This window comes from Capsicum annuum, chromosome 3 (assembly GCF_002878395.1).
Source record: "Capsicum annuum cultivar UCD-10X-F1 chromosome 3, UCD10Xv1.1, whole genome shotgun sequence".
In the NCBI taxonomy this organism is placed as follows: Eukaryota; Viridiplantae; Streptophyta; class Magnoliopsida; order Solanales; family Solanaceae; genus Capsicum; species Capsicum annuum.
Genome location: NC_061113.1, coordinates 253740325 through 253866599, shown reverse-complemented (window position 1 = coordinate 253866599; position 126275 = coordinate 253740325). Strand labels below are relative to the sequence as shown.

General features: G+C 34.9%; 13 protein-coding genes across 23 annotated transcripts; 5 read left to right on the top strand and 8 right to left on the bottom strand.

Annotated features, from left to right (window-relative positions):
* The first annotated feature begins 8489 nt into the window (after nucleotides 1-8489).
* On the top strand, nucleotides 8490-15882 carry LOC107862297 (heparanase-like protein 1). 6 transcript variants are annotated; one of them, XM_047409844.1, is made up of 10 exons: nucleotides 8490-8507; nucleotides 11676-11933; nucleotides 12062-12098; nucleotides 12312-12495; nucleotides 12980-13128; nucleotides 13246-13479; nucleotides 14098-14287; nucleotides 14381-14506; nucleotides 14649-14748; nucleotides 15319-15882. In XM_047409844.1, the coding sequence occupies exons 2-10, from the start codon at nucleotides 11679-11681 to the stop codon at nucleotides 15712-15714; spliced, it is 1671 nt and encodes a 556-aa protein (XP_047265800.1). In that variant the 5' UTR covers nucleotides 8490-8507; nucleotides 11676-11678; the 3' UTR covers nucleotides 15715-15882. The 6 variants fall into 6 exon arrangements, with proteins under 6 accessions (XP_047265800.1, XP_047265799.1, XP_016563308.2 ...); XM_047409843.1 differs by lacking the exon at nucleotides 8490-8507 and adding an exon at nucleotides 10284-10307; XM_016707822.2 differs by lacking the exon at nucleotides 8490-8507 and adding an exon at nucleotides 10494-10515.
* A 1992-nt stretch (nucleotides 15883-17874) lies between these two features.
* Nucleotides 17875-18461, top strand: LOC107865911 (LYR motif-containing protein 4). The gene has a single exon (XM_016712102.2). It carries the CDS (start codon nucleotides 17985-17987, stop codon nucleotides 18249-18251), a length of 267 nt encoding a protein of 88 aa, XP_016567588.1. The 5' UTR covers nucleotides 17875-17984; the 3' UTR covers nucleotides 18252-18461.
* Nucleotides 18462-21234: 2773 nt separating this feature from the next.
* On the bottom strand, nucleotides 21235-25656 carry LOC107862296 (SNAP25 homologous protein SNAP33). Its single transcript, XM_016707820.2, has 6 exons — nucleotides 25495-25656; nucleotides 23829-24392; nucleotides 23278-23371; nucleotides 22994-23121; nucleotides 21664-21761; nucleotides 21235-21521 (listed from the first exon to the last, which is right to left on the bottom strand). The coding sequence occupies exons 2-6, from the start codon at nucleotides 24351-24353 to the stop codon at nucleotides 21422-21424; spliced, it is 945 nt and encodes a 314-aa protein (XP_016563306.1). The 5' UTR covers nucleotides 24354-24392; nucleotides 25495-25656; the 3' UTR covers nucleotides 21235-21421.
* A 789-nt stretch (nucleotides 25657-26445) lies between these two features.
* Nucleotides 26446-27811, top strand: LOC107865910. Of its 2 annotated transcripts, none has more exons than XR_001672734.2 (2): nucleotides 26446-27093; nucleotides 27453-27811. XR_001672734.2 is itself a non-coding variant. In XM_047409842.1 (2 exons), the coding sequence occupies exons 1-2, from the start codon at nucleotides 26601-26603 to the stop codon at nucleotides 27514-27516; spliced, it is 333 nt and encodes a 110-aa protein (XP_047265798.1). In that variant the 5' UTR covers nucleotides 26510-26600; the 3' UTR covers nucleotides 27517-27811. The 2 variants fall into 2 exon arrangements, 1 of the variants encoding a protein (XP_047265798.1); XM_047409842.1 differs by having other exon boundaries at nucleotides 26510-26869.
* A 2559-nt stretch (nucleotides 27812-30370) lies between these two features.
* On the bottom strand, nucleotides 30371-31897 carry LOC107862295. Its single transcript, XM_016707819.2, has one exon. The coding sequence runs from the start codon at nucleotides 31603-31605 to the stop codon at nucleotides 30847-30849; it is 759 nt and encodes a 252-aa protein (XP_016563305.2). The 5' UTR covers nucleotides 31606-31897; the 3' UTR covers nucleotides 30371-30846.
* Nucleotides 31898-34552: 2655 nt separating this feature from the next.
* On the bottom strand, nucleotides 34553-37147 carry LOC107862294 (zinc finger protein ZAT4). The gene has a single exon (XM_016707818.2). It carries the CDS (start codon nucleotides 36470-36472, stop codon nucleotides 35012-35014), a length of 1461 nt encoding a protein of 486 aa, XP_016563304.1. The 5' UTR covers nucleotides 36473-37147; the 3' UTR covers nucleotides 34553-35011.
* A 7501-nt stretch (nucleotides 37148-44648) lies between these two features.
* Nucleotides 44649-48533, bottom strand: LOC107862293. 2 transcript variants are annotated; one of them, XM_016707816.2, is made up of 3 exons: nucleotides 47830-48533; nucleotides 46769-46900; nucleotides 44649-46512 (listed from the first exon to the last, which is right to left on the bottom strand). In XM_016707816.2, the coding sequence occupies exons 2-3, from the start codon at nucleotides 46893-46895 to the stop codon at nucleotides 45098-45100; spliced, it is 1542 nt and encodes a 513-aa protein (XP_016563302.1). In that variant the 5' UTR covers nucleotides 46896-46900; nucleotides 47830-48533; the 3' UTR covers nucleotides 44649-45097. The 2 variants fall into 2 exon arrangements, with proteins under 2 accessions (XP_016563302.1, XP_016563303.1); XM_016707817.2 differs by having other exon boundaries at nucleotides 46769-46910; nucleotides 47830-48531.
* A 1932-nt stretch (nucleotides 48534-50465) lies between these two features.
* On the bottom strand, nucleotides 50466-56395 carry LOC107862292 (plant intracellular Ras-group-related LRR protein 7). The gene is made up of 10 exons (XM_016707815.2): nucleotides 56013-56395; nucleotides 55023-55092; nucleotides 54830-54876; nucleotides 53499-53607; nucleotides 53315-53400; nucleotides 52575-52665; nucleotides 52225-52310; nucleotides 51606-51692; nucleotides 51394-51525; nucleotides 50466-50743 (listed from the first exon to the last, which is right to left on the bottom strand). Exons 1-9 carry the CDS (start codon nucleotides 56103-56105, stop codon nucleotides 51415-51417), a joined length of 780 nt encoding a protein of 259 aa, XP_016563301.1. The 5' UTR covers nucleotides 56106-56395; the 3' UTR covers nucleotides 50466-50743; nucleotides 51394-51414.
* Nucleotides 56396-79005: 22610 nt separating this feature from the next.
* Nucleotides 79006-98462, top strand: LOC107862291 (pre-mRNA-splicing factor ATP-dependent RNA helicase DEAH1). Of its 2 annotated transcripts, XM_016707813.2 has the most exons (27): nucleotides 79006-79504; nucleotides 80903-81001; nucleotides 81083-81216; nucleotides 81327-81524; nucleotides 81646-81723; nucleotides 81826-81912; nucleotides 82951-82984; nucleotides 83190-83244; nucleotides 85091-85150; nucleotides 85287-85358; nucleotides 85962-86025; nucleotides 86997-87076; nucleotides 87206-87273; nucleotides 87356-87413; nucleotides 87620-87677; nucleotides 87777-87845; nucleotides 88862-88930; nucleotides 89051-89140; nucleotides 92239-92325; nucleotides 92510-92625; nucleotides 92713-92779; nucleotides 93363-94409; nucleotides 94888-94950; nucleotides 95536-95760; nucleotides 97210-97272; nucleotides 97377-97449; nucleotides 98125-98462. In XM_016707813.2, exons 2-27 carry the CDS (start codon nucleotides 80908-80910, stop codon nucleotides 98166-98168), a joined length of 3153 nt encoding a protein of 1050 aa, XP_016563299.1. In that variant the 5' UTR covers nucleotides 79006-79504; nucleotides 80903-80907; the 3' UTR covers nucleotides 98169-98462. The 2 variants fall into 2 exon arrangements, with proteins under 2 accessions (XP_016563299.1, XP_016563300.1); XM_016707814.2 differs by lacking the exons at nucleotides 79006-79504; nucleotides 80903-81001; nucleotides 81083-81216 and having other exon boundaries at nucleotides 81437-81578.
* A 1664-nt stretch (nucleotides 98463-100126) lies between these two features.
* LOC107862290 (UDP-glucose 6-dehydrogenase 5) lies at nucleotides 100127-102788 on the bottom strand. Of its 3 annotated transcripts, none has more exons than XM_016707810.2 (2): nucleotides 102531-102788; nucleotides 100127-101816 (listed from the first exon to the last, which is right to left on the bottom strand). In XM_016707810.2, exon 2 carries the CDS (start codon nucleotides 101794-101796, stop codon nucleotides 100354-100356), a length of 1443 nt encoding a protein of 480 aa, XP_016563296.1. In that variant the 5' UTR covers nucleotides 101797-101816; nucleotides 102531-102788; the 3' UTR covers nucleotides 100127-100353. The 3 variants fall into 3 exon arrangements, with proteins under 3 accessions (XP_016563296.1, XP_016563297.1, XP_016563298.1); XM_016707811.2 differs by lacking the exon at nucleotides 102531-102788 and adding an exon at nucleotides 102465-102487; XM_016707812.2 differs by lacking the exon at nucleotides 102531-102788 and adding an exon at nucleotides 102329-102452.
* A 6266-nt stretch (nucleotides 102789-109054) lies between these two features.
* On the top strand, nucleotides 109055-110254 carry LOC107865909 (photosynthetic NDH subunit of subcomplex B 3, chloroplastic). The gene is made up of 6 exons (XM_016712101.2): nucleotides 109055-109338; nucleotides 109415-109525; nucleotides 109610-109666; nucleotides 109737-109799; nucleotides 109899-109961; nucleotides 110044-110254. The coding sequence occupies exons 1-6, from the start codon at nucleotides 109111-109113 to the stop codon at nucleotides 110149-110151; spliced, it is 630 nt and encodes a 209-aa protein (XP_016567587.1). The 5' UTR covers nucleotides 109055-109110; the 3' UTR covers nucleotides 110152-110254.
* Nucleotides 110255-110665: 411 nt separating this feature from the next.
* On the bottom strand, nucleotides 110666-120546 carry LOC107862289 (diacylglycerol kinase 1). Its single transcript, XM_016707808.2, has 8 exons — nucleotides 120365-120546; nucleotides 118243-119722; nucleotides 117223-117589; nucleotides 116992-117068; nucleotides 112130-112249; nucleotides 111630-111794; nucleotides 111142-111279; nucleotides 110666-111018 (listed from the first exon to the last, which is right to left on the bottom strand). Exons 2-8 carry the CDS (start codon nucleotides 119416-119418, stop codon nucleotides 110869-110871), a joined length of 2193 nt encoding a protein of 730 aa, XP_016563294.1. The 5' UTR covers nucleotides 119419-119722; nucleotides 120365-120546; the 3' UTR covers nucleotides 110666-110868.
* A 3127-nt stretch (nucleotides 120547-123673) lies between these two features.
* LOC107862288 (40S ribosomal protein S19-3) lies at nucleotides 123674-126098 on the bottom strand. Its single transcript, XM_016707807.2, has 4 exons — nucleotides 125882-126098; nucleotides 124407-124497; nucleotides 124113-124296; nucleotides 123674-123924 (listed from the first exon to the last, which is right to left on the bottom strand). The coding sequence occupies exons 1-4, from the start codon at nucleotides 125963-125965 to the stop codon at nucleotides 123852-123854; spliced, it is 432 nt and encodes a 143-aa protein (XP_016563293.1). The 5' UTR covers nucleotides 125966-126098; the 3' UTR covers nucleotides 123674-123851.
* Between the last annotated feature and the right edge of the window lie 177 nt (nucleotides 126099-126275).

Below are 126275 nucleotides of genomic sequence, written 5' to 3'. Positions count from 1 at the left end.
TAAATCACAATGATCAAAAATTTAAATTATTTTTAAAAATATAATTGGCTATCGTCGACACAAAACTCTGGACAAGGAGAGTAGCATATATTATTCAAAAATTACATAAAAAGTATTATAAATTACAATAGTTAACAACTTAAAATATCTAAAAATAATTTAATATGCTATATATTTCAAAAAAATAAATTACAAGAAAAATACTAGAAATCACAATAATTAACAATTTAAAAAATTTAAAAGATATAGAATATTTGATCGACTCTTAAAATTATATTAGTGTCACTAAAATTGGAATAGAAGAAAATTATTATAAATCACAATAATTAAACACTTAAATTATTTTTAAAATATAATTGACTATCAATGCCACAAAAATTTGGACCAGAAAAGTAATGTATATATTAATTTGAAAATTACATAAAAAATATTATAAATTACAATAGTTAACAACTTAAATTCTCTAAATACATATTAAAATAACATATGTTGAACTCATGCTAGATTCCGGATGAATCTTAGGAAACATATGCAATCCTTTTATTAAAAAAAATTATTTAAATATATCAAGATTGAAAAGATAAATAAATATCTTAATATTGGGCCCGTGCTGACACGGGCCATGATCCTCTAATTTTGATACAAATCACACATATTTAGTTTAAGAATACTAAATTTAACTAAATTTAAAAAGCATATTTGATACTAAGTTTCTTTCTTTTTTTAAAAAAAATATTTTAATTAAAATCAGATAAATAAAATAAAAAATATAGTTATTCAACTTTAGACCCAATCACACTGTAAAAGGACCAATTGCACTTGTTTCCTTGGGGTTGGTTTGATTGAAAATAAGTTATTTCAGAATTAATCATAATATAATAAATTATTTTACCATATATATGATATAATTTATCTTATTTCTATAATATAAATAGTGAGATAAATAATTATGAAACTAACTAATACTTTTAACTAAATGTAGGATAAAATAATTATGTATATTATTTCAAAATTATCATATTTATACCTTACGTCAAACGGATAAAATAATTATGTATATTATTTCAAAATTATCATATTTATACCTTACGTCAAACGACTCCTTAGTTACTTGGTGGGACCCAGTTGAATACGTTGGGTGTGCCAGAATAACAATGTGCATTTATGTAGTGTTGCCATTCGTTTCAATATATTTGTTTTTATTTTATTTTAAATTTATCTGAGAATTTTTATTTTTTTGATAATTTTTTTTAAATTTTAATTTTTCATATTATATATTTAAAAATATAAGATTAAAAAATATTTCAGTATTTTTTTAAAATTTTAATTTAAGATCACAAAATTCAAAATTCATCTTTACTTAATTAAATTACGTGGTAAATCATAACCAAACAAACAAATTAAAACTAAAGAAATACTTGATTTAGAATGCAATAGATAGTCATCAATAGAGGTAACGTGTTGTTTACGGGTTTAACTGAATTTAATAATTTTTATTAAATATATAAATTATTAATTTTAAAAATATTACAATCTCAAATTTATAAGCTTTAAATTTTAGCTATGTTTCTATAATAAGTACTATTTGTAGAAATACTTTAATTCAATTGCATTTTATCTTTAGGATATGTTCAGAAAGCCATCTGATAACCGAAATTAGTGTAATAACAATGACAGTAATTACCAATCTAGTAATTATCATCATGACAATTACACAATTCAATAATTACTACAACCTATTTGTTTGTCATAGTGTAATTACGGGTATGTTGTTTGTTTGCACAAGTACAATCGTGATTATATTAAATTTTAAAATAAAAATTAATTATTAAAAATTACTAATACTTGACAAATAAAAACTCTGTATAAAGGATTATCAAATTAGGTATTAAAATATATATTATATTTTGAAAATTTATTAATTGACAAACATATGTTCTTTACTAATGTTATAAAAAATAATTAATATATATTTCTTAAATTAGTATATTTTAGTTAAAATAATCATAAAACTTAAAAATACATGATTTTTTTAAAACATCATGAAATGCAAGTTTGACAAAAGATTACTATTACAAATATAATGTCATACAATTATTAAAATACTTGACAAAAAGATAATCTATTAATTCTATCTACTAAAACTCTGTGAAATATTAAGTCAATATTATTAAAACAAATAAACAGAAACAAAAAATATAACATAATTTCAAAATTCAACAAAAAAGTTTAACATAATACTTCTATGTCAAATTTCAACATATCATATAGAAAAGTAATTCAAAAAGAAAAAAAGAAAAACCCAAGTCTTAACTTTATTCGACAATGAATTCTACTTTAATTTGAAAAATAGAATATTAACACAATTATGCGAAATAAAAAATAAAAGTAAACAATCAATAATACGAACAATTGCATGGAATCACAAGAAGTAAAGTGTAACACCTCACATTTTTTTGAGCTAGAAATCGAACCGTCGTTACGTGTATAAACTCAAATCCCATGATTTATATTTGAATACATGTGTCATGATCATTAGCCTAGAGTGAAGAGTGCTTATGAGGTGAAAAATGTCCATAGGAATCTCTTAGAGTAAAGTTGAGCTAAGAGCCTTTGATTCGACCAAATTTTGATATTTGATTCTATAAGGGTCAACTTTGAACGTGTATAACTTTTTACATATGTGAAATTTTGCATATCAAGACCCACCAAATTATAGATAATTGAATTAACTTTTCAACGATACCAATTTTGCCTTAATTCGATACCCGAGCGAAAAGCTGTGACCATTTTTGTGAGAAATAGTAAGGGTTCGCGATAGGTCCGCGCCACAGAGCTATTCCCCCAAAATAGGGTCCGCACCACGAGGGCTATTCCCCTAAAAGAGGGTCCGTGCCACAAGGGTTATTCCCTCGAAATAGGGTCCGCACCACGAGGGTTATTCCCCCGAAAGAGGGTCCGTGCCACAAGGGTTATTCCCTTGAAATAGGGTCCGCACCACGAGGGCTATTCCGTCGAAATAGGGTCTGCGCCACTAGGGCTATTCCCCCGAAATAGGGTCCATGCCACGAGGGCTATTCCCCCACTCTAGGGTTCGCGATATGGAGGCGTTGTATTTCCAACTTCATGATTAAAGGGGTCAAGGGGTAATTTGGTCATTTCCCCTCAACCCCAGTCGCCCAAAACACGATTTATAGCACTCAAAAGGGCATTATTTATCTATTATCCTCAAAACTACTCACATAGAAACTCTCCCCCTTCCCAAGAACGAAGAATTCAAGCTTCTCCTCCAAAGGATTATTCAAGAATTCAAGTTTTCAAATTCAAGCCTTCTTCAGGAATTTAACCATTGAGGTATGTGAGGTATTCATCGATGAATTCCTTCCACCCACTGATCCCAAAAACGTTCTTTTTGGTTCAAATATGAATTTTACTCTAATTTATGACCATCTTTCATGTAAATTATGAAATTCATCCATGTTTTCCCCTTATTTTACATTTAAGTTATGCTAATAGTTTTATCCCATGTGAATCATGCTCCCATATGCTTGAAGTTCCAAAATCTCATGTCATGTTTAGTCAAAATCATGTCAAACTCTCAAATTATACTTTCAACTGTATAAACATGATATTTTTTCAAGGTTAACCCGTTTCCATGTTCACTCACATTCATGAAATTTATCAAACTATCAAAATATCTCATGTTTTGGGTCTTTGAATTATGACTTTATGTCACTATTTTTAAGTGTTGTTATCAAATTCTGTAATTATTTAGTGCTGGTGGATTATGAATACCCGATACCTACATGTTTACTTACGTTTCAAGACTCTTTAAATAATGAGTCAGTCAACTCATGATTTTATTGTTAAAATTCGTTTGTTATGATTATGTTGAGCACTATTAGTTTACATGTTTATGATTACTTCAGACTCTATATGCACTGTTTGTTTTTAAAACACCATGACCTGAGCTTATCTTATCAACTTCAGTGCATGCACCAGTTAGTATTTTAGTGTGTTTCAGTTGGGAGTAGGATTTAGCACTGAGTAGGAAATGTGGGTTCAATGCATCCTACTTCCCCAGAAACTATATGCCACCGTAGATTTAGAGGCCTCGCCAGAAAGTGTTTTTCCTTGCCCAATATGGACTCAATTTAGTAATCAGTTCAGGTTCTACTCCGATGGCAAAGATAGAACAGCGCTCCTCAACGTGGGTCAGACGTTGGACTCCATGATAGCTCACATGATTTATGTCGGTTATATGATAGCTCCCAAAGTTTCAGTCAGTATTCAGTCTATATCAGTTTAGGTTTGCTTGACCAAGTAATCAGATTCTCAGTTATTCAGTTATTTAGATATCAGTTATTCAGATAATTTTAGTACATGTTTTACTTGGTCTTGCATTCATATTACATGCTCATATTTTCATGCTCAGTATTCATACATGACCCTCAGTTCAATTTTACAGCATGCTCAACTTTATATGAGATTTACATAAGTATTCATGTTTCTACCGCTTCCTAGTTTACAGAATTATTTTTAGCTCATGAACTTATAAATTTCACTATGACTTACCGTTTTCATGTACAATCATGTTTTAATTGCACAATTTGGTAAATAGTTTATATCTTCAATGATAAAACATGTTTTAATATTTCTATGATTTAGTACATGTCTCCATATACTCAGTAAATTTCAATGTACTGACCATATATATGTGTTTTTGGTTACATTCCTTCATAATGTAGGTACCAGATGTAGTCCACACACCAGGGTCAAACAGTTCTCAGCATTCAGCCAGAAGGTGATGAGCTCCCTTATTTTGGAGACTCCAGTCCATTGCAGTTCTGTAACGCCCTAAATCTAGTACCTGGAATGTTACACGGTGCTCGTGACCCCGAAAGACCACAAGCTAACCCATGACTGATATCTGTAACTGAGCACTGAATAATATACTGCAATTATGCAGAATATATGTTGTAAGGCCATAAGGTTCAAAACTGAACTAATACTGAATATAAAATAATGTCTGTAATGGGGTATAACAATACCCAAAACTGAAATAACCTGTCTGAAACATGTTGTAGTCTGAAAGCCTCTAAACTGTCTGAAATCTGTGGAGTTGATGGGACATGTCCCCGACTAACTCCGAACTACTGAAATAATAAAGTAATAAAATATCTATGCTATCCCCGAATGATAAAGACTCACTGCTAGTCTGGCTGCTGAACGTCTGATCTATTAAGGATACTCGGGAGCTCGGGCTTCTAAACCTATGGTATAAAACACCATAGCGCAAATGCGTTAGTACGTTAAATGTACTGGTATGCAAGTGAGGTGGCTGAATGCAAAGGTTCATATGCATGAACAAGACTAACTGGCTGGATAACATGAACATGAGAATACATGCATGACTACGCGACTGTAACTGAGATCGTAATAACACTGCCTCATGAATTCTGATAACGTGGATTTTCTGATATCTGAGTACTAATATTGGGATGCTGAATGATTAAGTCTATTGAGTGCTGATGAACTGATATTGTATTACTTATAAAGGAATGACTGTTTTTGACAGTTCTGATTATGAAGAACTGGTTTGATTGACTGTATCTGACGGTCCTGAAATTTGAATATTAGTAACATGAATTTTGTATAATTAATATACTATTAAATGGGTGACTGTGTTTGACAGTCCTGAAATCTAATGGAACTAGCTGAGTTCCGTACTATATTGAGTTGACTGTATCTGACAGTCCTGAAATTCTGAAGAACTATCTGAGTTCTATTACTAAGACTGAGTCTGAAACTGTAACTGTGGGAAGTAGTCATCTAACCAACATGCCCCTAATACGCCATTATGACTGAGTTGGGGTCCAATCTATAATTCCAATTGAAAGGGTGTCAATATCGCGCGACTGGTAAGGACAAGTTGTGGATGACTCTCATTTGACAGTGTCCCCAAAAGAGAGCGGTGGGACCCTCACTGACAGTGTTTATCCACCTCATTAACCCTCATCTATCAGTGTTGATGTCTCAACCTCTGCTGACTACATAGTTCTGGAATACAAGGATTGTTTCTAAGGATCACACCCTCAACTGTCAGTGTTTGTCCTCATCCTTGGGCTCACTCGGTGCTAAATCCTACTCCCATCTGAATAGACACTGAACATAATTAACAGAATTGGACTGAGTTTATTGAGTTCCGTTGACTGGCGGAATACTACTGGGATTACTGAAGTACTGAGCTTTCTGAGATTACTGGGATTACTGAGTTTTTCTGAGTCACATGACTGACTGAATTCTACTGAACATGGCTTGACTGAGGATATCGTGAAAACATGACACTGGCTCTAGGCACACAACTAAATTGTCGGGTACAAGTACCCCCAGGACTCGATAGAAGGAAACTGACAAGACTTGACACTTCTTGAACACATGACCAATATCAACAATTCATAATACAATAAGTTAAGGATTTCATGAAGTACATGGTTATCATAACTTCTTGAACACATGACCAATATCAACAATTCATAATATAATAAGTTAGAGATTTCATGAAGTACATGGTTATCATAATCTTGTACATGAAAGGAATGCATATAATCAATGTCATAATTTCATATTCTAGCATCATGAGCATTTCAACAAACATCTACATTGCACATCAATAGCATAGGAGTAATTTGAACATAAGGGTAAAACATGAATCCATCACTTAAGTCACAATTGATCTATATTACATGATTTATAGTCTTCTAGGCATTTTATCAAACACCTTACATGCACCACTTAGGGCATAGGTATAATCATCAATTAACATCTTATAAACCACTCAATTCATATATTTAAACTCATACACTAACATAATTCCATAAAAACACATTGAGATTCCAACTTGGGAACCATACAACAACAATCACATAATCATAATCAACCCACAATATAATATTCATAATACGTGATTTAAAACTTGATTCTTGGACTTCATGGACAAAAGACATCCACGAATGAACACTATGCATACCTTGATTGTGAGTTTCTTGAAGTTCTTTGATTTCTTGAGCTAGGGTTTTTGCCTCTTGAGAGAGAATGATTTTGTTCTTGAGAGAAAGTGAGGAAAAGTGATATAATAGGATTTTTAGGGCATAATTTCGTGGTTAAAGACTGATCTGAGTCATGGAAAAAAAACCCAATTACCCTTAGAAAGTTTTTATTTTTAGTCACTGAAAACCCGATTTGGGCACCTGACGCGACGCGGCGCTATCGCGTTGTGCCACTGAAAATTGCCAACTGGGTTGACGACGTGACGCGGTGAAATCACGTTGCAATACTGGATGGGACCTGGAATCTTACCACGACGCGGTGGTATCGCACTGAGACATTGGAAATTGACAACTCTAGATTTGAGCCTTGACGCGACGCGTCATAATTGCGGAGGCCCACTGAATTTTGACGATTTCCATTTTAGCATGCTCCGCGACACGTTGATGGCTCAGGTGGCACACTGACTTACTAAAATGGCTCTAACTCTTTGCTCGGGTATCGGATTTGGACAAATTTGATAACAATGGAAAGCTTATTCAATTTTCCACACAACGAAAAGTCAAAATCTTGAAAATTCCACATGTATAAAAGTAGATTCATCTTTTGGGACGGATTTAAGCTAGGTAGAAGTACGGGGTATTACAATTTCATGTGTTGTATTTTGATTATCCGTGTGGATTGATTAGTGATAGTTGGAGGCATGTCTCAGCTATCTATAGTCAGTATAGTAGAGGTTGCATAGATAGTCAGTCAGAGTCATGATATTTAATTTCAGTTCTCTCTTCAGTTTTATTAGGTTATAAACTTTATTAGTATTATAACTATTCAGATTTTCTCATGATTATGTTACCATTCAGCAAATTTAGCTTGTTTGTTAGTATAAATCAATTGCTCAAGCAGTATGCCAGTACATGGATTAGCTTGGGATCACCTGTGGTTCTAAGCACCGTATTATGACCAGGGGTAGTCTCGAATCGTGACAAACTTGAAATCAGAGCCCAAAGTTCAATTGTCCTAAGGTTTCTATGAAGACTTGTTTAGTAGAGTCTTGCGGAACGGTATGAAGACGTATGTATTACATGAAAAATACTATAAATTATATATTTTTTTAATTTGATTAAAATATACATCATAAAATATTGATCAAAATTTGTAACGTTTGATTTTAAAAAAAGACAATTAAAAAAGAATTGAGGAAGTAACATTTAAGCAATATGCTCTAGTCAACAACCATATACTACTTTTATGGACCAGATTTAATCATTGTGAAAGTATTCTATTAATGCTTCAAAATCTTAATTACTCCCTTCCTACTACTTAGTAATTACACTCATTGAATTTGATGTATATAACACCTATAAAAAGTCTATTCACTTCCATCTGTTTTCTCAGATTGTGCTACCTACTCATTGATCAACAACTATATTCTAGGAGGTCTTTTGGTACGGTTCGATAAGGTACGTGTTGATCTAAGTCTCAAACTCAAATTAGTTAAATAATATTTTCCAGTTTCAATTTATATGAAAATTAAATGTTCATGCAAGAATGGTCTTCACAAAATGAATGAGCGTAATATAAAAATATGTAAGATAATATTTAACTGTTGCAGCCACATATAATTTAAAAGAGTTGAAATTTTTATATAACTTTTGTGAGATCGATAATTTTTTTTTATTCGCATTAATATATAAGTAATATATATATATATATATATATATATATATATATATATATATATATATATTAAAAAAAATGAAAAATCGAACTTCCTATTTTGTATCTTATGAGTTCCACCTTTCATCATATTTCAATACCAATCAATTATTTTGACTATGTGGTTTTGTTTTGCACCTGGTTTTACCAAATCCATTCGTTGTTCATCAATATCTTGACCCATACTTTATAAACTACAAAACAAATATTATCACAAACACCACACAAATAGAATATTACAGATTATAATGTTATTTGCAAGTTGACTTGTTATTATTAAGAATGATTACACATTTATTCGAAATTATACAATAAAGTCGTATACTTTTATTTTATTACTATTATAAAAGTCATTTTTATTATGATCATTCACACCACCAATTATTGTAGCTAGTTTCATAAAATTTTCGGGACTAAACTTCTAATTTGACATTTATGTCTGCCTGAACTTAAATAATCCCATCACTTAAATTAAAGCCCAACCAAAATTATTTTAATTTCCAAAGATTATTGCGACGACTATATTAATGTCAATTGGTTTAGATCAAGTCAATTCTTTTCGTGGTTTTGTGATTAATTTAAATTTATATAGGCTGTTGGGTTGATGAAAAATTACAAAACCAATCAAAATACTATATGACGTGAAATAGAAATAAGATAAAATGTATTTATGATACCAATAATTGAATGATCATTTGAACAATAAAATATTGAATGGGTTGCATATAAGGTTGTAAAAAGAATTTTTGTTTTTCTATAATTCAGTATACAACTTGCAAGTTTATCTAATTTTTTTTAATCTAACGACATTGACCCAACCAAATCTTAGTCTAACGTGAAAAGATTACATAAAAAGAAAATTATGTTAAGTTTTCTCCTCCTTTGGCACAACATTTAGCTAACATATAAGGTGTAAAGGCATAACTTTAAGCTGAAGACAACTTGGAATCCAACAAAAATTATTGGACTATGCTCTATCCAACTCATCACAATACTCCATTCTTTTCAAAATAAGTATCATGTTAGTTTATACGTTCATTAATTAAAAATAGTATCTTACTTATTATGTTTCACTTTACAATAGTTAATTTAATTATTCTTTGAAACTAAATAATTTAGAATAATTTAATATTTAAAAATTAAAAAAAAAATATTATGAGTTGCCATTTTTCTCATTTTAATATGATAAAAAATATTAAATGTAAAAGTATTTTTTAATACGATCGGAGAGAGAAATTTTTCTCTAAGAATTAAGCATTGTCAGGAAGAAATAGGTGGAAATAGTTATTTTATTTCTTTAATGTAAAAGTATAGGTGGAAATAGTTACTTATTTTATTTCTGTAATCTAAAAGTATAGGTGGAAATAGTTATTTTATATCTTGAATTTTTAAGCATAGTCTTTTTTTTTTTTTTTTTTTATTAACATGCGACAGAGGAGTACTATTAATTTTTTCCATTTCCACCAATTATTTGACTGCACTTTACATGAGCCATTATTTGTGTACATATCTACCAAAACTGAATGAATGAATGAATGATTACAGTGAGTTGATTTTGACACTTCAACCAATAAAGTTTCAATCTTTATCTGATTCTTGATAAATCTGAAGCCAGCCCATTTCATTTCACTCCATATTCTTGTCATTTTACACAGATTTTTGCTTGTGTTTTTTGTCTGAATTTGAAGCTCAGATTAGGGTCATTATGCTGTATTATTAGTGTTCAGCATTGTTACTCTTCTGGGTTGTAAGGTGAATTTCTTTTGGTTCTTTATGCTTTTTCTTTTAATGTGGAAGTACATGGTTTTAATGTGCATTTTAATGGTTCGGTTGGTTGGCTATTCGAACTTTTACTTTGTTGCTGAGGTCATATAAGACGAATCTTAATAGCTCGGTTAGTTGACTACCCGAACTTTCACCTCGTTGGTGAGGTCATATAAGATGAATCTTAATAGCTCAGTTGGTTTACTGTCCGAACTTTCACCTTGTTGGCGGAGGGCATGTAAGGCGAATCTTAATAGCTCGGTTGGTTGACTACCCGAGCTTTCACTTTGGTGAAGGTTGCATTTCCCACCTTGTAGTCCTCTCCCCATTTTCCCTTCCAGAAAAAGAAAAATTATAGTTTTAAGGGATTTTTCTTTTTTTGTAGTTTTGGGATATTGTTAGCTGTGTATTTTTGGTTAATTTATGTATTGTATTGTATTGATGTGAATGATATTATAGTGACTTACTTATGTTGGTGGAGTTATTGGAGTGGACGTGAAGAAAAAACTTGCCAAGACGTTTCTGAAAACTAGTACTCAGTAAAAAGTGGAAGACCTTTCCAAAATAGTAAAAAGTACAAGTCTTTAATTGCTTCTGGATTTTATATTATGCACTGTTCAAATGAATTTCTCAAATTTGGAATTTTCTTCTGTATCTTTATTGACTGTTGTCATTTATAGTTAAGTTTCTTGATCTGGTTACACTTACTTGACTGACTCAAGAGTGTTCAAGGTTCTTTTTTCCATCTGGAGAAAGAAAGGCAATTTGGTTTGCTTCCTCATTTCCCTTTCATATTTTATTAAAGTCTACATTTTGGTGCCAAAATAGAGGACTTGGTTTAAGCCTGGTTTACTAAATCTCCTGCTAAGCGGCAGCTTTGGAAGAGGGCTGGGGGGTGGGTGGGTGAGTTGTCCGGGGAAGGGCCGGACCACAAGAGTCTGCATGTTTGCAATAAGAGGCTGTTTTCACGGCTCGAGCCTGTGACCTCGTGATCACATATTTGATTCTTGTTGGCTGCTCAAGGATAGATTAACGTTTCGTATGATGTTGTCCAATGAATGTAGTACTATATTTGTTTTTCTTGTTAGAAAGAATAGGTTACTCTTTAGAAGTTTCTTAACATTTATCTGTTTGCTCCCTTTTGGCAGTATATGACCCGGTTCAAACAGCGAGAATTTGTGGAGGTTAATCATCTAATGGACTTCAGAACCTTGTTGTTAATCTTTTTGGTATTATGCCCTGCAAGTTCAGTGCAAACAGTTAAAAAGGTAGAACTTAAGATTGATGCATCTGCGAAAATTGCCTGGACAGATGCTAATTACATTTGTGCTACCATTGATTGGTGGCCTAAAGAGAAGTGTGACTACAATCAATGTCCTTGGGGTTCGGCATCTATTATAAATATGGTAACCCCTGCTAAGCTTGTTGTTGAAGGAATATGTTGTTTTTCTATATTTAAAAGTATAAGCATTGTATAGAGTTTCTGATTAAGGAATGAATATTCAGTGTTCATAAAGGTGTTTTGCTTTTTCAGGATTTATCTCATCCATTTCTGGGAAATGCTATACGAGGTTTGCACGTTCCATTATGCCGTAATTTTAACTTAATTTCCAAGTTGTTTATGTTATTACTTATTACCATAATTAGCAAACTGAGACCCAAAATGCTGACATTTCACCTTAAAATATGAAGTGCTCTACTTATAGTGATAAGCAAACTAGACTTCTTTCCCTTTGTCTCTTAAAATTTATACTCTTCTCTGATTTCATATATTGGTGATAAAGCTTTCAAGGGGTTGAGATTACGGCTCGGAGGTTCTTTACAAGACCAAGTAATATATGGTGTAGGCAACTTGAGATCTCCTTGCCATCCATTCACCAAGAAGAAAGATGGGATGTTTGGATTCTCTGAGGGATGCTTACGTATGCAGAGATGGGATGAGCTAAACAACCTTTTCAAGAAGACAGCGTAAGATTGGCGCAAATTCTGTACTTCTCCTAATGCATGTAACAACGTCCTGGCTAATAATCCCGTCTGCTCCTAAGCTGCATGTTCCGGCTGGATTGTTTGCTTATTCTTCTTTTATTTTTCTTTCCATTTGCTATTATCAATCTACAGGAGCTATTGAGGAAACACTAGCCTCCAAGTTTGGTTAATGTCCAAATTTTTTCACTTTCGTCTTTTCGAACGACTCTTTGAAGGTCTAAAATGATAGCAATCGTAGCATTCCACAGCTAACCAACCAGAAATCTGACACTAGTAAAGTCTACCCATTATCTGAAGTTCTTTGGAATTTGTGCCTGAAAAATTGGTGAACAAATAAGAGATGATTAAAATATAGGTAGCTTTTGATATGTATTTCTAGGACTGTCAAAAACTTCCCATGATTCTAAAGTCCCCCCCCCCCCCCCCCCCTTGAAATTCATTTCAAGTGCCACTGCATTTGCTGCAGAGCACTTGTGACTTTTGGCTTGAATGCGCTGTATGGAAGACGGCGGAGCTATAGGCATGTGTGGGAAGGAAACTGGGACTCCAGAAATGCCCTTGATTTCATAAAGTACACTGTTGCCAAGGGCTACCAGATACACTCATGGGAACTTGGTATTATCTTATTTACCTCTGGCATATTTCTTTCTTCTTGAAACTTTATGTAAATCTCGCTCCTTTACCGGAGCCAGAGAGGTTCCTTTCCTCAATCATGCTTTTCTGGTTTTGCAGGAAATGAACTGAGTGGCAACGGGGTTGGTGCAAGTGTTAATGCTGTACAGTATGGAAAAGATGTTATTCAGCTGCACAATCTCTTAAACCAAGTATATAAGAATTTCCGTGAACGTCCTCTACTATTAGCACCAGGAGGATTCTATGATCCTGGGTGGTTCAGCAAGCTCCTTAAGGTTTCAGGGCCTGGCACTGTCAATGGCGTAACACATCATATTTATAACCTTGGCCCGGGTGAGCTAGCTCGGATCTTTTACCCTTTAAGATTGGATCTACATTAAAAGCCTCCGTGACAACTCTAGTTTGGAAAACGTAATCTTCAATTTTAATAGAGAACAGACTACTTTAAACTCATAAAACAATTGATGAAATCTTAAATGTTTTTGTTTATGACACTTGGTCTCCATTTTGCTGTTATTGGAAGGATTTTGTTGGTTAGAGTTTTTTGAGATAATAGACTAATTCTTTTTGCTGGTCTATTGAGTTAATCATGTTGTCTAATAAAAGAAACTGAATGTATTCCCATGGAAAAAGAAGTTTGTACATGTTCGCAGCACATGAAAGAAATAACGATGAGAATATAGACTTTAAAAACCACCAACATTTTTAACAATCATCCTCAAACAGTTCTCAAATTTAGAGAATTCAAACTGATAACTCTAAAGGAACTTGATACTCAATACTACAAATTTAAATCATCCATTATGTTTCTTTGCCAAGTGGTTGTTACGCGGGAACTCTGGACAGTACATGTTTTATGGTGTACATGGCATGACATTACTGCTTGCATTATCTAGACTTCGGACCTGTTGAATTTATTAATGTTCATTAAACCAGAAAGTTCTGTTTCAGGTTCCGACGCCAAGCTTGCGGATAAAATTTTAAATCCTGATTATTTGGATAGAATATCGAACACATTCAGCAGTCTTACTCAAACTATTCTAAGAAATGGTCCTTGGGCTTCAGCTTGGGTTGGAGAATCTGGTGGAGCTTACAATAGTGGAGGTCCTAATGTGTCTAATGCCTTTGTAGATAGCTTTTGGTAAAATTTCCAGCAGTCAAGTGAAACAATACTATAATTCAGGCAAGGTAGTATAATTTTTCATTCATTCCTGGCCTTTCATATGAATTATAGGTACTTAGATCAGCTTGGGATGGCAGCCAAGCACCATACCAAAGTATACTGCAGGCAGACTCTTATAGGCGGAAATTATGGGCTCCTTGATACAGAAACGTTCATGCCAAATCCTGATTTTTATAGGTGAGGTGCTTGACTACTTTATTCAAGTTTGGCTCCACTCTATCGATAAAAGAAGCAGGCTGTGGCTTTCTTATATTTTGGTATCAGGTCCTTGAGAACCTCGTGAAAAATATTTGATCTTCCATTTTTCAATTCAATGCAGTGCACTTCTTTGGCATAGACTGATGGGAACAGGAGTTCTTGATGTTAAGAGCAGCGGATCACCACATTTGCGCTCTTATGCTCATTGTACAAAAGATAGAGTATGTGTGTATCCTGATTCCTTTACGTAACATGAGATGCATTACTACGTTGGAAAGTTGTCTTGATTACATATATTGTGGAGGCTCAGACGTTGGATATGCTCTAGTTAGACTAAGCGTTTCTCTGATATTGTTTTGGATTATTTAGAAGTTCTGATACATAAGGACCATATGCTATTTAGGTTTGTGAACCAACAGGAAAGTTATAACTAGAATTAACTAAGATATAGTAATATGTTTCACTCTCCTCCACTTGTGGGCGCTATGCCACAAGCCTTGCTTGATTTTTCCTCTCTCGAGGGAACACAGACTCGATATCAACTTATCTTGCACTGGGTGTATACACTGAACCAAATGACGCATTACATGTGTTTTTCATCCATTCATTTATCCCTTAACCATGATTAAATGATGTGTTTTTTCAACTTCAGCTTTTCGTCGTCGAGGTTAAACCCTGGCATTTGCCTTGGTTCCAAAACCAACCTCCATTTCCTCTTTCTGAACTCGTGTACTGTGCTACTACCGAAGACTAAAACTGATTATGAACTCACCGGTGTTGCCTTTGTGCAGGCAGGTGTGACTTTACTTCTGATCAATTTAAGTAGCCAGATTGAGTACGCAGTCGACATCCAACCCAGCGACGCAGATATCATCCTGCAATATGGTGAGCAAAAGAATCACAAAACGAAGTCATTGGTGCACGAGCTTAAAGAAAGTGTTTCGTGGATAGGAAGCAGATCATCAGATGTTAAATTATCGCGAGAAGAATACCATCTAACACCAGAAGGTGGCAACATTAAAAGCAGAAAAGTGCTCCTCAATGGGAGATTATTGCAACTCACAGGAAAAGGAAACATACCGACTTTGTCTCCAGTGCTTAAAAATCTGAAATCTCCAGTATCTGTTGAACCATTGTCCATCAAGTTCATTGTTTTCCCCAATTTTAGTTCTGCCAGTTGCAGATAAGTATTTATTGAGAGCTAATATTATATAGTAATTAGCAAAAAATTGATTCATGCATTTCCATTAAAAATATAATGTGCCTACAATACTACTACCAGCCCCTTGTATTATTGTAATGTCACGTGGAATAAATCATTATATAATCAAATACATCAGTTCAATGTTTCATCATCTCCGTCTACCTCTATTACATTTCTTTTTTTCAATAAAAGTTATTGTTATTATTATTAAAAAATATAACAATATTTCTTATTTAAGCATTCTGCCACCTACACTTCTCAAAACCTTTTGCCTTCATAATTTCTGAGCAAGAGTATGTCAAGAATATTAATATAAATATGAAAAATTAAAAGGAAATTTTACTATTTATTCTTATAGTGATTGATACTTCTCAATTTTTAATTGCATAAAACTCAAACAAATTAAAGTTTTGTGCTTTTAGTTTATGTTCTCCTAACAACGTAACAGGATTTTAACTTCAAATAACGAGTGGAAGTGCATATTAGCATAGCTTAAAAAACCAGACATAATTACATGATAGATATTGCTGATAGGAGGTGATAAATATGTATAAGATTAATCAAGATATATTCGATATATAGGAGTTATTTACAAAAAAAAAAAACAGTTATGAACGTAGGCAGCAGCTAAAAATAAAAAGTAACAAACTATATTAGTGGATGAAATAAATAGTTGTGGAAGGCAAATATGTTTAATCATATATTACAAAGCTCAAAAACAAATTATTTTTGTAATTTTGTTGTTATTTTCTCTGTTCATTTCTATCTGCCATTTTTGACTTATTGATAAGGATAAAATACTATTTCCTTCATTTCAAAAAGAATAACCTACTTTGCTTTTTAGTCTATTTTAAAACGAATAATCTCTTTTTATTTTTAGCAACTTTTTAATTTTAACTTTCCACGTGGCATGTTTAAAACCACAAGATTGAAGGACATTTTGGTACATTTAACATATCTTTAATTTAACACCACACGATTCAAAAGTCTAAATTCCATGTCAAATCAAATTAGGTCTTTTTTTTTTTAAACCGAGGGAGTTAAAAAATATAATTTTTTTCGATATAGTTAAAGTGATGAATCAACAGCAACAACAACAACAAACCCGGTATATGCCCACATAATGAGGTCTGGGGAGGGTAGAGTGTACACAGTCCATACCACTATTTCTAACAAGGTAGAGAGACTGTTTTCGATAGACTCCCGGTTCAAGATAAAAGGCAGTACAAAAGACAGTATACAAAAACATAAAAAACATAGAACATGATAAAATAACATAGATATGACATCCACAAAAAGTACATTGCCAAACAAAGAACACCACAATTCCCCAACCACACCCTTAGCCCTCTATCCTCATGTTTTTCCTCCATATCTTTCTATCCAGGGTCATGTTCTCAGTCAGCTGTAATTGCTTCATATCACGTCTAATCACTTCTCTCCAGTATTTCTTCGGTCTATCCCTACTCCGCTTGAAACCTTCCAAGGCCAACCTCTCACACATATGAACTGGGGCATCCGTGCCCCTCCTCATCACATGACCAAACCATCTCAACCTCACTTCTCGTATTTTATCCTTCATTGATACCACTCCCACCTTCTTCCGAATAATTTCATTTCTAACCTTATCTGCCCTTGTGAATCCACACATCCAACGCAATATTCTCATTTCCGCTACCTTCAATATTTGGACATGAGAATTCTTAACCGACCAACACTCTGCTCCATATAACATAGCAGGACAAACTGCAACTCTATAGAATTTGACTTTAAGCTTGGGGCACCTTCTTATCGCATAAAATTTCCGAAGCGAGCCTCCATTTCATTCAATATGCCTAAATATGGTGAGAGACGTCCTCATCTATCTCTCCATTCCCCTGAATCGTAGACCCGAGATACTTAAAACTATCCCTCTTGCAAATCGCCTGAGAATTCAACTTTACTACCACCTCCTCCTCATGTCTCGAGTCATTAAACCTGCACTCCAAATATTCCATCTTGATCCTACTCAATCGAAAACTTTTAAACTCCAGTTTCTCTTCAAATCTCCAGCTTATTTAAAGTGATGAATCAAAAACAAAATTCAATTAAAAAATTAATCACAAATAGTAATTTCGACGGAGGGAATATATATAAGGGACCAAACGTGGAATATCAAAAACCCGAGAGATTTCTAGATAAACCTCCACCCAAACACAATCGTACGGCCTGAATCGGAAAACCTCTCGGCTTATCTGTTCCGACTGAAAAAATATGGCGTCGCCGTCGCGCGTGGAGGTGCTTACACTATTCCGGTCGCTGCTACGGACGGCGCGTGATTTTCCCGATTACAACATTAGGGAATACACTAAGCGCCGAACAATCGATGGATTTCGGCAGAACAAAGACCTCTCTGATCCTTCTAAGGTCACAGCTGCTTTCTCCGATGGTAGGGCCCAGCTCGAGGTCGCCAAGAGACAGGCCGTAGTTTACTCTCTCTATGCACCAAAGGTCAAAAGCGTTATGGAATTGAAACAGTAATGTTATTCGATTTTCGGCCTTTTTTCTTAATAGAATAATTACGCGAACGTTGAATAGTTCAGCAATGATGGATGTGAAAGCCCTAGGGTTTTGTTTTTTTAATTGTATTATGAAATATTGACTGTGATGAGTATTACTGCCCCGTGTATTGTTGATGTTCGTTAACTGATAGTGCTCGGTTATGTATTTGAAAGAATCGATTTTCCATAACTGCTTTTGTTACCTTACCTTAGCACAATTTGGTAAACAATGTGTGATATATAGATTAGAGATTGTTGTTTTCATGTGCGCGGTGAATGGCTGGTTGGTGGAATGTACTACCTTGTGGCATTGTTGGCTGTCCTTGTGTTATAGCTCTTTGGATTTCAGCATGCATGTGTGTATGGATCCGGGTAAGTTCTTCAGATTTTTGGCTGAAAATCTGTGTGAGTACCTTGATTCAGATTTAACTGATGCTGCACCGTTTATTGTAGAATTATAGCAGTGTCTGTTACGTAAGTTTATTACTTTGATTATGAATTATACCAGAATAGGGAACTGAATGCTTTAAACTTTAGGGGCTCGATTGGTGCAAGGGATTACTAATTGGGAGATTAATTTTACGATGAGTTCCCATGTTTGGTTGGGATAAAATCATGGGATAACTTATCGCGGGATTGTAGTGTTATTTTTATCCCACTTTGAAGGTGGAATAACAATCCTGCGATAAAGAAGTTTAGTTTGCCTTGGTGACTGAAGGCAAACTACTATAACCTTAGCACCTTTAACATCTCACTGATGGTAGATGTAAAAAGTACTTGAATCTAGAAATTCTAGTTTGCACTAAGGTTCAGGTTTCCGAGTATATGGACCCTGGAAGAATTGAACCAAAGGTGAACTCAGTTTTGTCTTGTGGAGTTGTCTTTCTGCATAAGAGCTCAGTTAGATTAGAGAAGTTGGAAGAATAGCAATTGAAACTGGAAGGCTACTTTCAACAACTTTCTGTAAGATCAAAGCACATAGAGGGTGAACGTCTCTATCTTTCTCAATTCCATTATCATCCACTGTTAATATTATGCTGACCAGAAGTTAGGTGTCGAAGAGATAGAAGCGAAGTCGAAGTCATCAATTCAGCCATTTGAATGATCTCCCCTAAGAGTGACCCCTTTCCAAATAAACCAAACGCTGACCACATTCATAAAAAAGATATCTCCATCTCTCTAGTTTACACAACCCCTTTAGATCGTTCTATCCGTGCTTGAAAAACGACTCCATCGATCCGCTCCTTTTACTGGACATTCTTGGCCATCCTCCTAGGGTTAACACCCCGTAGATCATATCATGAACTCTTTTAGACCCTTAGTTTCACTTGGTTGGGGCAGAGTTTCAGCCTTTCTTCCATCGAATATAAAAAACCTTAGAGCTGCTTAACCTGTTGACATCCTGACGTAAAAAGTCATTATTTGTGTTACATCTTCGAATTCGAGAAAGGGCTTTCCTCTTATCTCTCAAATTATAGTTATTGACACAATCCAGAAAGTAAGAAAACTATTGCAGCCCCCCGGGAAAAAAAAACCACCCACCCGCTCGCCCTTTACAGCTTTACTAATATAATAGAAGCTAAGGCAAAAGCTAAAGTGAAACTACGAGCTTATAAGAGAATATGATACCATCCCCCACTTTTGGCGCACTTGTTTGATGAGCTAGGCCTAAGCGCCATATAAGTCAAAACCAACACTATATTATTCTTATATATTTCCTTTGAAATGAAAAGATGCAAAAGGTGTTGATACGTCCTATCCACATAGAAATCTTACCCTCTTCCACACATTACTGGTGGATGCTACAGCCGCTATCACTTTGGCTGCAGGATGGAATGAAGGTCGAGGAGGCAGGGAAGAAAAGGTTACTCGCTATGGCTTACCCTTATCTCAGGCCTTGGTATGGCCTATACATGGTGGATGAAGGTTTTGGTAAGGTTCAGAATGGATGGTGCCTATAATTAGCCATGCTTCCTTCTTCCTCTTGTTTGGACGAGTGTACTTCCTTTTTCCTTGCTCTTTCAGCCTCCTGTTTCCGTTTGCTGAAGGGAACCACAGAAGTGAAGTCTTTAACTCTGAAAACCTTTGCCTTTGCTTAGTTCATCTTTCTCTTGTGTTCTAGTGGACTGGATGATGCATAACAACTGCTTTTCATGACTTCTCCCTTATCCAAATGTCTTTTCTGATTATTGTTTTCAAAACCAATGTGAAGGGCTCTAGCTAGCTTATCTTACCTATTTATGGCCAACATCATGATAGGATACCGTCTAAACCAACTGAAGTTACAGTAGTCTGCCTCAAGTGTATGTTACTTTGGAGAGAATACAGCATTATGATCGTAACCACTCAAAGACCTTCAAAGCAATGGCTTGGTAGAGTTATTGTTGCAATAAACAAAAGCTATGAACTCCTCCTTTATATGAAAATTTCTTCTTATTTTTTCCTGCATGTGCCCTGTTACTGGTATTTCTTTTGTGTTGTATCCTGTGAGCATGAAATGGATGCTGCGACAGGAATAATCTTTAAAGTTCGTCATCGTGGGGGCATTGTTCATCATTTCTTCCCACATTAAGGCAAAATATCTTCTGCAAGTGTTGAGCAAGCGCTTTTTATGGTACTATTTGGACTCTATATTGCAGCGACAAAGATTTTGATGGGTAGTCTAGCCAAATAAACTCACTCTTGTCCAGAACAGGTCCCCAAAAAAGGGGTAAAAATGGTACGTGAAATGTTAACAAGGTGTAATACATCCCAGGATTATTTATGCTTTGCCAACATATCAAACGACAGTCAATCCAGATGGGAAAAATGAAAAACACAAAATAACTTTCACCCTAATATAACAAGTTCTGCTGTCGCATCCACAAATACAACAGAAAAGGAATAAGGATATGCCTCTAGGGGGTTAATGAAAATATTGAAGCAAGTGTTAGATGGAAAATGAAGTAAATTACAGCAATTCGTTGATCGTTAACCCAATTACTGGGAAATTAATTGATTTACTCAATCTGTGTACAAAAAATTCAGAACAGGGAAAAAAAAGTTGGCATTATGATGGATTTAGAGGAATTGCAGTAGCAAAGTTAAAAAAAGGGGAAAACATGAGCACGTTAATATCTAGCGCTAATACATGAGATAAATGCTAGTGTGTTATTTTCCTAGCAAGCGGCGACCACGCCTGTTGGCACCTTTGACTCGGAAATTGAGCTCATCTACATCATCTTGAAGATGATCCAGGGATTTGTTCTGCCTGCAATATCCAACACAACATATGCAGAAAATCTTAGAAGTGATTAGAGGAATAGTAACACAGTACGTGAGAGTTCAATAAGAAGAGGAAAAAGGATACTTGTGATCCTTTTAAATAAGATATCACTATTCAGAATACGAACCTCTCAATTTCAGACCCCATATCAATAGCCATATCTTTGAGCTCTCCCAACAGGTTACTGAGATCTGATAATGCGTCATCTTGTTTTGCAATCTCAACCTGTCAAAATGTCAATGATTAGAGCTATTTTCCATTGCTTTCCTTTAATGCGTTAACAAAAGAGGTTCTTCTGTAGCTTAATGAGATGCAAGAGAGATCCCTTCTCCAACGCACATTCACTTCTTTCTCTACCCCTCCTAGCAGACTCACTCTTTCATTCCACAAGGAAACACGGATAGAACACCTATTTCCTAATACCCCGGAAGAAAAAGATGGAGATATAGGCTATGAAGTCCTCTGTCAAATGTAACTTTCCGTTTTCCTCTAATTCCTTATTTAGCTTCCAATTGAAGCTACGAAGCAGCAGGATTTCTAGAAATCATCAAATCTTATTTTCAGAATCTGGAATTTGTATCCAGAAGAAATATATGAACAGGATTTTCAACTCAAGAAACAAGTTCTCCGAGAAGTCATTAGAAATAAACTCAACAATAACAACAACATACTCATTATAGTCCCACAAGCGGGATCTGGGGAGGATGAGGTGTATGTTGAACCTTAACCCTACATTTGTGGGGCTATGGAGGCTGTTTCCAACAGACCCTCGGCTCAAGAAAAATAATTAGAATGAGGACACTCCCATAGATAAGAAAATCGAAAATGATCTGCAAATCCAAAACCTATAGCAAACCAACTGCGGCTAAGTCAGCAGCCATGCAGTAAAAGACGATAGGTGATTCCAATTGGTCCCTACATGGAGTGGTGGTGGCCTTCTTACCCTTTTGCTTTTTCCTATTTCTAATTTTCTATGCTCTTTCTTAAACTACTATGGAGTTGCCAATCCTCATCTTCATCCCCAATTTAGCCAGAAAATCACACTATGCACAGAAAGTCTAAGATATAAAGAATAGAAGGACAAATGTCACCAGTATAAGATACAGAATGCAAAACAAATGCATAGAAAGTCTGGAAGAAATATTGCAACTTCACCTTTTTGACAGAGAACAGCTAAGGAAATAAAAAGGGAAGTGTGTTTGCCACAAGTTGATGACATATTGGTCAAAACTCATCACTGTCTGATAAACTAACTCGAGAGCAAGTTTATCTTCCTATCATGCAACAGCCTAGAGCCAATATCAATTCTCTGAACCATTTATATAAAGGAGTTCTAAATGCCAGTCACTAAGTTGTCCCAAATGCCGGTCACTATTTTGTCCAAAGTTTATCTTCTGAACCATTTATTTAAACGAGTTTTTACTATCAGTCTCTATTCTGTCTCAAGTAACATGTACCTCAACTTTCTGCAGTGCATTAGTAGGTTCCGGTGGTGGTGTTCGTGAAGTTGAGCGTTCCTTAGCAGAGCTCAACCCCAACCTCTCTTTCTGCTCCAGGTGGTTACCCCTTCTTTGAACTGGAACATCTGCAACAATAAAAGATAATCAGCAGTTTTCTCAATAGCCACAGCCTCCCCATAATTTTTTAATGCCCTATCTATCTTAAGATCCAGACATTTTTTTCTTTCCCAGATGCAAACACCAATGCATATTTAATGAGCAAGAACAAAATCTGATGTTACCTCTAGTAATTACTGGCCCTGTAATTGAGCGTGTTTTCTTAGGCTTCCAAGTTTTAGAAAACAAGCCTCCAAGACTACCCAAAAGCTTTTCACCCTGTAATTAAATTTCAAGCTTTAGTTTCCAGCTGATACGCATAACAACAGAAGTAAATAACAGATACAAAAATCTTCCAGATCAAGAAAATGGTAATAAAGAATTTTTAAAGTTATGGGCAACTGTAGATTAACGTCTTGGAGGTGGAACGGTTTGAAGCAGATAAGTTATATATGCATTATAAAAGTTCAAACAATGTCTATATGCCCTCCTAAGTCCTAAAGACAATATAAAGTTTCATCTCAAAATGAACGAGGAAGTAACGTATCAGTCAGCATAAATTTCAATAATATTATGAATTATTCAATGAAATGATTGAAGAATAAAAAATTGCAGAAACAAGAATGACAGATGGGTATTGGTAGTCTATGATGATATAACGGTTAATGCTAATCCACAATTTTATTTTTTTTTTACTTTTGCAACTACAAAATGCAATAAAATTAATTAACCATACTCTGCTAAGGTCATGCTCAATGTCAGCTGCAGTAAGGTGGGTTCTTGTAATTTGTTCACCCTGCTGATGTAAGGTGATTACAGTTTTTGCTGCATCTTGTCTAATGTCTTCTGCGATCCTCAGGCAGTTGTTAACAGTCTTTGTTGTCTCTTCAGCCTTGTTTACTGCATAGTTTTCCAACTCCTCTACAGTTTGGTTCTCAAATCCTCCAGAGTCCCGGAAGTCATTCTTGTATCTGCTTCTTTCTTTTGAAGTCGCGGAGTAAGCAGATGAATGAGTCCGTTTAAAATCATCATCATCATCATCAAAAGGGTTTGTACTCAAATGTGGGGTAATTAGAGAGGGCTCTGACGAAGTTCTCCTTGCAGGTGTTATAGTATGCTTGTTGTCAGATTCATTGTCAGAATCAAAAGGATTTGAACTAGAAAAACCATTGAATCCAGGATCCACAGTGTGATTCCTAGCATTTTGATGCAAGGGTGACTTCTTAAGCCCGAACATTTTCAAAGGATAAGAGGAAACCATGCTTTGCTAGGGAAGTGTTCAACTAATCAAGAAATGTACCTGAAGAAAGAAGCAAGATAAAGCTATTAACATTGTGCAATAACAGTTCAAATTAGTCATGAAGAATCATCCATAATGAGAAAATTCAATTGAACATACTTCTGACCAACATTTACATAAAAAGTAAGAGGATCCTACATGGAAAAATTTGACAAAACACTGAAAGTTAAAGATCAAAAAATGAAGAAATGAAGACCGATACATGATCTCAGGGATTAGAGAAATAATCTAAGTAGCCAAGTCCAAGATTCAAGCACACAAACCAGAGGAATAATTACTACTATAACATCGAAAAGAACAATAAGGGGTGGTTTTTCATGAAAGGGGATCCAAAACACATACCAAAAACTGTCCAACAACAACAACAACATACCCAGTGTATTCCCACAAAGTGGGGTCTGGAGAGGGTAAAGTGTACGCAGTCCATACCCCTGCCTCAGATGAAGTTGAGAGGCTGTTTCCAATAGATCCCGAGTTCAGTACAGATAACATTATAATAGCAAAAACCGTCATACAGCAATAATTTGAACATTCAAATCAGGGCCTTAGGGGCAAGGACTGCATACACACTAGCCTCACTTGTGGGATTACACAGTATATATGTTGTTGTTTTAGTAGCAAAGCCCAAGATTCAAGCCCACAAAAAACTCTACATAAAGGGGTCATTTCTTGTAAAAGAGGATCCAAAACACACAGGAAAAAACATCCTACAGCAATAATCTGAATATTCAAGTTGGGGCCTTAGGGGCAAGGTCTGCGTACACACTACCCGTACTAGTGGGATTACACAGTATATGTAGTTACAGAAGTAGCAAAGTCCAAGACTCAAGCACACAAACTATGCATAACGGTTCATTTCTTCGCAAAAGAGGATATCCTACAACACAATGATATGAAAACTCAAGGAATATTTATCTTCATCTTATACAAGTCAACCACCACAATTCACAAAACGTTAATAGCATTTCTAGTAGAAATAAACTTTATTATTCATCTTCAATTTTTTTTCCCCCCAAAATCAAATGAAGGGTGAAGAAAGTTAGCCAAATTCATTTAATTCAGTCACAAAAACCCATTTGGATAAAAGAGATGAAAAAACTACCTGTGGAAATGGAAGAGATTGAGTATGGATTAGGATTTTGGAGCACCGAGATTAACGCCCTTACCAAGGCGAAAATACAGAGAGAGAGAGAGAGAGAGAGAGAGGGGAGCCTATTAAATTCCAAAGTGGGGAACACGCACGTATATAATTAACAATATATTTATTGTAATTGTTTAAGTTAAATGTACATATATATATCCCGAGAACCATCCAATTGGAAATGTCGTAGACATACCTTCTTTTTTTTTTTTTTTTTTTTTCTTAACGAAGAAATTAGTTCTATTCTGTTATTCTCTTATTAGATTATTTCGATGTGTTTTTTTAAAATATTAAATTTATGTTATTGAATGATTGATATTAAAAAAATTAACTATTTTATTTATTTTTTAAAGAGGTAGTAAAATTAATAATGGAAAAGTAAAATAAATAATAAATTTATATTTTTTGGATTCTATTATTCGCAAGAGTTGTTAAGTTTGTGTAGTAGGTATCTCATAAAATTGATTTCCTAGTCGATGCTTTTTCCCGTCGAGTTCATTGTCTTGAATTTATCTTGTACAGTTTACATTTCTATGTGATCTTCGAGTTAGTTTACAAAAGTGAATTTAGCCAATACATTCTTAAAAGTAGTAATTACATGTTTCCCAAAAAAGAGCATTACTCTTTTCGTCCCATTTTATGTGACTTACTTTCCTTTTTAGTTTGTTTCAGAAAAATATACCTTATTATAATTAGAAAAAAAAAATATTTTTTCTATTAAATAATTTACGACCACACAAATATTTAAAAATTCTTTTAGATCATAAAAATTTGAAAAGCCTTCATCTTTTCACATAAAATGAACGGAGAGAGTGTAAAATAAAAAGAAGGCGCGTAAAGGGCGACTTTTGAATTCGGCCAAATTGTCAAATTGGACCGTTTCTTCTCCATAATGCGTAAGACCGAACCGGCTCCACGTCAACAAAAAATAATTAATTATTAACCACATTTTTTTTAATAATAATAACAACTTAGAACAGAAAAAAAAGGAATAAAAGTCTAATAAGTCCACCAAATGATCCATTAATAACAGTTTGCTTTAATTAATCTGATTCCATCTCAAATCGATGCCAAATGTCAACGGTACATATATCTTCCTCATCACTTTCGCCATTTTACTTGTCCCATTTATCATCATATTGAAGAAAAAATTTGTGTGTTGTGACGATGAATCGCAGCCACATTCGAATAATAATACAGCCGATGGAATAGCAACATCTCGGTGTCCGCCAGAAAATCCAGCTGGTGAAGTAGCGATTGGTATTTACGAGGGAGAAATTAGAGTGAAAAATAGTGATTGTTCGATTTGTATTGCTGAAATTAAAAAAGGAGAGAGGTGTGTGATTCTTCACCCTTGTTGTCATGGATTTCATGTTGATTGTATTCGTCCTTGGTTTGAAGATAAAGATACGTGCCCCATGTGTCGGACCACTGTTAGTGAGTTGTCACGTATAACACGGTATCGAGAAAGTCTCGCATCATGATGACTCGATCCATATTTATGTCTAACTATAGCAGCTATGTGGTTGGAATTGAATCATCTTATATTGTGTAAATTAGGTAAAGAGAAATTCTCTTGTGTATATACATTAAAAAATAGATTTTGCTAACTTGTTTACATTCATGGTAGTATAATTGCTGCATCTATATTTAACTACTTTGAAATTCTTTTACTTTTTCTAGCACATTTTTCTTCAATTTCCACTCTTCAGAACCTCTCCACATGCTCTTACAGGACCCAATAAATTCGGTGTCACTTCGTTGTTCTTATATTTTATTGTTTCAACACTTGTATACTTCTTAAAGAGTCAAATATGCACTTGTTTCTGTTTCCAAGGTGTGATCCACCGATTCACTAAGTGAATATTATTTCGTGGTGTCTTTTAATTTGCTCGTTCTCCCATCATTTATGTCTCCAGAATCTCATCTCTTCGTAAATGGCCAAGAATGTGGACTCTCCATTTGAAGATCCATCCACTGTAATCAGTTATGTCTCTGTTAGAGTTGTGATCCGAATTTTGTTGATCCGGTCCTGAAAGTTTCCCGGTGCGACCAATGTTTGTGATTTTCAATGGGTCTGTGGTGGTAGCGTAGGGTATGGACCTTTATGTTTTTGGACCTAGGACTTATTTGTACGCACGTATTATATAAGTGCGATTTAGTGGGCTGTTTCGGATCATTCTTATACACACGCGAAATTGAGACTATTGTCCCAACATTGTACTCTCTCTCCATTATAGTGAATTCCTCTGCCTCTGTCCGTGTTTTTTCCTGCAAATGTAACTCTGTGTGTTCTTGTTTTTTTTTTTTTCTCTTGTGGTTTGCTTATTTTCTGACCTTAACCAACATGCTTTTAAGAAGAGAATCTGTAGTTTCTCAAATCTATTTATCAATTATCAGTACTTCTATCTAGTGTATGTTTGTTCTTGTGGGTCAGATGAGGGAGAGAAAAAAATGAACAAAAAGAAACTTGGATCTTGGATTTTAGGTAACAAGTCAATTCAAAAGCACATTTTGCAAAAACATGTTTTTTTAATAGTAATGTTGATCGGACCGACTTGCCCACACCTCCTTTGTTTATCTGATACATACCTATCACCTGTTATCTTCCACCAATACATTAACGAAATATGATAGGAAGCACTGTCTAACATAATAAAACTTCACTAATGGATCCAGAAGAAACCCTTCAGGAAAAGGACATTTCCAGTTTCCAACCAACTTCCAGGAAACAAACAAACAGATCATGAACCTACTAAGTTTTTCATCTGTGTTACGCAGACATGTATGAGGAACATAGCAAGTTATTAATGCAAAGACAACCTGTTCAATGCAAGCAAGATGCAAATGCTGTGTCATACATGTTCACATAAAAATATAGCTTAAGCTGCATTACAAACCATTCATATAGTTCTCAACTTGATCTGCAATTTTCTCCATGTTGTCCGTGGCATCGACTTCTGGTTGATTTTAGAACAGCCAGTTTTGTAAGGAGTAGACCAAATATCTCCATCAACAGAAGTATGATATAGCAAACAAAAGTATGATACAGTTCCTTTGTAATCTTAACAATTAATTGCAGAACAAAAATAATACTCAAAATCTAATCTTGATCAGTATTCAGCTTGCAAATTCAACATCAACTACTGAAATCATGGGGCAACATAAAAATTGTCAATCAACAAAGCTTTTGTTTATCATCGAAAGATCGAAAGTGGACCAATTATCTCTATCAATGGAAGTGACATAACAAAAACAAAGGTATCGTAGATTTTCTTTTGTACTCTTAACATTTATTGCGGAAAGCATTCTAAACATTTCTTTCCCAGAAAATTTAACTATTGTCCCTGGTTACAAATGTGTGATCGATCAATTCTTCTTGTGACCCACAAGATCACAACTTTGCCACATTAGGATAACTATTGCTATTTTGTTTTCATGACTTAAAAATTACTAGTAAGTATACATTTTATTAGGATGGCAGAACAAGCAAGGAAGCACCGGAAATACTAAAACTTTCTTGTTAACATAATAAACTTCACTAATGATCCAGAAGAAACACTTCCAAGAGGACTGTCCCAGTTTCTAACCACCTTCCAAGAAACAAGCAAACAGATCATGAACCCATTATTCGTAGCTGCTAAGTTTCTCATTTGTAAATTATTAGGCATTTGCTAGTTGTATGCTATAACATTGCTCACTAATACAAGCCACAAAAGAGTGCACTCCACACGCTAGAAAAATAAGATTCAAACAACTTTCATTTGATGCCAAAGAATAAACAATTTGAGATCACATCACACAACTACTCTGTCCAATCTTGATACGAGCAGCTTCTAAGATAATCTTTTATACAACATGTTTAGATACATTGAATTTAGACATTTAGGTATGAAAATATTGAAGGATATTTCATAGAAATTAAATTTCAGGTTCAAATTCTTTTTTGGGGTGGATAACCGTGGTGTCCGGCCCACCTCTCGCGCACCTCGACTAAATCCACGGGTTACCTGCCATCTCAACCATCAACAACAGATACCCTGTCCACTAAGGCTACGACAAATGCGAACAATCACCTAGTGTTTTTTGTCTCTGCTGGGATTTGAACTTGAGACATCGGGTTCTCATCCCACTTCAGGTTCAAATTCTAGCAGAGACAAAAATACTAGGTGATTTCCTTTCATCTGTCGAAGCGGACAGAGTTATCCAGTACATAACTGGTAGTGACATGCTTGAAATGAACACTTTTTAAACCAATAGCTATGCTATGAAGACATTCTGAGACTGGAAGTGAATGTAAGTTGTCCTTCAGTGAAAGGTTTCTCTGCTCTTTTTCAATCTCGATAACACAATCACCTTTGGAAACTCCAAGAATATTATATTCATCAAGAACATAGTAAGTCATAAACGCAAAGACAATTGTTCAATGCATGCAAGATGCTGTGCCATATATGTTGCCATACAAATATGTTGTGCCATAATTGTTCTTTACTTGACCTGCAATTTCTCACATCTTGTCCATGACATTGATTTCTGGTGGTTCTAGAACAGCCAGTTTTGTAAGGAATGGACCAAATATCTTCATCAATGGAATTATGATATAGCAAAAACAAAGGTACGATAGAGTTTCTTTGTAATCAACGCTTAGTTGCAGAAGTCATTGCTAAAGCTGTCAAAACCTAATCTCGATCAGTACTCAGCTCACAAATTCAACATCAAAAACACTTCTTGCAACTACTTAAATTGTGGGGCAACAAAGAAATTCTCAATCAACAATGTTTCTGTTTAAAATCGAAAGAGCAAAAGTGGACAAAAAATCTCTATCAACAGAAGACTGACATAGCAAAAACAAAGGTAGGATAGATTTTCTTTTGTATTCAACATTGAATTGAAGAAGTCAAATCGGTACAACTTTCCGAGAAAATCTAATCTTGATCAATATTATGCTTACAGATTCAGGATCAAATACTTCTTCCAGCTACGTAAATCGCGGAACAACAAAAACTTGTCAGTCAACAAAGCTTCTGTTTAAAATCTAAAGATCAGGAGTGGACCAAATATCTCTATCAAAACGGAAGTATGATAGCTTTTCTTTTTACTCAACATGGGATTGCAGAAGTCACTGCTAAAGCTTACGCAGAAAATTTAATCTTGATCGGTATTCTGCTCACAGATACAACATCAAACACTTCTTGCAACTACTTAAATTGCCGGGCAACAACGAACTTCACAATCAACAAAGCTTCTGTTTCAAATCGAAAATTGGCAACTCTTATTCAGCTTCCTTATCGACGTATTTAAAGTAGCAGATAACTAATTACTCAATCTAGAGAATACAACAAGTATCAATCCAAGGGAAGTAACAGCAACACAAGAGTAAGTAACACCTTGAACGCGAACAAACAACAAATTCAATTGCTTAGCAGTCTGAAGAGCAAGTGTCAAAATCTGCAACCTACTTTGTCCTTCCATTTTCTTAAAGAAGTAAATCGGCTTCAACGATCTTCTCATCATGAATGCCAACGAAAACGGCAACCCAAATGCCAGAAAACTCTGTATTGAAATCTCAGGCATCGGCGACGACTGCGTCGTATACGTAATCCAACCTCCTAAACCAAGCTGAATAAGCCCCAGTACAGCAAATGCTTTGCTCAAACTGTACATTGTCTTAAGCATTTTCTCAAGCACTTCGCGGGTCTCATTTGCGAGTGGCGTAACGTCGCGATCAACCGTTGGGCCTGTGATCTCCTGGTGCTTAAATTCCGGGTTTTCACTCGGGTACTCAGTCGGGTTTTTAGGGTTTTCACTACCATTACCAGATGAAAAATATCTCAAATTTAGCGATGAAGGATTTCGATAATTCATCTTCCCTGGAAATCCATGTGGTTGAAAATCCATGTTGTTCAAATTGGGTATGGAGTTTCTGATTATCCCGAGAAATGGTGGGTGATTTTGAGAGTGGACAAAAGGGGTTGAGAGTTTAGGGTTAATTTGGGGATTTCTGAGAAATAAAAAAGAAGAAGGATTTTTGAGAAATTTGGTAGTAAATCTGCGAGTTAGTGTGGACGCCATTAGCAGCAAAAGCAAAAAGGGAAAGAGAAGATCAATGGAGGAGTACAAGGTTTTCGATTAAGCCGCCATGGATTGCAGCTTCACTGAAGTCAATGACGGTTTTGCCTCACCTTTTGGATTTTCTGAGAATGGGCCGAACTTGGGCTTCTCTTTCTTTGTGGCCCATGTTAGAGTGCAGTTAACGAGAATGGGTCGACTTTTTTTTTTTTTTTTGGGAAAAATAACACAAACATACCCCTTAACTTATCATATTTACACAAATTTTCATCCTTACAAAGTAATTATAAAAATTTCAACTAATCATATATGTTCGTTGGATTTATCTGAAGCTAATTATGTATCTCGATAGACCTAAAATCGAAAAAATATATCGAAAGCTAATTATGTCTCTTTACAAAGGAAAAAATGTATCTTCGTTGGATGTATCCAGAGCTAATTATGTATCTCGACAGACCTAAAATTGAAATTTTCAGTAATTATATAAAATATCGGAATTTTTTAAAAATTAAGGTTCAAATTATCGGGATTTATGTTGTTTGCCCTTTTTTTTTGGAATGTTTCGGGAGCTAATTATGTATCTCGTCGGACCTAAAATCAAGATTTTCAGTAATTATGTAAAGTGTCGAAATATTTTAAATTAAACTTCAAATTGTCGGGATTTATGTTATTTCCCTCCCTTTTTTTTTTTTTGCAAGAGAACTTCATTTTAACGCGATCTGTAAAGAAGATTTTTTCTATTCAATTTGTAAGTATTCATTAGATATTATTTCAGTGGCTATCTCCATTATAGAGAGAAAAATCTAGTAAATACTGCTAAAATCAAATAGGCTTTCTATGTAAATTATGGACTTCTTTTTTATTTATGATACGGAACCATGATTATCACACATTCATTATTCTTGGTCTAGCTGTTGGGTCCAACGAGCCTTTCTAGCTGCCTAGATTGCAGTCTGAAGATCGTAATATAAGTAATTCAGCGCTCCATACAGGAAAAAAGAAATCAAAATTTCGCCGAGACGACTAGCATCCTTTTCCGCCATGCATTTTTTGAACAGAAAAAGACTACAGTCGGATCAAATTCTGCTCATCCCATACCTTTTACCTTATCTCATATGTATGGAACTTGATCTCTTTCCGTTCCTCTACGCCTATAAACCGAGAAAGATGTGAAAGAAAAGCATATTGGCCGGTATATATTGTGAGGCCCCAATTCTTGACCGGAGGGGAACACCAAAGGCCTAACGAATTACACTTGGATATATGTACTTTATATCTAGCATTTGTATACATGGTAGTATTTAACTTGTAGCCAGTATTGACAAAATTAATACCTGCGGTGCTTTGCATAATAATGAAAAAATCAAGCACTATATGACAATTTATCCTCTCTTTCCTGCATTGTCATCAAGCATCACAAGCTTTGCTAAAGATGCAAAGTCCATTATAATCACTTCTCCCCCTTCTTGTTTCTTCTGTTTGGTGCCAGCTGATCCAGACATGAGTTAAAGTTGGAGAATATGTTCAAAATTAATCAGCATATTATATTACTTGATTTAGAGATACGTCAACGTTGTGATAATCCATCATACAAAACTATGTGCAAATGCCAACTTTAGATATTTAGATATGAAGCTAGACAAGACTTCTTGAAATTGGTTTTTGTAGAGCCTAACTTCATACTTTGAATATCGATAGTTGAACCTCGTTCAAACTTAAAGTTAGGTCCGAAGTTGAGCCTAACTTTAGATTTTTGAAGTTCAAAATTTTATATTCATATTTTCAACTTTAATTTCATCAATTATTTGAAGTCGATTCTGAAATGACTAACCATTATATATTTTATACTTTTAGGCTATTCGCACACGTGCTCCGCTTTTTGTTACGTTACTAGTGGGCAGCTAAGTATGAGTAGAGGAGGCCTAAGCCCAAACTAATGACGAAGTTATTTACCCAAAATAGAAAATGATAGTATTAATTACTTGGAAAATAACTGCTTTTAGTACTGTTACGGGCTAAAACTTTTAAAGTTTGAAAACATATTTTTAAAATTATTTAATTATGTTCTTCGAAAAAAGACAGCCCGAGACACTAAAGCTATTGCTATGCGTGGTGTCCGGGAAAGGGTCCCACCACAAGGGTGTATTGTACCCGTCTTACCTTGCATTTCTACTAGAGGTTGTTTCCAAGGTTTGATACTTGTGACCCTCCTGGTCACGTGGCAACAACTTTACCAGTTACTCCAAGGCTCCCCTTCAATCATGTTCTTCAACATACTCACGAATATAATTTAATTCTTTTTCATAGAGACATACAAAAAAATTATCGATAACGAGTAACAATGAGAGATAAAGCTAGAATTTATGTTTGCAAACATACCTTTTTTTTAATTACTTAATTATGTCTTCAACGCAAAAATAAGCCAACCAATGTCTCCCAACAGAACAAACTGCACGTCTAATTACGTCTTCTAGTTAAAGTGGACTAGGTAAATGAACAGCATAGAATACTATGGAGTGTGTAAAGATAAGTTTAGTACTGAATATATATATTTTTTTTAAATATTCTCTTGAATTTTAGAGGTGGTCCAATCTACTATAAGTCTTCCTTTTTCAGTTGCGTGATAACAGTTCAATCCTGAAAACTTTGTGTATAGCATTTAAAGATTATTATTGAAAAGCAGTAGCATATTGTGTGAGACTAATAAGAAAGGGTAATGAGAGATGAGTTGTCAACTTGTCATATTATTTGGTAGGTCACTAAGCAACCACTTTTAATTTTGAGCTCACTTGTCTTTGTTTTTACAAAATATAATGGAGCATCTTTATTTTTTTTCTACTTCATGACTTCATAGTATATAGTCCCATCTTCAACACCCTCACTCATTTTTCCTTCAATTTCAAGAAAATATTATTACACTAAAACAAAATTTACTCTTCATGACAATTAAGTCTAGCTCAAGATGAAGCTAAAGTTAATGTACTCAACAAAAGAATCCAAAAATAGTAAAAAGAAGGTTACATCTTGTACACATGAATTACCATTCCCTTGACTAAAACTTGTAAATGAAATGCAAAAATAGAAATAAAAAATAATACGTGCTTAATTGTTCAATGAGCAAAATGGATGGGTTGAACACGACTACTACACCTGTGTCAGCTTGCTCACATTGTCGGTTCCAAGCACACACAAACGAGAAGGGTTGCAGTGGGTTGGGAGCCAGAGTATAATTGATAATTTTGAGTTGAGCTTAAATGGAACCGTGAGGATTCATATAGACGGCCCTAACGTATTAGGGACTGAGGCTTACTTATTGCTGCCACCACTAGTTACTAGTGTGAATTGATCAAACACTTCAATCATGTAAAGAATCAATGAATCTGTACACTTTGCTGAAATTCCCCAATGATCAGCTAGAAAGAAGGCCCAATAGCTGCTCATGTTTGTGGCTGCTGTCAATCCACCATTGCTTGAATTCAATATGCTCAGTACTGCTAGAATCCAACATGGTATCTTCTTCAACAGGAGCAGGCAAATTTAGATCCAAAAAGTTTCTGATTTCTGGTACTGGTTTGTGTACTTCAACAGATTGGTTGTTGTTGTTGTTGTTGTTTCTTTTGGCCTCAGCAATCAAGTGGGATCTCTTGTGACCACCTAATGCTTGTCCAGATGGGAAAATCTTGAAGCAAATTGGACACTCGTGCATCTTTAGCTGCTGCTTCTTGGATCCACAATTGTTGTCAATCTTTAGCGCAAATTCGTTAATTCCACTCTCATTGCTGAAGTTCTTGATTTGCTTGACGTGATGATCAATATCAATGCTAGTGCAATTTCCAACTTTAGTGTTTTTGTGGCTTGCCCTATGACCACCTAGTGCTTGATAGCAGTGGAAACTCCTGTTGCAAGTAGTACACTCAAATTTTATCTTGCTAGAGTTTTCTCTTGGATCAGGATCCATTTCTTTTGGAAGAATTTCAACTACTCTGTGTTCATTGTCCACTTTAATCTTCTTCTTTTTTTCATCTCCGAGAAATTTATGATCAGTTGGTAGTTGGGATTTGTCTCTTTTTTGACCATTTGTTGGAGACTTGGAGCACTCGCCTTGTTCTGTTTTCCCATTTTTGACTTTCTTGATCAGCTTGACCAAGTCACCACCACTATCATCTTTACATTTGGTACTCAATCTTGAAGAAGATTGCAAGAACTGAGAATTGTTATCAGAACACTCAGTGACATGATTTTGACCAACCCAATTCCCAACATCCCTTGAAAGCATGATCAAACTCATAGCAATCTCTTCTTGTTCATGCTCAATTTCAGATACACAAGGGGAAGCATTAGCACCAACAGTTAAAGAAGAGGAAGTTGTAGGGACCATGTACCTTTTCATCATCTTTCTTGATGATCTCTTCTTCTTGTTTGGTGCTGCTGCTGCTGCTTCAGTATCAGATTCACTATCCATTAACACTAATTGCTTTCCACTGTTCCAAGAATCTTCTTCCACACTGTTATTCATTGATGATGAGTGACACTTCATGTGCCCAAATAAAGCTTTCCAAGATGGGAAGCTTTTTCCACATTCCTTGCAAACTTTGTTGTTGTTCTGATTGGGAAGCAAAGCATCATCTTGATCAAACTTTGAAGTCTTCTTGGGATTCTCCCTCAGCCCATAATTAGCACTTTGAGTGCCCATATCCAAATCAACATTACTGATGATCAAAGCAGGAAGCTTCTTTCTTGAAGTCTCTCCATCAGTTGTAGTAATCATATGAGACCTCATGTGACCCCCTAAGGATCTACCACAATGGAAACTTTTGTTGCAGAATTTGCAAACATGTTTCAGTACTACTACTTCTTGATCTTCACCCATTGAATCAAAATTATTCAAGAATCAAGATCGAATATCAGATCAGATGATATACGATCAACAAAAACCAAAGAATAGTCCAAACTTTTACCTAGTCTTGTCCCCTTCCCAATTGCTCAAAATGCCTACTAGTACAACTTAGTATGTCATACTACTAATGTTAAATCAAGAAACTGTGAACAAATATGAAGAAACAGAAAAGAAAAAAAAGTCCAACTTTCACCTAAACTTCTTGTTCCTCCCAACTGCTCAAAATGCTACTACTTAGTATGTGTCACACTACTAATGGGACCAAAGTAAATCAAGAAACAGTGAACAAATATCAAGAAAATATCAGAAGAAAGAGCAGAACAATTTACTCTTTTTTTTTTCCTTTCCTTTTTCTCTCTCTTAACAACAAACACAGTATGTTTGGCAAATGGGAGGAGAAATCCATGCATGGAAGCAAAGATAAAAAGAAGTGGTAAAGGGGAAAAGATAGTACTAGTAGAGTTAGCACGTGTACTCAACTGACAATTCTACGCCAACTTAAATAAAATCCAATGGCTGAGATTTAAGCATTCTCATCCATTTGTTTTTGTTGTTGAGCTGACCTTACCTTAGCTAGCTCCTGCTACAGAAAACATACAACTGCTCTCAATAACTATTCTTTCCTTTGTCTTGCATGCTATTAAAGAAGCCCACAACTCTCAAAAAAATAATTTTTAAAGCTTCCACTCTTTGGCTGCTATTCTTGTACTTTGTACTAGTATTACTTCTATTGTTTTCTATACCACAACAACAATATGCACCTTAAAATTATACAAGTGAAGTCTCTAGAAAGTAGAGTGTACGCAGACATTACTCTTGACTATTCTTTGTGTTATCGGGTCACCTTGAGGGATCGAATTCAGTATCTTTTGACTAGGTCCTACATATAAATATAAATATTTGATCGTAAACTCAGCTATGATTATACGTTAATTTGAGATCATTGGGAAAACTCGTAAATTTCAATTTTTGAATCCTAATATGATGATAATTATATGTAATTGATATTGTAATCACTTCAAATTTAATTTTAGTTGCTCTATGTCCTTTTTATCAAAGATACTTATTTTCACTTAACGAGATCTTTATTTTACATGTAAGCGATATAATAACTATTACTGTTCACATAAAGCGTTTTTACATCATCAATTTTTTATTCGTTTTTGCATTTGAAAAAAGAAATTATGGGGAAGTGAGTATGGAAAATAATCGACGAGAGACGGGATGAAATTAATAATATGGAGGTCTGAAGACAAATCTTAGAGTCTAAATTAAAGGCTTCAGGCTGAGCTTGAGTAAGACAGAGTACATGCAGTGCAAGTACTATGACACATCACAAGAGGCGGATGAGTGACTTTCTCTGTAACAAAACTAAGTCGAGTGACCCTCTATGAAATTAACTCCTTAAATGTTGAATTTTATCTTTTTTAAGAAGTATTTAATCAAATTAATTAAGTAGACCTTTATGCACATAGTAGTAGTAAACTAGGAAACTCTAGGCCAAGGCCAACCCAGAAGAAAAATTCTTGAATTTAGCTTCAATTAGTATATTGATTGGTAGAATATGATGTAGCACTAAAGTTGACAGCAAACTAAGCTAAGCTAAGCAAATTAGTTGAAGTTACAAGTAATCAAGTTGCCGGCCTTAATTAAGCCGGCTTACATAGCACTAACCGCAACGTGAATATGTCTTGTTATTGGTATGTATTAATTAAGAGGACAAATTAATCACATTTTTGGCCTATTAATATGAAAGTTCCTCACCTTTTGTGCTTGTTTTAGCCGGCATTATTAGTGCAACTTTAGCTGTGAATTCTTATTTGTCTAATTATATACTGTTAATATATATGTTGTTTACATATTAATATGTGTGTGTGTGTGTTTACGAGGAACAGAAGAAAAAAGAAACCTCTCTTTGTGTCCTTTGATCTCTACTTAATTAAACAAATTAGTAAATATTTTTATATTGATCAAACATGTGCTTGCACATTATTTTGTGCCAAACTTTGGCTTGTGAAGTCTTAAACATTATACATGCACTATGATGATTGCTGTGTGAGGCAAAAGTGTCTTGTGATTGGCCAAAGAATCTTGGATTTTAAAAGGGCAGGCCAGTTCCTAAGATTTTTAAGCTTTCTAGATTGATGGATAGCCTTGATTAAACACTCAGAAGAAATCAGAATTAAAATAAGTAGTTATAGTAACACGTTAAAATATAACATTGATAATGTAAAAATGTGTATGTAACTTACATCTTTTTGGTTACATTGTGATGTGACCTAGCTAATTAAAGAGATGGTAGCAATTAACAACAAAAGATATATGTGGAAACCATCAAGGGACGCGGTGGCCGGAAACTAGAATATACGAGATTCCTTCATTTTTAACTGGAGATTTCGGGTTCGAGAAATCACTGAGAGAATCATTTCCTCCTTTAATTGGTCATACACAATGCGAATCTAAATTAGTCGAGTCAATTAATTCCAGATACTGGATAATTATACTTAAAAATAGATATGGCTGATATGTCATGGTAAAATGGCCCTGAGAGTTGAAATTTTGACTTTTGTTGTATATACCAAAAGATGTTGTTTAGTGAGGAAATAAGAGAACAATAAACAGGTAATTAATTATCACATATGTTACTCCCAAAGAAAGATATTAACTTTTATATTGGATGAGGTAATTGTGTATGAAGCATGCTAAATAGAAAAATATTTTCTCAATTTCCTCTAGCTGACTTAATTACTAGGTGTCTGGTGAGAAAGCTGCTCACCCACTTCTCCTTAATTGAGGTGTTACACCAAACCAATTGGTGTCAAGTGCATATTTCCTATATATGATTCCACATATTTGATATGCTTACATAGCGATTTGTTTTTAAATAAATCTGTAATTGTGATATCGAGATCAGTCTACGTCTATCTTGACTAATTTTATTGGGTATTTATTGCCTTTTACGAACACAAATATCAGGTAAATCTATCCACCAAAGCAACGATCGATATAGACGGCTCACTGCGCTATAGAGGCTTGGACAAATGCAAAAAAAATCACCGAATAATTTTAGACCTTATAATTTTTAACTTATGATTTTTAACTCACTTCATTAATCATTACATCGAGATAATTTTGACAAAGAGATCCAAAATTTTGTCCTAAATCCCCTACTTAATTATTAGATGAGCTTCTACCATGTGGCTCAATTTATTACATACTACTACTTGACTAACTAGCACTAATGGACCAAAGATTATTAGGTCATCTACATCCACATTAAGATCTTTTTTTTTTTTGTAAAGAAATGAAAAGCCTATTAGTTAGAAGACAATTGGTGTAAAATGATGAAACACATAAAGACATTTGTGTATCATATGTTATTATATATTGCCCAAAAGTGACTTCACTTGAGAGTGAAGAAGTCTTTTGGGTGTTTTGTTTTACCAAAAGTGGATGCTACACATTGACAACTGACACTCTTCCAAGTAAAGTTTGGCCACTCCTTGTCTGTTTTCTCCCCATATATGCCCATTATATATAAACATTTTGATGCCCTGCTTTGCCTTTATATTGCTCTTTCACTAAATTTGAAGGAATGGGCAAATTGTGAATCTTTGTATTACTATTAAATTTAGTGCATGATAAGCTTATACCCTATATCTAAAGTCTATACATTTAACAACAATCTTGTTATTGCCTTTGCTCAAATTTATTAGCAGTATTAACTTATCATAATTAAGACGTTGGCAAGAATATTGTGCTAAGACCATCATACCTCCGGACCAATTCTATGAATCGAACTGATCAGATTAATAAAATAAAGTTGACTTCAGACATTATGTATGTATTGAATAAGAAGAAAACCTAATTATTTGCGGTTTAATGATATTGATTAATGGAAGTGAATGTAAATATCGGTCATGGACAAGGTATATATAAGATTTATTATTCTTTCATGTATATAGTAAATGTTGAATCGACTCGATTTCTCTTTGCATGTATATCTTGACATCTTTATATTTTTAAATCACCTTGATGAAAAGAACTCTGGCTTGGCAACCGGCTGGGCATCGATGATTTTTCCCTTTTCCTAATTTATGCTTGTTAATTTTCTGTCTAACAACATTTTTCTCAACTCAATGTTTATAGTAGTATTTTTCTCCTTTTATGTCCGTTGTTACAAAAATGTATTGTACAAGTCTCTATTTCAGCAACTGATTCCTCTTTTTGCCACAGAGCACAAATCCAAATTTGCAGCTCACATTTTCATAGATGTTGTCATTAATTAGGCTTTATTCTAACCATTATTTGTGTTAGTCCTTAATTGAGTTGGGATTATTTATATACTCAAATAATGGACTCTTAACGCTATCAAGCGTTTATGTTGTACATATTTGTAGTTAAGAAATGAAATAAATTAAAGGGTAAAAGATATTAAGCAACTTCCTCTTTTGGAATTTCGTAATTGGATGATTAACTCTTTTGTTCCCATGAAGATATGATCGATGAGGTTATTTATTATTTTTAAAAGTCCAATGGTGACAAAAGATGTTGTTACTAGATAATTTACTTTCTTTTCATTTGTCTAATTTTTTGTGAGCAGTTACTCAATAATTGTGCCTAAGTTCGAAAGAAACAAATGCTCATTTTAAAAAGGTTTAAACTATATACATTTGTCAGTAGCAAGAAATTTTTACATTGATTATTATTGAATCGTATATCTATTGTAGCAGATAACCCGTCTAATTTAATTTCAAGATAATATGTTTCACATCTCAAGGAGATTTAATTACAGTAGATATTATTTAAGTAATTACTTGATAGTGTTCATAATTTGTTATATACTGTACAGATGAATTAAGTCATATACTCCCTCAGTTTCTAATTAGTTTTTTTGTTCTTACTAAAAATAAATATTCCTTGATACTTATCATTTTACGAAATTAAAGTATAATTACTTGTTTTTTTTACCATTTTCATTTAGTAATAAATATGGAGAAATATCACCATAATGCAAAAAAGAGAAGTATTAAATAGATAAGGGTAATTTAGTAGTATGTAGTTAATGTTTTTCTTGAGGAGAATGCAAATAAAAATGATGGCAGTTATTTAGAAACGGATGGAGTATATGATTAGAGTTTAAGCTTTGTGCATTGTTAGTGTACAAAATATTTTAATAAACTTGACCTGCTATCATGGGTTACCCAAGTTTTTACGTAAAAATTAAAAAAGAAAAAATTGGATAACCCTGCAATGGCAAATCAAATTTATTTGAAAATGTAGAATATTTTCTACACTTAAATTCATATGATTATTATAAATATAAAGAAAAAAAGTTTACACCATCAAATATGTATCATATAAGTGATCTATTTTATTTTAAAAAAAATTAATAAATCACAAATTAGCCTTTTAACACCAATGTTATAAAAGTGATAGATCCCTTTTACCTCAAGTCAAAGCAAGATCTACCAAAGCCCTTGCTTGGAGCTTTACTTCTTCACAAGCAAAACAAAGCAAACTACTACCTTTTTAAAAAAAAATAAAATTGGTATCTATTTTAGAATTCAATTAATTTAACTTCGCTCCGGAAAATCCCGTTAGTAAAGCGCTAACTTATATTAAAGGCGACTCAATCTTTTAGAAGTTGATTTCGAAATCTTCGATTATTTAAGAATGAAGAAGTATTTACTATGAGTCACTAAGTAAAGCTAATCTATAAGCTTAATTGGTCCACTTTGTGTGAATGTGAGATCTGTCGAGCTAAGGTGACACATACAGTTTCCATGATTAAGAGATATATTAGAATATAAGTAAAGTTCATTAATGATAAGCACGTCAACCCTTTTAATTAATATAAAAAATATATATAGATTAACAACTACTATAGTTAGCTACTAGTAATTCCTTTTGTGGTTAGGTTCTTGAGAGTTCATGCTGAACTGTATTATCTCTAAGTTGGGTAGTTAGACAACTTGCTATTTCAGTAGTTACACTACCTTTTCTTTCGTCGCAAATTCAAGATTTAAATTTTTTATGTTACTACAATAATCTCAAATTCAAGTACAATAATAATAAGATTTACAGCTGAATATTTATAAATGTAATAACTTTCTTAACGTGTAAATAAGATCGCTACAAAAATTATTGACACTTAATATCCTAGCACGGGTCCTTCGGTATCTAGTGTAGCTAGAAACTGTCAACTAATGGCACAGACTATGTGTCTCACGTATGCATATTATATGTATTAGTAATTTTTATATATATACAAGTAAGTATAGATATGTAAATGGAGAGCTACCAGGAATCCACCACTAATTTATTTTTCTTTTTTTTTGTTTCTCATCCGGTGCTGGTCACTAATTTATTTTTCTACTAGTACTAGCTAGTATATTTTTGTGGTTATAAAAATGGTAATAATGATAAAGGTGCATGTGTTACTTTTATACAGATAGATAATGGTTCATGTGTTCATTCATGGCAACTTCTTCTCTTCTCACCAGCAATGCTTAAGGAATACTCATATACTAAAGGGTCAATGAAATTTTAAAAACAAAAATCCCAACTGAAGTTATTATGTGGGACCTATGCTTTACCTGTTCCTTTGGGTGAATATCATGCAAGAAATTGGTTAGGGTAGAGCACTCTGCCACTACTACTTTTTGACTTCATAATTTGTTAATGACTTTTTCTCTTTCATATATAACCAAGGCAACCCCCAAGGGTACTTGCTAGCTAGAGTACTTTGCTACTAATTGCTACTTCCCCTTTCTATGTAAAAGCCCATGTGATGTGGGTGCCAGAATTAAAGATTGTTTCTTTTTGTACTTGAAGATATGTTAGTGGTTTGTTTTTTTTATTTCTTTTTTTGAAAAAAAATATGTATCATGTCTGAGCATTGTCGTCTGAATTACTTGCATAATCTATGATCTATCACTCACATTTTGTGTAACAATATTATAGTTTAATTGTTATAGCTAGAGTAATAGCTAAAAAGTTAGTTTTAATTGAAAGTATCACACCTAGGTTAACTTGAAGAGTTCAACAAATTTGAATAATCGGAACTGTGAAAGGTACATGTATACGTTTAAATTGGGATGAAATGAGCAACTCCCTTTGTTTTAATTTGTTTGTCTGATTTTGACTTAAACACGAAGTTTAAAAAGGGTAAAATAAGGCAAAAAAAATTAAAATGAGAGGATTTGATTTGAGGGGTGTGAGGATGAGTAAAAGGATGGGTATTGAAATTTGAAAGGTCAAATGGAAACTTGGAAAGTAGTAGTAGAATTTAAAGAATATTTCACTTGGACGAAAGTTAGAGATGTGGCAGAGGCAAATAGGCCTTATATTCTAATGCACATAAAGCACTAAAAAGCACACCCACATCCTGCTCGACTTACCCACTGTTTCCGCCTGCATCTAAGGGCTCATAATCTACGTGTTGACACCAACTGTGATGGCCCACAGTTGCATCTAAGGGTGGGGTGTGCATTGTCATAACAGGTGCAACTGACTCTCTTCTGCCCTTGAGTATATTGTTGAAATATTTTCAGAAAGTAGAAGGTAAATTCACATTCCCATAATAAAAATTATACTTATGCATCTAATATCTGATTACTTGAACACGAGGGTGTGGATCAATAAAGCTTGTGCAAACCTCGGATAGGAGGGTGCAAATCTAGTAAAGACAAAAGTTAATAGGTAAGATTCTCACACATGTATAAACTTTGGTAAACAGAGCTCGTAGAAGGTAACGGGTATCCATTATGTTGGTCCAGGTGCCACATATTAGCTTGGATACTACCAGTTATTATTGGCTTTGCCCTTCCCTTTTTGACATTTGCAGACGGGAGCTGTGCTACACAACAGCAGACAGAAGAAAATCAATTTCCTCATAAATAAGTGATCCATCGATGGCGACAATCAGTACCTACTATGGCCATGAGCTACCTCCAGATACTATGTAACTACACACTTTTCAAATAGAGACTATCAAGTCAATCAAGCAGTTAACACTTGCTCTCAATGCAACCAATCCCTCTCCTAAGTCAGGCATAGAGTTTACATTTCACTCTCAAATACATTTGGGACAAGGCTGAGAAACAGAAAGATGTAATAATAAATAAAAAGAGAGCAAATCCACTGCTGCACAGAACTAAACTTATATATATCACAATTCAAAAGGATATTCATCCCCCTTTTTGAAAGATGGCTCAATTGACCATATAGCTTAACTTTACAAATATTATTTCAAGAACCTACTTTCAGTCGAAACAGCTTCCTAGGAATCTGGTGTTAAAGAAAAGAAAATAATGGCTACTGTACAGCTCCAAAAGTTTAGCATCCATCAGCTCACGTACCACCCTTGCAATGCATTTCTTACATCTGGGTTTTACAAAAAAAAAATACTCCCACCATTATGAATGTACAAGGAAATATGGAAGCTGCACATGAAGCATCACCACACAAAACCAAGCGTCTAACGGATGAACTTAAATGTGTCGAAACTCAGTTTAACCCCTGAATAAAAGAATCAGAATCCCCTTCTTTTATTTTAGTTGAACGAGAAACTACAGTCTAACTTTAGCTTAACCCCTAAACATCTCGGCTCTTGTGTATCCAAGCTCCATCACCAAAGACTTCTTCAATCATAGTGTGTGTTGGTAACAAATCAACTTTGTTTCTGGCACAGCTCAAGTATCCAACATCCCATTCTTTGCGATTAGATGGCTCCAAGAGACTGTCATGGTTGGTGCCAATGCCCGTACCAGCAATATCACTTGCCCAATGTTTATTGTTGTTGGTCTTCCCTAGTGACGATTCTGAAGTAACCCCAGCTGCACCAGTGATACAGGAGCCTCCTTGGACTTCTTGCTCAACCACTTTATTTGGTAGTCCTTGGTCTTGAGGCTGCATACTAAGTTTGCAACTGCTGTTACTGTCAAACAACTTACCCAGACATGATTCCTGCACATCAGTAAAGACCTTCCTGCTACCAAAATTTACAGAATTATAATATTCCCATGCTGGTCTATCGTGCTCCTCATGGCCCATATTATAGCTGAGATAATTATAATATGCTGGGGATTCAACCACAGAATCCTCATCTTCATCCGTCATTTTGGCTCCCTCATCAGCATCATCAACAGTCTCATGCCACTCATCATTATCACTATCTATATTCAGTGGATCAAATCTGTTCTGCTCAGCACGTTTTCGCAAAATAAAGACATTAAAATAATAGCTGACAAGCTCCTCCCGACTCCGTGAAGGAAACTCAATAGCAAGATGGTTCCAGAAATTCTTGCCTAGCGATGCAGGATTGGACAATACAACCTCGTGAAATAATTCCTCTTCCTCTTCACTCCATTTTTCAGCCACAACCTCTCCCATGTCACAAAAACCCAATCTAACAAATGTCTCCTCGCCAAGGGCTAGCTTTAGTTTTTCCCTTGCTTCAATGTTGTGTAGCCGAACACATCTTATGGAACCTATATCTTCACAGGAACATTCAACTCCTCTCTCTGCAATATTCTCAATATTATCTGCAAGTAGCTCCATTTTAGGCATCAGAACGATAGTCCTTCCAGCAAATTTATTTTCATCAGCTTGAGATGAAGGACTCAGAGTTTCATGTATACCATCTATGCACGGGTTATCCTTATTACATGCATCCCATTCTGGTAGCTCTGCCTGAAAATCAGGTCCAATAGGGACCATCTTTTGAGGATTACTTAAAAGGGGAGAATGTATCTCCCTGTGATGAGCAGAAGCCCTGAACGGATGATCAAAATAGTAATATTCAGGAGATGTTAATATGTGAAAAGGCACCTCAGGCATGATGTCTTCCTCACTGGTGCTACTAGTGGGCCAGGAAGAGTTTGAAGCAGATCCATGAATACTCATCTCAGTTTCCTTATCAGAAGAAAAAAGAACTTCAGCCACATTGTGACTATCAGGTTTCTTGTTTGCATCAGGGATGGTTCTTGAAGAGTTTTCCTCATCACCACCTACCAAAAACCATACATAACAGATCAGTCAACCAGAGTACGGCGCAAAAAGATTCATTTAACATCCAAAATCTACTCTTTCAAGAGCAAGCCATAAAGTAAGGTGCGGAGAAAACTGCTCCGACCATAAAAATACTTGGCAGGTCTTACAGGGTACTGCATTCACCGGTGCCTGGAAGCATTTTAACAATGGTACACAAAGCAGAAAAACCAGTGCAGAGAATATCTCAGAGCTGAAAAAATAATTTCTTGTTACCTGAAGCATAAGCCTCCAGAGAAGAATGTTCCAAAACGGAACCTAACTGACAACTGGGTTCACATCTTGGTTGCTTAGATGAAACCTCATACAGGTCCTCTTCACCAAATGGCCTTTTTTGCACCATAATTGCTGCAACGAACTAAAACAATATGAGATACTTAAACATCAGAGGGAGAAGTTCAAAGATTAAAAACAGAGGAGGAAAATGCCTTCAAAGTTCCACGTGTTCTGAGGATATATAGCAACGCAAATAATTTCATCATCATATAATTGAATTAAAACCCCACTAAATCAAACACAGAAAACCTGCAACAACGAGCATTTCAACCAATATTGTCTAGCTGAGAAGAAATACACTAACAAATACACCACATCAACTCTCAATAACAGAAAAACCGACACAATGTCTTTAGCACATGCATATAGATATATATTCATAACTATGTCAAGAAAAATGAACTGAGCTTAATGACATAAACTCAAGCATAGCAGCCTGACGCCTCGTAGGAGCACCCTAGCCGACTATGAAAGGTTATACACACTAATTGATACTGACCCAAAACATACCAATCCTCCGTAGAGACTTATAAGACCTAGGTTCTTGAATATGTTTGTTATGCTTAGCTACTTGTTTGTTCATCATCAAAACCTCATATTGTTAACCTTAGCTCATAGCTCAAATTGCTCACATGTAGACACCAATTTTCCTTTCAGGACAAGAAATTAACAGACACTACAACGGCTTAACAGAAAACATTAACATAATAGTATGGACAATTAGCAAATAAAGCACCCATCTTATCACAACACTATATTGGCAAGCATGACAACATATAAACTTGCGAAAGTAAACTAATTAAGATAAATACATACAGTAATCAAGAAGCTAATTAAGCTTCTAATTTTAATTAGCGACACATGGCACAGGGATAAAACAGTGAAATTAGTTCTATTATTATAGTGTGGCCCCTTAAAGAACAGTAAACTGAAAAAAAAAGAGAACCATAAGTTAATAACATGTATAGCACATTAAAAAACATTAGGGGAAATTCGGGTACCTTGAACGGGTCGCTGGTCTTCGTCAAAATTGGGGTAGCGGATCTTTCAAATTAGAACAACTAAATTAACAGCAGCAGAAATTCAGGTAAAATAATTTTATTTTTTAGAAAATTAAGAGATAAAAAAAATAAAAAATTGCAAAATTTAATGAAAACCCTAACCCTAGATCCCCAAATTCAATTAATCAAAAATCAACCAAAAAATCGTTCAAACAATTGAAATCAAAGACGAACAGAAACGTATTAAACAAGAAATCCCAAAATCCACAAACTAATTAAATCAGGAAAAAAAAAAAAATCAACCCAATTTTTTCTTTCACAAAAACCGAGAAATCGACCAAAACAACCGTTGAATTTCACAAAAAGAGCGATGAATCGAACAGATCTAGAAGAAATAGACAAGATCTAAAACCCTAAAATCGAAATTCGATTGTCAAGCCTGCAATACCCGAAAAAGGTATCAATAGATAGAGGAGAGAACGAATCAGACGAATCGGAGATTGATTTGAATGTTGAGAGGAAAAATATAGGTCGATTTGTTGGGAATAAGAAGATGACGATATAGAATTGGGGGAAAGTCGTTGACGATAAAAAGGTGAAGAAAAAGAGCCCTAGTGGGTTACGGAATCTGTTATTCGGGCGGGTCGGGAAATTTAATAACGCGGGAGGTCAAAAAAAATTGCGGCAGTTGTAATTTGGGTATGATAATAATTGAGTTATTCACGTGGTGGTATATATTGAAAAATATCACGTGCTCGAATTGTATTCTTTTTATTTATTTTAGAACTGTATTTATTACCCTTTTTTGGGTTGAAAAACATACAGTGAAATACTATGCCGCATTTCGTCATGAAAATTTATTTTTTTTGAGTTGGAGTTTGTTTAATCATGAATATAAATTAAAGTTATTTTTAAAATTTTGTGAGAGAAATATGAGTGAAAAAAATGTAAAACTTGTTTTCACTTTTCCAAATAATTTTTCGGAATTAAAGTTGGAAAATTCATGGCCTGTTTTCACTTTTTTCAGTAAAGTGAAATAATTTTCTGCAAAAAAGGAAAAAAAAATTATGACCAAACGGCTTCTATATGATTAGAATTAGTACTATACTAGTACTATTTCTTTATCCTTTTTCGTATGAAACTTTCTCACGTTCGACTTTTTTAATAGGCTTTTGACATAAAAAAAAAATATCAAAATTAGAGTTGGAGTTGGAGTTAGATACCAATTTGTGAGTTGAAATACATGTTAAGAAATAGTAAATGATAAAAGTAATTTTTTATCATATTATTCTTTGAATATAGTAATAAATTTGATGCGTTGAGAAATGCAGGGGATAATGAATCGTATTTAATGACAAAGGTAGAATTGATAGAAATAGGTAAATTATTTACTATTAGTTTTCAAACTGTATAAGTATGATAGGCCGGGGATTTTTAGTATAGCAAAGCTGTTTGGCCATAGATATTTTTTACTTTTTTCAGGAAAAAAATTTCACTTTATGGAATCATAGTGTTTGGCCATAGATATTTCAAAAACATTTCAATTTTATTTTTTTTGTCAACTCCAATTCCAAGTTTTTTTTTATTACATATAACCTTAATTTTTTTAATATTACATAAAAGGTCCTTAAATAGTTTAGATGAGTTTTGGAGCAAATCCGGAAAGAAAAACATTTTTGATGAACGACAAATCAAGTCCAGACACATTTTTGAAAAACATTTCTTCTCGGTAAAAGACATTTTTGAACAACAAATAAAGATTTTTAAGCTAAAAGACTGGTATATTTTCATTATTTGTAGGTCCCTTCGATCATTGATGTGAAATTCTTTTCATTCATGAGTATAATCAGTAGATAAATTAGTTGGGCAATTTTGATAGTTTTAAAAAGTTTGGGGTATAAAATTGAATTTTAAAAAAACTTTTCAAAAGTCAAAACATATCTTTCAAAAATAGATTGTCAAACACAACTCCAACTCCAATTTCAAAATTTTTTAATTTTCATGGCCAAAAACGCCTACTAAGTAAAGATGAATGGAAGAAGAAAATAAGTCTTTGACATTTTAAAAAAAAAAAAAACACCGCAAAACGTGTCTTATTTCTTTTATATTTTATATTGCAAGTTCTGAGAGATGGAATCTCATCCCTCAAAGCAGTGGTGTAGCCAGACGTATTGAAAGATGGGTAGTTGAACAAACTTCATTGAATTCATATCATATATTTAAATAAAAAGTTATTTTTCACACGCATATATTAAATCTTGAATGCTCTTAATGAAATTCAAAAACTATTAAATCTTGAATGCTCTTAATGAAATTCAAAAACTAGGAGTGTAATAAATATCACCCGTTATGTATCACCCTAGGATGATCATCTCTTAGCTATTAAGGATAAATTTAAATCAGATAGATCGTATTTCTCAATATGTCTGACAAGTGACATGCTCTTAATAATAAGATCAAATAGATTTTGGTTGGTCTCACTTTACTTTTGTCTCCCCCTCCCTTTTGTCCAGTTAATTTTTGGCATTTGAATTTATCCATATTTATATCTTGCAGTTTATTTGTAATGAAATCAAAATAGAAAATGTGCATATATTATTGAAAAATAAGTGTAGTTCCCTAAATATGCATGCGCATGTTATAAGAACTGATATATTTATGTTCCAAAAGTTGAGCTTATAACCAGGTTTAAGTAAATATATACACCTTTTACAAAAAGAAACAAGTGATTGGAACACTTGAAATATAGACCATTTACAATTAAATTAACACAGCATAGATTTATTTGCCCAGTTTGTCAGAGCTAACAATTCCATGAAGAACTGTAGGAAAAGGCCTGGGCATATTCTTGGCAGTCAGCAGTAATGGCCGTTCATCGAAGTCTAACAATTTCAACGCCCCGCATTCCACCCAACTGCAACAAACAAAGTTGACCATCAGATAATCAAACGCATCACCTTATCCGGCAATTCATCATGCTCTGTTGAAACTAAATTGGCAATCAAATGAAAAGGTAGATTTATCTCTCAGACTCAGAAACTTGCCAGATAACAGAGTTCTGTTGCTAAGGACAATGTTAATCAATTATTTTGTGCACACTTTTTAGATTGAGCGTGCTTTCCATAATGGACACCCTTCAGTGGTGGCCCTATAAGCCTATAACTGTAATACAAGCATTGGTTGGGGCATAAATGATAGCAGAAGCAATGTCGTAGGGAGGTAACATCAACGCTAACATGCATATCAAGCAGTGACTTGAGCATAAGCCTATAGCTGTCATACAAGCATTGGTTAGGCCCATAAATGATAGCAGAGGCAATATCGTTAGGAGACGATCAACGCTAACATGCATATCAAGCAATGACATGAGCATTTGACAACAATGAAGTAGTTGAATTTAGATATTACAGAAATTACAAACAGATGCCACCTCTTTTTTGTGAAATGTGGTTACTGCATAACCATGTAGTATGGGAGAAGTTCCCTTTTATCTTTGTTGATAAACCCAAAATAGGAAGTAAGGATAAGTAAACAAGATTAATAAAATAGAGTAGAACGGCTTACAAAATTACAGCAGCATTGGTATCATAAATCAACACCCTCATCAAGCCCTTTAGAACTAATTATCACATTAGAATCAATTTGTTTGTTGAACTTCATTTTACGCCGGGTTTCAAATTCTTGAAATCCTTCCATCTGAATTGAAAAAGGTCAGTTGGAAATCTCCACAAATGACTTTTTCAGGATGCACGGAAGTGAACACAATAATGACTTACTTGTTGAAATTGGTCCATGGTGATGGGATTGCCATGTAGGGCTATGTTCTGCAAGCCCTTGCATTCTCTTAATAAATTTAGAGGCATCTGAGAAAACGAGAACCAACAAATCAATAGCTAAAATATGGATGTAAAGTAAGCAGATAAGCTAGGAGAAGTGTGAACTCTAGGATGATATCGCATTAGAGACAAGAAACTACTCATAAGTGTAAACAGATGACCTCAGTTATGGATGACTTAGCAAATATCTATATTTGGCTCTAAGGCTTTCATATCTCAAGTTCAAGACATAAGGATGTTTCAATATCAGTATCCCCATGGAAAGCTGCTTCTTCATACAAGGAAAGGCCTTTCTGTGCATGCCTTATGGTTGATGAAGAGCTATATAACACATTTACATACAAGTCTACTGAATAGCCGAGAGAGAAGACACTCACGCATCAAAAGAAAATTTCAGTCTAAAAAAGTAAATGTTGCTTTTAGTTACATTATGTGAGACAGACAGTACAACTTTAGATCTACTTATGGCATGCTTTTGCGTAAGTACATGACTCTCTGTGTGTGAATGAGAGAGACAGACAGACAGAGACAGAGACAGAGAGGAAAATTTGGAAATTACCTGATTGAGATTATTATTGTTCAAACAGAGTGATTTTAGTTGAATGAGATTGCAAACTGAACCAGGAAGCTCTCCAATGGAGTTATCTGTGACAGAAACTTCCAACCATGAGCCTTAGCAGTAAAGTACTAGAAGTAAATCGGCGGGAAAAGAAGGGGAGAGAAGTTAAAAAACGACACTGTATATCAACTTAAAATGTATTCTCCAAAGGCTAGTCTTCCCACATGCAAGACAGAAAAGAGTTGCTAATGTCCAATTTGACTTCCATACAAAGCTCCGGCACCCGGGAGCCCAAAGGAAAAGGAGAGACCAAAAGAATCAGAAGAGTGAAGAGCTAAATATGAAGATACCATTTGCTTGCAGTTCTTCCAAAGAGACGCAACTTCCAATCGATTCAGGAAGAAACTTTAACTTGTTGTTTGAAACATTCAACAAAACCAACTGCATTGCCAAAAGATATCATCACTTCGATGGCTCAAAACTTGTCAGTAGAAAGGAACTGCCATGATGTCAGTCTAAGCAGTACGAACTTCAACAACATCATCTAGAATACTAAAACTCACAAGTAGCTGATAGTATTTTAGTAACAATATGTGCAATTGTAAAAACAGTTCCAGAGTTAACAGTCTTGAACTTGATTCGGAGACCCCAAGACACAACCAGGAGATTTCGAATAATAAGTTATAACTGCAAGTCTACACTTAATCTGTTTAGCAGTGACAACAAAAAAGATAATAGGAAACAAATTAAAACGTTAAGCAAGAGGTGTAAGAACTAAATAAATGTCACAATGAGGTCTGCTTAATATCACAACTTGATAATTAAATTGGAGTTCCTTTCCCAAGAATATGTATCAACTATCAACAGAAACCTGCCGCTTAAGCAAAACAGTCCTGGATATCAATTTACAGAAAAGTTCTCCGATCAAAGGCATTGACAAGATCAAAACTCAAATAATTCTTTTGCCAGCTAAACACCTTTACAGCAAAATATTTTACTGAACAATAAAACTACGTAGGAATAAAATCTTTACTGGCACACTAAGTAAACAGAGAAAGCGGTAACATATAGAGCATAATAAGTCACTCACACTCCGCAAACTCCCAATTGTGTCAGGCAAGCTGGTCAACAAGTTTGCTGAGATAGAGAGACGCTCAAGTTTCACCAACTGCCCCACTGAATACAGGAAGTTTCTGTAGTTAGAACAGAGGGTATGGCTCATGTAAGGAAAAAGTAATCCACTTAACATGAGTGATCTAACATGTCTGACTTACATTCATCAGGCAAGTTTGTGAGTCGATTCCCATCAAGTGTTGCCACTTTCAAAGACTGAAGCTTTCCCAGATTCATGGGAAGGCGCTCAATGATGTTATTAGCTAAAATCTGAATAGAGATAATTGGAGATACAAAACTTTTGCTCTTAGTATCAGATTATGAACATAAGAAATATGTTCACCACTAATACAGGAATAAACCTTATGATATCATTAACGAGTAATAACCAAGAAAAGTTATCAGATAAATGCCCTTAGAAAAAATAAAGAGTTCATCAACAAGAAAAGTGGAAAAGTTAATCTATGTGTTATCTACTCAAGATTACACCTTAATCAATGCTTTAACAAGCTATTAATGGAACAAACTACCAGGTACAACCATCAGCTAGCAATAAACTTCGGGAAACCAGTGTAACCACAAATGGCATGCTACATCTTCTATTTCTTAACACAAAAAGGTTCTCATCCTTTAACCAAGCAAATATCGAGATGAATAATTTCCCAGTTATATTGAGAAACCAAAGACACTTGACCTGGCGAACATACTGCATCCCTCGATATGATCCGCCTTGAGATCAGATTTTGATAATTGCTCGACATATTTTACTTGCTCACTAATTAAACAATGTCCAAGTTGTACTTTCTTATAATCAAAATTTACACTGCAAGATATAGGAGTGGCTAATCAAGTAATCAGAATGAGTTTTCTTCCCCTTCAACAAACATTTTTTTCGTGTCTAGCTACATTTAAAGTTTAATCTGCTCTCCTCGGGTCCCAATCAAGAATAAAAACAGAGAACTATATAGCATTGATGTTGCCCATTCCAGTTCCTATAATTACATTTTCAGGATATTGCTCTCTTCTTCTCTGTGCCCTTTACAAAAGCTCATATTAAGTTGTTTTCGTTTCAGGAAGGATCATTTTTCCAACATATTTGCTCAACTTGAGTATTAGTGGCATCCCCCTGATTGAAATCTTTATGACAGAATGAAGAATTGTTTCTCTTCTATCTCTATTGACATTACCTTCTGTAGAAAATTTTTTACCCTAGTAAATTTTCTCCTACGAAGATCGAAAAAAAAAAAAAAAAAAAAGGAGAACAAAACAATGTTTCTAATCGTTTGCACCATTTCTGCTCCATAAACCATTTTCATTCGTTTTATATGCATTTTGGCTGTGCAAATGTACGAGTATGATACCTTCTCGACAGCTAACATTTGTACTATGAAGTGACGCCGATACTACATTTTTATCTCTCTAATGAGGCCTCCAATATATCAACAGACTTCAGGGAAAAAAAAAGAGCAGAACTGCAGTATTTCATACTTACAAGACGTTGTAGGTTAGCTAGTTTGTTGATCTCCATGGGAATTTCAACTGTCACAACAGAAGACTGACATTTAGGTTCCAGGAAAACAATCTTATAGATAAATTAGATAAGTATAGAAAAACAATCTTCTAGTAGAATTTGTCTTCATATTCTAAAGTGATAAGAAGACAAATTAATAGCTGAAGAACAATACCCATTTTATTGTGTGTTAAGTCGAGGGTACGTACAGCTTTTTCCAGATCAAAAACTTCATCAGGAAATGTCTGTTCAAAAAAACACTAATCAGGAAATCACAAATATGTGAATTTTTCAAATGGACTAAATGTGTTGCCTTATTAACTGTTTTAGCATTTCAAACCAGTAAGAACCATCCATCAAAACAAACAAACAGGCAAAGGTAACTCCTCAGAAAATGATTTGTTTTGAAGGGGATAGAGGCAACAATAACTCCTCGGACAATGATTTGCTTCAAAAGGGGTGAAAGGATTTTATTAATTACTATCCTACTCTACTTCCCACGAAATGCATTCGTTCACTTTAACCACCTCGTGAATCAGACAAGAAACAACAAAAAGATTTGCATGGGAAAATCTCCTCTATAAGGATGCTTGATATTTTTCATTATACTGGTGAACTTAAAGCATATCTTGGCATGTAAACTACAAGCTCAACCACACCTGGCAATGTTCATTTACATTACGTTATTTGACAAGAAAAGACAGTTAATATTGTCAGAGGAAAAGAATGCATGACTAACAACAACAACAAAAATATAATATAAAAAAAAGTGTAATCGCACAAGTGGGGCCCGGAGAGAGTAGGATACATAACTTTCCTCAACCCTCGTGTGGTCGCGAGGTTGTTTCTATTAATCCCTAGGGATTACAGAATAATCCCTAGTATTATTAAGGGAATATTGCTGAACATTTTTGGCACGATCACAAATGGAAATTGAGAAAGCGGAGTAAATTAATACTAAAATGTATTCACCAAAAACTAATCAAACAAACATGATAATACACTGATGAGATCAACATTGTATGATTTCAGTATAATAAACGAGGTTGTAATCGTAATCGTGAAATAAAAAATGCAATTAAATAAAAAAATTAGATGTCTAATTAATTATCTTACGATATTAGAGGGAAAAAAAAACAGAAGAATAGAAGGGAAATATATTTACCTTCAATTTGGAGTCGCGTAAAGCAACGATGCCAGTGGAACGCCATCGTGAAATTGTGGCAGCATCAGCGGCCTTGCTGCTGCTGCACCCCATTATCACAATCTTATTTTTTGGGGGGAAATTGGATTACGAAAAAAAAAAAAAAAAAAGTGATGCCTTGTGACGAATTCAGAGTTATCGGAAAAGGTCTTCGACTAAAAAGGCGCCGGCGACCGACCTTTTCTGTTTATATAGATGTCCCCGAAGGTACCCAAAGGGCGTAGAAGTCGAAGACTGTGAAACTCGAGGAAGAAGAGAAAGAGAATGGGCGACGACCTTTTGAATGGAAAAGAGTGTTTGCTTTTGAGGTGGGGTCTGGATTTTATTTCGCTATTTATTACTCCAAGTTTTTTTTAAAAAAAAATTGGTCAATATAAATATTCCTCTATCTTTTTTCCTTTAGAAAATGCTAAGGGCCGTTTGTTTTGGGAAATAGTTATTCTGGGATAAATTTATTTTTGAATAGTTATCTTTTATTTCTACATGATCCCGTAAAGATAAAATATTTGTCATCATTTTAAAAATTATAAATTTTATGTTTAAATTATATTGAACAAGTAAGTGTCGTGTTTGATTATGACTTTTACTAGAGCAGCCTCAGCCACAAACTATTGGTATTATTCAATACAAAGTTGATTAGTAATATGCATAATAGAATTAAAATCATGTCTTATTATTGAGAAAAATGAGTTGTTTATTGTTATAGACATGAAAAAAAAAGGTTATCCGTAATTGCTCTATAAATTAAGAAAGATGAAGTTAATTACGATGGATTTGGGAAAAGGCTAAATACAAGCGAACAATTATTGAAGAAAAAAAAGAAGTGAGGTCTTAAGCTCATTGAAGACCACAAACTCTTTTTTATTTAGATCAATATTGAATCTAAAGAGGTAATTCATATGCTAAAATTTGGTAACCTACACCATAACTCCATTCTTGATTCTTGCAGGTCCGTGTTGAGAAGAGTGGGACATCCACCGATGGTGCACTGCTTTAGGAAGCAAAATCAAGTGGCTGACTCATTAGCAAAGGAAGGGGCGAGCAGAAATTTTCTTGGACACATTGATGTTTTGGTAGTTCCTCCAATATATGCACTTTACCAAATATGAGCAGACATTCTAGGAACTCAACATGCTAGAAAAAATAAGATTTGTACCAACGGTTAGGATTCTAATACTTCTATTTTTGAGCCAGACTAGGAAGTCGGCTATGTCTGTATTAAATACTCTACTTTTTTATATTAACTATAAATTATATATATACACAAGGTAACTTTACCTTATTACATAAAATTTTATATTGGAAAAGAAATTACAAAAATCCCAAAGTAATTACTTAAATTCCTTAAATCCGCTCTTTCTCTCTCATGCCCCTCGTACATATCAAAATATCATATTTTGCTCCTATTTTAGTCCACTAATTTTTGCTCCGTATATGTGCTCCTTTATTTATGCCTACAATCAAACTAATGTAATATTAATACTCTCTCATCCCCCTCCTATTGCGTCACTTATGTAATTTTTAGTTTAATTTTTTTTTTTATCTTTAGAAATTAGGAATTCGCCTACAGGGTAGTTAGGGGTTTGGACTTGGCAATTGACATAAAATCTACAGCACAAATTATTTATTTATTATTTTTTTAATTGATATTACTATTATTATTATTATTATTATTATTATTATTATTATTATTATTATTATTATCAAAAATTCTAATTCATGCACTGGCGGAGTAAAGAACTTACTTCCTTATTTACCAAAATTTGAAACGAACATATGCTGATATGTTTACACAATTTTTATGAAGTTTCTCTAGTACTCCTAAATTAACATGCAATGTACCGTCTAATAATTCTAATTGGGTTAACACATGTCGTTGTGTCTTGGAGGTTGTATATTATCCCCTCCTTTCAATTGAAGATGTACACTTTTATAATTGAAATTGAAGATGTACACTTTCAATTCACGTAATAAAGGAAATTGAATCATTCTTTTTTTTTTATTATCGTGTAGCTAGTGTAATGTTACAATAACACTAATTTTTCCTTCAAATTATTATAATCTTGTAGATAATTAATGTATAAGGTAAATATTTTATATGTATAGTGTGATATTATACATTTTGGAAGATTATATTTTAATGTATAAGTTATAATATATCAGGCATTATTGTAACATCCCGTATTCAAGTACATATATTGGCGTATTCAAGTACGTGTATTGGTCTTATTTATACGGAATTAATTTTTTTATTTTATTTATACCGAAATTTACCCGTCGATGGTTCCATGCGAAGGTTATTGAATAAGCTTTCCAACGATATAAAGATTTCCAAAAACGAATAGGTTTCGGATATAATCGAGCACGTTCGAAACTATAAAATGGTGGCCGGGATATTGGGAATAGTAAATGTGTAGGAAAATTTCCTGCACACAAACCACTGAGGCCAGCCAATTTTTTTGGTCAACTTTGAACGATCATAACTCCGTTAATATAATGAAATGGGAGAGCTGCGACCTATGAAAAGAAAGATCTTTGAGTCTTCTTTCCAATGCAATTGGTTTCATCCAAATCCAACGTCTAAGTAAGGAGTTATACTCGTTTTACTTCAGCCTCTCAAAATAAATTTTTAGGGTCAACTTCAAACGATTATAACTCCTTGTACAGGACGAACTGGGTGGCCTACTTTATATGAAATGAAATCCCTTTAAATTATCTTTCCAACGATACCAATTTCACCCAAATCCGATATCGGAGCAAAGAGTTATGGTCGATCTACTTTACCTTATCAAAACAGTCCAACAAAGGACAGATTTGACATTATTTAAATTTTAAAGGCACTTTGGTCATTCCCTATGATATTATGGACGGGAATATGTGTACATATACACGTATATGAGTTCAAAAACTCATTTTCATCATCAATCGTTGAGAAAGAACAAACCCTAGCCAAATTTGACCTTTAAATTACTTTTGATTCAACCATAAAAATTCCAAAGTAATCCGATAACTGCGTTTGTCATCTCGAGAGCTTCGAACGACACCTATTATTTGTGCAAACAGGATTGCATAATCAAGAGGTGAATTCTAAGGTATGAATATTGTTTGCCTTTGTTCTCTTCCCTATGTATATGTGTGATAAAGGATTATATGTATTGATTGTTATTGAAAAGTGATGAAAATAGGGTTATGGACTATTTTGCATGGTTTGGTTGTATTGAATTGTGGAGGGTGGATATGGTAATTGAGTTATGGAAGGTAGATATGGTGATATACTATTGAATTGATGATTATTTATGTTTATGGCTCAATTTGGTTTAATGGATTGGTTGGAAGGATAAATGAATCCAAACTTGATATTGGAGGATGTTGTATGACTATGCATGGCATGTGAATGTAATTGGAGTATATGAGGGTTAAAGTAACACCCTTTATGGTGTAATTAAGGCTTACTACTTAACCACTAGTTTGGTGAATTCAAATAATTGAATTGTGACGTTTGGTCGCTAATACTAGATTGCTATATATGTTCATTGTAGATAAGTAATCCAAAAAGACGAGAAGTCCATTTGGGACTAGTATTGAAGGTTGACAGTCAGGTATGTAAAGCATACTCTATACCATATCTTTGGCATGAAAGTGAACAATTATTCTATTAAGAAAGTTTCCAAAGTTATTCAATAACATGTGATCCATAATGATTTTGTATGATGTCCTACGTTATCAATGAACTTGTTTCCACCCTACAAGATGTCAAGACATTCCAATACTTACTTGTTTTCCAAATCTTACATATTTATTGCACTAATGAATGTCAGAAGGTATCCGGTTACTCGAACAAGATCCATGTGCTATTAATGACTCCAAAACGTTTCATTGATATACCAATAAGTTCCTACTTCATTGTTATGGCATTGATGACTCCAAAATACTTTATTGATGTGCCAATGAGTTCTTACTTCATTGTTATTGCATTGATGGTCTATTTATATGTCTCTTATTGATGTATCATTGTTTCAAAGTATAAAAAATGTGGTGGCGGCCGAAATAACAATCTCAAAGATTAATTAAACCAAGTGATGGAAGTTCTCTCTTATCGGGTGGTATCCCAGGGGCATAAGCCTATCATGGGTCGATCCCTATTTATGTGTTTATGGGTGGTATCCCAGGGGCATAAGCCTATCATGGGTCGATCCCTATTTATGTGTTTATGGGTGGTATCCCAGGGGCATAAGCCTATCATGGGTCGATCCCAGTTGATATGTACTGGAGGCAACCTAATGGTCACAGTACAGTACAGTAACGGTTACAAAGATGATAAGAACGAAGGTGAAGTGATTGAATAAATGCAATATACGGGTTCTCACAAGTTCTAGTAAGTGTGGTCTACTCCTATTACAATTTATTCACTTGTTTCTGGTTTCTATTGAGCTCCTATATCATATGTGATTATCTACAGCTTTACATACTCAGTACATATTTCGTACTGACGTCCCCCCATGGGGGACCTGCATTTTATGCTGCAGGCACAGGTACCTCAGCTCATACACCGCACAAGTAGGAGCCAGGATATCCAGCTGCTTTTGGTGAGCTCCAGTTTGCTTCGGGGCTTTTCGTGTCATATCCAGTCACTTTTGGTATTGTATAAAAGTTAGTTATATGGCGGGGTGTGTCCCGACCTTAGTTAAACTCTGTGTATTGTCTAGAGGCTTTGTAGACCTAATGTACAGTCAAGGTGGTGTTTTGTTAATAGACGTAATGGCTCCAACGGCCAAGTATTGTATATACATATATATATGTGTGCTCGAGCTTATATAGGTGATTATTTCCTTTTATATGCGACATGATGCTGTCCGAATTTCGGGTTGTCATAGAGGTATGCATGGGAAGTATGAGGTTATGAGCTGGTTCTCCCAGGCCTCCTCGGTTACGGGTGCTAGTCCGCCCCAATAGGATTTGAGGCGTGACAATTATACATTAGTTTTTTTTTGAAGACTAATGTATAATATAATTCTTCTGCTATATATTTCATTATGTTATACATTAAGAAGTTCTTGTTACATTCAAGAGACATTTTATGTATTATTTGGTATTATATAATTAAAAAGTATTAATATTGTATAAAGTTACATTATACCTTCTGATAAGAATACAAAAGTATACATGTTTAATGTTACTATTTAAATACATAGTATGACATTATACATTACTGCAGATTATTTTTTTAACTGTATAATATGCCCACATATATGTGCAACTGTTGTATAATGTTATCTTTAATACGTATCGGTTTGCTGCTATCTTTTTCTCTCTAATTTAAGTCTACTTTTATTTTTTCAGGGCATGAAATACCGTATTGACAAATCCCGAAAATTGTTTCTTCAACTTCATGTAAACCCTCACTCTATTGTCATTCCTTATGACAATGAGAGAAGAATTACCTTCAACAATGTATTTTACTTCAATTTTTTTAAAACTTCTTCAATATTCAATTCCATCCCAATCGTAGCAATCAATTTCAAGAAGATTATACTTTCCGAAACAATAATTGTGTCACTTTTGTAGGATTGATAAATAATTTTTGACTCCCAAATATCGGAATGACGCAACAATATGGGAATCTTCATTTTTTCTTTCGAGAATTGAAGAAAGAAGAAGTTTTTTTTCAAAAACGTAATTCAACAACGAGGAAAACTAACAGTGATGTTTAAGAGTTTTTTTTACTTTAAATTTCAGTAACTATATTTAATCATACACAACATAATTACAGGTAACTAATGACGTTATTAAGGGAATGGAAGATTTTATCTGATTACTCTTTTCATGAATGTAGGCAACTCTGTTTTATCATACATTCCTATAATGTATAAGAAATTGTCAATGTATAAGTATATTTTATAAAACAGGGAGAGAGAAAGCCTAAAGGTATTATATGTAAATACTACACTGGATTTGTGTGGTTTATACTTATATTAATCTATTCCCGACTACCAAAAAGAAAAAGAAAAAAGTGATTGGATGGGATATGATGCATCTATTCGTACTGAAAATATAATTTTAGGTAAAAGAATATAAAGGTCGTTGATTAGATTAGAAAATTAGTAAATAGTTGAACGTTGTCTCACTTTCTTACGAGATAAACTTGTTGGTAGTTTGGTGAACCACACATGTTTCTCCTTTCATATCAGTAGTGTAGCATTATCCTTGTAAATTTCTACCCTACAGTTTTTGTTACTATCTATTACATTTGGTTATTTGGTTGTTGTTACTTTTTCTTGTTCACAATATATTATTTTTCTCATTATTTATTATGTCTTCTATACCTTTTGTAGTCCATCAAAATGTATTGATATGTGTTACTTAAGTTGAAGCATTTTCAAAAATAACTTTTCTATCTCCATAAGATAGTGATGAGATTTGTCTGTACTCTATCTTCACCGCACCCCACACATTGAATTATGTTGATATGTTATAAAACTGAAAAGAGTTTATAGTCAACGACAACAATATATCCAACAGTGTTTGGGAAAAGTAGAGCATGTCCAACTTTATTTTGTATTGCATTGGGTAGATAGTTTGTTTCTGCCATACACTTAGTTTGTTTCTGCCATACACTCAGCCACTACTAAAAAAACTGCGTTTAGCGACGCACCATTTTCGTTGCTATCATATGAAAATCCGTTGCTAAATAGAAATAGCGACGGAATAGCAACGGAAATGCTTCTATTGCTATATTGCTCGTTGCTAGCCTCATAGCGACGAAAAAAAAATTTCGTCGCAAAATTTGTGACCCCTTAGCGTCGATATATTTTGGTTGTTGATATTACCGACGTATTTATCTGTTGCTATAGCGTTGCTATTTCCAAAATTTACTTTTTGGCGTGGCTAAATTTACGACAGAATATTTTATCGCTGATCAGTTGCAACATAATTTGATCGCTTGAGTAGCTATATTTAGCGACCAAAGTAGCCATATTTAGCAACCAAATCTATCCATCGCTAAAAATTTTCAGTAGCTACGACTAAATTTAGTCACTAATTTATTTTCGCTAATAGCTATATTTACAAATCATCAGACACTCAAAAAACTTGATTCTTGAAAATCTTCAAATTCAAATTTAGTACAAAAAGGCAACAATTCTTTCATTGTTGTGATGCAGATACCAAAATTCAGGTAAAAAGTTAAACACTTTTACAAATGGACGTTAATACGCCTACTCTTTAGCTTCAAAGTAAGCTGAAGGAGAGAAAGAACGTGTTTGAGGGTAGCCAAGCTGCTGCTCCGTCTCCCAATTCAACTTTGAAGCAACTCTTTCATGGCAAGAAACATATTCCTCCAGTTTCTCGACAAGCTCTGTTGTTGTTGGCGCAAATACGATGACTTGGCGAGCATTGAGATTGATGAAGCCTTCTCCACAGCTTTGTCAATAAATGACAATAATGAATTGTAATATTCATTTACATTCAGCAATCCTACTGCCTTATCTTGGATGCCAAGTTGTGCCCACGTAATTACTTCAAGTAGCTCCTCAAGTGTGCTATAACCACCTGAATGCAGTGAAAATTTTATTTGCTGTTAGAATTCTGACTATGTAATTCCAAGTAAATGTCAAACTACACTTGATGAAGCCAAATGGAAAGAGAACATCACTTTCCTTCTTTTGGCAACTTTGTAATTCTAACTTTTCACGTGGTAATGCTCAAGATAACAAGATTAAGAGACACTTTGACACATTCTATATACTTCTAGTTTAAGAATAAAAATAGACTACTAATCTAAAAAGACTATTTGAACTCACAGAAAAAAAAATAGACAAGAGATGTAGTGAATCTATGCATGAAATAGCAAACTAAAAGCACCTAATGTCCTTTTTCTATTTGCCTTTGGGAATTTGAGTGCAAAAGAGTGAAAATTGGACTAGTTGTGAGTGCTTATACCAACCCGGTAAAGTAATAAAAGCATCAGAGTGCCTAACCATTTATGCTTTTCTTTGATGCATATCTACAACTGCCGTCACTTCTCTTACTGTTTCACCAGTTAACTCTCTAGGTATGAGTGTCTTGGGAATAACTCCAATAACATGCCTACCACCATCATGAACTGCTTGTGAAACCAAACCCATTAGGCCTATGCTACCTTCTCCATAGACCAAATCAATGTTTCTTGAGATCAATTCTTCGCCTAGCTCAATAGCAGCATCTTGATAACTACTTTTCTTCCCTTGACTACTCCCACAAAAAAACATAAATTCTCTTGAATTTTGACACCATAGCATCAAATTCTCTAGGTAAGCTCATCTTTAAATTCACGAGCAATTTAAAGGTGAGTGAGCGTGCAAATTTTAATACTTTTTCTCTACGGATCAATGAGTTGGAGTTCAGAGCACAAAGGTATTCATCAACAGCCCTAACCCACCTGCACAAAAGAAGAAACTGATAACTTTTTCTCTTCACGGATATCATACTACTACTAAATTAGTCACTAGACAATTTAATACAAGGCGTGAAGGGATACAAGCGATACTCAGAATAGTCGTGACCAAAAACCATTTATGTGATGAGAGGAACGTATATTACCAGAGGCTTTTTGCCATTGTCCCTTCAATATGTCCCAAGTGTCCCCCGTGCTGTGTAGTAGCTAGCACAATATTTTTGTTTTCCCTGAAAGATAATCATGCTATCAAGCTATATAAAGTGATTTTGAGATATGACCCGAAGTGGCAGAATTGATTTAGTAAACAATTTGCACATTTTTTTTCATTACGTTTTATAGTTTTTTTATTTCTACACATAAAACCATTTTCTAAATGGCTAAACTAAACATCAACAGAGTAATTAGTTCTAAGCAAGGCTTGTAACGTTCAATCAATTACGTACTAACCTCAGGAAAGTAATTATTAAAGGCAAGGAACAAATTAAAAGATAAAATTAATAGTGTCAAAGCAGAAATAACGACACCAAAGTAAAAAACAGAAGGTAATGGTTAGTGGTATGTAGTGGTTGAGGGAAACCACTACATACCATTATTATAAAACTAACATGTTATATAAAACTCCAATCTCCTAAAACTCACATTTCTGAAACCATTATTATATACAGACATTCTCTTTAAACTCCTATTGCTACCCTTATTATATATGGACAAGCTAACCAAACATATCAGTGCCCAGAAGGGAGATGGGTTTCCCAAGTACTCTGGTATAAAGCTACCAGATACACAGTATTTATGGTTTGATGTGAGTATGACACTCTACGAATGCAAGAAAGCTTGCTTGAGAAATTACTCGTGTGTGTCTTACTCAAATCTTGATATACGCAATACTGGAAGTGGATGTTTACTTTCATATGGCGACTTAATTGACATTAGAGAATTACCTGGAGGACAAGACATTCACATAAGGATGGCTAACTCAGAGTTTGGTAACATTTATGAATTTGATCAAATATGGAGTATTAGCTGAATGTTTGAACTTCGTAATTCTCAGATTTAGTTGTGTTTACTAAAATATTTGTTAAAAGTTCACACAGTATATGTTTCGCTCTTCTATGTATATTTAGTTTATTTTAACCCCCATGTTTTGTTATCTTTCAGGCTCAAAGAAAACAAAACTAGTTGTGTTGAGTCTCTCACTATTGATTGGAGTGACTGTGATTGGCTTGGTCATAGGGCTGTATATTCTAAAAAAGAAGAAGAGGAAGAAGAATTTCAAAGATGACCTAGACCTCCTACTGTTTGCCTTATCAACTCTAAAGAAAGCAACCTCTAATTTCTCAGTCGAAAATAAGTTTGAAGAAGGTGGATTTGGATCTGTTTACGAAGTAACATTGTAAGTTTATGAATCATTCTTCAAGGAAATAATATTTACTATAATTGATAGTAAGCAGATGACACTTTTGAATCACTAAATCATCTACAAAAACAACATACCCAGTGTAGACCCATAAAGTGAGGTCTGCGGAGGTTAGAGTGACACACAAACCATATCTCTACCTCATAGTTGTGGCAACCACTAAGCCAGCTATATGTTAATATTATAGGGAATCCTAGAAGGAGGACAAGAAATAGCTATAAAGAGGCTCTCCAAGTCTTCCTCGCAAGGAGTTAACGAGTTCAAGAATGAAGTTATTTGCATTGCTAAACTTCAGCATCGAAATCTTGTAAAGCTTATAGGTTGTATTATTGCAGAAGGAGAAAAATGCTGATCTATGAATACATGCGCAACAGAAGTACATCCGAGTGCTCTACAAGCATGTGTTCAACAAACGAAATTACTTTCACGTTGTTAGAACCTTGGAAAATTAAATTACATGCTCTCAGATTGTTCGATATTCACAAGCTTAAATTACACAAGAGTTTTTAGGTTCATATTACTATTATGACTGTACAGTTTATGAGTTGTATCATATTTGGAAAGACATTTTTTGCCGATATTTGAATATATATATACACTTTATCAACTTGATGCAGAAACCAGCTTTGCATGAAGTATATTGACTATGAATTTTCTTTTCTCATATTTTAGCAATGGATTACGATAAGGAAAACCAAAATTGACTCTATACTGTTCAAGAGGTCTTTCTCAGGAATAATTAGCATTACCTGAGTGGTAATGAATTTGATCTTCCTTCATACTCTTTGTCTAAAGCAATAATTGGCATTACCTGAGTGGTAGTGAATTTGAATTCTTCTTTGATGGAAGGAGTTGGTGTTGTTTTGACCGTTGTGGGGTCCACAGCTTGTGCGAAGGTTTCAGGAGCCTTCATGGCGTAACTCTGCTTTGACTGAACAGATGAACTCGATGATTGCCCTTTATCAAAAGGCTTGTTTGTCTTCAAATCTACCAATTTAGTTGGCATTGGTGGAGAGAGCTTTGGAAATTCTGCCAAAGCTGTATATTTGTTCTGAAATGGTGACTGTAGTTCTGATTTCAGTGCAGGCCTCTGAGGGACTGATGGTCTCAAGGGGTTTGATGAAGCGGACGGAAGATCAAATGGTCTAGCCATCTTGGTTTGTTCCTGTTTGTTTCCTACTGGGATTTTCCCCAGCGTAGTAGGTCTCATTTCGGCCCTGTAAGAATTCTCTTGTTAGAAAATCGGGAAGGGAATTATTTTCTCCTTTGATAAATTCTATTTGAAAATCAAAGCTAGATAGGAGGACTTGCATATCTGAATATACTCTGGGAGGGTTACACACCCTTCTTTTGAACAGAAATCGTTGAACCGATTAGTGAACTGTAGGGGGAGGATTTCTTTGATTCCTCCAAAATATATCCACCATTCATAGAACCACCTAGGAATAATGGCTTCTACCATAGCCGGACAATATTTAATAAACCAGGTGTGTCCTGGTCTGACATATAAAAAATTGAACTATGCCGACTTGTAGTCGTACCAATTATAAGTTTGCGGTCTATGAGGCATGGATAATGCAATTGGGGTATGCAGGTGATCTGCAAACCAGTTGAAAGGGGTTAATACCCTCTTGATTGTGAACCTAGAATAATCAATGTATTCCGGATTTCTTTCATTCATAGAATGTTCGACTTCAATAGAATCGGTGTCTACAAGGATGGCTTCGTAATATCTTCTTGTTTTGAGTGGATTCTCAGTATCCACGAAGTTTTTATCATTATAGACCGGCTTGATTAGCTGATCTAATGGATATCCTTCTACTCTTTTCCATTATTTACATATTTCTTCAATTAATCCTTTAAGATTCCTTTAAGATCCTTTTATTGGTATCAAAGCCATGTTGGTAGTATATGCATTTAGCATGAGCAGCTAGATTCATATATTGTATTTTCATATAAGCTACACACTACTTTAATCTTTTAATAATGAGATTTCTAATAAATTATTTTAATATATCTTGTTCTATAATGGGGTTTATCTAAGTATGGGGTATTCGCTTTCTCGAAATGTTTGAGGTGTCCGATTAATAACCGGTTTCAGATGTTAGTCAGCCTGAAAATGTGGTCTCATCTAAGGTAAGCGTTCGACCCTGTTGGTAGTCCCGTCGCCTAGATAACACTAAGAGAAAACTTGAAGTAATAGCCATTAAGACTTGTTAGATCCCACAGGACATAGATCTATTGATATAGTTTATTATAGGTTAAATTATTAAAGATTCTTGTGGTATGCTTTCTTGTGTGAAAACTGTGTTTCCCAGTTAGTCTCTAGACAATATTTTTTGTAATGGATTCCAACAACCATGTTAAAAATACTATTAATCTGTCTTCTCAAGCAACTCCGATTGCTAATATTGAAAATAATCTTCAAAACTGGAATATCCCAGAAGAACCTTTTAAAACTATTTATCAACTTGGTAAATTTAGTTTTATTTAAAAACATAATATCAAGACCTCCGAGTCTACTGTCGCCATTAATAATTCTTTAGAAATTATTCAATTATTAAATGAGCATGACATAAATAGATATAAAAGTCAGTTTAATTATCTTCATGTTGGACTTGTTCAAGTGGCTATTAAGCCACTCTTTAGACAAGGTCTTGATATCCATGTCTGTGCTATTCTGAGAGACGCTCGTCTATTGAATTTCGGCGATTCTCTCTTAGGGGTAATTCAAAGTAACCTCGCCGACAGCCCGGTATACTTTAATTGCTATCCAAATTTCTTGGTGGATATTAATGATCCTAACATCATGGATGTTTTAACACTTAATGTTAAAACAAAAAACATGAATAATAAGGATAATACTAGAGAAATAACAATAATATACAGAGTATATTATCGGCTAATGGGTACAACCCTAGCTCCCAAAGCTAGAATCACGAGCCCTAGGGGTGTTACAACCCTCATGGAAGCAAACAAAGACAGAAGTAACGTCTTTGTTCCCAAGGCTCTCATTTGGAACGATATCATGCATAACAATGATTGGCACTTTGATGCTATCACTCAACCTCTCCCTACCAATTCGGAGAAATCACAAATCGAAAAGGTTATCCAGCACCCTGACGGATCCATTGATTTAAAATTTCTAAGTTTTGAACCCTCTAGAAATTCTTCATTTAGGAGATCTGTCTCACAGAGAGCTTCTACCTCCAAAAACTCGGAAGGAAGTGAAGAAAATGATAATGATAAGGGAAAGATTAGAGGAGTTGACTTCTCTAGTCCTGTTCCCAAAGTATATTATCAACAACATACGCGGATACACGAATCCCCAGAAACCGAAAATCTTTATGATCCAGGCAGTCCAACAGCCTCGGACATAGAACCTCCTCCTACTTTACCCCGACAAAAGATTAGAACTGACCCAGGATTAGAGGTCATCAAATCCCATGATGAGTACATTCCAGACCTCAAAGCCCTTGAGGTCCTTTGGTATCTTCCAAGAGATGCAATAAAAAGAAAATGGTACACCAGTACCTATTCTAAAGATCAGCAAAAGGAGTTTGGTCAGCTATGGATATCTGATATGAAAAGACTTCGATGCGACATCAAATTCTTTAGATGGTTTGAATTCACTAGGAGAACGGAAAACCAAAATGAATCCCTTCACGTTATCATTAATAAATGGTATACGCAGAATAACAAAGTGATTGAATCTGTTACTCCTCCCCTTGAAGGAATAAAAATTCCTCATTCCAATGAAATCCTCAATGCTTCACCATTCAAGAAGAAGCATGATAGACCCCTATCAGCCCCCGTCAATAAAGACCTAGATAGGATAGTTGAACAAAACAACTATACTAATCAAGTCCTTCATACTATCTCCCAGCAAATTGGTGAGACTAAGAGCTCAAATCTTTCTTTTAGCTCATCCATTCCTGAGAAAAGTATTCCAGGCCCTAGCCTCACTACCAACCCTATCTTTAGAATCCCTGAGTTCCAAAAGGAGAAATTCCCTAATCTCAGCGATGACTTTAAGGTTTCTGGAAAAATCCTAGAGCAAATCAATGAGAAGCTCTCCAAATTCAAGATTTCTGAAAAAGAGAAAGTCGAGTCCAGCAACCAAAAAGAAAAGAACTCTCTTTCAAAACTTACCAATGAACGTTTTTCTACCAAGAAAAACTACTACAAACGACTCTCTCCTCCGGACGTCCAGTTTGAAGAAAACCCTTACCTCTCCACCTCAAATCATGATGGTAGAGACATCACTGAATGGAATGTTGATGGATTGGCAGAACACCAAATCTATAACAAACTCCATGAAATGGGCGTTGCTATTACGGCTTATAAAATCAGAGGAGCTTCTGACAAAGAAGCAGCAACCATGATTGTATCAAGATTCACTGGTCTAATAAAGCATTGGTGGGACAACTATTTCACGGATAACGTTAAGAGCCTTATCTATGAGGTCACGGCCATGTAAACCGTCCTTGTCAATAGTGAAAGTGGTCAAGAAACCCTTGAGCAAGTTGCGAAAGAAGATGCCTGTGCTACCCTCATGTATCATATAGCTAGACACTTTATAGGAGAGCCCAAGTTATTTCAAGATAGAAGCCTTGAAATTCTTAATAACCTCACCTGCAAAGATTTAGCAGACTTTAGATGGTATAAGGACACCTTTTGGTCAAAATCATGATCCAACCTGATTGTAACAATGACTTCTGGAAAGAACGTTTTATTAGTGGTCTCCCTCCTCTGTTCGCAGACAAGGTTAGAACCAAAATCAAAGATAGATTCGAGGGAAAAATCCCTTACGGAATTTTAACTTATGGGGATATAATAAGCTTCATTACCACCGTGGGGATAGACCTCTGCACCGACCTTAAGCTTAAGAAGCAACTTAAGAATGACAGCACTTTCAAATATGGGCTAGGAACCTTCTGCCAAGATTTCAGTTTCATGAATCTATCCTCTCCATCTAGTAAAAAGCATAGGAAAAAATCCTATAAGTCACATAGAAAATCCAAACCTAGAAAAGAGTCCTCTAAAAGGGATTCTTACAAAACTAGTAGAAAAACTAGAAAAAAATCCTCTATAAATAAAGATGTCTGTTGGACTTGTGGTAAAACTGGCCATAAAGCTAAAGATTGTAAATCTGGCAAGAAGAGTAAGATCAACCAATTAGGTCTCTTTGAAGAAACCAAAGAGAAATTATTCTCTATAATGGAAGACTCATCAAACTCTTCCGACTCTTTCAGCTCTTCTAGTGATGATTATAGCGACGAAGAATTTATCAATGTCGCATATGAGTCCGATCGATCCCAGTCTGGCCAAGATTGTGCTTATAACGGTACCTTCTGTACTTGCACAAAAAAGACTGTTAATGTCATCTTTGGAAATCCTAAAGAAATCCTGTTTGACATTATAGAGCACATCCAAGATGATGAAGCTAGAAATAAATATCTTCTAGAACTCAAAAGATTGATGCTTTCTCATGAAGAAAAGCCCCCCAAACCTATCATTCAGCCTTTTAGCATGAAACAGGTTATGTCTCGATTTGATAAACCTGCGGAACCGTCTATAGCCGATCTCAAGGGTGAAATTTCCACCCTCAAGGAAGAAATCAGACACCTAAAAATCAGACTTGATCGAGTGGAACTCAACATTCTTACCGAACAGGTTCTAAAGAACGTGTCTCCTCCAGAAAATGTCTCCCCACCAGGGTCTCCAAAAGCTCCCCCAATAATCACTGATCTTATTCAAAACGATCATCTCAAAGAGCCAGGTTCATTCCCCAGCTCAGACTCTCCCTCTACCTCCGGTACAGCTATCACGGCCATTAAAGCTTACAGCGAACACATCGCCGTAAAAATTGTCATAAACAAAGACTTTGTTCTTAACAGAGTCACCCTCTTTGACACTGGAGCCGATAGCAATTGTATCGTCAAGGGACTTGTACCCACCAAGTATCTACAAAAAAGCACTTCTCGTCTATACTCTGCTACAGGAGAAAAGATGAAAATCGATTATAAGATTTCTAAAGCTCATATCTGTAACAATGACATTTGTCTTGTTAATGATTTTGTCATCACTGAAGGTATCACTGAAGATATCATTCTAGGAATACCTTTTGTCAATCAAATTCGACCTTACATTAGTGATTTTGACGGAATTCGCACAACGATTTTAAATCAACATCTGTTCTTCCCCTTATTAAGGCCTCTCTCACAAGAAGAAGGCAACCTTATTAAAGAGAGGACTGCTTTTAAAATTAACAGACTTTCTTTGCACATTTGTTTTCTTAAACAAGAAATTCAAATAAAGAAAATTGAACAAATTTTAAAAACCCCGGAGATGGTAACTAAAATTGCCAATCTTCAAAAGACCTTCGAAGAAGAAATTTGTTCCGAATTTCCTAATGCCTTTTGGGAAAGAAAAAGACATTTAGTAGAACTTTCTTACATTACTGGTTTTAGGCTCATTCAAATGAACTAAGAAATAATAGAAATTTGCAAAAACGAGATAAACCATTTACTAAAAAATGGGATTATCAAAACCTCAAATTCTCCTTGGAGTTGCTCTGTCTTTTATGTAAATAACAGTGCAGAAAAGGAGCGAGGAACTCCCAGGCTCGTAATAAATTACAAGCCTTTGAATGCGGTTTTAAAATGGATTAGACATCCGATTCCTAACAAAAGGGATCTTTTAAAAAGAACTTTTAAAGCCAACCTTTACAGTAAGTTTGCTATGAAGTCAGGATTCTGGCAGATTCAAGTTGCTGAAAAGGATAAATATAAGACTGCCTTCAATGTCCCTTTTGGACATTATGAATGAAATGTCTTACCATTCGGTCTTAAAAAATGCTCCATCAGAGTTTCAAAACATCATGAATAGTATCTTCAATCCTTATAGTCATATGTCGATTGTTTATATTGATGATGTGCTTATTTTTTCATAAAATATTGATTCTCATTTTAAACATCTGAACACTTTCTTTAAGCTTGTTAAGTTTAATGGTTTAGTCATAAGTACAAAGAAAATGAAGCTCTTTCAGACATCTATAAGATTCTTAGGGCATGATCTTTATCAAGGCAGTTATAAACCTATTTGCAGGGCCATAGAGTTCTCCTCCAAATTCCCTAATGAAATTTGTGATAAAACCCAACTTCAAAGGTTTTTAGGAAGTCTTAACTATGTAGCAGACTTCATCCCTAACATTAGACAGGTCTACGAACCTCTTTACAAAAGACTTAAAAAGACCCCTGTTCCTTGGACCTCTGATCAAACTAATGCTGTCATTAAGGTAAAGGAATTAGTCAGAAACCTTTCTTGCTTGGGAATTCCTAACCCTGAAGCCTTTATGATTGTTGAAACTGATGCTTCTGATATCGGATATGGAGGTATCTTGAAGCAAAAGGTTGATACTAGTTCTTCTGAATAATTATTCAGATTTACATCTGGAATATGGAATTCCGCTCAAAGAAATTACAACACTGTTAAAAAAGAAGTTTTATCTATAGTGCTATGTATCACCAAGTTTCAAGATGACCTTATTAATAAAGAATTTTTACTACGAGTAGATTGCAAATCCGCTAAAGAAATTTTACAGAAGGATGTTAAAAATCTGGTCTCAAAACAAATATTTGCTAGATGGCAAGCTCTCCTATCTAGCTTTGATTTTCAAATAGAATTTATCAAAGGAGAAAATAATTTCCTTCCCGATTTTCTAACAAGAAAATTCTTACAGGGCCGAAATGAGACCCACTACACTGGGGAAAATCCCAGTAGGAAACAAGCAGGAACAAACTATGATGGCTAGACCATTTGATCTTCCGTCCACTTCATCAAACCCCTTGAGACCATCAGTCCCTCAGAGGCCTGCACTAAAATCGAAACTACAGTCACCATTTCAGAACAAATATGCAGCTTTGACAGATTTTCCAAAGCTCCCTCCACCAATGCCAACTAAATTGGTAGATTTGAAGACAAACGAGCCTTTTGATAAAGGGCAATCATCGAGTTCATCTGTTCAGTCAAAGCAGAGTTACGCCATGAAGGCTCCTGAAACCTTCGCACAAGCTGTGGACCCTACAACGGTCAAAACAACACCAACTCCTCCCATCAAAAAAGAATTCAAATTCATTACCACTCAGGTAATGCCAATTGTTGCTTTAGACAAAAAGTATGAAGGATATCCATTAGATCAGCTAATCAAGCCGGTCTATAATGATAAAAACTTTGTGGATACTGAGAATCCGCTCAAAACAAGGAGATATTACGAAGCCATCCTTGTAGACATCGATTCTATTGAAATCGAACATTCTATGAATGAAAGAAATTCGGAATACATTGATTATTCTAGGTTCACAATCAAGAGGGTATTAACCCCTTTCAACTGGTTTGCAGATCACCTGCATACCCTAATTGCATTATCCATGCCTCATAGGCCGCAAACTTATAATTGGTACGACTACAAGTCGGCATGGTTCAATTTCTTATATGTCAGACCAGGACACACCTGGTTTATTAAATATTGTCCGACTATGGTAAAAGCCATTATTCCTAGGTGGTTCTATGAATGGTGGATATATTTTGGAGGAATCAAAGAAATCCTCCCCCTACAGTTCATTAATCGGTTCAACGATTTCTGTTCAAAAGAAGGGTGTGTAACCCTCCCAGAGCATATTTAGATGTGCAAGTTCTTTATCAAGAAACGAGTTTCCTACATTATCTCTTGGAATTTCGCTAAAGGAGAACAAGATCGTATCAAATATTTATCCAAAGAGATAAGCTAGTAGCACCAAAAACTCCAGACAAAGGAAAAACGACTTCATCCTCAACCAGTGCTTCGCAGAATAAGAAGGCACTCAAATAAAAATTAAAAAAGGGTTTACAGGATATGGAAAGCCAGGAAACAAATGAAGAAGAAGTGTTACAACTTTTAGAAGAAGCTTCCTCCATAGGAAGTAGTGATAATAACGGTAATATGCTAAATCCTAAAGGAATAGCTATGGCCTATATGGACCCCTATTAAGAATAGGGAAATGACCCTTCAAAAAGGTAGAGGTTCAAAGAACCGGAATTACTTTTTTGAAAGGGCATTCTACTGTTCCTAATTGGAATCTCTAGGACCAAGGCTTTCCCAAAAGCTAAAGGACAAAGCATTCAACAACCAGATTTTCAAAAGCAAAAGCATAAAGCAAAAGGACATGCACTCAAACAGCTTTTACAAAAAGACTGTCGGCCGTTAAGAAATAATCTTAGCCTTACACTTGTACACCTTAGATGTATTTTTCTTTGTCACTCTTGTCTATATAAGACTTGTTGTAATACTAGAGAAGACATCAGAAAATTTCACACATAAGAAATCTTCCGCCTGCCTAGCTCTTCTCTTGTAATGTTTTCTCTTTCAAAGTTTAAATAAAATCAATTTTGTAAGTTGCTTCTACTCTTTTCCATTATTTACATATTTCTTCAATTAATCGTTTAAGATCCTTTTATTGTTGTTGGAGAAGGTGGATTTGGATCTATTTACGAAGTAACATTGTAAGTTTATGAATCATTCTTCAAAGAAATAATATTTACTATAATTGATAGTAAGCAGATGACACTTTTGAATCACTAAATCAGCTACAACAACAACATACCCAGTGTAGACCCATAAAGTAAGGTCTGGAGAAGTTAGAGTGACACACAAACCATATCTCTACCTCATAGTTGTGGCAACCACTAAGCCAACTATATGTTGATATTATAAAGAATCCTAGAAGGAGGACAAGAAATGGCTATAAAGAGGCTCTCCAAGTCTTCCTCGCAATGAGTTAACGAGTTCAAGAATGAAGTTATTTGCATTGCCAAACTTCAGCATCGAAATCTTGTAAAGCTTATAGGTTGTATTATTGCAGGAGGAGAAAAAATGTTGGTCTATGAATACATGCGCAACAGAAGTACATCCGAATGCTCTACAAGCATGTGTTTAACAAACGAAATTACTTTCACGTTGTTAGAACCCTGGAAAATTAAATTACATGCTCTCAGATTGTTCGATATTCACAAGCTTAAATTACACAAGAGTTTCTAGGTTCATATTACTATTATGATTGTACAGTTTATGAGTTGTATCATATTTGGAAAGACATTTTTTGCCGATATTTGAATATATATACTTTATCAACTTGATGCAGAAACCAACTTTGCATGAAGTATATTGACTATAAATTTTCTTTTCTCATATTTTAGCAATGGATTACTATAAGGAAAATCAAAATTGACTCTATACTGTTCAAAAGGTCTTTCTCAGGATCTTATTTGGCGAATGGAGGCTAAAATTAGGCAAATTAATCTCCTCTTCAGCTCCTTAGCTTCCCTCCTAACTTTTGCTTGATGTGTTAACTATGTTATATGGGATCTGCAATTAGTACGCCTTCAATATGGATGTGTATCACTGTTCAGCGTGGATACCATTAGTTTTTATTAATTTTAGTGTATTCTAAATAATTCGTACAAAATACCTATTCAACAAGAGTATATCAAAGTAAATAAAGATCCATATAAAGTAAATCAACACAATGAGGGGTTACAAGAATGGCAGAAGACATGGTTAGCTTTTAGAAGCTCCAATCCCATAGGACTCCATCAAGTACAGAGTATCAGTTATGTTGTTCCCTTTCTCTGAATTTAGGACATTAATTAGCTGCAGTCCCAGTTACACAGTCGAACATCAAGCAGTCACTAGATTAACAATTAGAATGATAGAAGAATGACTTGATGGAAGTCATGAAACCACCAAGACTAGAGTGATCGGAGAGATTGCAACTCTAATTTCTTATTTTCCTGCTACGAAATGTACAACGATAGTAAAAGCTAGAATAAACAAAATCCTCTAATAGAATAACCTGCAAGTATTTCAACTATAATAGTAAAAGCATCATGGAAATTGATAAGTAAAATCACGAAAAAACATCCAAAACATAACGGTTTCTCGAAGAAATTGATAAGTTAACAATAATTCAAGCTTCAATTCGAATAGAGAGTGAACAATAATTTAAAATCGACTCAAAAATTAAAAAAAACACAAATTTCAATTCGGATAGCGAGTGTACAGTAAAAGCAAATACCTTCAAATGCTTCAAATCGGCAAATCAGTATAAGTTTGACCTTCAATACATGTAGAAATGCCTTCAATTCATGCAATAATTCATTTAAATCAGACAAAAATTAAAGAAATAGTGAATGGTTCTTGAGATAGAAGAGGTAGAAAGAGTAGGGGGCTGGAAATGAAGAAAACCCCTAGAAGCATCCCTTTCTATACTTTAATAATAATTAAAAAATTAAATTAATATTTTGCGACGAAATTGTTGGTCACTAAATATATTTTTTTTTAAATGACGCGTACCGACGAATATTTGTTGCTATATCCGTTGCTACGAAATAATTAATCTAGCGACCAATATTTTGTTGCTAATCTGTCACTAAATTTAGGCTCCATTTTTTCCCGCTATTATTTATTGACAGAGTTATAATTCTTTTACTGATTCGTTGCTAATGGCATACCCAAAAATTGAATTGCTATGTATACGACCAAATTGAATGTTCCGTCGCTAATCCGTCGCTATATAGTGATGGAAATTGATCTGTCAGTAAATTTTGTTGCTAAACGCAGTTTTTTTAGTAATGGGCTTAAGAAAAAAATTTAAAAACAAATTTGATAAAAATAAGAGTGAAAAAAACTCTACTGAAAAAAATATATATACAAAAAGAGAAGTATTGAAAACAAATATAGTAATATAAACCCAATAAAAGAAATATTAATAATTCCCCACGAATGCATCACTCTGAGCTTCGTAAAAAAAGTGAAGTATTTTTAATTCACGTAATAAATATACGCGCGTCCTTGCACACACACATCTCTCTATATATAATTTGATTTACCGATCATACATTTCCAAATGTCGCTGGCATGTACTGTGACATGAGTTATCAGTGATGTAGCTTAGACATACGTGATAATATTGGTACAACATAGTTAATAATGAATCACCCAGAGGTCGAGGGTTCGATCCTGGGCATGGAGAAAACTCTGTTGGGAGCGCTACCCTCCAAATGGGGCCCTACCCGGCGTGAATTCAGATTAGTCAGACTCCAATGCGGGTACCAGACATCGGATGAAAAATAAAAAAAAATAATGAATCACATTAAATACTCAACTTGAATATGATGATGTTTAACAGAAATACAATAGTAAAAAATTTAATATTAATGCAATGAAATATATATTGACGTATTGAAGAACTCGATGATGATACCATGAAATGTGATTAATCTTGATACATGATGCCCGTTAAGGCACGACACATTTTATCTGTGTATAATATATGTAAACTGCTGCTCCCTTCGTTTCATAATAAATTAATTATTAGATTTTGACACATATATTAATGTAAAAACATTAAAGATATAAATTTAATACAACTTTTCATTTTTACCCCCCAAAAAGAAAAAATTGACTTTGTAATACTTTTTCAAAAATTAATTAATTGTCAAATCATAAGGACAAATTTAGAAAAAAATTAAATAATTCACTTATTTTGAAACACTAATAAATACCCCAACAATTCACTTATTTTGAAACGAAGGGAGTACTTTTTAAGACACTATTTTCAATAAGATATAGAGAAAATGACGAAAAAAATGATCCATTATATTTGGGGTAGGTTTAAATGGTATCGTCTTGATATTTTAATTTTGTTAAAAGTAAGTATTTTTTGATCTTTGTCAAATAATTAACAGACGTTAATTATTCGATTTGATGAAAATGTAAGAAAATGACTCAACATGCATAGACTCACATTTTAAGATGTATTTTTTATATTTTTGATCGATTTTTGAAGTTAGATATAACTTTTTATAAAGTAATATCTATTATATTTTTATCTATTTATGATACATGGTTCATTTTTTGTTATTGTGATTTTTGAAATTTGTGACTTTCATGATATTGTTTTTTCATAAATTTAAAAGTTTGAATTTATTATTGATATTTACGGTTCGTTTGGCCATGTGAGAAAAAAATCATGATATGAAATAATGATTAGAAATCATGAAATGAAATTGATGTTTTGTTTGAACATGTAATTTAGATTTTCTTATACTGTATATTTTTTTTTCATAAATATAAAAATTCACTATCAAATTTTTTATACAGACTTTCCAAATAAATAAAAATTTATAACAAAAGTATAATACATATACTAATATTTTTTGATCAAATTTAGTTCAATAAAAAAGTAGAATTGAACATGAATTATAGGGTACTGCTGTTTAATATAAATTCCTCCTATAATACGAACAATCTCCTCATGAACTTGTTTTTGTAATCAAATAACTGAGAAAACCAAGGAGCATTGTTACTAGTTTCTAATAGATCCCCATTGCCTCAAGAGCGGAGCTAATTGGGAATATATCAAAATTAACAAGCCAAAACCCTTCTAACGGCTCGGGTATACAGTTAATCAACAGAATTCAACTTCCGTTTGCCCGCCGGATTTGGCGAATCTTCCGTCGAACTTAAATATTCCCCTCCGGTGAATTTCTGGCAATTTACCTGTAAGTTCTCAATCCTTAACTTATGAGAGCTATATGTCCCTCTCTTCCAGATAAAACCCTAGTTCACTTGCTTCTTCTATGTGATTTTACGAGCTTTCGCCTGTATTCCCTTCAATAATGTGATTGTTCAACGTTGAACTCAACAAGGTTCAAATAGTTGTCATTTTCTCTCTCTTTCTTTTAATAACCGTGGTGTCCGGGCAAATTTTTACACAGCTCAACTAAATCTATAGCATCAAATAACTTTACCTAGACTAAATGCATGTGATAACTACTACCTTCCACCAACAACATGTATCAGGAGAAGAAAGAATTACCTAGTGTTTTTTGTTTCTGTTGGGATTTGAACTTTAGACTTCAGGCTCTCAACACGTTTCATTAACCACTAGGCCACACCCTTGGGTGCTAGTTCACTTCTTTTATGTGATTTTACAAGCTAACTTTCTTTATTCACTTCACATGCGTGATTGCTCTACAATGTGATGTTGAACTCAAGGGTGTGACCTAGTGGTTCACTGAAGTTGGGTTGAGTACCATGAGGTTTCAGGTTCAATTCCCAAAAGAGACAAACACTAGGTGATTTCTTCCCATCTATTTTAGTCTTGGTGGACAGAGAGTTACCTTGCTGGTGAGAGGTGATATATATCTTATGGAATTAGTCAAGGTGCGCGTAAGCTGGCCCGGACACCACCGTTATCAAAAAAAAAAAAGTGATGGTGAACTCCACACGGTTCTAATAGTTCTCATTCTCTCTCTCTCTCTCTTTTTTTTTTGATAACCGTGGTGTCCTTGGCCACCTCAACAATGCTTCTCTGCCTGTCAACAAAAAGGAATAAAAGATTATAAGTTAGCTCCTTGGGTCCAAAATACAGGAAGCAATTTAGATGGAATTTTAGTTTTCAAAAGTTTGGGTCATACTCATGGTAGACAAGCTGGTTTTGCATTGAATTAGATTCTAGCCTAGACTTTTTATTTACTCTGTCTACTGATATCTGGTTCAACAATTATTGTTTTCAAAGCGGATCCACTGCATAAGACAGTGTGCTAAAGCCTAAAAGAATCATGATATCAGTGAGCATTGTCATTGATATATTCTGTCAAGTATCAATTCATATCTGATTACTATTTTAGTATTTGTAATAAAATTTTCACCTTATCCAAAAAAAAGAAGCTATTTTAGATTTCAATGTCTCAGAGAATTTACTAATAATGATTATTTAGAAAGATAAAAAGCTTATTGTCTGGTTTGTATAAAACACAACCAACTGCAGGGCATTATGTAATGAACCATTTGCTAGATTTGTGTAATGAAGAGGCAGTAACTCTTGCAATGTTGATGTGAAGATGCATATTAGTAAATCTAACTTCCATTTTTGTGCATTTTGCCGTTTAATGCAGTAAAAATGGGGTCTGAATTGAGGACTTGGGTTTCAGACAGATTGATGTCTCTCCTGGGGTACTCACAGTCAACAGTTGTCTCTTACGTTCTTAATCTTGGTACATGTTCATCTTCTTTCTTCTTTGATTTTAATAAACAATTGTTGTGGCAACATTGTTCATAATATCATTTTCATGCAGCTAAGAAAGCTTCATCAGCTTCCAATCTAACAAATCAGCTTGTAGATGATATGGGTATGTCATCCTCCAGTGAAACGAGAGTGTTTGCTCAAGAAATCTTTTCAAGAGTTGAGCGCAAGTCGACAGGGCCAAATGTTAGTTTCTCTTGCAATTTCAGTTATTTCACAGGGTCGGACTAGGGGAAATTCTTTTGGTAAAACATTGTGCTTGATCTCATATCACTTGGTGTTTCTTGTTGCACTAGTTATATTTACAACAAGAAAGGGAGGCTGCTACGTTGGCGAGGAAGCAAAAGACGTACACGCTTTTGGAGGTTGATGAGGAAGATGACAATATTGTCGGCGTGGAAAGCAATTCTGTTCCCTCTCAGATTAGGAAAGAGGATACACGAAAAAAGAAGTTCAGGAAGAGGGTTGAGACCCACAGAGATGAAGATGATGAGGCATAGTGCTTATACTCTTCTTCTTCTTGATAAAATTCAGTTTTATATCTGATGGTAAGCTTCTGTATATTGGATCTTGTTTTAACAAGTTGCTTTGTTTTGACTGAATATGATGGTGCAGGTAGTTCCAGATGAGGTGGACGAAAGACGGGTCAGGAGACGAACTTCTCGAGACCAAGATGACAGCGACAACTCTGAGGTACAACTTATGGTGTATTGTATCAATTTTTTGCCTGTTCACCTTCTCCATACTCACAACTCCCGATCCACTTGACGTTAACTGCATATTTTTCTGTTGCAGTCAGAAGAAGAAATGCTCCGGGACCAACGAGAGAGGGAGGAGTTGGAACGGCATCTCAGAGAGCGAGATGCTGCAGGGACAAGAAAGGTGGGCAAACTCAACATTGTTTGAACCTCTGCGTGCTTAGATACCAGGCAGTGCTTCTATGATTTGAATTTACTGTCAGGTTTGTTTTCGGTGAAGAGGAATGTACAAGTAATTGGTAAATCAATCTATTAGTTTGACTGTTTTAGAGTTGTAAAATTGAAGTGTGGATGCACTCTCGACATTTAGAGATTGGTCCCTTACAATTACAAATATAATGGGGTTCTCTTGTGGATTTTACTATTTTCAAGCATCGTAAACCAGCAACAACAAACAAACAACAACAATAACTCAGTCCTAACAAATTTGGATCAGCCGTATGAATAACATTTGTAAGGATACATCATGAATTGACTAGTTTGTCTAGTTTTACAGTTAACAGCCTACCACAACAACCCTGTCCTTTTTCGGGGTTTGGGATAGCGATGTGAGCAAGCTCACAATGGAATTAAGCATCTGAAACCAGCAAGTGTTGATAAAGTTTTTTATTTGAATGTCTCTGCTGCTTTTAATTTTGAAAGTGTAAAATTGTGGTACATATTCACTAAGGGGTTTTTGTGTTTTATTTGTTGTCATATTCATCATTTTCTAATAGGTTGCCAGTTTGAGCATCACATGCTTTGATTGTGTTTTTCTTTTCCATCTTTGCAGTACCTTCTTGGTACCAGCCTTAGTAAAATACTTCCATCTTTAAAAAAAGGAAGAAGCTTTGGCTGTGTTTTTGCGTTGATAAAAGCTATTTTTTGAAGGCCTCTTTTGGTTAGTTGGGCTTTTCATTTTGAAGGTGGTAAAATGGAGTCACACATGCACCCGGATTTTCAGTGTTATTTTACTATTAAACATCAATTGTGATAGCTTTTAGCTGGAATACCACACACCTATTTGTGTTTCTGCTTTTACATCTTTTCTATACTGTTCAAATCGTCTGATATGATTTCGTTCTGTATTAATGAAGGTCAGACTCATTTTTTGTATGCCAATGGCCAACATTTTTTTTTCATCCGTCTTTGTTCTAATGTGGTATTTTGTTTTCCATAACAGTTGGCAGAACCAAAATTAACGAGGAAGGAGGAAGGTACCCACTGTAGATACAATTCTTGCTGTATATTTATTTCTTTATTTTCTTGTTCTTCTAGACCCCACTTTGTGGGAATAAAAGTGGGAATATACTAGGTTTGTTGTCCTTCTCAAAAAAATATACTAGGTTTGTTGTATTTTTTCCTGCTCTTCAGTAGAAAGAACAGTTTATGCACATGAGCTCATACACAAATAAATGACAGAGGAGGCAATTAGGAGGTCTGATGCATTGGAACGAGATGACATTGGATCTTTAAGGTTAGTCACCATACAATTTTGTTCAGTATTCTTTTATTATTAACTTGTTCTTGCAAAAGAAAAGTTCCTGCTTTAGTAGCCACATAAATTCATCCTTAACTTGGAATGCCTCTTTTTTTGTGGTTCTTACTTATCTATTTTATTCAACGAGGTTGTTGAAGTATGTTTTGAATAACTGACCATAAAAAAGAATGGAAGAAGAGAGAAAAAGGAGGTAGATTAAATAGGTCTTGTAGCTCCAATGTTTTTAGTCTTGGGAAAACATAAATTTTCTTGTTCGTAGATGATGGTGAGGGATTTAAATTGGAGACTTTTGACTTTCTTGGCTTAGAGCTTGGATGTCAGTTTTTTCGGTTATTTGAATATTTCACTCTAAAAGAAACCAAACAATAGATAGATCTGCTGTTGGTACATAAGTTAAATTTCAATTCAGGTTTATCTGCTTTTTGATAGAACTTAAAAGGTGATTTTATAAGTAGTACAGATTAAGAACAGGTTCGACCAAAGTAATTTGTCAAATCATCCCGACTGTCTAGTTTGCATCAAAAGTATAAATGGAACAATAAGTGCTTCTGATGTGGAGTTCGTCTGTCTGAATTATTTCATACTTCTTTCATTTTTAGCCAGTTAAATAAGACTCGACGGCGTTCTTCAAATAGCTTTTCTTTCTTTTTATCTTCTTTAGTCTCCAACTCGTGTGATTTCATCTGTTGTCCTTTATTCTTACTTCATATAAAAGAATTTCTTAATAAAAAGAACATCAAGATATGGGAGTCCATATTTGAGATTTTCCATTGCGTCAGGTGGGGGTTTGTGCCCTCTGTATGACATGTGCCAAACAACATCATTTCATGACAATCCCATCTCCATTTTCTTGATGAAGTAAATGGTTTCATTGATGGCGTCAAGAAGATGCAAAATTACAAAAGATATTGCATCCAAGAATAAAACTGAGCTAGCTCCATATCAGAAACAGTCTAGTCTAGAATTATAACAGGGCAAAAAGTTGTCATGAGAAACTACGGAACAAATTGTGCCATCTAAACAGAAGCATTAAGCACCTAGCCTCTATAGAGTGATTGGGAGTTGATACACCATCAAAATATCTCCTATTTCTTTCTGTCCACAAAACCCAAAAAATGCTATCAGGGATCAACAATCCCATCTCCTCTTACTCTTATGTCCTTACATCTCAGAGTTGAGAGGAGAGAGAGTACGAAGGACAGAAAATGACACATTGTAGTGTCTTGTGCTAGAGAACTATGTTCCTATTTATCTATTCTAGGGTTGGTTAGGGACATAATTGATAAGCACTTGGTGTTAATGCATAACTATATCTTATTGAAATATATTAATGCATAACTATATCTTTTTGAAATATACTGATATTATGTTATTGATCGAATAACTCTCACACATTGCATTTTCTAGGGCATGAAGTTCCACATTTAGTGTTCACTATTTTTTTCTGTGTTTGTTATTCTTACCCTTTTTTGTGTGGGATCTTTTTGGGGCCGGGGGGTGGGGGGAAACTACTTCGTCATTCAATTTTAAATACATGGTCCAATTTGGGATGAGGTACTTATCTTGGCATCTGGACCTCCATGAAGGACTAAATTACAGGACTCAGTAGTCGGATCTGCTATAGCTATGTGAAGAATTTAGGGCAGAAATATGAAACAAATATACTTATGTAAAGTTGTAAACAGTTTATTTCGGCGCAATATCTTCCTGAGCTTTGAATTACATTATCACCCATCAATCTTTGTGATTTTGCAGATTGAGCACTTCATTTGACATTTTAACATAATTTGCAAACTCACATCCCAATTTCATTGTGATCCAGGAAAGTTTCCAGACAAGAGTACTTGAAGAAACGGGAGCAGAAGAAGCTAGAGGAACTCCGGTATTACATGATTGTACATTATAATTTTGCCATCACTTATTATATGGAAGTAAACTGCATTGTTCTATGTGATATATTCTGAAATTATTTCATTGTGGTTACTGGTCAATGTCTAACCATATTTATGGTATTCCAGAGATGATTTAGAAGATGAGCAATACTTGTTTGAGGGAGTGAAGCTGACAGAAGCAGAGGAACGTGAACTAAGGCAAGGATAGACCTTCCCCCTTGTTTTGATGCTCAGTCTGGAAATTCTTAATTTGAGATTTGTTTTGACTGATTTCTTCCTGCAATTGATTCTATAGTGAACTCGCTCCGTGGCACTTGTATATTTCATGACTTATTTGTTGCTACTAAGAGATTGCATGATGTGAAGAGTATATACTGTTTTGATATTCAATCCTAAAGTGACTTGTGTTTGTCATTCTCCTCTAGTAGCTAATATATGGATGGGTATTACATGCTTATCTTTCCCGCTTCAGTGGAAGTCCTAATTCTAGTTAACATGAAGTTCATCTATTGTTTTTCATCAATTTTTTTTTTGGGGAATTTGGTAGCTTTACATGAGTTGTTGTTTTGGTTATGAACTTGATTTACTTCTCTATATCGTTCCCTTATCATATGAAGATTCCAATGATTACCAAGTGAATTCTTGTGAACGCGGAGTTGGTGTCTTTCCTGCATTTGCCTTTTCTGGTTCTTTTTTTTTTTTTTTTGGGTCTAACATTCTGTTCAGTGGGCTTTGTTGAATGCGGGATTGCTTTGTGTATGCATATGCTTCTGTGTACTCAGGACCTGTATAATTTTGCAGATATAAGAAGGAAATATATGAACTAGTTAAGAAGCGATCAGAAGATACTGGTGACATGGACGAGGTAATTAATATTCTGAATATTTATCGTTTCCAAGAACATGTTTTATTACATCCGTTATTTTTATTGTCTCTGCATTTTGGTGCTTTGATTTCTTGCTTGTCATATTCTTTAGTATCTCCGTTGCTTTCCCTCCCCCACAACACACAGTCAAAAGTAAAAAAGAAAAATGAGGTCTAAAATCACTGTCTTTTTGTCTTTTGTTCCCTGTGAGTTATTTGTTTGTTTGATCCAATCAAGGTTACATCTGGGTGCGGGTGCTTCTTACTAAAGGATTAGCTTTCCTCGCACTAATCTTTCTTTATGAAAAACACTTTTTTGATCCGCTAACAATATTATTTCCTTATATATTCTCTTAAGGCTTGATACTGATTTTGTACTCTTGAGAAATAGCCTTCTATCCCTTTTTTTCATATTCAGAAAATATTAAAGGATTGTACCTTTTCTTGAAGTCCTTAAAAGTATAAAGAACTGAAGAAGTGAACCTCAAATGTTGTTTCTGCTCTTTCCTTTTCTGAAATATACTATAGGATGTTGGGTGTGCACTGTAATCTGAATTTTAATAATTATTGGAAGCCCTATATTATTATTTATACTTGGTTTATTTTCTTATCCAATGTTTAATATACCAAATTATTCATAATATGTCTAAATCATGGCTAGTAGCAAAGCTTGAAATTTAATTAAGGGGATGCAAACAAATTTAAGAATTGTCACACTTGAGATATGAACCTATATCAAGGATTTTTTTTTTTTACCTTAGTTGCATAGGTTAATTTTTCGGTTAAGGGGTTCAGTCTTCACAAAAGGTAGTTATGTTCCTAATCAAGGCGAGGTGAATTTGATGCTTTGTAACTAGTTCCACCAATCTGAAGAATACATGAATCAATTACAAAAATATTAGAAATAGGGGATATGAAATAAGTTTATTCCGGTAGACGGAATTTGAACTTTATGCCTTGTTTTAAATGCAGTATAGGATACCTGATGCCTATGATCTTGAAGGTGGTGTAAATCAGGAAAAGAGATTTTCGGTGGCTTCACAGCGATACAGGTTAGTTATATTTTTAAAGATATTTCTTACAGTTGCTCTAGAATATAGAGTTGTGGAAAGGTGTTTGTTGGTCTTATTTTTTAACTTAAGAAGTTCATATGGTCTTCTATTATGTTTTGTCATTTCCAGGGATCCAGGTGCTGCTGAAAAGATGAATCCTTTTGCTGAACAAGAAGCATGGGAGGAACATCAGATTGGTAATCTTCATTTCATCTTACTCAAACTTTTTATGAACTTAGAAGTTTTCGAGTCTCTAAATTTGGAATTATCGCAACACAGGGAAGGCGACACTTAAATTTGGGTCAAAAGATAAGAAGTCAAGATCGGAGGACTATCAGTAAGTTCTAGCTTCTCCCCTGCGTCTCTCTTTCTCCTCCCTCTCCTTTCCCGTATATGTGTGCAATGTACATGCATAAAGGAGGTATGGAAGAATTGGCTTCTGTGCTTTTACATATAGTGCATTTTAGTGTACCGAGGATCTGAAGGGTAACATGTTTTCCACCTAAATCTTATTATTTAAAACCTAAAAACACTTTGGTGCAGATATGTGTTTGAAGATCAAATTGAGTTCATAAAGGCTGCCGTAATGGATGGTGTTAATGTATGCCTTCTTATTCGACCCTGTTGACGAGTTATGCTAAATCTTCTATTGCTAATTTCTTGATAATTGTTTTAAGAATTATCTTTGGTTTGTGTTTAGGTTGACCAAGAGCCTTCCACTGAGTCAATAGAGCAAACTATGGCTAAATCAGCATTTGAAAAACTCCAGGTATGATTTATCAGCTTCATGCTGTGCAATAGAATCAACACTTATGGTTTTCCACTATTTGTTATAGTTTTCTCATATGTGCAAGACTGCTATTTTCTCATATGTGCAAGACTGCTATCTTCGGCTAATTTCGTGTGTATTATGTTCAATATAAGTATGACATCAATATCACTGCTCTGAAATCAAAATGTGGTTGAAGAAGAGGAGTGGAAGTGTAGATATGAATAAAATAGAAGACACAAGGGCGTCTAAGTCTAACTAAAAAGGGACATTTAGGCCTAGCTGAAGCATACTACAGCGAATAGTGCTGGTCTCTCCTTCCCTGCCCACTTAAACCATTTCTTATCTCTTTAGCTTATTGTAGAAGTTATCGGCCTTGCAGGGTCTTTCTTTTCCTTTTACTATGATGGGTTGTGCTTTGGGGCTTCAAACTGGCTGTATGTATCTGTGTGTTAACTGTTAAATCAAGTAATTATGAAATTATGCTTTCTGTGGATTTCATTCATATAATATATTATGGATCGTCAATAAAAAAGTATATCATGGGTTGTATCATCTCCCCAACTACTTATTCACTAAAAATGAGGTCCAGTAATTAAGTATACTTTTGGAAGAAAAAACACAAAGCTACTCTGTGTATGTGTGTGTATATATTAACTGTATAGCCTTGAGTGTTCGTCTAGGTTTTTGTTTTTGTACTTTGCAAGGTGGGAGTTACTAATGGATTACATTGACCATATTGAGTTAAAATTTTTAATCTATATTGCCAAAATGGGTGATTCTCTTTGTAGAATCGGTGGATGGAAATTGATTACGAAGGTCTGCATCTATAAAGTTCTGAGTTGTCTGTTAGTATCCTTCGCTTTTGCTCTCTGGCCTTTTCACATTATCGCTACCTCTTAGTTCTCATTGAAACCAATTTTGCTAGATAGACCACGGGTTGCACCTTCCAATTTTTTTATGTTTGATTTGTTGAAACTTATTTATACTAATTGTCTTTCATGGATACATTTTAGGAGGATAGGAAGACCCTACCAATGTATCCATACAGGGATGATTTGCTCCGAGCCGTTAATGATCATCAGGTTAGGTTGTTCGGTTGCTTGCATCTGTTTTACTTTTCTTTGGGGGTCTGAGGGTAATTGTAATGTTCTTTCCGCTAAGATTGTTGTGTGGACACTATTAAAATTGGGTGCTTGTTGCAGGTTCTTGTTATTGTTGGAGAAACGGGATCCGGGAAGACCACCCAGATACCACAGTATCTGCATGAGGCTGGATATACCAAACGTGGGAAGGTATGGATCTCTCTTATAGAGAGTATGTATCGCGCCCTCCAAAAATATAGAGGATGTTTTCTATTTTTGGAGGCAGAGACTGTTTTCTCATATGGCATTAGCTAGCATACATAGGGATGCAGTAGGAACTAAGAGAATGTCACATAGTAAGTGGAGGGATATACTACCTTACAGTTCCTATTCGATAAGTACGTGTGGATATTCAGATAAGCACCAAGAAAGTGCTGATGATACAAAAGTTCAGAGGACTTACCCTTTAGTTCTAGGAGTTCAAGAAGTCCATCACTTGGGTGTGTTTGGTATGAAGGAAAACATTTCCAGAAAATGTTTCCAGTTTTCTCATGTTTGGTTGGCTTATATGTTTTGAAAAATGTTTTCCAAACCAACTTATTTTTCTTAAATCTAAGGAAAACGACTTCCCTTCAAAAAGTAAGGAAAATCTTTTCTAAAACTCTCTTTCAACCTCACTTTAAAATTGAAATGTTCATACAATTCTCAAAATCATCTATTCCGCCCCCCGCCCCCAATACCTTCACCCCGACACCACCCCACCCCCACCCCTACCCCTACCCCCAGTCCACCCCCTACCCCCACTCCACCCCCTACCCTTACCCCTATCCCCACCCCTACCCTCAAAATTCAATTGTTTTAAAAAGTATTTCAAAATTTTTTCTTAGTCCATCCCCTACCCCCATCCCACCCACCCCTACCCCTACTAGCCTCCTTCCAAAAATAATATCTACATTTTATTAAAAAATTTTAACTTTTCTCTTACCCCACACCCCTACCCTCCCTCCCTACTCCCCTAACCAACCCCCTCTCCCATCCTTCCTCCCCCACCCCTTATCCTAAAAATAATTAAATTTTTTAAATTTATTTTAAAAAATTTCAATTTTTTTCTTCCCCTTTCCCCATCACTCCCCTACCCTGACCCCCAGCTCCTACTAACCCTGATACAAGAGAAGACTAGGAATTCACAAAATGGACACACAAGATGCAAAAATCAGCAAGCAAAAACAACACAAAAGAAAGGGGATGAAGAAAAAGATTGCATCAACGTAAAGATAGATAGAAAGACCCTTACTTCTACCAAGTGATTAACAAAAGATGGTGTATCAAACCATTAATCACACCTCACCAATAGAAGCTCAAACCTTCCTCTTAGGTGGACCAAGGGAATTCACACTCCTCAAAACCCACCTTTCTTGCCAATTTGTCAACACAAGTGAAATCCATCAATTGTGCTAACCCTAATTCGGTTTCTCTCTCTTAAGGAGAAGGAGAATACTACAAGCTAACACTAATATTACAATCTGAAAATTCACTCAATTCATTATGTGAAAACTAAGGAAAATAAGAGCTAAGGTGCCTATTTATACTATTACAAAACAAAGACTAAAATATCCTTAATGAAGGGTGCTCCTTTGGAGTGTAAAAAGAAAGTCTTAAAGGACCATAATAGCCATAAAAATGGGCGCCTCTTGAGTCCAATTATAGTGTGCAAGGTCCATCTTGTCTTTCAAGTAAGGCGCCTCTTGAGTGTAATGGTTCCCTTCTCCTCCTTCAACTTGCCAATGCTTTAAAAGGCTCCAAACACTTGCCTATTCCGAAGCTTGAACTTTTGACAATACCTTGTACTCTTTTATGCTCTTCATGCTTGTATCATAACCCCCCTGCCCCGCCAATTTTTTAATTTTTTTTTAACAAAAGAAATTCAAAACTCTTTCTTACCACACCCCTACTAACTATTTTGACACCCCCACCCACCCGCCTACCAACTCCCTTCCCAAAAAAGGATTTAATTTTTTTAATTTATTTTTTAAAAAAGGATTATAAAATATATTTTTAAGATTTAACTAAACACTAAAATGTATTTTTTGAAAAATATTTTTTCATTCACCAACCAAATGTTAGAAAATATTTTTCGAAAAATATTTTCCATCCGCCGACCAAAACATAAGAAAACAAGTAAGAAATCAACTTGTTTCCCAGGAAAACATGTTCTAGGAAAACATTTTCCTTCATACCAAACACACCCTTAGTCATAATCATTTACACTTATTAAGTTACCCCAATGGAGCAAAAATCTAGAAGTGTCCTCACCTCTATTTTTTCTTGTTGAGAAAACTTCCTTATCTCTATTTATGCTAAATGTTGAGAACTGCTTAATATAAAACTCTGGCTTTTGTTGTTTGGCTTTCTGTTATTTTAGGTTTGGTTGTCGGTCTTGTTTCTGCAACTCTTGACAGTTCTGTCTCTTCCTCTGGTCAAAGACGTTTCAATTGTTTCCACATAGTTTTTATGAATTATTAAGGGCATTAATGTATCTTGTGTATGATTTGGATTGTCTCTCTCTATATTGGTAAAAGTTCCTTATTTCAATGCCTTTACCTTTTTTTATTATGGAGAGTATTTTTCAAGTATCCTGCATTATAGTATTTAATTGATTCTGTGAGGACTTCTCCATGGTCATGGCTTGTAAAAGTTTTTTGATTGTGACTTGAATGTTTGTGTTTTTTTTTGCCTTTAGGGAACTTTTAGCTCATCTTATTGGGGAGTCGTTGCGTCTTACTTTCATGTCTCTCTCTTTTTACTGTTGTCTTTTGTACGTTACAGCGTGTTAAATGAAAAGTAGGTTCGGTTGGTCAAAATAATGCACGACACCTACATGTTCAATGGCCAGAGCATGGAAGGATAATCTGTCCCTACCCAACTAAAGGTGTGTTGGAGAGAACCTCCTGGACAGGTGTCCTCTATTGCCCTTGCAGCAAGCGAGAAACCCGAAGAAGGGGGAATATAGAAGGCGGTTAGGAGATGAACATGGGTCCTACAGGGCTTTTTTGCCTGTAATTTGTATTGTACGACAGCTAGGTCCTTTCCCAATTTCTGTGTTCTTTTAATAGACAACAGTTTTTGAACTTGAGAACCATCGTTTTGTTGTGGTTTTTTTTTTGTAGTGATCTTATTTTCAAGGCAATGTTATCTCTGTTGTTGAAGCCATCAAACGCCTGTTGTTAGCGATGTAGAAATGGGATCAGATATATTTTCTATGGTTTATATTTTCTATGGTCTTTGTGACTAATATTTGCTTCTCATAGATTGGATGTACGCAACCTCGTCGAGTTGCTGCAATGAGTGTTGCTGCACGTGTTTCTCAAGAAATGGGAGTCAAACTTGGCCATGAGGTATGCATTAAATGATATGTTTGCTCATTTTATTAGTTAGAGATGGTATGCTTGCTCCTTTTAGCGAGTTTGTTAAAGCTTTCTTGTTTTTCAAATGATATTTGTACCTTAGAACTTGGAGATATATCTTGTCAATCTTTAGATCAGTTGACCAATATGTAATGATTAATTCCATTTCATTCAGGTTGGCTACTCCATTCGATTTGAAGACTGCACCTCGGAGAAAACGATTCTGAAATATATGACCGATGGGATGCTGTTACGAGAATTCCTTGGTGAGCCTGATCTAGCAAGCTATAGGTTTGTGCTGTAGTAAATGCTCTTATTGTTATCCTTACGTTGCTCTCAAACCTTTTTATCTCTCTAATTAAGTTACTCGGTTTTCAGTGTCATCATGGTCGACGAGGCACACGAAAGAACACTTTCAACGGATATTTTGTTTGGCTTGGTGAAGGCAAGTTTTCCCTAGTTTAGGCTTTAATTTTTATTTATTTTTTGAATCAAGTAGCTTTTAGATCTCAAAATGATGGCTAACTCTTGGTAATAATTGGGAGTTACCGTTTGTTTGGAAACTGGTAAGCAGCTGAAATTGTGAACTCTTCCTTGTTCGTTTGTCAAAGCGGCTTGCGTAAATACAATAATCATGTCTTCGATAAGAGTTTTTATTGGATTTGTCTTAATTTTCCCTGTTTCAGGAAAAGAACCATGGAGGAAATTTAATTAAAATATCTCTTCGTGGAAAGGTTTTTCTGTGGGGCTCCCCAAAGTTCTACTTTGATGCTCCGGGGAAGGAAAAGGATTTTTTTCTTAACATTCTCATAGGAAAGAGGCAACATGTTGTTCACTCTTATTTTCCCTTCCCTGGTCAGACAAATGATTTAGTTTTATGGTGGCTGGTGGGTTATGGTTTAATGAACTGGTATTGAGTGTAACAAATTTGCATTTGTCACTTTGGCCTTCAGTTGCTACACTAATGTTGTCTGAAACTGCATCCCCATGGTTCTCCTGTCGCTAACAATCTACTTTCTTTATAACAGGATATCGCCAGATTTCGGCCTGATCTGAAATTGCTAATATCAAGTGCGACTCTAGATGCAGAGAAGTTTAGTGATTATTTTGACTGTGCTCCAATTTTTAAAATTCCTGGAAGGCGGTTTCCAGTTGAGATACACTACACGAAAGCTCCAGAGGCCGATTACTTGGATGCAGCAGTGGTCACTGCTCTTCAGATCCATGTAACTCAACCCCCGGGTGATGGTGACATATTAATCTTTCTGACTGGGCAGGAGGAGATTGAAACAGCGGAGGAGATCATTAAGCACCGGATAAAGGGTCTGGGAACAAAAATTGCTGAGCTGATAATTTGCCCGATATATGCAAACCTGCCAACAGAATTACAGGCCAAGATATTTGAGCCCACTCCTGAAGGGGCTCGTAAGGTTGTCCTGGCTACAAATATTGCTGAGACATCATTGACAATTGATGGGATTAAATATGTTATTGATCCGGGATTTTCTAAGATGAAATCTTACAACCCTCGGACGGGAATGGAGTCATTACTGGTTGCTCCTATATCAAAGGCATCTGCCAACCAACGTGCTGGTCGGTCTGGAAGAACAGGTCCGGGAAAGTGCTTTCGGTTATACACTGCATATAATTACATGAATGATTTGGATGATAACACAGTTCCAGAAATACAAAGGACCAACCTTGCAAATGTTGTGCTCTCTCTCAAGAGCCTTGGGATTCATGACTTGCTGAATTTTGATTTCATGGACCCCCCACCAGCTGAAGCTCTACTCAAAGCGCTGGAATTGCTCTTCGCCCTCAGTGCACTTAATAAGCTTGGCGAGCTGACTAAAGTTGGTAGAAGAATGGCTGAGTTTCCTCTAGATCCCATGCTGTCCAAGATGATCGTTGCCTCTGACAAGTACAAGTGCTCTGATGAAATAATAAGTATTGCTGCTATGCTTTCTGTGGGGAATTCAATCTTTTATCGTCCAAAGGACAAACAAGTACACGCAGATAATGCACGGATGAATTTTCATGTGGGCAATGTGGGAGATCATGTCGCTTTGCTTAAGGTTAGTTGCTTAATGATAATAATCTGTTCTGGCACAATCATATTCCTGGTCAGTATAATTTTTTTCTAGCTGCATGATATTGTGTTCTGCAATCTGCATATCTGCTTCACATTGATATCTTTCCTTGATCAATTATCACTCTTTATCCAAAGTGCATCCACGTATAGACAAAGTAGAAGCAATTTTATATGGCAGACTTGCCTCAAAGAGGGTGAGATTTCTGGGGTTGAATACTAGTACAACCATGTAGGTATATGTTTCTTTTGGTGTATGGGGAGGGTGCATCTGTAGGATGTTAAGGGAAACAAGATGTCGTTATAGCAGTTCAAAGTAATTGTCATGTCATGAGAATACACTATTGTTATTTAGTTCCTTGAAAGTTTAGCTTGTCACCGTTAATGAACAAAAGAAAATAAAGAGATGCTGCTTGGATGCATGTTTAAAAAGGTAATCTTCTTTATCTATGGCTGTTTTCTAGGTTTACAGTTCCTGGAAGGAAACAAACTTTTCAACTCAGTGGTGCTATGAAAATTACATCCAGGTATCTATGAAGTTCTTGTTTTATGCTGAGATAGTCTCTTCTTTTTCTTGTTAGAAAGAAGACATCTAATAGCTGAATAAAATGCTTGCAGATTACTTTCAAATTCTTGCTCTACGCGTAGATAGCTCTCTTCTTTTCCTTGTTGGAGGAAGCCATCTAGCCCGTTAAAATGCATATTGAGCTATGACTTGTGGTTCTGGTGCTACAAAATATTTTTGTGAAACCATGTTATGTTTGAAAATTCACCACTGTCGTTAGGAGATAACTTCATCTATGGGGCTTTAGCTAAAAATGGCATTTAGTATTTTTCCGTTCTCTAGAATTTTATAGTATTGGATTTAGACGTGCAGGCTTATATACAATGGGGATTCATATGGCTAGTCCAACTTTCTTGGGACTTAGGCATAGCTGTTATTGTTATTGTTGTATCATAAACATGACTACTGGAAAGAACTGTTCTTGACTGGACTGCAACTTTTATAGAAAGGGTATTCAAGGGAGGGATTTCAACTTTAAATTGTGAATGAAGTTGATTCATCATTGCTACCTATAATGTCTAATTAAACCGTTCTTTTAACTTTCCAGGTCAGGAGCATGAAGAGAGCAAGGGATATCCGAGATCAATTGGAGGGCCTGCTGGAAAGAGTGGAAATTGAATTGACTTCAAATGTTAATGACTATGAAGCTATAAAGAAGGCTATAACATCAGGATTTTTCCCCCACTCTGCGAAACTACAAAAGAATGGATCTTATCGAACTGTTAAACACCCCCAGACAGTTAACATTCACCCCAGCTCAGGTTTATCACAGGTAAAAGTTTTTGTTTACTAAGAACATGGAAAAATAATTAGAAAAGAAAATGTTGGAATAAATTTCTTGGTTGAGACAACAAACTCAAGATGCAAGAGAAACTTATGATTACTGTTCTTAATATAATAATGGACATTTTGAGTGTATATCTTTCTTAGTTTTTTTTTTTTTTTGCTTCATCGCTGTACTTGACCCAAAAATATGGTACAGTTAAGATGCCAACACGATTTGAAGTTGGTGATTGTAGATCAACCGCCTACTTGTCGATGTATCCTTAAGGCTCTCTTTATTAATCTTACTAATTGAGCTTATCTGGTCGCTCATTCATGGTTTCCTTCTAGGATGTACTAGTCTTTGGATGATTATCCCTGATAACTGATAATTCCGTGCTGTTTAGCTAATTATGACCCCTACCGATCAACGGGGCCCGATCTCCCCCATCCCTCCCATTTCAATCCTTCCAGTTCCTTTTTGATGAGGTAAAAATAGTTTTATCAATTTTTGAAATGTTTTTCTTGGGCCGAGGGTCTATCGAAAACTACCTCCCTATCTACCTCTCTACTTGGTACATTCAACCCTCCCCAGACCCCACTTGTGGGTTCACACTGGGTATGTAGTTGTAAACAGTTCTATTAATAATGGAAAAACTCCTGTACATAAGTAAAATATCAAAAAGCAGAGAATCAACAACGTAATGTTAACATTCGATCTTCTTGACAAATTGGGATCTTATGAGTGCACCAAGAACCGGGATCTTATGTGATGCACCACTATAACATCCACTTGTACGCTGTCCTGCCGGCAGCTCTACTATTTTTTCCTTCCACAGGACCTACATGGTGCTAGTGGGGCAACATTCAGGCGCTTCAAGTGGCCTTCCTCCCTTTTAAATTTTCAGCTGAAAGTGCCTCTTTCATTGTACCTTTCATCATGCATTGCTGCTTCAACCATTTCAAAATCTCATGGCATAAATGATTTAGGTGGTGTAAATTTTCACGTGAATATTTTGCTCTGACATATGCATTTTGTTTTTTTCTTCAATGTTCACAATATAGTCGCCTTTTTGACAAGTAAAATAGCTGCGCTTACCTCAAGAGTCAAGACTAGTAAGTATAGGAAACTTGATTTTCCCCTTACTAACAGCTTGTGATATATTGGCTTTTTCGAAAGCAATTCATATCTTAAACCCCCCAAATCCCAACCCCAACCCCAATCTCCGAGAGTTGATTCTACTTCCATCCCATGATGAAGGTTATGTTATTAATGTTGTTTGACCGTCTCAACCAGCCAATGAGGTCTTATCTTCCCCTGTTCTTTCCTCTGTGCTTTCAAATCCTTGTTCATATTTTTTTTGTCTTTGTATTTTATGTTGCCAAGACTTGTAATGTGACCTTGATGATAATAGTAATTTCATGAAAATCATTACTCTTTTACGCTTGCACGTTGTAGGTACTTCCCAGATGGGTTGTTTACCATGAACTGGTCCTGACGACTAAGGAGTACATGCGGCAGGTTAGTCCATCTCTTTTCCTCTGTTCTTTTTTCTTTCTTATCAGGGTACTATTATTTTAGCTGTAATGATTCACAGAGATTGTAATTGGGGGTTGTGCTGGCAGGTTACTGAACTTAAACCAGAATGGCTTGTAGAAATAGCTCCGCACTACTATCAGTTGAAAGATGTCGAAGACGGTAAGTGCTCTTACTGTCTTTTATGGCAGCAAGTAGTTTTGTTTGTTATTTTCAGTTTCTGTTGGTCTGGCTGCCTTATTGGTGCCTCACGGCACAGTACTAAGAGTAGTCCCCCGTCTCATTGTTGAGGGGCCTGCAATCCAACCTGGACATTCGGTTTAAGCAAGGGACTAGCGGTACTCATTATTGTTTTCAACAAAATATTTGTTGATTTCATTGGAGTGTTAGACTGCACTTGTTCAAATGATGAAAAAACTTCTACAGTAGAAGTAAATGAAGCCATCTTACTTTCGGTAGTCATATACGTAATTGCCTACTACTAGAATGGTATCTTATAAGCTGCGACTAGCTTCATTTATCGAAAGAATTAATATCTTATGACAATTAGGACTTCGAGAGTTAGATCCAGTTTGAGCTTTGCTGAACTAGAGAGTCAATGGTCCTTGGAAATTTAAATGCTTATGTGCTTGGATAAATATTTAGAGGATAATCCTATAGAGTTTAAATGCATATCGGGGGCATCCTCTTGGTGCATAGGACCAAAATATTAATTGTTGAGGCAATTAGTTTCCGGAGGTTTGGCAGTTGAATTTGACTTCAAGAAAAAAAAAATGATTTTGTTGTTCCATTTGAGTAACCTAATATTGTTGCTCGATGTTTATATGCTGAATGCAGCTAGCTCAAAGAAAATGCCTCGCGGAATCGGCCGTGCATCTTAGGATCAACCCCCCCTGTTTTTTCCCGCAAAGAGCAGCGTCAAGGGAGTGGCTTTTGTTAAGACTTGGATTTTTGCACATTATCCTGCGAAGGTGAAAGGATTCTGCCAACTGAAGAAGTCCATGGACGTTAGCTGATACAATTAGATAGCTGTATATACAATTTTGTAGATTCTTCATTTTTTTTGTTTTCATTTATGTAGATTGAGGATTGTAATTCTCTGTAGGTGCCTCTTTCTGATTACATTATGTTGCACGGAGTTTCTAATGAATGAACTGCACCTCCCTTTTGAGTTACTGGGTGTGTTAGCAATGTATTTGTGGTTAAGCCATTTGTGTATCCACGAGGAAGATATGATGATTTTGGAATGGTTTTGGTTTTGAGTTGTCCTAGGAAAATACTGTCGATTACTGAGAAGAACCAAATACATAGGTGGCCCCTGAAAGTTGACACCAATAATATCCGTTTTGGCACCTCGACTAACATTAGTTCCTATTGAACACTTCAACCCCATCAAAAGTGTATTGAACACTCCAACCCCATCGAAAGTGTATTGAAAACCTCCGTTGGGCCATTGCAGTCGCAGCCGTAACCGAAGTTGAGTATGCCCTGGAAACAAAATCCACCAAATCCAAAACGAACACTATTGGGACATGGTTCTTTTCACGACACTGCTTCACCACACCATCAGAGGCCTGGTTCATAGACTATTCCGTGCTGTGATTTGAGATAGTTGAGGGCAATGGCTGTCATGGTCTGCCAACATATCCTGCACCATTGCAACACTTCTTCACCCAAATATGAAAGCTGGAGCAAAGTGAAGAAGTATTATTCAGGACTGGTGTGAGAAATGGATAATCAAGGTTGTATAGAATCCTATTTGTAGTCTTATTGTAACTTTAATTCTCCATGTGGATTTTTCTGTTGGGATAGGCTGCAAAGAAACAGGAAATCTGACCTGCAAAGTTCTGTTGAATTCTGTCTAGATGTCATCATTACCTTTACACTTGAGTTTCTAAAAACAGAAGCAAGCTGTCCAATTAGAAAATGTCTCTTCCCCTGGTGTCCTAATCAGCGTCCAGGAATTTGGCTTTCATATGTGAACACATATTATAGATAATAAAGTTGATTGGTAAGCTCCCACATATTCTTCTTCATTTGCTTTCTGAAAGGTTGCATTTACATTAATGAGATTTTTCCTGGCTTTTGTTTTTTGTCTCCATTGTCTCATTGCAATTAACACAATGTTGTGGCATGACTAATATTCCTTGCAGATCAAAGAAAGGGCCTTGGGGAAATGGTCATTCATCTTAGTATATTTCCTATTTTTGCTATGACCTATGTCAAGACTCAAGAGTGTGGCTTTATGTCAGGAATTATAAGTTTGCCTTATCATCATTTTGTCAAACTGAAAGTATGCCTAAGTCATAACCATATTATTAGTCTTGCCAGTTCTGCCAAATTAAATGCGTCCCATGCTGAAATTCACAAGCTTGCCACATCCTAGACCATTGCATGGAAAACTACAACAGAAATTCTTTTTGTCTGGCATCAACTTGGAACCTTGAACAATGCCCCAATTGTTATACAGTAGAGTTGTAATTCACAAGTCATTCAATGCGTCTCACCAAATCTGAAAAGAACCATAGGTTAGTTAATTCGTATTAAAACCGGAAGAGGGAATTCAACGGCAATCGCCATCACCCTGGCCCATGCGGCATTTATCACCTCTACCATGGACGAGCGAAATCAAGAATGCCTTTTAAGGACCTGGACTCAATAGCTACTTTTTTTATTTTTGCTCGTAAAAAAAGGGTAGTTCAGTGCACAAAACATCCCGCGTTAGCATAGCAGGGTCCGACAAAGGGCCAAACCCCGAGGGATGTGATGTTTCTTGCATCCGATGTTGGCAAAAAGAGAGATTCCATAGTTGGTAAAATATATCAAGAAAATGCACAAGTGAATCAAATAAAGTGATTTTTATTATTGCACGACGGGGTGATTATATTATGAGCTGGGAAAACAAACAATTTATAATGAAAGAGGAGAAATCAAGAGAAACATATTCTCAACCATGCTAATAGGAATAAGTAGTTTATGGTCTGACTGGAAAAAAATAATTGAAAGAATTGGATCTTCCTCCCTCATTTCTAGCGCTTAAACCAGGGGATGGGAGCCTGAGTTTTGTTACGCCACAGCTGGCATATCGTTGAGCCATGCATCCAAAGGTTTCCCAATGGAGTAGACGATGAACCCGATTTCTCTGAGCTTCTCCGCGTCAACAATGTTCCTTCCATCAAACACAAATGCAGGCTTTTGCATGTTGTCATAGATCATCTTGAAATCGAGTGTTTTGAACTCATCCCACTCAGTGAGTATGCAGAGACCGTGGGCGCCTTTTGTTGCCTCGTAGGCATCCCACACCACGTTAACTTGCTTCGTTCCATAAGGGCTCATTGGCTGGAGGTGAGTTGGATGATCCAAGTCGAACTTTTCCATTGAAAGATCCTTTTGTATCTGTTCCTGAGTGACCTGTGGATCATATATGCTCAAGTGAGCATTGTCACCCAACAAGCCTTTACAGACATCAATTGCAGGAGTTTCCCTAGTGTCACCTGTGTCTTTTTTGAAGGCAAATCCAAGAATGGCAATCTTCTTTCCAGAAACCGTGTTAAACATTGAGGAGACTATTCGGTTAACAAAGCGACTCTTTTGATAGTCATTCACCTTGATCACTTGCTTCCAGTAATTGGCAACTTCTGGGAGGCCATTGCATTCACATATGTAAATCAAGTTGAAGATATCCTTCTGGAAACAAGAACCACCAAAACCAACACTGGCATTGAGGAACTTGGGTCCAATTCGTGCGTCCTTGCCAACAGCATTGGCCACCTGTGTAACATCAGCCCCAGTTGCTTCACAAAGGGCTGACATAGCATTAACAGATGAAATCCTCTGAGCCAAGAAGGCGTTGGCAGCGAGCTTTGAGAGCTCGGCTGACCAGAGATTGGTGCAGATGATTCTGTCTTCAGGCACCCAATGCGCATAAACTTCTTTGAGGGCCTGGATTGCCTTTTGCCCTTCAGGGGTGTCTCTTCCTCCAATTAGAACACGGTCTGGATGAAAAAGATCCTGAATTGCGGTTCCCTCAGCAAGAAACTCTGGATTTGAGAGGATCTGATAGTTAATCCCCTTACTGTTATGGGTGAGAATCTTCTCGATTGCCTCGGCTGTTTTAACCGGAACAGTTGATTTCTCCACAACAATCTTATCATTCTTGGATACATCAGCTATCATTCGAGCAGCACTCTCCCAGTATGTAAGGTCTGCAGCTTTTCCAGCTCCAAGTCCTCGAGTCTTTGTTGGGGTGTTAACCGAAACAAAGATTATGTCTGCTTCGGAGACATGTTTCTCAACTTCTGCGCTGAAGAAAAGGTTCTTTCCTCTGCATCGCTTCACCACGTCATCAAGGCCAGGCTCATAGATAGGCAGCTGATCGCTATTCCACGCTGTGATTCGTGAAACAGAAATATCAACAACAGATACTTCAATTGAGGGGCATTTGAGGGCAATAACTGCCATAGTTGGCCCGCCGACATATCCAGCTCCAATGCAACAGATCTTCACCATCTTTACCTACAGTATGAAACCTGGAAAACAAAAAGCACTAGATTCAGGACTAATAAAAGTGGGATATCGAACTTGTTTGCTCTATCCTATTTATAATCATAACCGAACGTAATTTTCCGCCTAGTCTAATGTTGCGCTAGGCTGTAAAGAAACAGGAAATCAATCCAGTAAAGAGCTGTATGAGTGCTGTCTACATGTCATCTTCACACTTGAACTTGCATTAGTAAATGAGAAGCAAAGTACTGCATCTACTAGAGGAATCATATTCCAAAGGACATCTTTACAATTTGTCCAATTAACAACCACCATCTTCCCAGTATCCTAGTCAGCCTCCAGAATATGACTTCCATATGTGAATCCTCTGAGTAAAGATAAAAAGAGAACTAGATAGACTTCCATCAACTATGTTGCTCGGAGGCTCCAAAAATGCTGTCACACCTTATGTTGGATCTACTTTGGAAGGATCCGACGTGCATCTGTCAGCATTTTTTGAAGAGTCCGAGAAACATAGAGTGTCTAAGCATATAGTTACCACCAGCAGTTTGACACAGAAACAAAAATGATGCCACAATCCTATTAGCAATGCACAAGAACACACAAAGAAACTAAAATAAAGAGAGAGGCTGAAAATTGATGGCAAAGAAAGGAGCAAACTGAGACAGTATTACATAAAAACTGAACTTGCAATCTTGCAAAGAGAAACAACAACTATAGACCACTTCAATAAAAGTTACCTCAACAGAAACTCCCACTAACTTTTACAAAAAGGAAAGTATCACAAGAAGATAAGATATGTGTTGATTCAGAAATCAAATGTTGTTGTAAAAGGGACACAAAAGAACTTAAGTGATGGTTCAAAAAACTTGGAAAGACCACTTTATATAATGGAAAAGAGACTAAGGGGTCCTTTATATTTTTTGATTAAGCCTACAATAAAATTTATCATAAGTTTTAATCACGAAAAATCTCATTTTATGTAAAAATTTCAAACTGTGATGAAATGTTTAACACGTTTCAAGGACCTTTCAGTAATATACAACGGAAATGCTCCATCGCTCATTGTACCTAACACATTACAACGGGGGGAAAAAACACGAAGAGTAAATTTGAAAGGGCTTAAAAAAAGTACAACTAGTAGTCTCTTTTTTTACATCACAAGGAAAGTCCATTTACCAAAAAAAAAAAAAAAAAAAACAATTTAACAAATTTGATCTTTTACTACTCAAATCAAGAGTGGATAAATTGGGAAAGGATACAAAAAAGTTTTCCTTTAAAAAAAAATGATCTTTTACCAGAAGATTTTTTTTTTTTTTTTTTACATTTTGGACAAAGTATTTTGATCTTTTACTCGATACTCAATTTTCAAGATATAAAGAAAAACTTTTTTTCTTTTACCCCTCCGAGTTCCCACTTACTTTTTCCTTTTTTTTCTAAATGAATCGAACTCACAATTTTAAGATTTAATTTTGATCTTTTTTTTTTCTTCTTATTTTGTGGAACCAATTTAATTAACTAACCCGAGGGAATCAGCAGGTAACAGAGAGTTGTAATTTTCATGTGACAAGTTTGTACCACCAACAAGATAATTATTTTTTTTGACTGATACAGTAAAAGAAAAAGAAAGTTCAGTAAAATAGTTGTAAAGAAGTGTGATCAAAGAAAGATTAATTACAACTAATAGCATGTAATATTAAGGATGGTTGAACCAAAAAAAAATAGAATTAAAAAATATTTGTTCAAAAGCTTGCTTTGAAGGCAACAGAGGCAGAGATACAACGTGTTGGTACCTCAAAAAAAAAAATAAAAAAAATATGGTTGCTGCAGAAGCTTATACTTTACTACAAGAGAAATTAATTTTGCTGCTTCTTTTACTTTTGGGGGTGTGGAAGGAACCTCTCGATTATTATTATTTTATTTGAGAGTTATTGTTTGATTTTGATTTAGCTATTTTACTTAGAGAGGTTTTGGATTGAGAATCTTATAAAAAAGATTATGATAAATCACAAAAGAGTAGTCATTTATAAGTACTTCTATCTCTATTTTGTACTGATTTTTAATTATTGTTTTCCACATAAATAATTCTTTACGTGACATAAATTTATATTTTTTACTTATTATAGGCTATTCACATAAATGACCTTATTTTAAGGTTGTGCTTTTTTTTTTTTTGCTCCTTAAATGTTGTGCTTTTTAATTTTTGTTCTTCACTATTTTAAATAACAAAAAGCAGTCGAGAATATCCCAATATCAAAATTGATCGATATATATAAGTTTCGTATCATATAGCACAATTTTTGTCGTTTAATTCCTATTCAAAATTTAAAAGCGATCAAAAATATCTCTATATCCAAAAATTGCTTGATATATATTTATATTTTCGTATCAACATATAACACAAGTTATATTGTTTGATTCCTATTCAAAACCCGCACGTTTGGTCTTACAAGGCAAAACTTTGTACCTACAGAACTTAAGATCATGGAGGCATAACATAAGTTTGAGGATCCTCAATCTTCAGATGCATTTAATTGGTATAACATGTTAAATATATAAAAATAATTTACTCTAGGAATATGTATCGTAAAAGAAGAAAAAAAAATATAAAAAAATATTTTTCCTAAAAAATAAGTTACTATTCCCTCTGTCCCAAATTGGGATGTCAGAAAAATAATTAATAACATGGCTAGTTTATCATAGTACTCCTATTAAATGAAGTTTACATTTTAATTTGAAGAAAAATAGTTAATGCAAAGGGTAAATCATGGGAATTTTTTTTTTTTTTAATCTCTTCTTGATTAATTTGATTAATGAAAACAGACAAGTAAAATTAGGAAATTTGGGACGGAGGGAGTAATAAGATGAATGCATCTTACTTAAGTACAACTAACTAATGCAAAATTAAGGATGTAATGACATTAATGTTTATTTATTCCCCTTGGGATCTGAATATATATACTATGATGCTTAAAATTTTTCCCCATTTAATAGAACCAACTTTATGTTTGCCATTGTACCTAATGATCGATGATAGTCCATGCGACTATAATTAGAAATCTTGAAAAGTCAAGTAGAGTATTTTAGTTCTTTATAATCTAAGCATGTCAAACGGGGCCGGGTTAAAGTAAATTCAGCTCGGTCAGCCCACGAGCCATATGGTATCGGATTTCGGATTTGATTAATTTTTTATTTTGGTCCGGTTAATTCGGCCCGGACCAAAATCGATTCAGGCCCGTCTGTTAATCGGCCCGGCCCAGTTAAATTTTAAAAAAATGGATTTTTTAATTTATATATTATATAAATTAGTATATAACTATATATATAGTATGTATATATATTATAGTATATTTTATTTAAAGTAGTACGTATATATTGAATGATACGTATATATGTGTGTATATTTTCTAAAGTAGATATACTTAACGTATACATGTGTATTTGTTTTATAAATTAATATATAACTATATATAGTGTGTATATATTGTAGTAAATATTTTATTTAAAGAAGTACATCTATTGAATGGTACATATATATATGTATATATTTTCTAAAGTAGTATATATTTAACGTATATATATATGTGTGTATATTTTATAAATTAGTATATAACTATATATATAGTGTGTGTATATATTGTGGTATATATTTTATTTAAAGTAGTACATATATTGAATGGTACGTATATATATGTATGTATCTTCTATAAACGTATATATTTAACGTATACATGTGTATATGTTTTATAAATTAGTATATAACTATATATATAGTGTGTATATATTATAGTATATGTATTGTAGTATATATTTTATTTAAGGTAGTACATATATTGAATGGTGCGTATATATGTGTATATATTTTCTAAAGTAGTATATTTTATTTAAAGTAGTATCTATATATATTGAATGGTACGTATATATGTGTGTATATATCTTCTATAGACGTATATATTTAACGTATACATGTGTATATGTTTTACAAATTAGTATATAAGTATATATAGTGTGTGTGTATATTTTATTTAAAGTAGTATGTATATATTGAATGGTACGTATATATGTGTGTATATATTTTCTATAGACGTATATATTTAACGTATACATGTGTATATGTTTTACAAATTAGTATATAACTATATGTATAGTGTGTGTATGTATTGTAGTATATATATTGTAGTATATTTTATTTAAAGTAGTATGTATATATTGAATGGTACGTATATATGTCTATATATCTTCTATGGACATATATATTTAACGTATACATGTGTATATGTTTTACAAATTATTATCTAACTATATATATATAGTGTGTATATATTGTAGTACATATATTGCAGTATATTTTATTTAAAGTAGTATGCATATATTGAATGATACGTATATATGTGTATATACCATTCTATAGACGTATATATTAACGTATACATGTGTATATATTTTATAAATTAGTATATATATCATTATATTGTAGTATATATCTTGTAGTATATGTTTTATTTAGAGTAGTATCTATATTTAATAACGTATAGTCGTATACACAATTACATGTGTAATTGTGTATATGTATTATGTGTATATATTTTTTAAATACTAATGTAGTATATACTATATATATAGTGTATATCTATTGTTTAACGTATTTAAAATATATATAGGTGGGTATATATAGTGTATATTGGAGAAAAACTTTTTTTTCTGGGTTTTTGACCGAATTTAGGTGGGTTGAGTTAAGTGGGTCAGGCTAGGGTTGTTTTGAATTTTTTTGCTGTTGGGCCCGAAACCAAATCGACCCGTTTAACCAGGCCCGAATCTGAACCGACCCACAACCCGGATAACTCTCACGGGCCGGTTCCGAGTTGACCCGGCCCGTCCCACTTAACACCCATATTATGATCCATGAACCATCAACATCCCTGGCTTTATATGTACAATTTAATTTATCAAATTGACAATGTCAATTTGGGTATTCTATTGTAAAAATTAAAGTATACTTATTTTTGACTTCTTATTACATATGTTAAGAGAATGTTACGAAACCGATTGCTTGATTCTTGTTAGGATCATATGCAGAGTACTACATGGATTTTGCATTGTTTATGTTAAAATAGCCACAAAAAAAAATAAAAAAAATAATGCGTAGAAGATAGTTAAATCGAGTGATGTGGTACAGTAATTTCACATAGTTAAATAATAATGAAATAGAACAGCCAATTCAAAATAGAAGAAATGGAACTTTGTATCAGTTGAAACTTTAAACGTAAAATATTGAAATATTTTGCGTTTTTCAAATATCATCCCTTACCCTTTTGAATCTCCCTTACCACTACAAAAATAGTTATGAATTAGTAATTATTTTTTATGTTTGGTTTGGGTATTATGGGTAAGAAAGACTGAAAAAGAAATTATAAATTATAAATGACGTACAAAATCAATCAATAATAATTTGACTCGAGGACAACAAATTATGTTGGTCTTATTTTTTATCAACTCTTTTGGGTTTCCGCTACAACCATACACAAGGGAAGACTCATTTTTTAAAAAAAAGAATATACATAATTTTTACATTCCACGAGGTAATTAGAAAAATGGGGCGGGGGGAGGGGGGTGAGGGGGGGTGATTTAAAGGGCGAGAACGGTAGAAAATTGGGTTTGTGATTTTAAAGGATGAAAATGGTATGGTAGTTGGTTTAATTATAACATAATAAGTTAAAGACTTTGGCTATTCAAGTTTCTCGAAAAAAATATGTCGAAGGTGACAAAAAAAGGTCTTTAAATTAAAATGATAATAACTTTGATTAACTAAGTTCAAAATTTTATTTAAACTGTGATTATATTAATTGAGGTGTAAAATGTAATTTTTAAAAACTTTTAAATTTTTAAAAAAATCCTCCAACTTCAAATTTTAAATTTTAGAGTTTTTCCTTTTTATTATCTTTCAATCTTTCTTTTCTTTTTTTTCTCCCCGCCTTCTTCTTCTTATTTTTTCTCTCTCTCTAGATTTTCCTCTTCTTCCATCTTCTCTTTTTCTTTTTCTTTCTCTTTTCATTTCGTTTTTATTTTTTATTTTTCATGGACTATTTAAAAAAAAAAAAAAGTTTGAAAAGAATTTTTTTGATTTCTTTTAAAAATGAATGAAGAAATAGTTTAGCAAATTCAGCAACTACGGTAATTGCTGCAACAATTACTATTAGTTGTTGTGTTATAGCAATTATCAAATTTGTTGTAGTAATTATCGAAGTTGCTGCAGCAACTTTGATACTTGCATAATTTCTGAAAAAAGATTTGATTGGAGGAGGAGCCCACAAAAAAGTGATATTTATGGTAAAAATGGAGATGGTGGTGCTGGTGGTAACTCCGAATGAGAAGATACATTTGTTGTGGTGTTGATAGCAATGGTGGTAGAGGAGAAAGAGAAAAAAGAGATGATAGTTATGTAGAGTGAGGAAATAATGGTGAATCTGGAAGAGGTGGCAATGGTAGTGATAGTGATAGTGGAGGAAGAGGAGGTGGCGGCGGTGGGCGGCAACAAAAAGGGTGTGGAGGAGGAGTGATGGTGATGGTGTAGGAATCTTTGTGTAAATATGGGGTAGAGATTTTTGTGTAAATAATAAAACTTGAGGGTTTTAAAATTAGTGTCACTAACACTAATCTTAAAATTGTTACCTCTACTCAATATTTAAGACTCGTGTCACTATTTTTTTAATTTTGAAATTTTTTTGTCACCCTTAATTAATTTACCCGGTGTTAGAACATTTAAGTTTATATATCTCTCTGCATCAATGACTTGACCCTTTTTTCATGCATGTTATTTGATCTTTTGACAACATATAAAGATTAATGCAAAACATGATTTTGCATATTTTAGGATGGACCATCCACAATTGAGGTTTGTGCTCTCTCTCCTAATTAAATCCTAATGCTAGAAGTAGGACGCTTCCTTTGTTGGGCCATAAATAAATAGGAATAATTAGGTATGCTAATTGATGGTAGTAGATTGTTCAACTTCGACAATATATACTCGTACAATAGAATATTACGACTTCTACTTTTCATAAAATACCTTTCAATTGTATCGACTCATCCTAACGCATTGCACATGTTAAATAAAATATATATTCAAACGAAAGTACAAACAACTCCTTTTGTTAATCAATTACCTATTCCAATCAAGATAGAGTAGCCGAACCGTTAACAACGTAAATTATTGCTTTGTTGGGCCATATAGTGGAAAAGTATGATAGGCCCAAATAAATAGGAATAAGATAGGATGGGAGGGGAGAGGAGAGGAGAGGGAGTGTTATCCACTTGGAAAAAATGGCATGTTTATGGACTTGTAATAATTCAGGGAAAGTTTGTTCCTCCTTTTCACCTTCAACCCTTCATTTCTCTTCCTTCCAACGCCTCTCATTCAACCACAACCGCCCTTGTCCTTCGAGGCCTCTCACTCTCAGAGCAGTCGAAACTAGTGAGCGATCGGTATCAGCAGCAGCAGCAGCAGCAACAGAAGAGGAAGAGGCTTGTGTGAACTTCGCCTTTGTCAGCGTGAGTACACTATGCTCCATTACTACTAATTATAATCTCATGGATAAAGCTAGTCGTGCATGGTATCTTTGTTCAGTCGGTTTTGCTACCAGATGGGACACCAGATGTGCAGCTAAGGAAAGCAACTGGTGGCCAAAAACTTAGAGACATAATGCTCGATGCTAATGTCGAGTTGTATGGACCTTATGTAAGTACTCTGGTCTTGTACTAATTGACCTTCATCTAATGTTTATATATGAAGATTAATTCTTCTTATAATTATACATTTAAGGCAAGACCTTTGCTCAATTGTGGGGGAGGAGGAACTTGTGCTACATGTATGGTTGAGGTATATTCATATTTGCTTGGTTTAGTTCATTTTACTACATGTATCTGACACTAGTAATAATTATATATAGGTAGTTGAAGGGAAGGAGCTATTGAACCCTCGTACTGACAAGGAGAAGGAAAATTTAAAACGGGTATTAATTATATCCAAAACAAGTCATGAACTCTATATATATACATATTGCTGCTCCATTTTTAATTAATTTGTGTATATATGTATATAAAATTTTTAGCATCCAAAGAATTGGAGGCTTGCTTGTCAGGCCATAGTTGGTAAACCGGATTCTAGAGGCATGGTACGTATGGAAAAATTATTGAGTATATATATATAACATCTTAATTTTGAACAGATGGTTATTGAGTAATTAATTTGTACAGATGGTTATTCAACAACTTCCGGAATGGAAAGCACATGAATGGAATTATAGAGGATTACCACCTGTTGAGGAAGAAGAAGAAGAATCAGTTTCCTCATCTTCAACTTGATATTTTATATATTATATAGTATCTGTCACAATAACCTCAGAATGATAAAAGTTGGTCTTGCTTTTTGAGTCCAATTATATATGATCGCTTCATCCTCTGTAAATATATTGTTAATTATCACCTTTTTGTTCTAAGCAATTTCTTGAGATTCATTTACCAAAAAAATAAGCGTAATCTGCAATGCAATTTGTGTGCCAATTGCTTGAGCTTTCAAGAACAAGCCATGCCGATCATGGCCCTGGCCATCTGATCTTCCAATAGAAAATTTTACCCAATATAATCGATTGAATTTTTTTTTCTCCGATATATATATATATATATATATATATATATATTATACGCTGATTATTTATAATATTATATACTTCGAGAAGTTATGTCATTCCTTTGATGAGTTTTCAATTAGTGATGCATGTTATGAGCCGCAAGTTTAGGTAAAAACAACTAAAGTGCTATAAGAAATGGAATTTTGTATTTGTTGAAACGTAAAATAAACAAGGATTGACGACAAAACTGAGGAAACAAAAATAAAATGGTGAAAACATTCACCTTTTCACTTAACGCATGCTATACTTTCGTATACAAACAAGCATTTCTAATTTCCACATATTTTACATGTGAAATGACACAACCTGGAAAAAAAAAAAAGGCAAAGAGGGACGACTTCTATACAAAACTTTGATTAACAACAAAGTAACAAATCAAGCGTGTTGATGTCTAAGAGAGTCTGATGGCCATTTCTTGAAGAAGTGCCCGCTTCTGTGAAGCGTCGATCACTTGATTGGATTCGGCATTCTCCAGCACATCGGCAATTATTGCTGCCGCATGACCCAGAGGTTCTTCTGCAGCTCTCTTCAGCATGAAAGCCTGAATTTCAGTACCGCGCACAAGCTTTAGATACTATGGCAGTTTTAATAATATCAACAAAAAAGCCTAGCCAACCTTTGGAAAAAAGAGCGAGAAGGAAACAATATGCAAATGGGGTTTGACCTGTCCATGATGTGTTATTGTCAATGCACAGGGTTGCTGATACCAAGGTTCACCATCTATTTGAACAGGAAATGCAGCAAAAAGTTGAATTTTGATCAATTGACCCTGTGCAAGCCTCCGAGCTTTGGAGAGCCCCACCTGTTTGCAAGAGCAGTAACCTTATCACAAAAGAGTGAAACGAAAAGGCAGCTAACAATCAAACAGACAAATCAAGCCGATACATTTAACCAGGAATAAATTCATTCTTCAAAAATAATAACCATCAAAAAGTGCTTTACCAGTTAAACATTTGCTGCAACTTTTGTCAGAGAATCACCAGATAGCAGTTATCAGATGTTTTTACAGCAAGGATATGAACACACAACATAAACAAATGCCTAAGGAGAAGCTACTTTAACACACTTAAAAATTTACTTACGAAAAAACAGCTCTCACAGGACCATGAAAATTATGTTTGCCACATTTACTGTGAAAGTGTTTCCTATTACCTGGAGCTTCCCAAGATGCCATGTACCAGAAATGCTAACAACCTCCAGCATCTTATCGTGCATGGATTGAGGATCAAAATTGTCATAATTTTCATCTTCATTCTGCCACAAGTCTACTCCACCCATGTAGCTTCCAATATTAGCTACAAGAACACCTTCTGCATCCTAGAGATCAAGTCATAACTAATCATTAAAGATAAATGATCTTTTAGTTAATTAAGTGGTTTCAAGACCGAAATTACTCTCTAAACATTTCTAAAAAGGAAACACTGAATTATCCACCAAATTTCCAATATAAACTTTTGCACCTTTTATTCATGATGGAAAATTTGTTAGTATTTGTAGAGAGTCGAATAATATTTCTGCAACTTCTATAAGAACCATGAAATTTGCAAAAATATAAACTGAAGTAAGATATCACATATCAAATCACTAAGAAAGGCAAGCATTCACAGCTCAAATGATTTTTTCCACAAGGATAGTTGAGCCTTTTGCACTACCTCGGGAACTTCAATCTCAACACCATCAACCTCCACCCTAACTTGCCATGGAAAATCCGCAAATGTCCAATCCATCATACTCCTGGCACCTTCTCTAGCATAAAGAACTTTGTTCATGAACTGCAGCATTGTTGCAAAGACTTTTAGTCATGAATGCATATTAAACAAAAAGACAATAATATGGAATATAATTCTCAGTTATGCCCAAGATATTCCATACAAATGCCACAAACAAAACTAATACACAGATGATGGAGTTCACTACATAAAAAGGAAAACAGAAAACTATCATAGACAGCAGGATCTTAATGTAGCAAAATCACATCAGCCAGTACAGACCTTGACTACCCAGCTCAGTATTGAGTATACAGACTAATAAACCATGGGTGGACTTGGCTTGCTATTAAACTCTTGATAAAGAACTTGTTTCTCTTCATAGAGGAAGGTGAACTTGTCTTGCTATTGAATTCGAGAACCCGGATAGCACACATTGAGGATAAAACATGAGAAGGTCGAGATGGTTTGGACATGTTTTGCATCGACCTATAGATGCATTCCGTTGCTATGAAACCATGATAAATGAAGGTGTTAAAAAGGACGGGGTAGACCTAAAATTACATGAAGGAAGTGGTCTCAAGGACCTCCAAATACTTGATATGAATAGACTTGGTTAAAGATAAGGTAAAATGGAAGAAAAAGATCCATATAGATTATATAGATTATAGCTACTGGTTGAAGGTATGTCTTAAGACTCGTATGTCGTATGGAACTATTATTATCAGTATTATATTATTAGTATTACTTCTATATATATATTTTACGTATTTTTCACTTTTACTTTATATTTATTATGAGAATGTACGACATAAGATATAATGAGAAATGAGCATTCATATAGCCAAACCCAATTTCTTTGGGACCGAGGCATAATTGTTGTTGTAGTACTTGTGTTATCCAAACTCTCATCTTCTGCACCGTAACACAAAGAACAAAACATCCAAGATGAACCAGAGGATCAGAGCATCAGTAACTTCTCTTTCTTCTCTTTCCTGAGACACCCATCTAAAGTCTAAGCAAATAAACCACCTTTTCGTGTTACATAAATACTATGCTGCAGAGTATTAGATACTTGAAACCTTACTCTGGAAGGAAAATGTTAACTGGGTCTATTGGCGCCTCAAGTAACATTGACATGTCGAATACTCAAGTAAATATAGTTCAAGTTCTGAGTACCAAGTAAATATAGTTCAAGTTCATTTCTTCGAACCTAATAAACTTTAATGAAGTATTCTTATTTCTTCTCCTCTTTTGAGTTATTATCCTCTTATTTTGTTCTCTTCGAGTTTTTTTTCTCCTCATTTTATACTTTTTTTTGGAGAAAATCAGAACACATACAGTTACTATGACTGAAAACACTTTTTTGTTCAAGTAAGTTGGAACAGGTTACAAGTACACCCCTAAAACAGAATACATCTAAGGTAATGAACTTTCTTTTTTTGATGACTAAGAAGTCCCCAACGACCAATAGTGCACCGTGCACGGTTTGAAACAGTAAATAATGGGCCGTCCTCTCTATCCTTGTATACCTGACTTCTGTCTGAAGCAAGGTTCGAACCCGTGACGTGCACCTAAGACCTACCCAACACGCGCTCTTACCACTAGATAAAAGCCCTGGGGACAATAACAACAGAAATGACCAATAAAACAAAAGGAGTGTGGCCAGAAGAAGCAAGAAAACTTTAACTGGTCATCAGCCGATCGGTAACAATGGATGGACCTTTCCACAGACCAGGTTGATAAGAATCGGGTTATGTTAATAAACAAGAAAATAATGCGGAAGCGAAAATACTAAGATTAAAGGCAAGAAATTAAAGTAGGCAAAATTGGAGAATAAAATCCCCAATTTCGAGGTTAAGTGCTAAGAACTCTAATTGATCTTAGTATTCAAAATTAGAGGATTAAGACTAATTATGATACTAATAGAGTCAATTCAAGAACTTAGATCAAAAGTGATCTAGACCCCTATTTCAAAGAAACTAAAGACAACAATTAGTATAAGACTAATCACCTTCTTTAATTAACTTTAATAGAAACCAAAGATATCAAATTAAGAATTAATCTTATCTCCTAAAGAATCGTTCTTATAAGGTTGTAAGATATATACCAAGTAGCCACACACAAAGGTGTAAATAAGAGAAACTCTCAATTAATAATAATATTGTCTCCCCTAACAAAATAAGGAAAAGTTTCCAAATTTACTCACAACCCATATGGGCCCAATCTTCTTCCTTTTAGGCTTGGACTTTAATCATGAAATATGTGTAGCACTTTGCCCATTCTTCTCCGTAATTCTTGGACTCGTTCATGGGCTCTGCTTCCATCATAAGCATCTTCTTGATTTCACATTGAAGCCCAATAATATGAGCTTAAGGCTTTGACAAAGGTCTTCTTAGGGCTTCAATAGTATCATCATTGCCCATGGAGCTATCACAGGTCTACTCATTTCAATGTGTGAACATAAAGAGCATACAGAAATCACCAACCCCTTAAAAGGGATTGATAATAAGAGTACAAAGACAGAACGTTGAAGCTATCAAACATCGTGGTATTCAATAATCCAAGATATTCCATTATAAATATCTCTAATAATCGATGAGTATCACAAGAATGAAGATATACTCATAATCCTGACATCAACAAACACACATATAACGTCAATACACAAAACGAGCAGGACAGTTTTACAGTTGTCACCATAATACATGAACAGGGCTCAAATGTGCAGATGGAAGCCAGGCTATAAGATAGAAACATCAAGCTACAGGTTCACCATTCTGCATCTGAAGTACGCTAGTCTAAGAAACTGCAAAAGAGGTGCTATTACTTGGCTTGACGTTGACCAAAAACACTTGATATGACAAGAAAAACATCCAGGTCTGAGGAGGTATGGCAATTACGTCCCACAAATCCAGATTCCTCTTTGAGAAATTCCTTGTTGAACAAAAAATGTAGATGTAATTGCATTGTTTGAAGAAACTGGCATACAGGACTTCAGTAACCTGACTAACTGTGAATATTTGATTGGAAAAGATGACCGTAGCAAGAATATAAATCTATCCACAGTAACAAGTAATTCCACATGCAAAAAGTTCAGTGACACTTTGATTAAGACATTGTCCACATGCAACAGTGGCATAGGACTAAAATCGGGAAAAAAAATGGTGAAAAATTACCAAGAAACTAGACCGCGAAACTCCCTCAACAGGAACTAAGAATAGTCTATAATTATAGCATAAAGCCAGCCTACAGTAAAGTTCACATGGAAGCTAATTTGTTTTTCTTGCCACAACCCAACACTAATTTTATCATGATGTTATACAGCAATACGTGAAGGTTTATCATAAGTATATCGACTGTCATAGCAAAGTTTGAAGCAACAGATCTATATTTTCTCAAACCAAATTTGACAACCCAATTATGTGTTCAGATGCTCTTGTGGAACATAACACAACGTTAACATGGCAGCTAATTTGTTTATTTTACCAATTTTATGATGATGGTACACATCAACTTACAAAGCAACAGTTGAAAGCTGCAGACCTATTTCCATATAAAACCAAATCCACTAACACAATTATCACGCTTCTCATGATCTCGATAGGAAGAGGGACCTACACATGGTGTCTATTGACCTAGAAAAGGCATATACAGAAAAATTCCCAGGGACGTTCTATGGAGGTGTCCAGAGTCTAGAGGTATACATGTGGCTTACATTAGGGCAATTAAGGTCATGACGATGGATCCAAGACCCGGGAAAGAATGGCGGGAGGTGATTTAGAATACTTCCCGGTCATGACGGGGAGATTGCACCAGGAATCAGCCCTTAGCCCATTCTTATTTGTCTTAGTGATAGACAAATTGGCGCAACATATTCAGTGATGTGTGGGGTTGTATATTATTCGTATGAGACTTAATATTGCCTGAAAAGAATTGACTGACAAAATGTGTGGTGGAGTTACTGATAGGTTGGAAGTTTGGAGACTATCCTAGAATCGAAAGGTTTCGGTTAAGCCGAACTAAAACTGAGTACCTGGAGTGCAAGTTCAGTGACGTATTATATGAAGTGAAGATCGATACACAAATGATGCCCGAGAGAGGAAGTTTCAAGAATCTTGGACCTATAATCCACGAAAATGGGTAGATTGATGATGATATCACTCACTGGTGTGGAGTGGGTGAAATGGGGGCTCGCATACGAAGTACTATGTGATAAGAATGTGTTGCCAAGACTTAAGGGTAAGTTCTACCGAGTGGTGACCTGCACTGTTGTATTAGGTAGAGTGTTAGGCCATCAAGTTCTCGCCGTGGCGGACAAGATGAAGAAGCTATGTTGAGATGGTCCAAACGTATGATTAAGAGTAAGAGGTGCGTGAAAGCACCACTAAGAAGGTGTGGGAGTTAGGTTTGCCAAAGAAGAAATGGGGGAAGGTGCAGATAGTACTTGCGTATCTTTAGCTTACAGAGGATATGACCCTAGATAAGCAAGGTTTGGAAGTCGAGGATTAGAATAAAAGGATAGTAAGTAGTCGTGTATTATAGGGAAGAGCAGCGCACTAATATCATCTTACCTAGTATTCGCATAGTATCTTATTCTTCATTTTTAGTACAACTTGTCACTTCGTTTATCTTGCTATTTTATTGTTGTTATTTTCCTTTCTATGCTTCTTTGATCGCACTTTTTTGAGCCGAGGTTCAACCAGAAACAACCACTCTATCCCACAAAAGTAGGGTAAGGCCTATGCACATGCTATCCCCACCCACACTTGTTGTTACATGATCATATAAGAACATTATCTACATACCTGATTGTAGAACTTTTCGGGGTTTTCCTCCCTCATATTATGGATTTCCAATGCAACTTTTGCATCACAACCAACCCCTGGAACATCAACAATGGACACTCATCAAATTTTGCAAGGAAATAATAGTAGAGAATAAAATTGAAGTGAGACACTGATCATATTGTTCCCAGTGAAGCAAATTTAATATATCATATATATTATCTTCCGTCTAGAGAAGATCAGTCACCATACCAAGGTAGTTGTTCAAGAACTTTGGAGGCTGAAGCAACTTGCCCTGTTGGTCTAAGATAGAAACTTTCCATCGATCAAGGATAGTTACTGCTGCTTGCTCTATATCATGCAAAAGTGTGCAAAGACCACCTTGTCTCTCAACTGAACCTAAACCACCTCCCCAGGAAAGAACTCGAGCCAAATCGTTTCCTGTTCCGGCGGGGAGTATTGCCACCGGTGGAGGAGAAACATAGTTTTGTTTATCTATGGCATCCAAAACCCAGCCAACAGTTCCATCACCTCCGCAGACAAGAACCCGGAAGTGCGGCACCCTTTTGAAAATATGCAGACCAACTTCCGGTCCTTCTGTTGAGCTCAACTCAAAAACCTAAGTAGCATATCCATGGAAATCACAGATCAAAGCACTGGCTCACTGGATAATACCATGAATCTACTGAAAAAGCTAAACCACATATAAAATATTTAAACTGAAAAGACAAGTTCCATCTTTAATGACGTTCATAAGGCATAATCACGTAGCATAAAAAGGAAATTAGCAAGCCGGAAAGAATAATGTTATTATATAAACCATATTTGTTCCTTCTCCTGATAGAGATCTGCCCCCATTCACAAGACCAAGATTAAAGGGTTAGCTTTGACTTACAAATATATTAGCAGTATGAAAAGACATCTTATGCAGATAAGTGGATTTCTTAGTTATATGTTTAGACAAGTCAAATCTTTAATAATGAAACATTATTAGGTGGCACACAATTTACAACTATTCCTGGAAATGTGTCAAACACTTCAAAAAGCATGGGAAAAGAAAAGCAGATGACACATAAAATAAGACTTATATGATCTTTTCCAGCAGTTACAAACTCTTAAAGCCATTAAAAGGAAGAAGAATCAACTAACAACTCATGGTGGTAACATTATTGTTGTGCTGATTGACACATCTCTACACATAGGAAATAGATAACACAAGGTGGATGCTCAAAGATGTTAAGAACAGTGACTAGATAAGGAGTTTCACTTCACCTGAAGAGGGTTTAATAAAAGGTTCAACCGCTGCCTAAGTGAATCTCCTCGTTGAGCTCCACTTTTCTTGTTTAAAAAGACTAGCAGAGGCCTGGCATCTGAAGGCAAATCAGTCAATTCATATTTCTGCGCTATTAATTGAGATTCATCCTTCTGATTAATGGATGAACTCCTCTTGAAGCTGGGTATAGATATCAACTTTTTCACACCGCTGTCTTGCTGCTGATCCACACCCTCTCTATTTACAACACTATTGCAGTTTTCATCTATTCCACAATTACCATTCACTTGATGAGTATCAGCACTGCATTCAGCAGTTGTGTCCCCAACAACATCACCATTGCTTGTCTCCACAGAGGTCCCGCTCCCATGTTTATCATTACTGTGTTTGTATTTCTTGCTTTTACTTATTATGCTAGCACGCACTGAAGAAGCAATCTCATTGGCACCTTGTGTGATAGAACTCAGCAATCCACCCTTGTTAAACTCTTTTACATAAAGTGGAGATAGAATGAGCCTTCTGAAAGGACCCAGGTCACAAATATCACCTGTTTCGTTGAACATATTGGCATGACAATCAACATGAACTAGGCATTGACACCAAAAGCAACACCATATAGGGGATCCACCAAGGAATGAAGTTGGCTCTTCACAGTAGCTGCAGAAATTAGATTCATCAGGTTGATCAGCTACCTCTGTCCAGCGCACTGCCCACTGATGTACTACATGTGGGTATCCAAACATAGATACACATTTACAATCCTTTTGAGCACCCGGTGAGCAACTCAGATGAGCTGCTGCACCACATATGCTGCAACGATTGAAAAATCTTTCTGAAGCAACAATCGGGCCAAGAGTCTGAGAAGGAGAAATGGACATTAAACAGACACAGCAATTTAAACTTTTCCCTCGAGAAAAGGTTTCCAAAGCCCAAGTATGAGGAGCCGCAGGGACCTTATTCCTTGTTTTCGGGTTTTTCTTTGACCTGGCTATGGCTTTCATCCAACTACCGTTTATGTTCCTTCTCCACTGGAAAGCTGTGTAAAATATAGTTAAAATTCCTACTAAACCAGCAATGAAACAAGAGAGATTAAACAGAGGGGATTCTGCCATCTCAGAAGGATTTTTGCTGATCCAGCTTAGAAGTGGAAACTCTGATTCTCTATAATCTTCCATTATAAAATTCTATATTTCCATACTTTATACACAACTACACGTACGCTAGTAAAAATATGAACCTAGACAAGCATTAGGCTACGAAAACAGCATCATGCACCTCCTAACACGACCACAATCTAAAGCTATACTGGCGTTAGTATCCTATGTCGAGTTCCGTTATTCCCCAATTATGCCAAATACAGCTCACTATTCAGTAAAAGGCCACCCAACAACCCTTGGATGATGATACTTCAATTCAACACATCCTTGACCCCTGAAGGGCCCAAAACCTTTAAATCAACCCAACAAGAAACAAAATAACCTGCAAAAGATAAGAATAACATTTATATCAGAGAGTGTCCAGAAACAGAAACATTCCACTAAACCTTAACTGAGATCATGTGTCATTAACCTAATTTTGGCTAAGAGAGAAAACTGAACAGGTCTACATTTACCAAATACTAACCATAAAGTAAAACAGTTATAACACATAGCACCGAAAGGCACGTCCTAGTGAAGTGGGTTGAGAATCATGAGACCGCGGGTTCAAATCTAGCAGAGAAGAAAACACTAGAGTTTCATGATACATGTTGGTGGTGGGAGTGCGTGCAAACTGGCCCGTACCCCACAGTTATTTTTAAAAAAGAATTATTATAATGCATAGAATATGACAAATGATGAAAGATATTCCAACTTCAACACAAAAAATTGCACTTCACAAGTATCATGTTGAAGCAAATCGCTGTACTTGCTTCTCAAGTTCATCGTTTGATTACGCAGATTAACAATAAAACAAATTCAGACAAAATCCCTTACAAATAATAGCGAATTAAAACCTCCAAAAAAAAAAAAAAAAAGAAGTAGTTGTACAAAGCTCAAATTAAGAAACGACGAAAGTAGAGTGATCATAACATGTAAATGCAATCAGCAAAACCATTAACGAATTGGTAGTTAACAACCTTACCGTATTAGTACTAATTAACAAAAATTCAGAAAGTGTAGCTGCAAAACCCTAAGCGTTGGAAGGAAAAAATTGGAAAATCGAAGTCCGAATCTGCTTTGCTTTAACTTTTGCATTTTTTTGATTCGTTAATTAATAAAGTGTTACGCAAGGCAAAGGGGGTTAATTAATTTTGAATTAATACAAGTTTCTAGATATATTCCTAATCCTCTTTCTAGTTTTTAGGGCTACACGTGGATTCTCAGAGTGTGTCGACTCGACTTTGGAGGGCCCATCTCCAAATTGGGCCCTGCTCTATATGGATTATTTACACTGAAGCAACACGCTTTGGGAACACTATACCCATCACCTACGCCCATCCCCAATTTTAGTTTTTTTTTTTTTTACCTAAATTCAGATTTTTATGGTTTGATTTTCCTCTGAACCTGCGTATGACAGAAGTTATACCGTGAGTAATTTTCTTTTTAAATTAAACCTTCCAACTAACCCAGTGCTTTGATAGTAGTGAGGATAAATGTGACATTAAAATAAACTTATGCTGAAGAAAGTTCATGGTATTAAAAGTTACAAGTCCAGCATGAGTGATGACTTACAAATCAAATTTATTAATTCTGTTTACCAATTGAAATAGAAAGTAGGTTTATCTCGGATACTACCTTTGTTTCCGAGATTGTTTGTTTTAAAATAAGGGGCATATGAGAAAAAAATAGAGTTAGGCCATACAGCATGAGGTTGGATAAATTTTATGTGTTCACCCACTTCTAACAGTTATAGGCTTGACAAATCAAATCGAGCAGAGTTATACGTCATACAGCAATAACACATTCAGTATGTGGCTGAAATCGGGCAAATATTGCTTGAATAGGAGCCGCTGTAAATCTTCAATCAAATATTTTTTATCTGAAGATGGAAGGTAAGTTTTGTCAACAAGAACACCAAAATCAGATGTGTATACATGGATTTTGAATAACAGTTTGGTTTGATGGATGATGGCAGAGCACACTCTACCTTTGCTCCCACATTCTTCCGTGTCAAGAATGATTCAATTGAATCGTCTGAAGTTGATATGTAAAATCTCAAGGACTTAGAAAAGGCTCATTTATGTTAATCAAATTAGTACTTGTGCGGAAGTATTTCCCCTATCATAGAAAGTATGAAGCAGGCGTCGTCTTTAAAGCAAAAAAATCAAATCAATTGTCCACCCTCAGCGTGTTACTATCCAAAAATACAAAACTAAACGTACAAATGCGGTCGTGCAGGTGCAGCTGAGTTAACAGGCGCTCATAGCCAGGGAATTAGGTTATTCGATCAAGTAAGCCTTTCTTGTATTTGCAATACAATTTATTCTCATTCTGAAAAATATTGTCATCTATTCTTCTCTTGTGTTTTTAAATAGTCACCTACAAATTAAAAATCATCACTACTAAAATTCCCCTTAATGTTAATCCAAACAGCATGTTCTTGGTACTTCCAAGACTAAAACCAATTAAAGTTAATACATAAAAATGACCCTGAACTTGACACCAAATTATAACTTTAACCTTAGACTTTAACGCGCACAAATATGATATTTAACTATTCAAAACTGCACAAATATGACCTCCAATCCTACGTGGCAAAACATGTATTTAACACGCAAAACTGGATCCGTCCAGCTTAAAATCTAAGGATATAATACATAAATATAACCTTAAACTTTGACAGTGCATAAATATAACTTTTAACTATTCAAAACTGCACAAATATGACCTTTAAATTACTTTTCACTATTATTTTTTCATTATTTTCGGCTCAAAGATGAAAATGACATCTAATTTCTTGTCTTTGCAGAAAAAGAGCAATATTGAAGATTTATTAATTAAGTGGTCAGCTTCATACAAAAAAATCGAGCTAATATGTATATATATTATAAAGCAGAGGACAAATTTAAGTTATATAATATATCTAAATATTATTTATTTAAATATTAAATTAAAGATAGAAACTATACTAATAATAGAAAAAATTATAATTTTAATAAGACGCTATTAAATTAATGTTATTAAGGATAGTAGTAGTATATTAAATTAACTTTATCAGATTAACGTAATTAAAAGATGTTATTAAATTAACGATATTGAAACATTATTAAATTATCGAGAGGCGGACCTACGTGGTTGCCATGAGGTTCACCCGAACCCCTTTGGTAAAAAATTACGTTGTATATATATAAAATAGAAAATGTATATTTATGTACGTATATTAATGTTAAACCACATGAAACAAGACACTTAAATAGCTCAGTGATGTTATTTGCTCTCTTGGACGCTTCCTTCAGTCTACTGTGCGAGTTCAATCTCTGTTAGTGGCTGTTTTTTTTTAATTAAAAAAAATAGGTGTTGTTGCTATAAAAATAAATAAAATAATAATAATAATAATAATAATAATTTTTTAAAATTAAAAAAAAATTAGGTGTTGATACTATAGAAATAAATAAAAAAATTATTATTATTATTATTATTATTATTATAATAACAATAATAATAATAATAAAAACAAAGTTTTAACACCAAAAATAAAACTTTGACAGTGCACAAATATGACCTTTAACTATTCAAAACTGCACAAATATGAACTCTTTCCAAGTCGGCCCTTTTAACGACGTGGCACCATGATTGGCTTACCTTTACACGTAGGATCATTTTTATGTATTAACTCAACCAATAATATTCCTAAAACTTTGGCATCATGATGCACACGGTAGAGCCTATGAAACTATTACCATGGCAGTCTAAGCAACTTACTAGGAATATTCAATGTAGGAAAGCCAGTAACACACAAATTCCTTCGACCTCAATTCACAATGTAAATTATGTTATACAGTGGCAGATACGATCCAACTTTATACAGCATTAACACAAAGCCAATGATAAACACAGAGTTGGAGCTCCCTGCAACCACCTTGTCCACAAAATAAATCTATCTGAACATGCAAAAACTTCTGGAGTGAACGAAAATTTCTCATCTAAATAGGGTAAGGAATCAAATTGTGACAAGACTTCGGTGTATCACTAGAATGGACAAATATTTCATAATTCAGATTGGATATAACATCTGCTGAAGATATTTAACATTGCAGAAAGCCATTCTCTAAATATTAGATGGATATGCAAACCTGATGCATAGGTATGCTAGTTGAATATCAAACAGAAAATGTGACTGTTTCCATGAGTATGAGCCATGATTTTGTAAAGACGACTTTCCCTCCTCGAAAACACAGAAATATAAAAAAGGCAGGCAAACTCTGATAGACAGCAGCTGAAGCAACATATCTGAAGTACGAAGGACAAAACTAGCATATTGATGCCAAAAAGAATCCCACATTAAAGAAAAAGGGCAAAACATGCAGAGAAAGGTTCAACAATACCCTACATCTACATAGGTCCAACACGAAATTATAAGTTTAAAACAACTCATGTATTCATAAAAACGGCTGCTGCTTTTTCATCTCTTAATTGGCAGCAGTAATTCTTCCAGCAACTTGGTCAAGATCTCTTTGTCCGTTGGATGTGATTCTCCTTCCACTGTGTACAAAAGGAAGTAAAAAGATATAAATCAGAACAATACTAACAAATAACTACATAATTCTTGCTCAAAAGACATTTCAATACTGAAACGTCAATCCAAGTAGTTGTTTCTAACCAAAAGATTTCCATGTCTATAGCAAGACCAAAACACAAAAACGCAATTTGATTGTGAAAAAAACACATACCCCTTGGGTTCAAAGTCGATGATGTTCATGGTCTGCAGCTGCTGAAGGATGTGGCGTGCAACTGAACCACTGCTCTTGCAGAAATGACGTGGACGACTGCCATTCCTCTGGTTACCACCATAGATTCTTCTGAATCCACCAACACCAATACCTCCTCTCAAATAGATCTTTCTTGCCATAGAAGCTGTCGATAAAATTCGAAACAGACCGGAAGAAAAGTCAGGAAGCCAAAATTTTGATTCACATGAACCCTTCTTCAGAGATCAGTGTGTGAGACTATAAGAAAAGACATACCCGCCCTAATGTAGTACCAATCAGGGTCGTATGGGGCAAGCTCTTTCAGTTTTCCAGTCTTGACAATGTCAGTCCACTCGGGAAGCTCCATCTACAGATGTGAAATTTAATACGCACTCAAACAAATAAGACCACATTGAATTTCACCTCACATTAAAACTGACATTCTGCAGCAAGCTAGTCTAAACAACAAACACTAAAACACTAGAAGGGGGGAAAATACAATCATCCTAATAATAAAGGGCAGTGGCAGACACTGACTACTGATTATAATATATAAACATTTAATAAAGTACTATAAAAAAAATTTTGCACAACGAATGAGCAGGATTTCAACTTTCTGGTCTCAAGATTACAAATTACATCAACAAAACCAGCACAATCCCACAAGTTTGGTCTATGGAGCGTGATACTAAAATCAAAGAATAAGCTAGTAAGAGAGTAACACTAACAGAACCAAAAAGGGAAACATGCTCCACTAACTACTAACATTCTACACTAAACCCCAACACATATATCTTATTATCAACAGTCATGTCATAAGCAGTGGTAGTATGGTGTCCGGTTCAAACATCTCTCCCCAAGATTTTTTTCAGCCTACCTCTACCCCTCCTTATATCCATATCCAAGTTTAGCCAACTTCTCACATCTCCTTAATAAGCCAACATTACAAATTCAAGTGTCAACGGCTGATTCCTAAATTTAAAGTGTACAGAATCAATAAACTTCCTAGCACACATACAAATCAATCAAATTAGCATGTTCAGCTAAACCTGTATCTAAGCTTTACGCCCATGCGTTGCATGAAAGGAGATCTTACTCTATAACCCTCACACTACATACAGACTCCAAGTGTAACCAAACAAGATAAACACATTACGAGCATACGCATTAACAAAACATAGCAGCAGATTCAATTAAAAATCGTATACACCTACTCCACTTACAACCACACTAGCAGTCCTAAAACAAGAATTAACCCACAGCTTAACATTATTTTAGACAGCTCTACAAACCAAAACTATAAGCAAATCACATAGAAAACATAGTAAACACAAAATGAGTCATCCAAAACAAGCTCCATTACCCTAACACAAATTTCAAAAGCAGATACAAGCAATCTCATTCTATCATCCTCAAACTACATATTCTAAATTAACCAAACAAGATAAACACAGAAAGTATACGTGTAGTAACAAACACAGCAGCAGATTCAAGTACAAATCAGACACATCCTAGTATATTTACAACAAACCTAGCAGTCCTAAAACATGAATTAGCACAGCCTCACATGACTTCATTACTCTCCAAATCATCTACAGTTATCCATTCACTATACAACTGTACTAGCCAAAAGTATAAACAAATCACATATCACATATAGAAAACACAAAATGAATCAAATTACAATCTCTATTAACCTAACACACAAATTAAAAGCATATAGAAAAAACACTAAACTCCATTAAACACACCTTGCCGGAGCGCTTGAGATGAGCGGCATAAGCCTTGACGAACTCGTGTGGTGAAACATCCTTAACATTCCTCGCCGGCTCCATTTTTCCCTACCCTTTCTTCTACTTGCGGCGCCTTGTGCGTCTCTTTGCTTAAGGGTTTCGTATTGTAAGATGGAAGAAGGTGCTAGGGTTTATATATTTATAGGAACAAATGTGGTAAAGGCCCATTTACACAGGCCCAACATTGCAATGTTTGTAGGCCGAAAAAACAAGTAATTACTTTTGTGAAAATTATCTATTATACGTTTATTAGATAGTTTATTGCAAGTTGTAGCAATACTTTTCGATAATTATTGAATTGTATTTTTAATTACAAGTTGTAGCAGTTTTAAAAAAATTAAAAATTAAAATT

What these genes read in the sequence shown, in the direction of transcription:
- LOC107865911 (XM_016712102.2), top strand. Translation starts at nt 17,985, where the DNA reads ATGGCGTCGCCGTCGCGCGTGGAGGTGCTTACACTATTCCGGTCGCTG.
- LOC107862295 (XM_016707819.2), bottom strand. Translation starts at nt 31,605, where the DNA reads ATGGCGTCCACACTAACTCGCAGATTTACTACCAAATTTCTCAAAAAT.
- LOC107862292 (XM_016707815.2), bottom strand. Translation starts at nt 56,105, where the DNA reads ATGGGGTGCAGCAGCAGCAAGGCCGCTGATGCTGCCACAATTTCACGA. An exon ending in CTTAACACACAATAAAATGG is followed by an intron (nt 54,877 to 55,022) that starts GTATTGTTCTTC and finishes CTGTTGTGACAG; the next exon opens with TTGAAATTCCCATGGAGATC. An exon ending in CAATTGGGAGTTTGCGGAGT is followed by an intron (nt 52,666 to 53,314) that starts GTGAGTGACTTA and finishes TTGGCAATGCAG; the next exon opens with TTGGTTTTGTTGAATGTTTC.
- LOC107862291 (XM_016707813.2), top strand. Translation starts at nt 80,908, where the DNA reads ATGGGGTCTGAATTGAGGACTTGGGTTTCAGACAGATTGATGTCTCTC. An exon ending in GTGGCTTCACAGCGATACAG is followed by an intron (nt 87,077 to 87,205) that starts GTTAGTTATATT and finishes TGTCATTTCCAG; the next exon opens with GGATCCAGGTGCTGCTGAAA. An exon ending in CCGTAATGGATGGTGTTAAT is followed by an intron (nt 87,678 to 87,776) that starts GTATGCCTTCTT and finishes GTTTGTGTTTAG; the next exon opens with GTTGACCAAGAGCCTTCCAC.
- LOC107862293 (XM_016707816.2), bottom strand. Translation starts at nt 46,895, where the DNA reads ATGGTGCAAAAAAGGCCATTTGGTGAAGAGGACCTGTATGAGGTTTCA. An exon ending in TCTGGAGGCTTATGCTTCAG is followed by an intron (nt 46,513 to 46,768) that starts GTAACAAGAAAT and finishes GGTTTTTGGTAG; the next exon opens with GTGGTGATGAGGAAAACTCT.
- LOC107862290 (XM_016707810.2), bottom strand. Translation starts at nt 101,796, where the DNA reads ATGGTGAAGATCTGTTGCATTGGAGCTGGATATGTCGGCGGGCCAACT.
- LOC107862296 (XM_016707820.2), bottom strand. Translation starts at nt 24,353, where the DNA reads ATGGTTTCCTCTTATCCTTTGAAAATGTTCGGGCTTAAGAAGTCACCC. An exon ending in AGGGCCAGTAATTACTAGAG is followed by an intron (nt 23,122 to 23,277) that starts GTAACATCAGAT and finishes TTATTGTTGCAG; the next exon opens with ATGTTCCAGTTCAAAGAAGG. An exon ending in ATGGGGTCTGAAATTGAGAG is followed by an intron (nt 21,522 to 21,663) that starts GTTCGTATTCTG and finishes TGGATATTGCAG; the next exon opens with GCAGAACAAATCCCTGGATC.
- LOC107862288 (XM_016707807.2), bottom strand. Translation starts at nt 125,965, where the DNA reads ATGGAGCCGGCGAGGAATGTTAAGGATGTTTCACCACACGAGTTCGTC. An exon ending in ATCTCAAGCGCTCCGGCAAG is followed by an intron (nt 124,498 to 125,881) that starts GTGTGTTTAATG and finishes TCACATCTGTAG; the next exon opens with ATGGAGCTTCCCGAGTGGAC. An exon ending in ATCGACTTTGAACCCAAGGG is followed by an intron (nt 123,925 to 124,112) that starts GTATGTGTTTTT and finishes TTTTGTACACAG; the next exon opens with TGGAAGGAGAATCACATCCA.
- LOC107862297 (XM_047409843.1), top strand. An exon ending in TCTGGGAAATGCTATACGAG is followed by an intron (nt 12,099 to 12,311) that starts GTTTGCACGTTC and finishes TTGGTGATAAAG; the next exon opens with CTTTCAAGGGGTTGAGATTA. An exon ending in AACCTTTTCAAGAAGACAGC is followed by an intron (nt 12,496 to 12,979) that starts GTAAGATTGGCG and finishes CATTTGCTGCAG; the next exon opens with AGCACTTGTGACTTTTGGCT.
- LOC107862294 (XM_016707818.2), bottom strand. Translation starts at nt 36,472, where the DNA reads ATGGGTGAAGATCAAGAAGTAGTAGTACTGAAACATGTTTGCAAATTC.
- LOC107865909 (XM_016712101.2), top strand. Translation starts at nt 109,111, where the DNA reads ATGGCATGTTTATGGACTTGTAATAATTCAGGGAAAGTTTGTTCCTCC. An exon ending in GTGCTACATGTATGGTTGAG is followed by an intron (nt 109,667 to 109,736) that starts GTATATTCATAT and finishes AATTATATATAG; the next exon opens with GTAGTTGAAGGGAAGGAGCT. An exon ending in AACCGGATTCTAGAGGCATG is followed by an intron (nt 109,962 to 110,043) that starts GTACGTATGGAA and finishes TAATTTGTACAG; the next exon opens with ATGGTTATTCAACAACTTCC.
- LOC107862289 (XM_016707808.2), bottom strand. Translation starts at nt 119,418, where the DNA reads ATGGAAGATTATAGAGAATCAGAGTTTCCACTTCTAAGCTGGATCAGC. An exon ending in TTGAGATTGAAGTTCCCGAG is followed by an intron (nt 111,795 to 112,129) that starts GTAGTGCAAAAG and finishes CTTGATCTCTAG; the next exon opens with GATGCAGAAGGTGTTCTTGT. An exon ending in CAATAACACATCATGGACAG is followed by an intron (nt 111,019 to 111,141) that starts GTCAAACCCCAT and finishes ACTGAAATTCAG; the next exon opens with GCTTTCATGCTGAAGAGAGC.
- LOC107865910 (XM_047409842.1), top strand. Translation starts at nt 26,601, where the DNA reads ATGCCAAATGTCAACGGTACATATATCTTCCTCATCACTTTCGCCATT. An exon ending in GAAATTAAAAAAGGAGAGAG is followed by an intron (nt 26,870 to 27,452) that starts GTGTGTGATTCT and finishes TTATGTCTCCAG; the next exon opens with AATCTCATCTCTTCGTAAAT.